Source organism: Pyrus communis, chromosome 9 (genome assembly GCF_041283825.1).
Source record: "Pyrus communis isolate YQ-2024b chromosome 9, ASM4128382v1, whole genome shotgun sequence".
Lineage (NCBI taxonomy): Eukaryota > Viridiplantae > Streptophyta > Magnoliopsida > Rosales > Rosaceae > Pyrus > Pyrus communis.
In genome coordinates, this window is record NC_142573.1 from 14,941,977 (window position 1) to 15,077,626 (window position 135,650).

The 135,650-nt window shown below is 36.6% G+C and overlaps 9 protein-coding genes, 1 non-coding gene and 2 pseudogenes across 17 annotated transcripts; 5 read left to right on the forward strand and 7 right to left on the reverse strand.

Annotated features, from left to right (window-relative positions):
* Window positions 1-10,031: 10,031 nt before the first annotated feature.
* PSAH2 (photosystem I subunit H2) lies at window positions 10,032-11,595 on the forward strand. Its single transcript, XM_068480165.2, has 3 exons — window positions 10,032-10,257; window positions 10,368-10,494; window positions 11,236-11,595. Exons 1-3 carry the CDS (start codon window positions 10,130-10,132, stop codon window positions 11,413-11,415), a joined length of 435 nt encoding a protein of 144 aa, XP_068336266.2. The 5' UTR covers window positions 10,032-10,129; the 3' UTR covers window positions 11,416-11,595.
* Window positions 10,739-10,812, reverse strand: TRNAT-AGU (transfer RNA threonine (anticodon AGU)). The gene has a single exon. It is a non-coding gene; the product is annotated as a tRNA-Thr (tRNA).
* A 154-nt stretch (window positions 11,596-11,749) lies between the features above and the next one.
* Window positions 11,750-14,691, reverse strand: LOC137738648 (rop guanine nucleotide exchange factor 12). 4 transcript variants are annotated; one of them, XR_015966963.1, is made up of 8 exons: window positions 13,993-14,691; window positions 13,780-13,896; window positions 13,522-13,676; window positions 13,357-13,431; window positions 12,983-13,255; window positions 12,567-12,887; window positions 11,931-12,420; window positions 11,750-11,826 (listed from the first exon to the last, which is right to left on the reverse strand). XR_015966963.1 is itself a non-coding variant. In XM_088700568.1 (7 exons), the coding sequence occupies exons 1-7, from the start codon at window positions 14,237-14,239 to the stop codon at window positions 11,998-12,000; spliced, it is 1,614 nt and encodes a 537-aa protein (XP_088556694.1). In that variant the 5' UTR covers window positions 14,240-14,512; the 3' UTR covers window positions 11,750-11,997. The 4 variants fall into 4 exon arrangements, 2 of the variants coding, with proteins under 2 accessions (XP_088556694.1, XP_068334225.2); XR_015966962.1 differs by having other exon boundaries at window positions 12,983-13,258; window positions 13,993-14,681; XM_088700568.1 differs by having other exon boundaries at window positions 11,750-12,420; window positions 12,983-13,258; window positions 13,993-14,512.
* Window positions 14,692-19,368: 4,677 nt separating this feature from the next.
* On the reverse strand, window positions 19,369-21,643 carry LOC137739655 (putative E3 ubiquitin-protein ligase RHC1A). 2 transcript variants are annotated; one of them, XM_068479306.2, is made up of 2 exons: window positions 21,510-21,643; window positions 19,369-20,664 (listed from the first exon to the last, which is right to left on the reverse strand). In XM_068479306.2, exon 2 carries the CDS (start codon window positions 20,547-20,549, stop codon window positions 19,596-19,598), a length of 954 nt encoding a protein of 317 aa, XP_068335407.2. In that variant the 5' UTR covers window positions 20,550-20,664; window positions 21,510-21,643; the 3' UTR covers window positions 19,369-19,595. The 2 variants fall into 2 exon arrangements, with proteins under 2 accessions (XP_068335407.2, XP_068335406.2); XM_068479305.2 differs by having other exon boundaries at window positions 19,369-20,620; window positions 21,510-21,640.
* Window positions 21,644-22,648: 1,005 nt separating this feature from the next.
* LOC137740348 (glyoxylate/hydroxypyruvate reductase A HPR2) lies at window positions 22,649-25,699 on the forward strand. The gene is made up of 2 exons (XM_068480213.2): window positions 22,649-23,253; window positions 24,518-25,699. Exons 1-2 carry the CDS (start codon window positions 22,831-22,833, stop codon window positions 25,034-25,036), a joined length of 942 nt encoding a protein of 313 aa, XP_068336314.2. The 5' UTR covers window positions 22,649-22,830; the 3' UTR covers window positions 25,037-25,699.
* A 5,350-nt stretch (window positions 25,700-31,049) lies between these two features.
* On the forward strand, window positions 31,050-33,565 carry LOC137740121 (glyoxylate/hydroxypyruvate reductase A HPR2-like). Its single transcript, XM_068479929.2, has 2 exons — window positions 31,050-31,671; window positions 32,853-33,565. The coding sequence occupies exons 1-2, from the start codon at window positions 31,249-31,251 to the stop codon at window positions 33,372-33,374; spliced, it is 945 nt and encodes a 314-aa protein (XP_068336030.2). The 5' UTR covers window positions 31,050-31,248; the 3' UTR covers window positions 33,375-33,565.
* Window positions 31,673-42,613, reverse strand: LOC137740617 (protein disulfide isomerase-like 1-6). The gene is given in 15 exon segments (XM_088699900.1): window positions 31,673-34,113; window positions 34,210-34,263; window positions 34,673-34,807; window positions 38,954-39,034; window positions 39,573-39,585; window positions 39,587-39,633; window positions 39,714-39,785; window positions 39,890-39,979; window positions 40,065-40,145; window positions 40,645-40,763; window positions 41,041-41,088; window positions 41,091-41,205; window positions 41,372-41,501; window positions 41,900-42,331; window positions 42,333-42,613. Coding segments are annotated over 15 exon segments (1,608 nt in total). The 5' UTR covers window positions 42,428-42,613; the 3' UTR covers window positions 31,673-34,017.
* On the forward strand, window positions 36,968-38,944 carry LOC148694309 (beta-glucosidase 12 pseudogene; annotated as a pseudogene).
* A 12,741-nt stretch (window positions 42,614-55,354) lies between the features above and the next one.
* On the reverse strand, window positions 55,355-57,719 carry LOC137740216 (uncharacterized). Its single transcript, XM_068480053.2, has 3 exons — window positions 56,824-57,719; window positions 56,383-56,568; window positions 55,355-56,086 (listed from the first exon to the last, which is right to left on the reverse strand). The coding sequence occupies exons 1-3, from the start codon at window positions 57,292-57,294 to the stop codon at window positions 55,802-55,804; spliced, it is 942 nt and encodes a 313-aa protein (XP_068336154.2). The 5' UTR covers window positions 57,295-57,719; the 3' UTR covers window positions 55,355-55,801.
* Window positions 57,720-88,660: 30,941 nt separating this feature from the next.
* On the forward strand, window positions 88,661-89,437 carry LOC148694310 (uncharacterized). The gene is made up of 2 exons (XM_088700527.1): window positions 88,661-89,009; window positions 89,075-89,437. Exons 1-2 carry the CDS (start codon window positions 88,872-88,874, stop codon window positions 89,243-89,245), a joined length of 309 nt encoding a protein of 102 aa, XP_088556653.1. The 5' UTR covers window positions 88,661-88,871; the 3' UTR covers window positions 89,246-89,437.
* A 7,019-nt stretch (window positions 89,438-96,456) lies between these two features.
* LOC137739689 (sulfite exporter TauE/SafE family protein 3) lies at window positions 96,457-100,801 on the reverse strand. 3 transcript variants are annotated; one of them, XM_068479353.2, is made up of 13 exons: window positions 100,648-100,801; window positions 99,406-99,726; window positions 98,952-99,111; window positions 98,589-98,789; window positions 98,429-98,493; window positions 98,298-98,334; window positions 98,136-98,224; window positions 97,970-98,056; window positions 97,821-97,871; window positions 97,496-97,717; window positions 97,217-97,310; window positions 96,947-97,087; window positions 96,457-96,836 (listed from the first exon to the last, which is right to left on the reverse strand). In XM_068479353.2, the coding sequence occupies exons 2-13, from the start codon at window positions 99,613-99,615 to the stop codon at window positions 96,751-96,753; spliced, it is 1,443 nt and encodes a 480-aa protein (XP_068335454.2). In that variant the 5' UTR covers window positions 99,616-99,726; window positions 100,648-100,801; the 3' UTR covers window positions 96,457-96,750. The 3 variants fall into 3 exon arrangements, with proteins under 3 accessions (XP_068335454.2, XP_088556447.1, XP_068335455.2); XM_088700321.1 differs by lacking the exon at window positions 100,648-100,801 and adding an exon at window positions 100,083-100,644; XM_068479354.2 differs by lacking the exon at window positions 100,648-100,801 and adding an exon at window positions 100,232-100,617.
* Window positions 100,802-120,004: 19,203 nt separating this feature from the next.
* Window positions 120,005-127,883, reverse strand: LOC148694311 (sulfite exporter TauE/SafE family protein 3-like; annotated as a pseudogene). The gene is made up of 9 exons (XR_015966311.1): window positions 127,666-127,883; window positions 127,501-127,590; window positions 127,386-127,417; window positions 122,695-122,791; window positions 122,554-122,623; window positions 122,390-122,457; window positions 121,220-121,441; window positions 120,896-120,987; window positions 120,005-120,787 (listed from the first exon to the last, which is right to left on the reverse strand). The product of XR_015966311.1 is annotated as a sulfite exporter TauE/SafE family protein 3-like (transcript).
* Window positions 127,884-135,650: the final 7,767 nt, after the last annotated feature.

Here is a 135,650-nt window from a genome sequence, read left to right on the forward strand (position 1 = left end):
TGTTTTTTTTTTTTTTTTGTAGGTAAATTATTTTGCATGAATTTTACATATATTAGGCATATATATATATGTGTGTGTGTGTGTGTGAGAAATAATTTACCTACACTAATATGTAAAATATAATTTTATTGAATTAATTAAGCATGTATAATAACATATATTAGACATGTTGTATGTTATTATTATTAGGCAATGAATTTATAACATTATTGTTTTTTTTTTTTTTTGTAAAATCATTAATTCTCCCTTACCATCCATCTGCATGACATTAATTATGTACATCAAACATTCAAATAGGGTTTATAAAAATAAAAAAAATTCAAATAGGGGTATTTTAGGCATTCAAAATTTTTTTAATGTGTGAAGTCAAACATAATTAATGAATTTGCTGATGTGGAATCTAGTTAATGGGTTTTATTCAAGAAAAAAACTTATGTCAGGTTTTATGTAGAGAAGATTAAGTTTTAGGGGCTAAAGTCATATTTTCATTAATAATAATTACCAATTCTAGTGAAATTATAAGTATGTTTGAAAACCATATAGTTTTCAGTTTTTAGTTTTCATTTTTGTGTTAGAGTTACGTGAGAAACACATGAGAAACAACTTATATAGAAGAGTTGAGGAACTATGGTAGCAGATATGTAGAAGAAATGCATATGGAAAGGTCCACAAAATAAAAGGTAAAAGCCAAAAACCAAAAACTATTATAAGGTGTTTTAACTTTCAGGATTAAATTTATTTTTTTATTTATTTATTTATTTTATTTATTTTTTTTTTTTTTTTGTGTTTCTACTCCTCCCTCTCAATGTAACCTCATTCATTCGCCTATATTTTCTCATATTTCAAGCACAAAAAACTAAAATCTGTAAATTAAAAACAACATAATATGAAACGTCCTCAGATTGTCATTTGAGGAATACTAGAGAGACTAAATTTGTAGACAAAGTTTTGAAAATTAAAGTACATGAAAGTTGATGATTGGTTTATTACTTAACACATTGATAAACGTGCTTATTCTTATTGGTGACACGTCATTTAATTTGTAAATTTAATTTCTAAATTTAGTCTTCCTAGCATTACCCTTGTCATTTTCCTTGAGACCTTAGCAACTTCTCTATTGATTTAGTTTTTATTAGGAAATTAATCTTGGGCTTTTAATGTCACATCCTGGCACAGGGCGAATCACTTTCCGGGCCCGCTCCACCACCGTAGCATGATATTGTCCGCTTTGATCCCCGACCACGCCCTCATGGTTTTGTTTCTAGGAACTCACACAAGAACTTCCCGATGGGTCACCTATCCTGGGAGTGCTCTTGCGTGCTACTCGCTTAACTTCGGAGTTCCTACGGAACCCAAAGCCAGTGAGCTCCCAAAAGGCCTCGTGCTAGGTAGGGATGAGAATATACATATAAGGATCACTCCCCTAGGCAATGTGGGATGTCACAATCCACCCCCCTTAGGGGCCCGACGTCCTCGTCGGCACACCATGACCAGGGTTAGGCTCTGATACCAAATTGTCATATCCTGCCCCAGGGCGGATCACTTCCCGGGCCCGCTCCACCACCGTAGCACGATATTGTCCGCTTTGGGCCCCGACCACGCCCTCACGGTTTTGTTTCTGGGAACTCACACGAGAACTTCTCGATGGGTCACCCATTTTGGGAGTGCTCTCGCGCGCTACTCGCTTAACTTTGGAGTTCCTACGGAACCTGAAGCTAGTAAGCTCCCAAAAGGCCTCGTGCTAGGTAGGGATGGGAATATACATATAAGGATCTCTCCCCTGGGCGATGTGGAATGTCACATTTAAACTCTTCACTCTATTGATTTAAGCATCCTCAGAACCTGTGAACAGATTATATTTATATATTGTATAATGCTAGAGAATAAATATTGTAATGCTAGAAAATTAATTTTTTAAATCGAAATTGTAAATTAAATGATGTGTTATTAATATAAAATAAGCATATTAATTAACATTTAATAATTCAATCATCAGAATCCACATCATTTGGTTTACAAAATGGGTAATGCTAGGGTGACTAAATTTGTAAACAAAATTGGTAAACTAAATGATTTGTCACCAATAGGAATGCGCACGTTTATCAACACTTAAGCAATAACCTAATGATCAACTTCAATGTCATTTAGTTGACAAACTTTTGTCTATAAATTTAGTCTCTCTAACATTACCCTTAGAAATTTGATCTATCTAGCATTATCCTTAGATTATATTTCTATCCTAAATAAAGATAATTAAACCTATTTTTCTATAAATAATATTGATGTGGTAAACATTATTCTTTGTGAGATATATCGTCTGACATATTATGTTAGTCAAATTGTCAGCAAAAATTAATTTATTCATGTAGACTTTTGGTTGAAAATTGACACACCCCGAACGAGATCAGGGCATGCTGGCCGTCACGTGGAAGTGACGTAGCCATGTGCACAGTGCGGAACCTAAAAAATCAATAATGGAAATAGTAATACGAATAAATAAAAACTGGTTTTACATAAAGTCATAATGAGTGCAAGCAAGTGTGACGCTAAGTTCAGAGCACAAGGCCTAAAGCAGTCCAAAAGAAAATGTCACAACAAGGGTACACCCGAAGGTGGTCCTACGCTGGTGATCGTCTGTCAGAAATGCCGGGAAAATCCTTTGGGAAACCACCAAACCTGCTAGTCAACTAGAACCTGGAGGGGCGCAAAACAAAAGCGTGAGTGGGCAAAAACAAAACTTTTCGAAAACTATTTAATAAATAAGTTCTAACCCCTCGCTGTAAAACCTGTATACTTCCCAGAAAATAGATAGATATATATATATATATATACCAATCATGCTCAAGAATATGTTGTGCCAAAACCTCAGAATAAAATGCAAGTTCTCAGGTATAATCATATCACTATCATATAAACTGTCAGCCGAAGTCACCTAACGTGACCTGTACGGCTGAATCTAGAGCTCAAATCTCAATCTCAGTAACTAGACCTGCACACGAGTCGGAACCACCTAAAGTGGTCTGTACGACAGGCTTGAGTGTAATACATATTAAAGCTCAAGTGCTACGATCACGTGAAGGCTGGGCGAATAATCGCGGGTCATCTAGGAGTCGGAACCACCTAGAATGGTCTGTACGACAGAACTGTGCACCTAACTTGGATCCAAGCTGAGCATGTGGTGCGGGAGGTGAACATCACGTGAAGGACTGTGCCCAACTCTGGGCGGGAACACTAACACCGGGGGTGCAAGTTATGAGCTCTCTAAGCATCTCGAATCACTACTGAATGTAAACATGAATAACACTTTCCTGGCACCTACCTGTGCATCCGCAGCACCAAATATGCATATATATATATATATAAATAACTAATAATGCAACTAACGATGCATAAACAACGGGAATATAATGCATGGCATATAAACGAATAAACATTTCAATCAATTTCTGGGAAAATATAAGTATATAGGTATATACGGAAAACCAAAAGCCCACTCATTGGTATGTGGAAGGGTCGTAGCCCCCCCTGCCTCGAGTGACCATGCTCGTCCTCAGGATAGGTATCACCTATATGCGAAACAACTACAAAAACGTTAATTTTAAAGCACATAACCAACCTTTAGAAATAACTTCTCATACAATGCTCAAATGGGGTGTATGAATACACCAACGTGATCTACTCAACCTCAGGAACATCCCCATATTTTTAAAATAATTTTTCACCACCGCACGCGCCCCCACGCGCCAGCCAAGGCACGGCCACACGCGCCGGCCACGCGCAGGCACGTGCCTGGCACGCTGACGGCGTCAGTTGACGCCGTTAGGAATATTCCGTTATCCCTAACAGATTCCGTCAATGGCGTCAGGAATATTCCGTCAGATTTGACGGAATATTCCGTCGTCTTCTCTGGCGAGCTTCCAGCGCCGTCGCCGGCGCTGGAAAACCGGGAAATTTTCAAATCGTCCTATCTTCTTCGTTTTTCAACCAAATTTCACAAAATTGGTACCAAAATGAAGCTTACAACGAGGGAACACAATCATACCACTTTCAAGTGTTAAAATCCACGAAATCTCACCTGGAAAATCACCCCAACTCCGGCCAACCTTGAAACTCGTGATCCCGACGTCCAAAACCTTCAAACGAACCACCCCGAGCCTCCTAGGGACCTCACCAAGCTTCCTACAAGCTTGAAATTCCCTAAAACGTGAGAAATCACGTGTGCATGAACAGTACCAAAATTGGGCATCGTGAGTTCGACGTGAAAACGAAGGTATTCTTACCTGAAATAGGTATGGTTGGACTCCTACAAGCCTCACGAGCCTGAATATGTGCTTGTTTTCTTCGATCTGTGGAGGTTTGATGGGTGTGTGGGTGTGTCCGTACGTTGTATGGAAAATGGGAAGGGAAAGGGAACTTTGGATAGTGGGGTACAGGGCAAGGGAAAGGGTGTGGGTGCAGATTATGGTGTGTGGCCCAAAACATGCCAACAAGGAACCCAAAACAACCACAAAACGTAAAGGAAACGTACTAGGGGCAAAATCGTCTTTTCACGCGTACGTTTTTAAAATTCTCGGGACGGGCTGTCACAAAAATGTTGTTCGGCAATCTAACATATAACATGCTAGACCATTTGCGTAAGAAAATTGCTGCAAAAACATCAAATAAACTAGTTTCTAGTATATATAGAATACATGTTCTGATTCAATGACTATATATTATTAACTACCAAATTCGTGGTTAATTATATATTAGTTTGCAGTAGCTCATACTCTAGGAATAACCCATTGCCGGAACGTGATGGAAAGGTTTTGCCCAACAAGTGATCCTACATTGTCACCCTTCTACTCGTTGTTGCTACAAACTATTTGTTCCAATCATTCATTGTCATCTGGAGCATGGGAGAAGCTACAGAGGAGCGAGGAGGGGCGCCCTCACCGGAATCAAGCTCAAGAGCGATGGTTCCGCCCCTCTGGTCTCGTCGGAAATGATGGAGTCTCGGCTACTTCTCTAGTTTCTTTGTTGTTGCGCACAGCAGCAGCAGCGAAGGGTTATAATTCTTTTTGAAAATTCCTAGGCGGAACAACGTTGTTTTGCTTTATTGAGATAAAAAAAAAATGATTATAGTGGGAATGACTGGTCCCCCATTTCTTCTTCACACTTACTCACACCCTGTCCCTTTTACGAGAGCATCAAAATATGCTCCAAAACTCACAATTCACAAATATACCCTCAAGTTCTGACTTGTTAAATTATATTGGCAGTGTATTTAATTTTGTATTTAAATTATATTGGCAATGTATTTAATTTTGTATTTAAATTATATTGGCAATGTATATAAATTTTAGTCTACAATCACCTAATGTTGATTAATAGTTAGCACATAATTCAATCTCTTACATATATGTAAATATTCGATAATTGGTAGTGCGACAGCCCGTTCCGATAATTTTTAAAACGTACGCGTGAAAAGATGATTTTGCCCCTAGTGTGATTTCTACGTTGTGTGGTTGTTTTGAGCTTGGTGTGGCTGGTTGTGGACCACACACATTTCCCTACACTTTTCCTTCACCCTTTCCCTGTCTCTGTACCTTGTCCCGTGCCATTTCCCTTCCCCATTTCCTATTCCATTGTACGGACATACCCCAAAACCCTCGTAATCTTCACAGCTCGAAGAAACAAAGTACATATCCATGCTCGTGAGGTCCGTAGGAGTTCAACCATACCTATTTCAAGTAAGGATAACTTCGTTTTCACGTCGAACTCGGGATACCCGATTTTTGTCACTGTTCATGCACACGTAAATTCTTATGTTTTTGGGAATTTCAAGCATGTAGGAAGCTTGGTGAGGTCCTTAGGAGGCTCAGGGTGGTTCGTTTGAAGGTTTTGGACGTCAGGATCGTGAGTTTCGAGGTTGGCCGGAGTTGGTGGTGTTTTCCCGGCGAGATTTCGTGGATTTTAGCACTTAGAAGTGGTATGAACTTGTTCCTCTCGTTGTAAGCTTCAATTTGGTACCAATTTTGTGAAATTTGGTTGAAAAACGAAGAAGATAGGACGATTTGAAAATTTCCCGATTTTTCGGTGTCGGCGACGGCGTCGGAGCCTCGCAGGAGAAGACGACGGAATATTCCGTCAGTTTATACGGAATATTCCTAACGGCGTTAACAGAATCCGTTAAAGTTAACGGAATATTCCTGACGGCGTTAACTGACGCCGTCAGCGTGCCAGGCACGTGCCTGAACGTGGCTGGCGCGTGTGGCCGTGCCTTGGCCGGCGCGTAGGGGTGCGTGCAACGGTGAAATTTTTTTCTAAAAATATGGGGATGTTCCTGAGGTTGAGTAGATCACGTTGGTGTATTCATACACCCCATTTGAACATTGTTTGAGAAGTTATTTCATAAGATTGGTTATGTGCTTTAAAAATTAACGTTTTATAGTTGTTTCGCATATAGGCGATACCTATCCTGAGGACGAGCGTGGTCACTCGAGGCAAGGGGGTTACGACCCTTCCACATACCAGTGAATGGGTTTTTGGTTTTCCGTATATACCTATATACTTATACTTTTCCCAGAAAGTGAAATGAAACGTTTATTCGTTTTTATATGCCATGCTTATAGTTTGTCATTTATTTATGCATTATGAATCGCATATGTTTATATATATTTAGTGTTGCGGACGCACAGGTAAGTGCCAGGTGAGTATGATTTATGTTTACGTTCAGTAGTGATGTGAGATGCTTAGAGAGCTCATAACCCGCACCCCCGGTGTTAGTGCTCCCGTCCAGAGTTGGGCACAGTCCTTCACGTGATGTTCACCTCCCGCACCACACGCTCATCTTGGATCCAAGTTAGGTGCACAGTCCTGTCGTACAGACCACTTTAGGTGGTTCCGACTCGTAGGTGACTCGCGATTATTCGCCCAGCCTTCACGTGATCGTAGCACTTGAGTGTACTTATATTACACCCAGGCCTGTCGTACAGACCACTTTAGGTGGTTCCGACTCGTGTGCAGGTATAGTTAGTGAGATGGAGATTTGAGCTCTAGATTCAGCCGTACAGGTCACGTTAGGTGACTCCGGCTGACAGATTATATGGCATTGATGTGATATTACCGGAGCACTTGCATTTTTACTTTGAGGTTTTGGCATATCATATTTTCCGAGCATGATTTATATATATGTATATTATATTTCTGGGAAGTATACAGGTTTTACGGTGAGGGGTTAGAACTTGTTTATGAAATGGTTTTTGAAATGCTTGTTTTTGCCCACTCACGCTTTTGTTTTGCGCCCCTCCAGGTTCTAGTTGGCTAGCATGTTTGGTGGCTTCCCTGAGGAATTTCCCCGGCATATCTGACAGACTACTACCAGTGTAGGACCACCTTCGGGTGTACTTTTGTCGTGTCGTTTTCTCCCGGACTGCATTAGGTTTTCGTGCTCTGAACCTTATGTTCACACTTACGATTGCACGTGTTTGTTATTACTTTGCGTAAAGCCGGTTTTTATTTATTTATTCGTACTATTTTTATTATTATTTTATTAGCTTCCGCACTGTGCACATGGTTACGTCACTTCCACGTGACGGCCAGCATGCCCTGATCTCGATCGGGGTGTGTCAGGTAGTGTTCATTTTGATCGTTTTCACAGTAGTGTTCATTTTAATATTTTCAAATGAGTAAAAAAAATTAAGAGTCGTATGTATTTGGAGTTTACCTTAAAAAAAATGGAAGTTTTAACAAAACACTCCCGGTACTGTTCAATTTTAACGAAAAACCATATTTATACCTTTCTCCGGTACTATTTACTATACCTTTAAAAAGGGCTTTTCATTAAAAGGGAAGTTTTTTTGGATTTTTCGTTAGTTTTCCTTAAAAAAATAGGTCAACTACAATTTACACTGTTCACATTTGGAATGATTTTTAAAATGGATCACGAAGTTTTAAAAATCTCATAATGCATCATAAGATATATTATAAGTGTATTAATTTTTATCTTCGGCCTAATTGTATGATAATTTATTAAATTGATGACATTGTGAGCTTGAGAACCTTATATGAGCTAACTTGTAAACTATATTTGCACCGGATTGACAAAAAACCTCTTTAATTTAGGATTATTAACCTTTTTAAAATTCGACTTCGACGAGTATTTAACCGAAATCGTAGGGTGATTGGTGTCGAAAATGTGTTTTTTTGGATGACTAATCAGAAAAGAAAAAAAAAGTATTTCGAATAGAAGAATTTGCGACGATCAACGACAAATTTTTTTCTCGAAAAGTTTTACCGACGGCTCAATACCTTTTCCTACAGCATTTTACCCTTGCTAATAACATTTCATTATGCAATGAATGAGCACATTATGGAATGTTTTCATGACATGAAACCTCATCGGCCACAATTTTTACCCTTTCAAATTTCGCCCATCCCCTCAATAATTTTTGGTTTCGCCGCTGATCTGGAGATAACGCAACTGCCACAATCTTTGACAACCGCTATTTCATGGCATCGAAAAGAGAAGAGGGCTGCTCAGGATTGACTCCGCGATTCCCAAAGACCCGAGGACGCTGCCTCATGTTGGTTAAGCATGGCAGAGATATAGGCCAGTTTTTTTTGTAAGTTCTCATCTGGCTTCTTGAAGCTCTCAAGCTACAAGGTGTTAGTTGGAGAAGATGGCGACATTAGGAAGGACTGAAGGTATAGAAATGGCTATTGGTATGTGACAGGGCTTCAAAGCAACACTTCTGACCTTTTAATAAGCTCTTTGAACCCCATTAATCAAATTACTATAAATATATCTCCCTTTAAAATAAATCATGTATCGGTAGAGTTGTAAATGAGATGAGTCGAGTTTTATTGAGCCAATTTATGCTAATAAATTGCCCTCTCTCATTAAATTTTTAAATATAATAAGAAATTCACAAAAAATAAAAAATAAAAAAACCCACTCCCTTACCTAACTTTATTTTATTTTTTAAATATACTAGCATTTGCCAACATATTTTGTGTGTATGAACACATTTTTTTTAGAAAATGAGAAGGAGAGTGTGAGAGAGAGAAAGAGAGAAAACATGGGAGAGTGTGCGGTTTTTGTTTTATTTTATTTTATTTTAAATATTAGAGATATTTTAACATCATCTGTAGGTGAGATTTCAATAAAAAACAGTAAAATTTAGACCTGTGAAATTACATTATTGCCCATCATATTTTTTTTTTTTGGTGATAGAAGACAATAAGTTATATTTTTACTCTCTTTTGGTTGACAAAAAGGATTTCATTAAATAATAGAGCTTATTATTATTATTTTTTTTTTTGTTTTTTCACATAAAAAATCAAAAGAATAAATTGTCACATGCGTACGCATGTGGCAAGAGACTAGTTAGTAATTAAGAGACATTCTATAATAAGGATGTCCTTCTTTGAAAGAAAGGAAAACATAGTTTTTGGTGTCAAAACCGTTTAGCTTTTAGGTTCGAAAAATATCAATATTGAGCCATTTCTATGAAACGAAAAGGAAAGGAAAGACATGCCACCAATTGGCTAAACAAGTAATTGTTGAGCCCTTTCCCAAAAATAAAAAGAAAAAAGAGGCAATTGTTGAGCCCTTCACTTATACAAATTTTCGTTTCAAATTTATCTAAAAATGAATTTTCGTTTCACATTTTAGATACTCGATATTTTAAATTTATAAATAACATTATACATACACTATATGAATGAGGAGTTAAAATATTCACGATTTGATATATATTTTTTTTACATCCGTTGGATCATCATCAAACGGCTGTTATGAAATAGCCTTGCAAATGATGTATCAAATTCTAACCACAATTATTATCATTCGCATCTACTATATAAAAGAACAAGTCACGGCTCTCAGCTCATAAAATATGCAGTAGATTTGTGAATATGATCCAACAAGGATAGGCTTATCCAGCTTCCAGTCCAGGTGGCAGCCTGTAAGTGAAGTTCAATATCCTCTAAACACAACCCATCTCCGCACGTGTCATGCTAAGATCCATGCAAAAGATTAAAAAACCAATCACGCTCCCAACCGAGAAACAGAAGAACCAAAAAAGGAGAACTAGTAAGTCCAGATACTCAAAGAGTAGCAGTAGACCAAAATTATTGTTAGGCCATGGCATCTTTGGCAACCCTAGCAGCTGTTCAACCTGCCGCCATTAACGGCCTCGGCGGAAGCTCCCTCACCGGAACAAAGCTTGTTGTGAAGCCCACTCGCCAGAGCATCAGAACCAAACACATCAGGTACTACTACATGGATATTTGAAAATAGTAAATGCTTGTTGTTTCTTGTTCTTGTATGCATTGTGATGGTGTGTTGAGTGATATTACTGGTGTGGTCTGTGGTGGTTTAGGAGTGGTGCTGTGGTGGCCAAGTACGGAGACAAGAGCGTCTACTTTGACCTTGAGGATCTGGGCAACACCACCGGGAAGTGGGACTTGTATGGTTCGGATGCGCCTTCACCTTACAACCCTCTTCAGGTTCTGAGACTAACTTAAGAGTTTCTTTCAATGTGTTTATCAGTTAAAAACAAAAGTGGAAAAATGGAAAGAAAAACTAATGAAAAATGTTTGAAAACTTTTAACGAAAATGACAAAATAAAGGGTAAAGTGAATAGTACCAAAATTGACTTTTTAGTATAAAAATGTGGTTTTTCGTTACAGTGAACAATACCAGGAGCTTTTCGTTAAAGTTCCCCAAATGGAAAGAAATAAAAACAAAAAATGCTTTCATTGAGAGTTGAACTCAAGACCTCCCGCTTACTAAACGGGTGCTCTAACCAACTGAGCTATGAAAGCTTTTGTTGACAAATTGTTAATTTATGTTTCACTAGTTTGTAGGGAAAAATTTATTGATGTTTCTTGAACTAAAGATCTATTTTTCTGTTTTTAATCTGTTTAAGGAACCATCTTTCAAATTTTAAACGTGTCAATTTGTCTTCATCGTCAAGTTATCACATTAAATGTTCGTTTACTCTATTTGAATAGATGAAAATAGCCGTCAATTTAACAAATGTGAGAATGGCCGACAAATTGACATATTTTAAACGATTACGTATTCGGTGCCAAATTAAAATTCAAACGCTTAATCGAAGTGAGGCATTCAGTTCATGGGACATTGCTAGAATTTTCCCTGCATTCTATCATGATCAAGAGATATTTACTTCTTGACCTTTAAGCAAGCATTGTTTGAGTCAATTCAGTTGTTGAATCTGACTGCAGAGCAAGTTCTTTGAGACATTTGCTGCTCCATTCACCAAGAGAGGCTTACTCCTCAAGTTCTTGATATTGGGAGGAGCCTCCACCATTGCCTACCTTAGTGCCACTGCCTCCGATGACATTCTACCAATCAAGAAGGGCCCACAACTTCCACCCAAGTTGGGGCCACGTGGCAAGATCTGATTCTTATATGGGATTTAATCCTCATTTTCTCATGCCTTTCCTCGTGTATGTGTAATTGCTTCTCTATTTTGTAATTGTAAAGTACGTTTAATGCAGAATTAAAACCCCTAAATTTGGCAATATGTTAAGGATATTTGGGAACTGCTATTTATATTTTAATAGATTATTGTTCGATCGTTATGATATTTTTTTTTGTCTACAATTGTCGACGTACGATTTCAATTTAGTACCTATTTCAACAAAATAGATACGGCAGTATCAAGAAAATCGGTGAAAAAACATTGCAAACATTGTGAAGAATCTGGAGTGCGAACAGGGGAGGAACAAAAAGACATGTCTAAGAGAAGTCATCAAAATTATATATTTTTTGTCAGTCTACAAACCCTCATTGGCTTTCTTCCTTCTTCTTCCCTATTACACAACAAGGAAGGAATAGAATGAAAAATAAAGTCATCACACAACTCCAAGGATGCCAATGAGTGCTGTGAAATTCACATTTGAAGGCTTAGGCTTACCGTATCTGTCTCGGTCAGTTCCTCATTTTCTCGCTCTTTCTTCTCAGATTTTCCCCTGTTGGCGCTGTTAGTGGCGTGCCGTTGGACTTCTCAATCCACCCAAGGTCTCTAGATAGGAAACCTTCTTGTTGGTCACTATGTTTGCAAACTTCTGCATATGTGGATGCTTAATCTCACAAGAGTCTTTGCCTTCATCTGCAGCATCCGGGTGCTTTTTTGGCTCGGTCTCAGATTGAACCACGCCCCAACCCATGAAATCCAACAGTGTCATTGAACCGGGTGTCTCCCCACCGGCATTTTCTTCCTTTGAAGACCTATCCGGAGAAGTTTCAACTGTAGCGTCTCCTAAATAGGGCCGTTTACAAGCTACATGTGATGGATTCTGAGTAGCAAAATCAGCATATAGTACATCTTCGATCCGCGACAAAACTGTGAACGCCAAGCTTTCTAGTATTCTTGAATAGCTCTCCAGAATAGCCTGTCCAACATCCTGTAAAGCCAAAGAACAAGCATATGCATAAGTTCATAAGCATGATCAAATACTTCATAAGTGATTCACTTATTTTTGTGCAGTATTTTGTGTGTGTAAAATGTGCACTAGTACTGGAAAAATCAAGGCATAAATTATGTCCTTACCGCGTTGTATTGGATTTTACTAATGTCGAGTGACGATTGAGGGATTCCAGGGAACCTCTGCTTCAGGAGGAGTAAGATTGTCTCTGCTCTCTCTTCAAAAAGTTCTCTCTTCTCCAAGCTCACTGCAGAGCCCCAACCCGATTTCCCATCTTTTTGGTTCATCTTTCTCTTCCATATCACCATGGAAGCCTCCATTTTGTTCTTGAGGTCTAGAATTTTGTGCTCTGATGATAAGTCCATGCTGCAAAGAAATTGGTCAGGATCAAAGAAATCAACTGTAATGCTCCGGTAAATTGAGTCACCAAGACTTGCCCTCCCATTCTGCACAAAATCGACAATATCAGAACCCGGTTAGAGAACTCATCAAGTCTCATGTAATGTGACGCAGCAACGAGGATAGTTCCCTCTTTCTTTACCTTGGGGAGGGATTCAATGTAGTTTTCGGGGATCTCCATTTCTGTTAAAACTTGAGCATTGATGGCCATAGCTGCTTTAAGCACTTGGTTGACGCAATCTTTTTGATACTGTATGAACTTTCGTGCGGCATCTGATAAACCATTTGGTGGAACTTTAGGCGTAGGTAGCCACCATTTGTCATCCTTTCTCTTTGCAGTTCCTTTCTCTTTCTCATCGGCATCTTTGGATACATAATAGAACTCTTGCTTTTCTTGGAAGTTATCTAGACAATCCTGCTAATTATAAGTTTTGTTCCAGAAACATAATCCATTACCACGTAAAACATTGATCCGAGTCTCATTGAAGAGAGTAAAAAAGGGTTAACAAGACTTACAATAAGCATTGCATCGAGCTTACGCAGCGCAGGGATGTTCATGTGAAGATCTGTTCGTTGCCGAGTCACCATTATCTGTTAATTCAAAACACACATATTCTTAAGAAAATGTGAAACACGAGTGCATACGCGTATGTGACATGGAACGAAAGAGAACAGATTTACCTCCATGTTAGTTCCATCCTTGCCCTTCTGTTGTGAAGGAACAAATTCAACTATGTAATCGCTGACACATAATAACCAATCTATTTCTTTTCTCCACCTCTTTTTCCTGTCGGCGGACATGGGTTCTAGGCGAGTTTGTTCCCCAAAAACAGAAGCTGCATTGCATTAGGAAAGTAATCGTGAGCGATATGCAATCTAGAAATCAAAAAAATCTGCTTCTCATTGCAGTAATACAAACCATATTGATGGTATACATACCGGCAAGATTTGTAATAGCATTCGACAATGCCAACGCTGACGAAACGCCCTTACCTCCACCGGACATATCTTCACCCAGCAGCAATTTGGCGAACCTCTCCCTCATCTGTTCCATATCTGAATCAAAAACCCAACAAGCAAAAAATAATTAATAATTCAAGAAGAAAATGTATGCAGCAAAGTACAAGTCATATACGGCTGACAAATCATCACCTGTTTGCTGTTGCTTTTCTCTGGCTTCTCTAGCGGCGGCTTCCTCTTTGCTCAACCTTGATTTAGGGCCTTGAGCTCCATTACTACTTCTCGACGAAGCCTTCTTATCATCATCCTGAAATTCTAAGGCGGTAGCACTCTCGATGCTCAAGCTCTTTGCATGCCTTCCGGTATTCTCATACATTCCCTTGAAATGATACAATCTAGACTTGTAATCCTCTTCTTCTTCTTCGAGCGCCCGAACCATTCTCAGCTTTTTGGCGAAGACTTTTATAGAATGAACGAGGGAGAACAAGGCATGACTGCTGTTCAACCTATTGGGAGGGCGAGGAGGGAGAGATGGATCTATTTTGTCGGTTACGCGATTTCTTGCCGGAGAGGGAAGAGAGCTTCCAAATCCAAATGACTTAAGAAACAAGACTTGTTAATCTTCTTGGTTTTTGTTGTTGATGTTGCTGTTGTTCTTGTTGTTTCTTCTTCTTTTTTTTTTTTTTCCTGAGAAAATGGTAAGTTTTGACAGAAATGTGGAGGTGAATGATTGGGAAGATTTGATGGGTTAGTTAATTTCGTTTTCCTTTTTTGATATTTTTCAGTTGGGTTGGAGGAACGTGGGGTGCATGTTGTGAGAAATTAGGATGCAAAAACAAATGGTTTTTGATAATTTTTTTGTTTCTAGTTGTTTTGTTAATGTTGTTGTTTTGGGGAGGTTTGGTTTTTGGCCTTCTTGAGGAATGCATGAATTGGACGGTTGAGGTTTGGTGGCGGTCGCAGAGCAGCTAAGATCCCGGGAAAGACAGCAGTGCTTTTTCTAATTTACCACTCCTCTCTCTCTTAAGTGGACGGTTCCGGTTGGTCAATAGCAGCTCCAGCTCCTCCCATAGAATATTCAATTTCATTAGCCATCTCCGATGAAGAGGGCTAAAAGTTCAAATGCCAAAAAATAATCTGATTTGTCCAAAAACTCATTTTCAATTGATGATCGAGCTATAATTTTATGGAGCCCACTAGGCCATTATTTGGCCATAGGGACATTAGGACATCTCCAACCAAAGGAGGGCCAAATGGCTATGTTTAGCCTTATAGCCCTGCATACATTATATTTTAATGAACAATATCAGACTATATTTTATATGATCTCCAATCGAGGGGGATAAAGGGTCATAGGCCAAACATAGTCTTTTGAAAAAAAATCATCTCTAACTGAGGGGGCCAAAGGGCCATAGACCAAACAGAATTTATTATTTTACTTAAATTAAACTACCATATTAAAATAAGGTTTTCGGACATATGTTGAGTGTCACTTGTCACCACATGAATTAATATGGTTAATTAAATCAAACACTTACTCCGTCGTTGTCACATCCGGGCCCGGGGCGGATCACTTCCCGGGCCCGCTCCACCACCGTAGCACGATATTGTCCGTTTTGGGCTTACTATTCTCTCACGATTTTGTTTTTGGGAACTCACGAGCAACTTCCCAGTGGGTCACCCATCATGAGATTGCTCTAGCCCCCTTCTCGCTTAACTTCGGAGTTTCTACGGAACCCGAAGCCAGTGAGCTCCCAAAAGGCCTCGTACTAGGTAGGGATGGGAATATACATTTAAGGATCACTCCCCTCGGCGATGTGGGATGTCACAATCCACCCCCCTTAGGGGCCCGACGTCCTCGTCGGCACACTTCCGGGCAGGGATTGGCTCTGATACCAAATTGTCACATCCGGGCCCGGGGCGGATCACTTCCCGGGCCCGCTCCACCACCGTAGCACGATATTGTCCGTTTTGGGCTTACCATTCCCTCACGGTTTTATTTTTGGGAACTCACGAGCAACTTCCCAGTGGGTCACCCATCATGAGATTGCTCTAGCCCCCTTCTCGCTTAACTTCGGAGTTCCTACGGAACCCAAAGCCAGTGAGCTCCCAAAAGGCCTCGTACTAGGTAGGGATGAGAATATACATTTAAGGATCACTCCCCTGGGCGATGTGGGATGTCACAGTCGTAGTAATTGGCTCTGCTTCGGGTCTAAGCCATTTCTTTCATTGCAAATGTGGCTATTTGAAAATTATTGAAAAAATTAAAGGAAATATCATTGGAAGAGATAAGAGAATAGAATGTGAAGAATTGAAATAAAATGAGGTAAGATAGTATGGAATGGTGTAGGAATGACTTAGGTATTTATAGGAAAAAAAAATTTGTCCAAAAAAAAAAAAAATTCAAATTCCAACGGCTACCTGACGTCTGCATGATGCTAGCTGACGTCAAGTTACTGTTGGAGTGCAAGTGGGCTGGGTTGGAGGGCAGGCTAATTAGCTGGAAATGGCTAGCCCTTTGGCCTGATTTGGGGGTTTTGGCATAGTGAGGCCCACAAGCCTTTTGGGCTAGTCCTTGGTTGGAGATAGTTTTCGTATCATTTGAAGCTATTTTTAGCCATTGGCCCTTTAGCCGGGTCAGTTTTCGTATCATTTGAAGCTATTTTTAGCCATTGGCCCTTTAGCCGGGTCAGTTGGAGATGGCCTTAGGCTAGTTGATGAGTATATTTTACCCTATTCTTAGTATATTTTGGTTAATAATTTGGAAGAATTGTGTGATACTTTGAATTGTATTTATAATATAGGATTTTCGACTTCCTCTGGAGCAAAACATGGTCAAATGGACGAATTTTGGAGTACTTTTAATTGCAGGACGTTCGTGAGTCACTTGGCTTGATCATATCAAAATATCAGATTTTTCTACCAATCGGTTATTTTCTAGCGATGAAATAAAGGAGCAATGCGTAGTGCTGGAATATTGACGTTTTGGGCTTGAATTACGTTTTGGAGCCCAAGATGACCTCGGATGGGTTCATGGCCTTCTGGAAATGTGTTCAAAACGTCCTAATCCTTAAGACAAGCTATTATGGGCCGGATTTGGAGGAGATTTGAGGCTAAAACGTGATTGGACAAGTACTTGGCAGATTCTCCTAGTTTAATTAGGGTTTTATTTTCTATTTTATTTTATTATTATTTAGTTTCTTAGTGGGAATAAAATACTTGGTTGTTAGGGTTTGTGTGCTGGCTTTAGGGAGATATTAAAAAGGCTTGGCCATTCTTAATCTAGGGAATGCTTTCTTTTATGCTACCTTGGGAGACAGAGAACTTGGCTAGGGTTCTTGGAGATTTTCTACTTTAAGGTGTTTTCATTCCTTTTATTCTTAATAATATTTTTTATGATTTCAATTATAAATATGCGTAACTAATTCCTTTTGCTAGGGTGAAGTCGTAAGCCTTAGCATGAATATGTGATTTTTATTTAATTGCTTATGATTGATTGCATGCATACTTTGAATTATTGATCATCATGCTTAAAACTATCTAATTGTCTTAATGCCTAATCACCATTAGGATCTTTAGAAAAGTAATTTGATACAATTTTGGTCGGAAGGTTCCCTGAAATTGATGTTAGCTTCTTGTGATTAATAATTGTAATTTCACTTAAGATAACACCACATCTTAAGGGTTGCATGGTTTTTCAAAGGGTTTTCATAAAACATAATGAGTATCTCATGTTCAGATTTGATCCGAACGTCCGGACGGGTTGTATGTTAGATATACGTTCTATGTTGGAGGTTCCAAGTAGAATATAAATTAGAAAAACCTAACCTTCAAAGTGACATGTGTAGATCATAAGTAATTGGTAAAAATACATAGGATTGCTAGGTGATGGTGGAACCCTAGTGCTTTCTTAATTTGATTTTTCCAAAACAGTTTTCTTTTTCCTTCATCTTGAATATTGCAGATTAGTTTATTTTTATTAATTAAATTCGTTTTAATTTAAGTAGATTATAAAACCAATCATCTCAATTTTCTGCTTTACAATAATTAATTGGAATTTGGTTTGTTTCGAATTGTTTAATAATCCTTGTGGAGAACGACCTTGCAAGAACCATTTTATACTACAACAACCTTGTCATTCTTGCAAGTAATATAGGAGGTTTTAACCCGTTTGCGTGTGTGGTAAAATCTCTATCACTAGTCAAATGTAGCTCCCTCTTAACCTTTTTTTTGGAGCCCAGCTGCTTAGTTGCAATAATTGATTTAAATTCAACGACTAAATTTGAAAACATTCAAAAGTCGTTTAATTAAATTGACCAATAAATTTAAATATAAACTTAAAACTTTAATTTAGGGAGCTATGTTTTGCCCCTGAGATGGTATATAAGTATGGTCTGACACATTTATTTAAAAATAATTTTTTGAAGGGTTATAATTCTGAACAAGATTATATTTAGCCATTTCAATGGGAGATGGCCTTATAAGTAGGAGGGAAAGAGAAACATCATTCATTCGTGGTTGATTACCAGTTCTCCAATGCATTAACGGCCTACCTATCTAACAGCAAAGAGTCTTTTGGTTTTAAGAATGCAATAAAAATATATTAATTATGGTTGTCTAGTGGTATTTCTGTTTATTTAAAAGAAAAATATCATTTATTCGTGATTGATACTTGACGGTGTTGTTTTGCTTGATGTAAACATATTAACAACTGTGGACCCTTCAGCACGACAATGGACAATAGAAGTTGGATTCCAAATTTTGATCCCCATTAAGAATTTATTAATTTTATCACGTAGTGATAGTGAGTGAGTTCAAAAATATCGAATAAGAATAAAAAAGCATACTGTAATTTGTTTTTCTTTAAAACAATGAAATATAGTTTAATACTACCATCTAGTAGTATTCATCCTTACTTGTCAAAATCGAATTTAAACTACATTATTGCTAACCTATTATGAGTAAACCCTACCCCTCTTCTTAGTGTAGATAATATCATTTGCTCAAAAAAAAAAAAAAAAAAAAAAAAAAAAAAAAAAAAAAAAAAAAAAGTAGAATATTTCAAAGCCAACATGTTGAAACTTCCATTTGATCATGTTTAACAAACCATTCAAAGCCAACAGTTTTGATTTTGTTGTTTTAATCAACAGTTTTGATTTTGTTGTTTTAATCTACTCCAGGTCATCCTTAGCTGTATTTTCTGATTAGCAAAGTTCCCATCAATATCCATATGCTTATGTAAAGATTAGCAAAGCGACTAAACAAAACCCAAATTTCAAAACTTTACGCATAAGATGAATTTGCTTGGCAACTTCTTAATCATATTCATTGAGAAGCTAAGATAAATTTGCTTTTTTAGGTCTGGTTTATCCAAAAATTCATCTCCAACAGATGACTGAGCTATAATTCATCGAGAAGCGATCATAATTACGAGTCCACAATCATTCATGTATCTGATCTAATAATTTTCTAAATGTAATCTTGTCTAGATTAAAGTTTGACTTGTACGGAGGATCTTCGAAAGAAAAGTCAACGAGTATGAAACATAACATGGGAATCAAGAACAACTTAGAAGCACAAATGATTCACAAAAGATAGAAATACACAAAAGAAGGAAACAGTCATTTACATGGAAAGAGGCATAATAAACACCAAAAGCACCCTTTTAACAACATACAGTAATACAGATGACGGGTCTCAAACCTTTACTCACCGCTAGCAATTTGCTTAGTTCAATGGACAGCTATGGATTCTGATCCCAACGACAGCAAGCAATAACGTGAACACCGTTAACCCTAGAAGTCGAACGGCCATCCTGAATACCCCATCTGATTATTGTGTTCGCGCATAGTTGATGAACTACTTTCAGTTGTCGGGTCATGGCTAGAGCTGGAGCTGGAGCTGGAGCTAGAACTAGATGAGCGAAACGGCCACAAATAAGAGAGGGGATTTCGCCTTCCTTGGTTTTCTCTACCACTCTCCCTTGCACTGGTGTTACTACCAAAACTACTGCTTCTACTTCGACTACTTGTGGTATGACCACTTCCTGCTCCTGGTGAACCTTGTGGAGGGAGTTCTTGACGGCAAACAGGGCATGAGTTGTGTTGTACTAACCATGGTACAATACAATCTGTGTGGTATAGATGGTCACAAGGCATTTGCTTTGCTTCAGATCCCAACTCGAATTTGTCCTTGCAAACAGGGCAGTGCGCATCAGAACGGAGATGCCTGTTTGTGATCTTAACAGTAGGCATTGCATCAATTGAACCTCTGGAGGCTGGGGCAGGGCCTCGCCGGTCATTAGCTGAAAGCTGCTCAAATAGTTCTTCTAAGCCAGGACCTACAAAATAATCCCGCACGTTACCCCGTGTCACGCCTATTCCAGGAGACCCATTGAAAAGAGCTTCAAAATTGCCGTTCCCAGACAATCGAAAAGGAATTTGGCCACCAAAAATCAAGAGAGGAGCAAATGCCGGGTTGCGCTCAGGAACTAAATCTGATCTTGCCCTAATGCTATCATTACGCCTTCTGTCTGTCAATTGGTGCAACACTGAGAAAGCTTCCAAGAACCTCCTGTCACGATCATCATCATTGTCCAGTCCAAAGAAATCCATTGGGCTGACATGAACCATATCATCAAGTTCTTGAATAAATCCTCCATCGCAGCCTGGGCAAACCGCGTCTCGCCCTCTCAGCCGAAATGGGTGCCTGCAATTGTAACACCAGTGGGTGTTTCGGCCACCTGACATCCTCTCCTCTTTTAGAAATTTATGGGTACAAACAAGTCTCGTCCCTGAACTCCTCAATATTTAAGCATCACCTGAGCATAGTGACATAGGAGATCGCAATTCAAGGTCAAGCCGCCTATTTCAAATTCAAAATCATTAAGATACAGTATGGACCTAAACAAGTTCGAAATTGGCGGTTCATATAAAGTACTTGAAACTGCATTCCGTACTGCTTACACAGGAACATAAGAACTTAGAACTCAGATTGTATAAGATATTTATGCACAAAATAAATAAATAAATTGTTACAATTGGTTTCCAAAATCAATTAGATAAACAAATAAACAAACTCCATTTTATTTCCTATACGATTACAACAATTACCCAATTCAGATACTCCAAACCAAAATAGAATTCGAGTCGAATTGCATCCATCTATTTCAAGTTGATCATTGCTTGAGTAATTCCATATTAAACAAATAAACAAAATTTATAACCATGATCACATCAGCTCAACAACAGTATCACTCAGATATAATCTTTTTGTAAAACAAAAACAAATATATTTTTATATTTAAACTTTCAATCCAATTTATTTCCTGTACAATTACAGTTACCCAATTCAAATACTCAAAAATCGAATTCGAGGTCGAATCCAATCCATCGATTTCAGGATGATCATTGGTTGAATCTAAACAATCAGTAATTCCGTATTAAAAATACCATAATAGTCAGCTAAATTAAAGCCAAGATCAGACTTTAATCATCTAAAAAATCAGCAAATTCAAATTAAAAAAAATAAAATATGAAAGAAAAACACTAGTCTTATTTTGCAGCAGGAAATTCAGAAACTTGAAACAACAAGGATAACACTAACTTCAGATTCATAAAACCATCAAAAATATTTCATACATACATACATACATATATATATATATATATATATATATATATGTATAGTGCAAAAAGGAAAACCCTAACCTTGAGAAGGCGAATGTATGCTCAAATATCTGAGACTGTTTCCGTATCGATGGTGCGACGAAATGAACGCTGTGTTTTCTCTCTCCTCTCCTCTCTCTCTCCCTGTCTAGTATCTTCCTTCAGATTGATCTTCTGTTACATCACACCCGTTAATTTGATCCTGCGGCTGGAATTGAGCGCCTGTACTTGACAAAATAAAGACTTAGACAAGTCAAGTCAAATCTTAAACATTTTAGTCCTCAAATTTTACATTAAACAACTATAAATGTATGCGATTAATAATAATATTTTAAAAATGTAGTACGAGATTGTAATTGCACCTAAACTTGAGAGTGCAAACTGTAATTTACTCATTAAATTTTAATTAGAATAGGGCTCAAGCCAATCCATCTACCCCACCCAATTTGGTTTTGTTATTTTTCTTCATAAACAAGTAAGTAAATGTTATATTTTATACGAATACTTATATCAAAAAAGAAATAATTAATGTTCATTGAACAATAATTGAGAACTTTTACCTTTGAAAAACAAAGAAATTTAGTAAGTTATATGGCGTAAAATCAAATAAATTTTAAACAGTCAATACTATGAACTATATAGTAAATTATGATAACAAATCAACTTAGAGAGACGAAAATTCAACTTGGAGAGGAATCTCTTTTAGAATTGACGTTGGAGTATTGCGAATGTAGATGTTCTGTCACATCCTGGCCCGGGGTGGATCACTTCCCGGGCCCGCTCCATCACCGTAGCACGATATTGTCCGCTTTGGGCTTACCATTCCCTCACGGTTTTGTTTTTGGGAACTCACGAGCAACTTCCCAGTGGGTTACCCATTATGGGATTGCTCTAGCCCCCTTCTCGCTTAACTTCGGAGTTCCTACGGAATCCGAAGCCAGTGAGCTCCCAAAAGGCCTTGTGCTAAGTAGGAATGGGAATATACATATAAGAATCACTCCCCTGAACGTCGTGGGATGTTACATGTTCGCAGTTCAAAATATTGTGAAAATTCAACTTAGAGAGACGAAAGTAAAACCTCAAAAAATAGTGGGTGACGTAAGTGTAATTTGTGGTATATTATGTTCCACTTTGTAATTTGACTTTTTATCATGTCTAGTTCTGCAATTTGACTCCATCCAACAAAACGTCATCATCTTACCTGTCCTCCCGCAGAGGCGCGGTACCCACCCACCCAACGCTGCCACCCAGACCAGTCACTACCACCACTATTAGTTCACCAATTCCCAACCTCTCCAACCGTTTTGATATCTGGGGCACCCAAAAAACCCACAACCAATCAAATCCCTCTCCAAATCCATCAATGGAGTCCGTCGGCGTCCTCATGCCAGTACCAATGTCCCCGTACTTAGAGCAAGAGCTCGAGAGGCGCTTCAACCTCCTCAAGCTCTGGACCGCCCCTGAAAGAGCGGAGTTCCTCAAGGCCCACTCCGGCGCCATCCGAGCCGTCATCGGCAATGCTGGGAACGGAGCCGACGTCGGGCTCATCGAGGCGCTGCCGGAGCTGGAGATCATCGCCAGCTTCAGCGTCGGAATCGATAAGGTGGATTTGGACATGTGTAGGGAAAAGGGTATTCGGGTCACGAACACGCCGGACGTTTTGACCGACGACGTGGCGGACCTTGCGATTGGGTTGGCGTTGGCTGTGTTGCGACGGTTCTGTGAGGCTGATGGGTATGTGAGGAGTGGGGGGTGGAAGAACGGCGACTACAAGTTGACCACCAAGGTTTTGTTTTTTTACTGTTTTAGACATAATTTGAATTTGATATGTTTTTATAATTATTGCTTGTGGATTGACAACTAATTTCTTAAAATGTTTTAAGAGAATTGGAGATTGTGGTAAAGAAACCAATTGTTGAAGTAAAAAAGAGAGGAATAAGAAATGTGATATGGATATTGAAAAGTTGAAAGGGTGATTTTTTTATATGACTTTACTGTTAAGATTCAAGAACATCATGACATGAGGTTGTGGATTTGATGTTCAACTTGTTGTGCAGTGGCAAGAGCTAAGTAGTGCCTGCATCTGCAGGTGAAAATTAGTTGTCGCTCGAAAAGCATTACTCACTCGAAGATGTCTCCAGTTGTTAGTCTTTATTGAAATCGATTTTGTAATAGTGATGCATTTAGGATGACACTGAGCCAGCTAAGGTAAAATGGGTGAGATTGTAGTCACTAGTCAGTGTACTGCAGGTCATCTGTTTTTGATTCTTGTCTGGACTGGTCCTTCTACCAATGCAACAAGGCATTCTTGCTGGCGTTGTCGATTTCTTATTCTCTGAGTCTGTGTATGCACATCGTTTTCCTTTTTGGTTATGGAGTGTACCGCGTTTAGTTCATTGGTTGGAAAATTCTGACTCATTGGCTGCTTTATTCTTGGTCTTTGTGTATGTTGAAGCTTTGCTGTTTGCATAACTGAGGTTCTAAGTTTCAAATTTAACAATGATAGATTTGAAAATTGGTTTGGGAAGGCATAGTCTACTGTTGTTGTTCATTTTATGCATTCCTAGCTCCGTGTTTAACATGAGAGAATGCAGATTATTAGTCTTGATTTGATTAAATTACTGAATTTCGTAGATTGAACTAATGTAGTTCATTCTGAATTTTCAATTTAACATACTGCATTGTAAAACTGGTTTGCAAAGAAATTGTAAACTGTTGATGTGCTGCATTCAGCGTTGTTGCGCATTTAATGAAAGAAAATGCTATATATTTTCAATGGTAACTGGAGACGTTTTTCAACTAATCATGGCAGGATGCCCATTATGTGTTTATAGGGTGGTGTAAGTGCAGTAATTTTGTGACAGAAGTTAGATGCAGCTTTAATATGAAATGTTAAGTTGATAAAAAAAAAAAAAAAAAAAAATTCAGCAGTAGTTTGTGTTTTCTTCCTGAAACAGAGTTATTTGTGAAGTTAGTAACTGCAAGCAAGTTACATGTCTGTCCTGAATCTGTTCTTCGTTATAATTTTAATAGTTTTTCTTTCATTTCAGTTCACTGGAAAAACAGTGGGCATCATTGGATTGGGAAGAATTGGAAAAGCAGTTGCCAAGAGAGCCGAGGCTTTTAGCTGTCCAATCGCATACTACTCCAGAACAGAAAAACCAGATTTAAAGTACAAATACTATCCAACTGTTGTGGAGTTGGCCTCCAACTGTGATATCCTGGTTGTTGTATGCCCATTAACTCAAGAGACCCGCCACATTATTAATCGTGAAGTCATTGATGCTTTGGGTCCGATGGGTATTCTCATTAACATTGGGAGGGGTCCTCATGTTGATGAATCTGAGCTGGTATCTGCACTGCTAGAAGGCCGGTTAGGTGGTGCTGGGCTCGATGTTTATGAAAATGAACCAGATGTACCTGAGCAACTGTTTCAGCTCGAGAATGTGGTACTCTTACCTCATGTAGGAAGTGACACTGTGGAAACAGACACTGCCATGGCTGACCTTGTGATTGGGAATCTTGAGGCTCATTTTTTGAACAAGCCATTGTTGACGCCAGTGGTTTAACAGTTATGGTATCTAAAGGAAAAGTTTGTTGAAGGCAGCATCGTCTTGATCAGATACCATTAATCTTCTTCAATTAAGAACCGTTGTTCCAAGAATCGGCAAATGAATCTTAAACGCAAACAGGCTTCTGCTTGACTAGAGATGATTTCACCCGTTTATCCAATCAGTTATATTTTTCTGGATGTAGTTAGACTAAGGATGGTTCATTAACAAGTCTTTTTGCTTTGCTTCGCAGCTGCTTGGAACCTCTCATATGCATTCAGCTTGATACTCGCAGGCCAAAAGATCTCTCCTTTAACCTAAAAAGAAGAGACTGCAACTTCAAAGTTCCCTCAAAAGAGAGAAGGAAGAAGAAAGAGGCAAATGAGAGGAGAGAAATAGAAAAGGAATGTGATGAAAACAGTTGTAAGTTTGTTTTGCTTATTTGTTTGTTTGTTGGGCTTTTAAGCCTTTGGATTGAACCTTTGTTGTATAAGCCCAAACCAATAAGGTCCAACGCAAACAAACATCCACCATTCAAAGTGTATAATCGTGCGTCTCAAATCTAACACTGTACTAGCTGAATTTCAAAGAATCAACATTGTATTTTCCTTTTCGATTATATGCAAGTATTGTAATTAGAAGGATGCACATTGAATACTAATTGTTGTTTTATTTTCTTAATGTACTCCACTTCTTCTATGGAGATCGAGCTTAACTAAATTAGTTAGAGCAGTGCTCCTTCCCAGGTTGAATTTGATGAGGCCAGGGGCACATGCCCCCTCGTAATTTGTCAAAACTACTTTTAATCTCTTTTTCAATATTTTTTTTGTTTTTTTTTATGGAAACAGACGAGTTAAAAAAAACTAAACAATATCGGCGTCTCTCCAATGCAATTCTATCACTAGATCCTCATTCAAGACCACCAAAGGAAAAATGTATATTTTTTTAGCAAAATCATATTATTTTTTTAGTAAATTTTGAAGTTAGTCATTTTTTTAAAATAATAATAAAAGGCCCATTTACGCTCAATGAGAACACGTGTGTGTGTGTGTGTGTGTGTGTGTGTGTAAGTTTATGTGGTCTATAGCATCATTAAGAGCCACTACAACAAATTGTCAACCGTTCATTTTCACCGTTAGCCATCAATATTCATGTTCATTAATTTATCCTTGTAATTTCTTCTAGAACTTTCCATCCTTATTCGTATGAGTTAAGCTCCAGTATGAGCCATATGTTGTTATTTATCAGTAGGGGGTGGGTTTAGCCTCACAATGGGTTAACAATAATGTGGTTCAAATTCATCTTTGGGGGAGAATCGAACCTAAGACCACTCACTTACAAGTGAAGAAGAATACCATTAGACTGTAATACTAAGTGACATTGAGGTGGCTACTTTAGATTGGTTATAAGATAGAGGTTTTGGTAGGAGAACCCTAATATTAGGATGAGGGCAAAAGGTGCTCTTTCATTAGTTATAGTTTGCTTACTGTTGGAAGCTATACCTTAACGTGGCACATCACGGTTTATAGCTCTCTCCTTTTATATTTTATATTGAGGTTTTAAGGTGCTTGTGAGCACTTTTCGTGTAAAGGGAGATGAGAGGTGGTCTTTGATAGTGTATGACACCTTTTCCATGCATTTGTAGTAATAGATTAGGAGCAATATGCCCCATTATTTTACATCGCGCAAAAGAATAGGCTGCAAGTGGTGCATGCAATACGGTTCTCCTAGGGCAGCAGAAAGTGGGGGAAAAAGAAATAAAAAAGTAGAAGAGTTAACACGGTGATTTAGGAGTGATCAAGGAGCTTTCTGAGTTTAGTTATTACGGTAGTGACGTGGATCTTTGTTTTAGTCTTGGAATCAAAGTAGGAGGTTTTTTGTGGAACTTATCATTATTGGGGTATGTCTTGTTTAAGCTTTGTGAAATATATGTTATACTTGGTATGTTTATAACTGATATAATCATTTGTATGAAACTTTGATATACTATTGTTATTTTTGATAATGTGCATATCGTGATAATGTTGATTATATGCAGTGATAATATTCATATGGTTGTTTGGTGAGAATCGAAGAAGTTGTAGCGATTTAATTTTTTTTCAGAAACTGACGAGAATTTCCATTTTTCCGACGATTATGATGGTAGATGTCAGACGTCGCCGACGTCGGCAATCGGAGTGAGGGAGAAGACAAGAAATATTTCATTAGATTCTTGGAATATTCCTTAACAACGTCAACGTATATTCTGTGAGTTAATGAAATATTTCGTCTGATGATAGTTAACAAAATATTTCGTATTAGGATAAAATATTCCAACCGATTCTAACCATGCGTGGGGCACGTGGTGGTGCGTGCAATGGTGTACCGTAGTGCTCACGACGACCAACAACGGGGCGTGGCGGCGACTCGGGCCAAAAACCCAAAATGCCATTCTTAGCTAATTTTGATGCCCCGAATCATTTTAACATAGTTTTATGGTTGCCCCCCACTTAAATTTACGCGGAGATCCGACCGTCGAATTGTCACAAAATTTTATTATGTTGCTCTAGAAACATAATAAGGCCTTACGAAGTTACAGATCGAAAATTCGATGTGCAGATCTTTCGAATTGAATGACATGGAGTGTACATCGTACCATTCATACAACGAGGAGTGTGCCAGTGCTCTTAATCAGGTTGGATAGACCTGAAGTCGTTGTTAGAGATGTGATTTAGGTGTAAAGTTAGTGTGCGTAGTACGCATTCATCCAGACAACTAACTTCCCCACATTCCTACCTAATCACGTGTTTAATTGAATCGGTCACATGTATTAAGAAACATGATTCAATTAACTCATATTTGAGAACAACATCAATAAGATTATCCATAAGTAAAACATACACCAAACTTGAATCCAAGAACGTAGAAAAATGTTCACAAAGTAAATGGTTTACTAAGGGGATTCGACCAACAAGGCCATCCATGTCAAATTTTGTTTTTCCAACGATGGTTGGTGGAGCAAAATTAGTCTCACATATTGACTACGAGAATGGTAGTCCTCAACAACATTGGTAGATGCACGAATAGGTGCATAACCAATGATCTATTCTATCAAGACGGAAGTAGATTCTGCAGGGTTAAGGTTTGGGAATACTATCCCTTATTCTTGAAGTTTTAGGTCTTAGGTGCCAATGATCACGCTTCGGGCATGATGCCACACCTTGGCAGGCCCTGATTCTACCATATGTTTGTGGTAGTAATCAGATTCGAGAATTTGGTAAACTTCCACTTTCTACAATGCTGCTTCAAGGCGAGTTAGAAACATGGAAGGATGAGAAAAGTAATCTCTAGTCAAAATTCGATCGGATTTATAAACTTCAGAATTGTACTCATTCATGGATGTAATCATGGTGTGCTTCAGGCAATATGTCGTATGATCACACAGTCCATAGGAGCAAACCAAAGAGCCATGGAATCCTCGTTTGGGAGGTATATCCATCTGTAATGCTTTGGGCATAAGTCTTCGAATGAAGATCATGGCGAAGGCTTATTCAGCTCTTCCATGCCATTGTTGGCTTCAAGGATTTCTCAGCTTCTTGATAGTCAAGTGGAGATTCACGTCTTGTACCCACATAAAGTGGTTTCCAATAGAAACATCCAAAGCAGGAAAATCAAACTTGTGACGGTTCAACAATCCACTGAATTAGAGGGAACAATATTGTGATTGGTGCTATGGGAATGAATAATCCATAAGCATCAAAGTGAGAACATTTGAGTTCTATGACATGGTTTGAATGAAAAACGTTGGGTTTTCATGGGTGTATTGTTTTATGAAAACTATGTTTCAAAGGCACTAAATTTGAAACTACCAGTTCAATTTAGTTTATGAAAGTTTAGTTCATAAAGTAGAGGTTCCTATAAGAACATATAATGCAATATGCTGATTTAAGTGTAGTGGATTTGAGGTTCTTTAAGAACTCAAGTGTGAGCACTTCGGACTACGAAAGGATGTCAAAAGTTCAAAGAATAGAAATAAATTATTGAATCGATAATGTCCAAAAGTGATCTTCAGGTCAATAATTTTGGATTAATTATCAGATTAATGGACAACATGTTACTTTTAATTAATTTAATAGATCGAGACCATTCGGAGTCGATCGTAGAAGCAAAATAATGACATTCGGATCATATTAACTTCGATTGACTTCGTGCCAAGCAATAACGAAAATATAGCATAGTGTGGCTTTAACCAAAAATATTTAGGTATGGTTAAGAAGACGCAGATGCCAATATATGGCATCGGGTCGAAAAAATGATGCAACCTAGCATGTGTGGGCTGGCTGCAATACACGGCCGTGCAAAAAAATTGCAGGTTATTGGGCTTGGGGGCACGGCTGCCAGGCAGCCTAGTCCACTGCAGGCTTGCTGCAGCATTTGGGCCGAAAGAGTAGGTGGAGCCCAGCAGCTCATAAGCTGCTGCAGGAGAACAAAAGCCCAGCATTCGCTGCCTTTGGGCTAAGGCGTGAAAGAAGCCCAGCTTTCGCTGGCTTCTGGTGGACGTGGGAGCAGACCCAGTCAGCGCAAGGCTTTGGGACAGGATGCAGAAGCCCGGTAGGTATGGCGTCTGGTGAGGCATGCACAGATTGAGGCTGCAGGCCCAATCTTGTGGAACCCAAGCATACGGGTCCAACAACTTCAAAAATCCAGGCCGTGGCCTGCCCAAAAAATTTCCCATTCTTTGTTTTTCAATTTTTCGGATTTCTATTTTTTAGGGTTTTCAGAAGCCCCAAAAAATAATAAAAAAATTATGCTTCTATTTTATTCCGATTCTTTGACTCACAAAATCCACATAGCAAAAATTGCGTAATGCATGAAACAAATATATATATATATATATATATTGACAAATATATAAACATATACAATATATATATCGGAAGGAAAATATAAACATATGGGGGTTTATGCATCATGGGGAATGTTTTCATGCTTCACGGTTATTTCAAATATCTTACTTTATTTTAAGCGTACCTGATTGGCAGAAAACAACAAAAGCCTTGGAATTTGTACAAGATTCTTCTCGGAAAGCCGGAATTTCATCTCCAATGTGTTGTATCACGTTCAACATAGAAAAATTAAATTGAATAAATAACATGTAGATCAATTCAAAATAGTAAATTAATCACAAACAGAATGATTAAAACATAATACTCCCCTGATTGAAGATCTTGTAGGCATAATTTACTAAACAATTATGGAGACCATAGAGAGAGGGAGAAAGTGCAGAATAGAGAGAGAAGAGAGTTGTGTAATTGTGAGGTGTATGTTATTCCATTCTATTGTGCCTTTATTTATAGTAGTAGGGAAGATTAATTCCTTAACCTTAAGGATTACAACATTTAATAGGTAATCTACTCCTAATAGGATTTACACAATCACATTCCTAATCTAATAGGACTGTAACAGTTGTATAATTTTTATGTTGGTTAATATTACTTAATGTTGTTTCATATTGTTTAATGTTGTTTCATGTTACTTAATTTAATTTAATGTTGTAAATTTAATGTTGTATAATGACTTAGGAAGTTATAGGAAAAAAATAGAATTTAAAAAAAAAAAATATGAAACATTTATAGAAAAAAATAGAATTTAAAGATAGAAGTTATAGGAAAAAAATTTTGTTAAAAAAAAAAAAAAAAACAAAACAAACAAAAATAACGACTAACTGTCGTCAGCTAGTTGTTGTATTAAAAAATTTCCTAACTATTCGTGTCGGTTATAACCGACACTATTGCTCTTATTCCTGTCGGTTATATCTGACAATTTTAAGTAAAAATTTTGGCAACGGGCCTGGTTGGCTGGTTGGAAGGGGTCAGCCCTTTGACCCCTTCAGATTCCGTGGGGCCCACGAGCTCTCTAACCTAACTCTCTATTGGAGATGATTTTTGACCTATTTTCGGCTCTTTGGACCCTTCGATTGGAGATGGCTTCGAGTGGTTATGACACACCTCTCTTAACCCTTTAATTTATTATAATTTTTCTATTCAAACATTTTGTGTTATTTAACCAAACGTCGTGATTCTCTTGTCCACTTCCCCGATCACCACGGACATTACAAGCCACCCATCGCTACCAAAAGCTTCCCATAATCCCACGACCACCACCTTCTCAAATCCCATCCTCTCCAATCCTTACGGGGACGGCACAAACCTCGAAACCAAACAAGCCCCATTTCTCCAAATCCCACAACAATGGAGTCCATCGGCGTCCTCATGCCAATCCCCATGTCCTCCTACTTGGAGCAGGAGCTCGAGAAGCGCTTCAACCTCCTCAAGCTCTGGACTGTCCCCCACAAAACCCAGTTCATCAAGGACCACTCCGCCTCCATCCGCGCCATCGTCGGCAACGCCTCCGCCGGAGCCGACGGCGAGCTCATCGCCGCTCTGCCGAAGCTGGAGATTATTTCCAGTTTCAGCGTCGGAATCGATAAGGTCGATTTGAAGACGTGTAAGGAAAAGGGTATTCGGGTCACCAACACGCCCGACGTTTTGACCGATGACGTGGCGGACCTTGCTATTGGGCTGACGTTGGCGGTGCTGAGACGGCTCTGTGAGAGTGAACGGTATGTGAGGAGTGGGCAGTGGAAGAAGGGCGACTACAAGTTGACCACCAAGGTTTTTTTTTTATTTTCTCAACTATTTTTTTATTTAATTTACAATTACTTGCAATAGGGTTTATTTGCTTTTCTTATTTTTATTGGTTTGAATGGATATTGATATTTGATCGTGCTGCTCGTGATTTGAGGGTGAGTTGATGGGCTATTTTTGAAGTTATGGTAAAATTTTGTAAGTGTTAACTGTGGTTTAGGGTAAGTGTAAAATTTTGTTTATCTTATACCGCGGGTCCCAAGGCCGGATAAAGGAGGAGGGAGAGGGCATCAGGTAGTTGACAGTCGGAACTTTGTTCTTACATTGAATCCTTATAACTCTGGTGTTATTTGTAGAATACCCTGTTGGAGAGTGTGGTAAAAAAATTTACCAATTGTTGAAGTCAAGGGGAAGAGATTAAGGAACAACGGTTGAGCTGGTGCTTCCTGCTAAAGCTTGTTGTTAAGGGAAAGAGGGTGAAGTCCTGAATTTGATGTTCTTTGCTTAATTTTGTATTCGAAGACACGAACTTGTTGTGCTTGTGTAAATTTTCAGTCAGTCAAAGTTCATTTCTCAGTGAAAGATGCGTTCAATTCTCTGTTGTAGTGATGTATTTCGGATGACATCACCAAAGGGAAAGAGAAAGCGATGGTAGTCGGTGTTGGTTGTATGTTTCTCGTTCTTGTATGAAGAGGTTCTTGTTGGTGACGCACGAGACTGTGTTCTTGATTGCTTGCTTCTCATTGTTGCCTGCATATATGCTTTGTTTGCCTTTTTATTTGTGGAGTGTCGATCACTTTATATATCTTTGGTTGCAACTGCTTACTCGCTGCTTTGCCTGCTAGTCGTCGATGTACTGAAAATTATCTTAGTATCTTATTGGAGTTTCTGAGTTTCCAACAGTTGAAATTTGGTAGCCAAATTAATGTGCATTCTATATAGCTTGTGCGTACGATTTTTCTATCCGTTGTGTTCCTCTCTGTGGTTTTGTCGTTGCTAATCTCATGGTATCTTAATATTGTGTAATTTCTTTTGCTTGTCTTTCTTTCGTGTATCGTTTCGACTTTGAAGGATTTTGGCGCATTTTTGTTAGTTTATGTGCTATGTGTATATGTATAGCAGTAAAGCCTTGAGTTCTTGATTTTAATTTTTCATCCATATGATATATTTCTTTCCCCTCCTGTGTAATAGTTCCCTTTCATTTTCAGTTCACTGGGAAAACTGTTGGGATCATCGGTCTCGGAAGAATTGGCAAAGCAGTTGCGAAGAGAGCCGAGGGTTTTAGCTGCCCAATTGCTTACTTTTCCAGGACAGAAAAGCCAGATTCGAAGTTCAAATACTACCCAACTGTCGTGGAGTTGGCCGCCAACTGCGATGTTTTAGTTGTTGCATGCCCCTTAACTGAAGAGACCCGCCACATTATCAACCGCCAAGTCATTAATGCTTTGGGACCAAAGGGTGTTCTCATCAACATTGGGAGAGGCCCTCATGTTGACGAAGCTGAGTTGGTATCTGCTCTGGTAGAAGGCCGGTTAGGTGGGGCGGGGCTTGATGTCTATGAGAATGAACCAGAAGTACCCGAGCAGCTGTTCGCTCTCGAGAATGTGGTCCTCTTGCCTCATGTCGGAAGCGGCACGGTTGAAACTCGCAATGCCATGGCTGACCTTGTGGTTGGGAATCTTGAGGCTCACTTCTTGAAGAAACCATTGTTGACACCAGTGGCCAAATAGCTTTAAGCATCTGGACATGATGACCAGTGGATGCATAGTTTCATCTGCTGCCACAGATGCCTTGTTCAGTAATTATTTTTGTCAATACGAAAAAGGATCGTTGTTTCTAGAATTTCGGAAATGTTCTTGTTGAAACTGTTGATTGATGATATTTTCTGGTTAATTCTTCATAAAAATCCTTGTGTTTTGAAGACTCTTATAATTTTTTATTTTATTTTATAAATTATATATTTACGTCAAGGGGTGAGAAATTTGGGATGAATCATACAAAGGGCTAACACTAATAATTTTGCTTTCAACTTATCATCAACTGAAGTCAAACCTTTGGCATCCCACTTATAAGCAGATAAGGATACCATTATGCAATAGTGCCAAGTGACAAAAGTCTTGTAAATAAATGAAGGGTTTTCATCACAACTAGTCCCTGAGTTTGTGGATGGATCCTCTCCACATTAAAACCATTGCAGTAAAATCTTTGTTAACTTGGCTCTCAGTGATTTTGATAAGAATGTCACAGTAAATGACTAAATATTTACCAATTCCTCTCGCCTATCGATTTCCTCGGTGTTCTAGTTGTAAATCAATCAGTATTCAGCATCAGATCCTATTTCGAACACTTAAGTATAACATTCAGTATATATTTCTATAACTCACCTTTAGCGGCGTTATCTTTGGCTTTCAAATGTTTGTTGATGGTTGTGGCCACGTCCTTCAAGCTCGATTTTGTAGAAAGGTTGATCTGCACAGTGAAAACAATTTCTTGCACAAGTTGACTATAGAGCACACATATGAATCATAACAGAAAAAACTGGGATTTGTTGTAATCACTAATTACCGGGTTGGCTTTATCGATGGCTGTGTATGACAAGAGCGTTGGGTAGTCGCTTACCTGAATAACAGTAACCAAACAAATAAATAACAAACAACAACAACCAAGATAGATTTCAGAATCATCACTCTGGCATCTCATCAACTGAAACTTTCATGGCCAGAGACAGTTCTCATTGATAGATAATGTTTCTGAGTTGTAAAATTCGTTGTGATTCACACCCGACACCCTCTTCTTTTATTTATAATGTATCGTGCAATTTTCAGAGGATTGACAGAAAGCATTAGAATGTATTATTCGTCAAGCTATTTGAAACAAAAAAAGACGACCACCGGGCTTCCAAGTGTTCATTGAGAGCTTACATAAATGCTCTAGCTAATCTAATGTCCAAGGTTATGGATTACCGAAAAAGCAAGGTTTTCATCCCAATATCACAAAATCAAATTACGATGTAAAAGAGAACACTTACTTGCAGTCTCGGATGTTCACTCGCAGACGCATCTATTCTTGCGAAGAGTAGATTATCCAAACTTTTAAAGTGCTTAGCCAACTTTTGTACATGCTTAGCAGTGGTCTCACAGGTGATGCACCATGGTGTGTATACCTGTTCCATAACACCGATAATATTTTTCACGGGCATACTGCATGGTCAAAATTCTCTCTCCCTAAAAAAATTCTAAAACCACAATAAGATTTATCATCAATTCTAATGATATTTTAAGGGCAATTTACCATACAATTCGAAACTAGTACGAACTTAATTAGCAGTTCTAGTTTTGATTATCGGACCTCGAAAAATAACTTATTAGGTTGATTCCAGTACAGAAAAAATTGTTTAAAACAACAACAAAGCCTTTTCCCACTAAGTGGGGTCGGTTATATGAATCCTAAAACGCCATTGCGCTCGGTTTTGTGTTATGTCCTCCGTTAGATCCAAGTACTCTAAGTCTTTTCTTAGAGTCCTCCAAAATTTTCCTAGGTCTTCCTCTACCCCTTCGGCCCTAGACCTCTGTCCCGTAGTCGCATCTTCTAACCGGAGCGTCAGTAGGCCTTCTTTGCACATGTCCAAACCACCGTAACCGACTTTCTCTCATCTTTCCTTCAATTTCGACTACTCCTACTTTACCTCGGATATCCTCATTCCTAATCTTAGCCTTTCTCCTGTGCCCACACATCCAACGAAGCATCCTCATCTCCGCTACACCCATTTTTTGTACGTGTTGATGCTTCACCGCCAACATTCCGTGCCATACAGCATCGCCGGCCTTATTGCCATCCTATAAAATTTTCCCTTGAGCTTCAGTGGCATACAGCGGTCACACAACACGCCGGATGCACTCTTCCACTTCATCCATCCAGCTTGTATTCTATGGTTGAGGTCTCCATCTAATTCTCCGTTCTTTTGCAAGATAGATCATAGGTAGCGAAAGCGGTCGCTCTTTGGTACGTCCTGATCTTCGATCCTCACCCCTAATTCATTTTGGCCTCCATTTGCACTGTACTTGCACTCCATATATTCTGTCCTTGATTGGCTTAGGCGAAGACCTTTAGATTCTAACACTTCTCTCCAAAGGTTAAGCTTCGCATTTATCCCTTCTTGAGTTTCATTTATCAACACAATATCGCCTGCGAAAAACATACACCAAGGAATATTATCTTGAATATGTCCCGTTAACTCATCCATTACTAATGCAAAAAGGTAAGGACTTAAGGATGACCCTTGATGTAACCCTACAGTTATGGGGAAGCTTTCGGTTTGTCCTTCATGAGTTCTTATAGCAGTCTTTGCTCCAACATACATATCCTTTATAGCTTGGATATATGCTACTCGTACTCCTTTCTTCTCTAAAATCCTCCAAAGAATGTCTCTTGGGACCCTATCATATGCTTTTTCCAAATCTATAAAGACCATGTGTAAATCTTTTTTCCTATCTCTATATCTTTCCATCAATCTTCGTAAGAGATAGATTGCCTCCATGGTTGAGAGCCCTAGCATGAACCCAAATTGGTTGTCCGAAACCCGTGTCTCTTGCCTCAATCTATGCTCAATGACTCTCTCCCAGGGCTTCATTGTATGACTCATTAGCTTAATACCCCTATAGTTCATGCAATTTTGTACGTCGCCCTTATTCTTGTAGATAGGCACCAAAGTGCTCTTTCACCACTCATTTGGCATCTTCTTCATTTTCAAAATCTCATTGAAAAGGTCTGTGAGCTATGCTATACCTGTCTCTCCCAAAACTTTCCACACTTCGATCGGTATATCATCTGGGCCCACAGAAAAAATTGTTTAATTAATATATTTACATATAGATGCATGCAATTTCTTCATTTAGTGATTTCCTATTTTTGGAACATTGATGAACCAAATAATACGAATTTTTATTTTTGGTTGGAAAAAACATGCCGGTGGTGTTACCATTGAATTAGTAGTGTTATTTTCATATGAGCCTCTATTCTGAGTGTGGCTATGTAAGTTTGCAATTAATTTTAATTAGTTCATTATTTAGTTTGAGTTATCTTGTGTAGAGAGAAGTAAAGAGTCTGTTATGGGTTCAGTTGGAACTACATGTGCTGAGTTGTGGTTGATAGAAAGTCACCCTTTGTTAGTTTGTTCTTTCTTGTTAATTAATTTTTTTCGAAGGCATGTCTATATAAACGACGTCCTATTCCTCTGTAAGACATGCGCTTGAACCTGAGAGTTTCTTCAGAAAACTCACTTATTTAAAATTTACTCTTATAGTAGCAATATCGGAAGAGAGGAATGGGAAACAAGGCTTTAGGAGCAGGGGTGATGGCGATTGCTTGGTTAATATTTACGTTACAAGTTGTTGTGAATGCTGGTGACTTGGAGAAATTGCATGACAATGCATCAAATCCAAACCCAGAAGAATTGGCAGTCAAGAGGGTTGAGTTCCCTACTGATTTTGTGTTTGGCGTCTCTACTGCTGCCACGCAAATAGAAGGATCAGCAACAAATTCAGGAAAAGGACCAAGTGTTTGGGACAACTTTGTTGAGAAATTCCCAGAGAGAATTTCAGACCACTCAAACATGTTCATTGCCATCCACTCGTACAGTCGATACAAGGAAGATGTGAGTCGATTCTTACAGATTTTCCATCCCCTGGACGAGGATTCTTCCGAATGGAACCTTGAGTGGTGGAATAAACCAAGAAGCCATTGACCATTACAACCTAATTGACGAGTTAATGAAGAATGGCATCACACCCTATGTGACCATTTTTCATTTTGACTCACCCCAAACCTTGCAAGACAAGTATGGCGGCCCTTTGCATCATTCCTTTGTGGACGATTTTAAGGATTATAGCGAAATGTGTTTCAAAACAATTGGAGGTATTTTCAAAAACTGGATTACAATCAATGAACCATTTATCATTTCCACATTCAGGTATGTACTTGGATTTGCTGCACCAGGCAGATGTTCTTTGTATACAAAATTCGTATGAACATCTGGTAATTCGTCTACTGAGCCTTACATTGTGAGCCACAACCTTCTCCTTGCCCGTACTACTGTTGTTAAGCTATACAAAGAGAAGTTCCAAGCAAACCAAGGAGGACAAATTGGAATCAGGCTTGTAGGATAATACGTTGAGCCTTTTCAGACTCAGAAGAAGACAGCTGCAGCGAGAGTTCTGGACTTCAGTCCGAGATGGTAGGTGGAGCCATTAGTCTATGGAGATTATCCAAAGAGTATGAAAGATTTGTTTAAGGACAGTCTACCTAGTTTTACCAATGAAGAGAAGAACTTGGTCAAAGGGTCCTTTGACTTTATTGGCATCAATTATTATACCTCAATATATGCTAAAAACTCCCTACCGAGTCCACAGAAGCCAATTAGCTATACAACTAATGCTTTAGCTGAATCACCCGAAAAAATAAAAATGGAGATCCTATTGGCCCTAAGGCTGAAGGAAGTAGTTTCGTGTCCATTTGTCAGCAAGGTCTGCAGAAACATCGACTTCATGAAGAAAAACTACCAAAGTCCTAAAATCTACATTACTGAAAATGGAATCAACGACGCAAAGAAGGATGCTCGCAGACTTGATGAGGCACTGAAGGATCCGCATAGAGTTAAAAATACTCTTTGGCATTTGTACTGGCTCAGCAAGGCAATCAAGATTGGTGTGAATGTGAAAGGATATTTCTATTGGGCACTGCTTGACGACTTTGAATGGGGTGATGGCTATACCACAAGATTTGGGCTTTATTACATTGATTCCAAAGACAATCTCAAGCGCATTCCTAAAGATTCTGCTAAGTGGCTCTCTAAATTCCTCAAGGGTGAAGTTTAAAGACACAATGCTCAAGCTAAGGCATAAGCTGTACACGGCTGATCAACCCCAAGTTCTTAAGGGCAAGTTTCCTACAGATGTGATGTGTATAAAGAAAAAGTGATACTCACACATACACATTTAGTTACATATTTATATATATGTATATGTATATACTTATATACAACGTACAAATTTTTAAGGTTTGGTTTATGGAGCATCTTTTAGAACTTTAATAGTACTTATCTGATGAATACTACAGTTCTTTGAAAAGTAGTAGTTTCTTATTAGTTTCCTACGATCCCCTTTTTTTGTGTGTGGAAATTGATAAAGCTCATTCCCTGTTTCGTTCTGATTTATAAGAAACATTATTTTGTTTTCAAACTTCAGGAACTTTGACTTGGATGTGATCGTGTGAGCAGCAATAAAATAGATGTAGGAGAGGAAGACACACATACCTCTAGTACAACATTCTTGTGACTATTTAAAACCAAGTCATCCAATGTCTTTCCTACAACGCTCAGGACGGTTTCATTCTTCTGCATTTTTCACATAGTACAGAAGTGAGATCAAAACTTTGTGATACAATATATATTCTTGTGAGTCTCTGACTATGTAAAACCAAGTCATCAAATGTCTTTCCTACAACGCTCAGGACGGTTTCATTCTTCTGCATTTTTCAGAATAGTACCGAAGTGAGATCAAAGCTTTGTGATACAATAATAATATACATGTATATAATTATATATATAGAATATTAACTTAAATATAACTAACAATTCCCAGCTTTGTGAGCTGATTTAGCACTGCATTTAATGTGATAGAACTACAACGTTGCAGGAAGTGCTTTAATATTTACCATTTCAAGGCTATGTAAAACCAGCACCCTGCAGTACGGTTTTGGTTGGTTGATCAGCTTCAGAATAACATAAGATTTTGGCTTAAGGATAATGTAACAATGGGAACCAAAACAAACAACTATTGTCCAAAGTTATAGAAAAGAAACTAAGGTAGAATTCCAAAATTAAATTGCCATCATTGATCAAAAAATATTTTTTAAGGAGAAACAGAACTCACGTTATCAGGTAAATTTGAAGTGTGGAGATACAGTGCCCTGTAGAAGCCCTGAGCAGAACTCCTACAAAATCCAATTCATAATATCAGTAGTCTAGGTAGATAATCTTCAGGAGAAAAATTCAAAACGTGAGAGATTATTACTTCAAGATTGCTTTGTGTTGGATCTGATTCCAATAGATATTTAGAGCTCCCTCTGATATCAAAAGCAATGACCTGTGCAGAACACAGACAAAACCTGATTAGAAATAGCCTTAGCAGCAAATTCCTTAATAGAAAGAATTCACGGTCAAGGTGTAGGTCACGACTGGGAAACTGACCGCAGTGCTGTTTGATTCTTCAAGCCCAAATACCGTTAGGTAAGGCTTAGCAAGGTTTCCGTCCGTAATGTCTATATATATAAACAGTATCTGGATCAAGAGAATAAAAGAGGAAAAACATTAAAAGATTTAACTGATTCACACAATTGCTTCAACATATAATCCATTTGCGTACCTTTGACTTGAACTGTCTAGCAACATCTTGAAGAGGCTCAAGAAGTTTCTTGAAGTCATCTGCGTCTGCAAAAACATGAACCTGTCAACAATAAAAGCGAGTTATTAAATGACAGTCATTAGCATGCCATTTCTAATTCTTTAAATATGACTCAAGCTAAAGAAAGATATAATGCTTAGAGGGCCATGTAAGTACGCAAATATGATTTAATGTTTGATTTGCATTAAATGACGGAGAACAAATTCCAATTTTAAGCATCAAATTCCAGAAGGAAGAGAAATGCAACACCTGAAGAACAGTTTTTGCCAGTTTTTTAGAAAAACCTAAATATATCTTCTGGTTATTGTATCCAATATGTGTACTACTTTTTGTTTATAATTTTGAGTCATCTAGGCCATCTCTATGCATGATCTTGTTTTATATGCATTATTTATTGATAAAATACATGATCGTGTACTTTTACTATTGTCCAGACTTAAAAATCTCATTTGTAACAAGACTAAAAAAAATGTATATAAATGTGGATGTGTATGCAGCTCAACTGTAAAAGAAGATATGATGTACTGGAGGAATCAACGACCTGAATTTGAATAGGGCTGGAGTACACTTTTGCAGAATTCGCTTCAGTAAGTCTGTTAACTAACGGAAACTTGTTATGGTCCAGAAACTGCAGTATTTCATCCGCTCTAAAGGTCCCTTCTGCAAAGCCAAACATTCATGAATAAGAATAACTATGTTAGTAATTCTTCCTGTTCTTCCTGACTTACAAAAAATTCATCGAATGTAAACCAAGTACAGTCAAATATGCAAGTTGACAGAGTCATACATAAGTCTCATTAATGGTTTACAGAATCTAAACTTTGATTTATTTCAGACAGATTAACAAAAAATATAATATACATTGGCCAAGTTGCACATGCAAGTAAGAAAACAACAAAAATTTCATCACTTTCAGTAAGAAAATTAAGCAACTCACCATATGCAGTGTATCTTTCTGGCTCACTTTTCACAATTCCAAGGAAAGGCTAGTTGGTTTCATATTTGGAAAGAGAACGTTAGCAACCTCAATGTTGCTTGCTTCTACAAACTGGATTGCATTGTCAGCTGTCGCTGCTTTTACAAACTCTTTGTGCTCAGGCCCCTGATTAATTTTGATAACAAACAAGCCCAAAATATCCATAATGTACAAACAAAATATACAATCAAGGCAGAGGCCTCATACTAACACCAGACTTAATCCTAGGTTTTCAGTATTTCCTAGGTCTAGCATTCTAAGAGAAATTTGAAAACAATAACAATGTACATACCTCAAACTTTTCAAACAAACCAACAACAAATATGTCAGACTTCTTGAGAAATTCTTGAGCCTCTGTCACCGAGCTTATCCTAATAACAGGTTCACCGGTTTTCTTCCTCGCCCATATCACTATTTCTTCCCTGAATCACAATTTGCACCCACAAACACATTAATGGAAATGCACAACTCAATTGGTACATATATTCATAGCCATACACACGAAATACTGATACTGCATACAAATGAATTCAAAGATATATGGGTAATGTACAGGAAAAACCGATATTAAACCTTAAAGGAAAAGTTACTCGAATAAATTAGAACAACTCAACTAATAAATTATGTAATTTTCGGCAATGACAAAACACAAGGACAATATATAAGCATACAGATAACAGAAATGACAAAACACAATCTGAATTATAACTTATAATATAAGTAACTAGCCAAAAAAAAATGATTCACATACCATATTCAAATCAAGTTAACATAAAATATTCCCAATTAAACATCTTGATAAAGTTTTAGAGCCACTCACGCAGAAAATCCACCAGTGTACGCTTGGGAGGTGCCATTGACAAACAGAAGCAGAGTAGGGAACCCTTTGATCTCCAAAGACGAGGCAGCTTTCGTGTGCCGCTCGGCATCAATCTTCGCCATCAAAAGGGGGCTCCCCAATTCCTTCAGCGCAGTGGCAGCCTCAGCAAACTGAGGCATCAGCTCAGCACTCCTGGAACACCAAGGAGCATACCCAAGAACCAGAACAAACTCATTGTTCTCAATAACCCTCTTGGTATTGTCATGATTAAGCTCCAGAACAATCCTCTGTGCATTGGATAAAAGCTCGGCCTCCAAGGACCTTGTGGTGGGCGCACTGTCTTGGTCTTCTTCCTGCTCGACTTGTTGGTCCAATGCCAGGAGTTCTTCAAGTTCGCCATCTTCGGTTTCGTCTGCGGTGAGGTTTTGGGTTCAGAGGATTTGATGGGGGTCGGGAAATGGAGTGGGAGGGTGAGGAGAGAGTGAGGACGAAAATGATGAACCTGGAGGTGGGTTTTGATCTGGACATGGTTTTGAGGTAGTTGTGGCTGTGGGTTTTGCAGATTTTTGCAGAGGGAAGTGGGGTTCTTGTGAATATTGTGAGATCTATGGAGTGAAAAGACTCAGAACTGAGAAGGAGAGAGGGATGAATGAAGGGAGTGAGATTCGGGCTTCATAGATTCTATTTACCCTTCACTCCCTTTATTGGCGGCAATTACTCATAAAAAACTGTAATTGTTGTAAAACTGACGGTCTGTGCAATGGAATAAATAAATAAGACAAAATTTACAAGATTCCTCTACAGTCAGTGTGATTGGAGTACGTCCTCGGGGCAATAGTGGTGCTTTCATTACAATCTGGAATAATAAAATTACAAAGATAACTCTTTCTATTATCTCCTCTCTTCTTCCTCTCTTCTTTCTTCCTCTACCAGCCATATGTTTATTTGTGTATATTTGCTCCCCTTCTTCTCATCCATTTTATAAACAAGGCTTTAGACAAAGTTGTGGTGGGATGAACAGTGGATTGGTAGTGGGATAAGTAGCCATCCACAATGAATGGCCTATGAATTACAACACTCCCCCTTTGATGGCCACAAGTCTTCAATTGACTTGTTAAAATCTTGATCTGTTTTGGATGCTCCCCCTGATGAGTATCTCCCCCTGATTTCAAATTCTTTAGGTTGATCATTGATCCTTCTGTTTTAGTCTCTTAGCGGGGAGAGTTGCCGAATGAGGTGCTTTACCTGTTAACTTTCCATAGGCTTTTTCTTGAACTGAGCTGTAGGACTTTCTGCTATACTTGCACCAAAGGTCTGAATTTACTTCTTTTATCTGAAATGGAATTTGATTCAAGGGTGGTGGACACTTGATTTTGAATCAGACTTGTGATTTCTTCAAGATCCTTGGGATTTGTCCTTGAATGAAATGGAAGCACGAGCAGCTACACATGACAAGTGATCTTCAGCTCCGTCAGGGATGAATCAGTTCGTGTTTTGTTGTGCTTATCTCCACATGCTTCAATGTATCATTTTCACTTGCCTTATTTGTTCTCCTTGCAGAAGTGGTATTTTCCCTATGCAGGTTTGACATATTCTCTTGCAGTATTTGTCCTCTGATGCAAGAGTGGAATGCAAACCTTGCATTTGAAATCACATCTCAGCGACTCATCATGCTTGGCAGCTCCAATCATCATATCAGCAGTTTGAAAATAAGTACTCGAGAGCAATGCCAGGTAAGCAATCAGGAAAGTTTCCAGGCAGTCGGTTCCTGACTGGAAATTTGATTTCAAGTTTCGACTGATTGCTTTCCTTCTCCTTAATCCTTCAGGTGAGAATAAAGACAAAGAAAAGGACAAGGAGATTGCATGATATGAGATACTTTTGCTCTCGTCCCTGATGATATGAGATATTCTTGCTCTGGTGTGACTTATTTGAAGACGTATTCTCGAAGAGGAGGAAAACTGAGTATTTCGAGATGCTTTGTTGAAGATGCATTCTCGGAGAGGAAGAAGAGTTAGATATTTTTGTAGGTCTGCCTTGTTATGGAAGATAAAGGTCGACATATATAAGGATTTCCCAATAATAGGTAGTGGTGCTATGCCTTTACTTTTGACAGCAACTGTGGTGTAATTAGAATAGTAAGATTCACGCGTTTTCAACTTTATCAGAGATCTTTGACAAAGTTGCACATGATATCCAAAAGTTAAGATTGCTTCTGAGAAATGTTGATGAACTCTATCTTGAAAATTTGGCTTTTGAAATTCGAAGAGCGGTGTCTCTTCGATTTTTAAACAAGTGGCCCTATTGCTTCTTCTTTTATAAAGGCATTAATTGTGCTCAAAATGTATGCTCGAAAAACTACTGCACGTAGAATTTTTCCTTTCTTGCACTTTTGAGATTTTATCTTACCTCATTTTTCCTTCATTATTTCTAAAAAATGGCTTGCCCATCTAACATTTGCTTAGATTTGAGTCTTAAGAGTAGTACAGACGAGCCGCGTTAGGATAATATATAGCGCCCGTCCTTCTTATCTTCTAATGGTCCTCTTATGGTTGGGGACTCTGTGATGAATAATGACCTAACCGCTACAATGGTAATTAGGAATTTTTTCACTCCCAAGGATAACATAATCCTTTCAAACCGGTCTCATGAGTCAGCCGTTCAAGACTCCTTGGCTCTCAGTATTCAGTGTGCAGGCTCTGTTTCTAATATGGGCGAACGCCTACTTGCTCGAACTCACCAAGTTGAATCATTGATGGCTAAGGTTGCAAGTCTTAAACAAGAGATTAGAGGGCTAAAGCATGAGAATAGAGTGTTACACATGCTTGCAAATAATTACTCGATGAGCATGAAAGAAAGCTCGACCAGCTACTGGAATCCGAAGGTCGGACTCAAAATGACAATCAGGTGTTCGAGTCTTTATTCCAAAGACAGCCATTGTCTCAGCAATCTGGAGTTTCACCAAGTACTGAGGTTCAAAATAATCAACTTCTGGGGTACTTTCGAGCACTAAGGCTTCACATGAGCAACCTTTGTGAAGGTTCCCTTCTATTTGTGCCAAATACATAAAACATATACTTCACTAAGATATGGTACTTCTGGACCAAATATCAATTTATCTTTACCTTCACAAAGATAAATAATCATTCTTAGTGTCTAAATAATTTGAGTATTCAACTCATAATCTTCAATCCATATGATTCTTTATAAACATCATGGATAAGATTCATGTTGGCATATTGTTCGATTATGCAGTTTGAGACAATATCTCTCTCAACACTTTATAAACTTTCTAGACTCTTCAGGAGTCTAAATCTAATATTATCGACTCTTGCAAGAGATTTTAGTTTATTACAACAATATCATAATGATAGTACTCACTAAGGCAATTTATACTATCCATTGGTATTTAAGTACATATTTTATATTTTACCTTTCCAAGGTTTTCTTCAAGCAATTTGAATCTTTCAGGGATTTTCTACACTTCATGATACATTTTCCTTTGGAATTTATACAGAGCAACTTGCTTCTATGTATATTTGAGGGATTTACTTATGGAGATATGATGTGGGCGACTCATAACCCTTCGTATATAATTCTCCATTTATATGAACTTGTTTACAAGAGTATAATTTTAGGTTTCAATTAGTAACCTTGTGTTATATCATGTGAGTATAATTCACTGTATTACAAATGCCCATATGTAACCTTATTCGGTTCAACATCTTTTGGCTATTTGTATTATACAAATATATATATATATATATATATATATATATATATATCTATCTATCTATATATTTTTCCATGTTCTTAGAAGATTGTAATGGAACTGTCTTTCTCCATTTTTGGCAAATAATATTTCCTTTCGTGGACAAACAAAAGAACGTGACTCAATATCAATAAAACTCATTGATGAATTTAGTAGCTACTTGTAGAAACCAAAATTACCATTGGTTGTCAACAATCATTGATCCCATATTCTCATGTGCATGCACATGCATAAAAGCTTTTCATTTCTTTGGATATCCATTGCCTCTTCAAGGGCATTACACTATTTCTTCCAGGATGGTCATAATTTAGAGAATGTGGATCATAACCTCCTCTAGAGCGTTATAAAGCTGGGATTTTAATCTCCACTTCCGGGAGTTGAGTCATTGGAACCTATATGTCTATCATGCTTCATGCATGAGACATCAACATTTCCATGTTCGCGAATTGTCCTTTTTGGGACATGTATCCATACGACGACTGTAATGTTTCCGGCATGCAACATTTATGCTTTGGGAATGCAATAGTTCAGTAGTGTCATATTCTTCTTCTTTCGAAGTACTGAACCTTTTGAATCTAAAGGTTTGCCACATTTCAAGCGTGTAACAGATTTGTTATCACATTATTTTGTCTAACAGGAACATCAATTCATGTAGGCACATTTGCAACAAGTATATGTGATTTTATTACTTTCGTTGCATCATTAAATGCATCTGACATTTGATTTGCATATCGTTGCATCATTCAATTATTCTCACTTCGTTTTTATATTGATTGCTTCATGAATCAAAATAAGACAAATTTTCTTCGTTCTTCTAGAACGGTCTTTTCTCATCATTCTTCAGGAATGATATTTTCTCATCATTCTTCTGGAATGATGTTATTTTCTCCCCCTAATGACAGGAAAACTGTCTTATCAAAATCCTAGTCTGCAAGCCACGTGGTAAACATATCCCAGTCAAGGGTTGCAAATGTTGAATGATAGATGGTGAATCAAATTCAACATAAATTTCCAGTTTGCCTTCAGGCCTCATTTTTAGTACATTGTGGCAGTGCAATAGGCACATAGATAACATAATAAAAAAACTCATACATGTGTAATGTTTGGCTGGTGCCCAAACACGAGTTGTACTGAGAAATATTGATGGTTGGTAACTGGTCTCAACCAAACTTAATAGTGAATTATGTATAATGGTATGTCCACATGTAGAAAAATTTGCAATCTCGTTTTCATGAGCAGAGCGTGGGCAATCAATTTCATCCACTTAATAAATTCTTCTGCTAAATCATTTTTGAGTATGAACGTGAGGAACATGGTGTTCAACATCAATGCCCAATAACATGCGATAATCATCAAAACTTCGAGATGTAAACTTTCTAGCAAAATGTATCATACATCAAGGAACTTCTAGTCCTTATTTAATAGCCTATGAATTGGGACTCTCATGGACTTTATTACAATTAAGTTGTGGCACTTCGACTCTTCAAACTTAAGGTACTTATTAAGAAACTTCATGTCCAATCTTGAGGATCTAGGGACTTCATTCCTGATCTTTTTGCATGATGGAACTTCAGGTCTAATCATTTTATGTGATAAGAATCAAGAAACTTTAGGTTCTTATCTGATCAAGGAACTTCAGGTCCAATATGTATTCATCGTAACAAAAGAAAAGAAGTACAATAAATAAATTAAAGCAATAAACGGTAATTCTAACCATGGTAAATAAATTGCTTTAAATAAATAGAACTTGTGATATGGCTTTAAACCAATACCATGCACATAAATATGCCAAAACAGAAAATGCAATGATTAAGTCCTTATCTTTTGCTTTTTTCTTTTTCTTGGTCTGCCATTTTCTTTTATTTCATTCGTTTTACTTTTATTATTATTTCACAGTTCGAATTCATTTTAGTTGTTCAGGAAATAATAGTAACACTAATTTCCAATTGATGTTCCTCCTCCGGTCAGTTTCGAAAAAATCGAAACGGTTCCCATAAGTTTTGGAGTCAAGAGTGTCTGTAACTTATGAGAAGATCAAATTGTTATATTTAGTTCAAATTTTAGTAAGATATGGATAAGAGGATACTGAACAACTTTCATGAAGAAACAATTTTGATCTGAGCTACCGAAATGGAGTTTTGGTACTCATAAGGTGTTTGTCCAATTTTCTGCGAAAATTAGAAACTGGTTTGGTATTTCAGGCATTTGCGATGATAGCACCGTTGGAATTTTCTAAAAATTTGATATGTTGTAGATACTGGGCAGACGAACAACTTTGAAGAAGAAAATATTTCAATCTGAGGTCTGCAAGTTGGAGTTCTGAGGCTGTTTACATAACCGTCAAATTCTTTATGAATTTTGAGTCTGTACTCTTTTGCTTTTGCAAAGGATGATATACAGTCATATAACAACATATATTTGCTTTAGGAAAATTAGTAGTACAAAGATTTTATGATGAAATGAAAAGATTTTCTTATCTATGAGATTCTAGGCAACATAGGTGAACATGATTTGTGGCTTTGTGCTTTCCACTGACATAAGAGCTTCTCATGCTGGTAATGTGTTATAAAACTGATGGTGTGTGTAGTGGAATAAATAAACAAGACACAAAATTTACGAGGTTCCTCTACAGTCAGTGTGATTGGAGTACGTCGTCGGTGCAGCAGTGGTGTTTTCATTATAATCTAGAATAATAAGATTACAAAGATAACTCTGTCTATTATCTCCTATCTTTTTCCTCTCTTTTTCCTCTCTTCTTTCTTCCTCTACTAGCCGTATGTCTATCTGTGTATATTTACTATCCTTCTTCTCATCCATTTTATAGACAAGGCTTTAGACAAAGTTGTGGTGGGATGAACAGTGGATTGGTAGTGGGATAGGTGGCCATCCACAATGAATGGCCTGTGAATTACAACAGTAATCATTTTATTAACTGTGTTAGTGTGTATATAAATTGTAGCAATGCTACTCATTCCACCTATTTGTACTATCATTTGTACCATCTTTCTAATAGGGTTAGGACCCGTCAATGCATATGGGTCTCATTTATATTGAAAAGATGATACAAATAGGTAGCTTGAATAATATTTTTGAATAAAATGACTCTTACTTCCGAGATGTGTAACATGTCGAGTCTAAAATTCTTATTTATTAACATTAATATGCAATTTTTTAAAATCATGCACATATATAATCATTGTTGGTCGTGCATACATTGAGTTATGTTCATATAAATTCGAGAATTTTTTTCTCATCACTCTCAAGTAGTGATGATGTGATGTTCACCATCTTATTTATTGTCTTTAGATGAATTTGAATTTTGATATATATATATATATATATATATATATATAGTGGATATAAATTTTAAAATTTAAACTCATCTAATGATAATAAGTAAGGTAGAGAGCACAACCAAAATTAGATTTGCATTTTTAGGAACATGCACAGATACATTCATTGTCGTGGTAACAACTAAGAACCAAGAAATATAATATTGGAAATTGTAGTTGTTGCACTTCTACAGAAACAACTTGTTCAGGTACCTTGAGAGTGCCAATCTGATCGCACAAGGTTCTAACATGGGTCCTTGAAAGAGGAGACAGACTCTTCTCCAAAAGATTCTAGGCTTCATAAGCAGATGTGCAGGGAATTAGAAGAGTCTTGATCGACGGGGATACAGTAGCTTTGACCCAACTTAAAGACAAGTTTGTCTTTTGAGTAAGCCTGATTGATGGTGCCATCAGGTAATTTCTTTGGAGGTCTTGCTAGTTGCAGTGGTGACAACTTGGTCAAGGTTATGTAACTCAACAACATCTTGGAATTGTGACTTCCAAGTTCCAACACAAAAAATTTGTGGTCCATTATAGTGGTGAATAGGTGAGAAGTATTGAAAGAAGTAAGGAGAGAAGAAACAGCCGCCATAAGCGAGGATGATGAGTTTTGTGACGTTTGAGTTACGGTGAAGGAAGAAAGAACAGAAGAGGTTTCGGTATAATACATCATGATCGAGTTGGCGTTGGCCTTTGGGCTCTATAATGTAAAGATGCATTAGAAGCTTCAAATGTTGACAAGTGTACATAGATTAGGTTGCTAAGTAGTTAAGTTCGTTATTAGTAGTTAGCTTACATAGTGACTAAGATAACCTTGTCTATATGTATATGCAGCTGTTATAACTCATTTCATTCATTCAATTCAATACATACAAGATATAATTCCTTTCTCACTCTCTAAATTGCTATTTTCTTAGATTTCTCTCTCTATATCAAGAACACATATGATGAAGATTTCTTTGTATTCTGACATAGTATCCTCGCCGGCGATGAAGATTTCTCAATCTTGAGCTGCATTTTTGCTTCCGCATTCCTGATCAATTTCTTCTGGTGTGAATTTCTGATATTTTCTCTATCTCCATTGCTCTCTGTGTTTGTGTATCTGTGAAGTGGTTCTGAGAAGTATATGTGAAGTTGTTATGTGAAGTATATGCATGATTATGCACACCAAGTGTTCGATTAATTGCTCCTTACAAGATCTATTTGCATTGATGTCAGTTTACAAGATTTCTACAAGTTGAATTCCTTGTGATTTTGCACGATTCCTCTTTCTGAAACCCTAATTCTGTGATTCTGTGATTCTGTTCACGAACTCTCGAATTCTTGCATAGTTATCTTTGCAAATATGGTGACTGCTGCACAATTACAGATTGTACAGTCTCCGATTACGAATCTCATTACGAATGTCTCTAATTCTGTTACTGTGAAGCTTGATGATACAAATTATCTTGTATGGAACTATCAAATTCGGTTACTTCTTGAAAGTCATGGAATCTTTGACTTTGTTGCTGGCACTCATCCATGTCCTCCTCGGTTTAACGATGATTCGGATGTTGAAGGTGTTAAAACTAAGGAGTTTCAGATTTGGAAAATGCATGATCGTGCTCTCATGCAGTTGATCATTGCTACTCTATCTCCCACAGCTATGTCTTGTATCATTGGTTATCTCACTTCTCATGATATGTGGACAAATTTGAAGGATAGGTTCTCCACAGTAACAAAAGCCATTATTTTTTAGTTGAAAACTGAATTGCAGAATATAAAGAAAGGTTCTGATTCAGTCTCTCAATATCATCAATGGATCAAGGAAGTTAGGGACCATCACTCTGTTGCAGGAGTTCTGTTTAAAGATGATGATATTGTCATTTTGGCACTTAAAGGCTTGCCTGCTGAGTATAATACTTTTCAAACAGTTATAAGGCGGAGAGATAATGTCATTTCACTCAAGGATTTCAGGTCCCAGCTATTAGTAGAAGAAGCTGTTGTTGAAAATAATTCTGTGAGTGAAACCTTTTGTGTCTGCGATGATGGCAAATGAGCACAAAGGTAAAGGAAATGCTCTGATGTTGGGAGAAGGGTCTAATCAATCTCAATCATAGAACTATACTCTTAATGGATCAACCAACATTGGTACTTATAATAGTGGTTCTTCTAATCATAATGAAGGGTATAGTTCCAATTACAAAGGGAGAGGAAGAGGCAGAAACACCTACAATTCTAATAACAGAATCAATTCTGGTTTTTCAAACTCCAGTGCAGGAATGCTTGGTCCAGGAAAACCACATGTTTCTACATGTCCTGATCATGGTTATGATATTCCAACTTGCCAAATTTGCAACAAAAAAATGTCACATTGCTGTTGATTGCCTCCAGAGACATTCATCTTCTAAGCCATAATGTCAAATCTGTTGGAAATTTGGACATACTGTCTTGCAATGTTAGCACATAACTTATTTCTCATACCAAAGAAGGGCTCTTTCTTTCAACCATCAGCACCTCATGACCAGTTTTGGGTGGCTGATATAGGAGCAACATCTCACATGACTTCTGACTTGGCAAACATTCATCTTGCAACTCCATTTTCTGGCATAGATACAGTAACCACAGCTAGTGGTTCAGGTTTGCACATCTCCCATATTGGCTCCAGTACATTAAGGACACCTAAATATGCATTTGAACTGAAGAAAGTTCTGCATGTTCCTCATATATCTCAACAATTATTATCCATTTATAGACTTTGTAAGGTTAACAAATGTCGATTTATATGTGATGAGTTCTCTTATTGGATTCAGGACAAGGTCACAAGGAGAATCCTTCTCTAGGGACTGTGTAGAGCTGGCTTATATCCCATTGCCTTCTACATTCCACCACATCTCATCAATCAAGCACAACAATCATCTGCATTCACTTCAACACACTCATGTTTTCTTCGACAACAAGTCAAAATAACGTTGTGGCACCACAGGCTAGGACATCCTTCCAACATTATGACATCCGCAATGTTCAAACAATCTAATATACCTATGCCTGTTTCTCATGTGTCTTCAGTTTGTAAATCATGTATAGAGGGTAAATTTACAAAGCTTCATTTTGATTTTCCTACGAATAAAAATGTAAAACCCTTGGAGGTGATACATAATGATGTTTGGGGACCTTCATCTACTGTTTCAGTTGAAGGTTACAGATACTATGTTACCTTTGTGGATGAATGTACCAGGTTTACCTAGATCTTTCCATTGATAAATAAAAGTGAAGTGTTTAATATCTTTGTTCATTTCTATCAGTTTTTAAATACTCAATTTTCTACCCATATCAAAGTTTTTCAAAGTGATGGAGGAGGTGAATACTCCAGTCATAAGTTCAAACATTTCTTGCTTAGCAAGGGTATAGTTCACCAAAAATCATGTCCTCACACTCCTGAGCAAAATAGTCTTGTAGAAAGAAAGCATAGACACATTTTAGGAACTGTTATTACCCTTTTACAAAATGCTTCTATGCCCTTTAAATATTGGTTTCATGCCTGTGCTGCTTCTGTGTACCTTATTAATCGAATGCCCTGTCAAACATTGCATATGTTTTCACCATATAAATGTCTCTTTGGTCAACCTCCTCAGATTTCTCATTTAAAAATTTTTGGTTGCGTATGCTAGCCTCTTTTAAAACCCTATAATACCACCAAGTTACAACCCAAAACAACTCAGTGTGTGTTTATAGGATATGCAGGCCAATACAAAGGTTATTTGTGTCTTAATCCACGTACTGGAAAAATCATGGTTTCCAGACATGTGTTATTTGATGAATTTGATTTTCCATTTTCAAATTCTTTGCACTCATCCACTCAATCTCATAACATTTCATCTCTGCCACAAACATCTGTTCATATACCACAATCAATACCACCATTAGTCACTTCCCAAAACATATTCATTCCTTCTCACCCATCTCATTCACTTGCTTTATCCCCTACAGTCAGAGTCTTTGAATTCTATAACCACTAGAGCCCCAAAGTCTTTGCAACACCTTCCTTTTACTGCCTTAGAATCTTTGGACTCCTTTAACCATAATCCATCTTATGAGCCAGCATCTCAGAGTTCTACACAATCACAAATCCCTGTTGATCTAGATTTTCAAACAGAATATCTATCTGTTGTTCTTCCCATTCCTTCAGTTAGTTTGCATCTCATGCAAACTTGGTCCAAAAGTGGAATCTCAAAAAGGAAAGTGTTCACAGGAACTGTTCAATCATCTGCAAATGATATTGAACCTACTTCATACAAATCTGCTAGTAAACATCATAAGTGGCAAGCAGCTATGCAAGAAGAGATAGATGCCCTTCATGCACAGAACACTTGGAATCTAGTTCCTCTACCCTCTGGGAAGAATTTGGTTGGCTGTAAATGGGTATATAGGATTAAAACACACTCTGATGGTTCTATAGCTCGATACAAAGCCTGCTTAGTTGCAAAAGGATATAATCAAGATGAAGGTATTGATTATAGTGAGACTTTCAATCTTGTAGTTAAACCCACCACTATGAGGTTGATTCTTGCTTTGGCAGCACAATTCAATTGGTCCTTGAGACAATTAGATGTCAAGAATGCATTTCTGCATGGTGAGTTAACTGAAGAAGTGTATATGGCCTAACCTCCATGATTTCAGAGTGCTATTTATTCTTCTCAGTATGTGTGTAAGCTAAATAAGTCATTGTATGGATTGAAACAAGCTCCCAAAGCTTGGAATGAAAAATTTACAAGCTACTTGCCTAGTTTGGGTTTCAAGTCCTTTTTTGCAGATCCATCATTATTTGTTAAACATACTGCTACTGGTACAGTTGTGTTGTTACTCTATGTCGACGATATTATTCTTACAGGCAGCTCCTCTACAATGATTGATGATGTTATTGTGGAATTAACCAAAAAGTTTGAAATGAAGGATTTGGGCAAGTTGAGTTACTTTCTGGGGTTGCAAATTACTTATCACTCTGGTGGCTTGTTTGTCTCTCAATCTTAATACATCAAGGATCTGTTAAACAAAGTTGATTTGCAAGATTCCAAGCCATGTCCTATTCCTTGTTTACATATCACCGAATTCTTAAAGATGATGACACTCCATGTCACAGTCCAGAGCAATACAGAAGCATTGCTGGGGCTTTGTAGTATGTGACTTTTACAAGGCTAGACATAGCCTTTTTAGTGAATCAATGCTGCCAATTTATGCATAATCCCATGAATTCTCATGTTGTTGCAGTTAAGAAAATTCTTAGATACCTCAGTGGAACAATAGACTATGGTCTGAGTTTCAAACCTGGAAAACCACATTTGCAAGCATACAGTGATGCAAATTGGGCGGGTGATCCTAATGATTGCATATCAACTTCTGGTCATATTGTATATTTTGGTTCAAGTCCAATATCTTGGGCTTACAAGAAGCAACACACTGTGTCAAGATCTTCGACTGAGACAGAATATAGAGCATTAGCTATTGCAGCTGCAGAATTGGCCTGGATTAGACAATTATTGTGTGATCTTCATGTTTATGTGTTCACTGCACCAGTGATTTACTGTGATAATATTTCAGCAATTGCTTCGAATCCAGTGTTTCATTCTCTAGTGAAGCACATTAAAATAGATTATCATTTTGTCAGAGAAAGGGTGGTTCGCGGAGATTTGAATGTTTGTCATGTGTCCTCCAAAGAATAGACCAAGGGTCTTGCTGCACCTTTGTTTCAGTCTCATTGTTCTAATCTAATGCTTGGTTGCATTAGGTTCATCCAAGCATGAGAGTGCGGGGGGATGTAAAGATGCATTAGAAGCTTCAGATGTTGAAAAGTGTACGTAGATTAGGTTGCTAAGTAGTTAAGTTTGTTATTAGTAGTTAGCTTACTTAGTGACTAAGGTAGCCTTGTCTATATATATATATATATATATATATATGCAGTTGTTGTAACTCATTTCATTCATTCAATTCAGTACATACAAGATATAATTCCTTTCTCTCTCTAAACTGCTATTCTCTCAGATTTCTCTCTCTCTATATCAAGAACATATATGATGAAGATTTCTTTGTATTCTGACATGTAGTACCATAAAACAGAAATTGATAGAGAGTGAGAGAAATACTTGTTGAATTTTTCAGGTCGACGGGCCGAGGGTCCCACTTCAACAAAACTGACTCGATAATTAACATCTGCCCAGTCTGTCAAGTGTGCAATGTTATCACAAAAGGTTTCGATATTAATTGGAGTGAAGTTAGGATATTAAAACTCTTCTTTTCACAAAGATACGACTGATGTGAGATATTTCAACAAATACTGCAGTGAGAGAATTAGTGAAGAAAAAAAAGAGAATGGTATTTTAGGAGAACGACTTGATGGGTTGTCTATTCACATAGCCTTCAATAGATACATATTTCAAGTTGACTACGTACAACCACTCAAAAAATTGTTCTGCTCGTCCAAAACTCCCGTCTTTAAAAACATACATTCAACATGCATGACACAATTTCAAACAAACCTATTTACATTTATTTTACAGAAAATCATAACTAAATCAGTGACATGAATTTGGAGCAAAAAAGAAAAAAAAAAAAAAAGAAAAGAAAAGAAAAAAAAAACACCAGTTACAGGAATTATTACAGTAAAGAGTTCACGCTGGCCAAAAAAATGCTTATTTTTTATTTCTTGAAAAAGGATGTAATATGTGGAATGAACAACTCAACTCGGTTAGCAGTCCCTGGCCAAAAAGTAAATTGCAGTAAATTCTGAACTCGATTTTCACAAGAACTCACAGAAGGGGATCATCAGTCATAAGCGCATGAAGTCTTATTGAACTTGATGGGTTTGGTGACAGTGGGATCCAAAACCAAAGGACAAGAGATTCGCCTTCGACGCTTCGTTTTCACTAGCTTCCCTACCACGTACGCTCGAGACCGGATTTCAAATTTTAAGGTCAACGGAATTGGAACCAATGCACCAGTCTTTGAGTACGTCAAACTTGATCCAGCCCCGTATAGAGGAACCTTGGTTCCTTGCAAGTTTACTGATATAGTTCGGAGGCTGTTTCTTGGCTGATAATATTTCTTCAACTGCGATAACAAAATCCAGAAAATTTTGTAAGTTGCTCGACTATATGAATCAAGAGTCAAGACCGAACGTTTATAGTTCGGTAACATTATGTCCTTGTACAGTAAATTACTTCGTCCGAAAATTGTCAATGGAACTCGAATGGTAAGCGGCCAAAAAACTCAGGCGCACATATGAAAATTTGAAACTCGAAGCACCAACATGTGAGAACACAGAAACCGAAATAGCAGAGTTTACCCTATACATTCATAAATTTTCTTAGAGATTAAAATTGTAGTCATGGAATAGCGAATCCAACCTGACCAATTGCTACCGCAATCTCTGAATAGAGGAGACCGATAGGTGAGGAGGTAACATGAATGCCGAAAATTGAAGCGGAGTTGCGTACACTGAGTCTTAATGAGCCATTCACCGTCACCAGCTTTGTTGGAACTCCACTGAAGTCTGAACCCTCACCAATGTAGAAGTTACTGATATCCAAGCTCTGCAAGAATCACAAGTCCTCCGTTAGATCGAAACAATTTCATCCTATTGAAACTGCATAGTTCCCATTTTTCCTGCTACATTCCTTGAATTGAAGAACCCCAGACACCCTTTTCGGGTTTTCCAAATTACAAACTAACTATGGAAAAACGACTTAGACAAAATTCAGACAAAATTCAGCATCAATTTTTTTTTGTGTAATAAATATTATGGGCATCTTGAACAAAATATTACACTAGTTCAAAAATTGGCTTACCTTAACTACAACTTCTGGTTTGTAAGGCCTGCTTGCACCCCATATGATCAAGCAGAAGACAGTGAACAACACCACAAAGCTAAGAAGAGCAATCAAGACCTGCACACGCCGCGAAAGCGACTTGTCGTTGAAGTCATCATAACCCCCTTCCTCCATAATCACCTTACATTCCGGCCACCCCTTGTCATTCCTCGGCTTCCTACCGCCTTTTCTACCGGAGGATGACCTGAAAATCCCAGAGAATCGGCTCGCGGAGGAGTTCCTCGAGTGGCGGCCGAAAGAGGGGTGTGAGGGTGACTCCATGGGGCTGTTGTTGTACATTGGAGTGGCATGCATTGACGAGGACTTGTCCCCATCGTGTGAGTCCCTTGAAGGGCTCTGCACATAATACACAGGTGCCTTTGGGGACCTTGATGGTGATGATGCAGCTAAGCTTGTGACATCAGACTCAGATTTTGTTGAATGCATCATTGCCTGATTAGTAATAACTACGCAGGATTTGAATTACAAACTTACAAGTCAAAGTTTTGTGCCAAAAAATTCCACCACAAATTTGGAAACTACACAAGTGAAAAGAAACACAGAAATTGAGTGGAATTTCACGAAAGATTAAAACTTTCATCAAATTCTTGGGTACCCAGAAAAGGGTTTTGAAAAATATGAGCTGGTTTCCATGGTCGGGTGAGAAACTGAACAAATTGATCACTTGGAATTCAGTACTGGAGAGAGAAAAATAAATGAATAAATTGGAAAACGCTTTCAGAAAATTTCACCAGAAAACTACTTGAACGGATGAGACGGTGATAAAAAAATCAACAGCCGCCACAAATCAATGTGTTTCTCTGTGTGTCGGTAAGAAAAGGAGAGAGAGTGAAGTGACGCTTTTGTTAAGAACCAATAAGAAGCTGTGCCCTCACATGTTATAAATTGATCAAAGGATAGTGTCGGCAGCACATATAATATTAGAGAAATACTAAAATGGCTCTGACGTGATTTTTTATAAACTATATTAAATTTTAATGATAAGGATAAAATAAAGAGTAATGTGAATAGTATCAATATTGAATTTTTAGTATTAAAATATGATTTTTCGTTAAAATGAACAGTACCACGGACTTTTCGTTAAAACTTTATATTTTATAATATTAAAATAAAAATTCTCTTACAATTGAAATATTTGTAAATTTTTTGTCACCTCATATTTTGGAAACAATACTTTATAATGTTGAGAAATTATGTCAAAAATATAATGTGACAAAAAAATTATTAAGAATCTCAATTTGAGAGAATTTTCTTAATATTTCTCATATTATTATCATTACTATATTATTTTATATATACTGGTGTAATTATTTAATCATGATTGTAAATATTATAATAGTATTTGGTGGTATGTGATAAGGATGCTGCTTAGCTGACCAAAAAGACAAAAACAAATGGCATTATTTATTTGATGGGATTTTTTTTTTTAACAACCTACCTAATTTTGATTTGGAGCCTAGTGTTTGTGTTTGTTTATTTATTCATTTCTTTCTTTTCTGTTTAATATTTTATTTTGCTCGCTGAGGTACTTTTTAATATTTCCGAGTGGTTGTACTTTTTTCTTCTACAACATGGTTTATTAAATGGAAGAAAACAGCTCACTTGTATATTTAACGTTAATGCATTTTTCTGGTGTACCTGGAAAATGGTTATTTGTCAATGGGTGATTAAATTTCTAATACAATCGAGACATAAGAGGTAGGAGACTTTACGAGCCACGCTGACGGAAAAAAAGAAATAATGTTTAGTTAATTCAGCAAAAGTCGTTTAGTCAATCAACAATAGCAAATGATAACTGCACAACTCGTAATACTTTATAACCACAAGTTTTTATAAAGTTCAATCGCGAAACGATCTCATATGTTATTTGATTCTTTTCTCATAAATAATTTTTATATAGTAATTTATAATATGAATTATTTCAGCCATAAGTATAAAGTTTAGTCAATCGATTATGAAATGTTTTCAGAAAGATTTCCTCTCATTGTTTGATTAGCTAGGTATTATTTAGAAAGAAAAAAAAAAAAAAGAGAAAAAACCGGGCACTAACCCAAATGAAGATGGATTGTTTGCCTTTCTATTTTTATACTCTTCTTATATCCTCCTGTTTGTGTGGTTACGGTTAAGCTGCGTCAATATTTTATATACCTATTACTTTTTGTTTTATTATTTCTATAAAAAATTAATATAAAATATTGACGTGCTTTAATCGTGACCATACATTACAGAAGAACATGTGAAGAGTATAGAAATAGAAGGGCCACCTTCGACCCAAATACACGTGGGCTACGTGCTAAGGGTTGGGTGGGACTGAGAATGACGAAAGTCAATAGGTAATTCATTACTAGTTGCCCAAAGCAACGAGAAAAGAAAAAGGAAGTGATTCCAAATTTAAAAATGCTTTTAAATAGCATTATTGTTAGTAGTGTTATAAATGTAATAAAATATCATCTCGATCTCCTATTTATATAGTCGATATTGTCTCATGTTACCAATAGAAATTAGTTTTAAAACTAAGGAAATTTTCATCTTTTTGTTTTTCTGTGTTTGGTTTTTGGCCTTTTATTGAAAGGTGGATCAATAAAAGTATCGATATATTGCTGATTACTACAATTTTGTTAATATTGTCAATTTACAACAATAATAGTGCTGTTTGAGAACTTTATTATAATAATTTGAAAGACCTTAAGAATATGGAATTTTTTTTGGTAGTTTACGGCAGTAAATTTGTTTTTTTTTTTTTTTTTTTTTTTTCTATATATAAACAGAGTAGCCTAAAAGGGTCAAGAATTTAAAATACCACAAATTGTTCCTCTAGAACTCTAAAAATTACAATTAAATTAAAATGAGTTAAAATAGTAATTTTTGTTGCAGTCATATTTAGAATAGGAATGTAATTATGTAAATCTTATGAAATCTGGGAAAGTATTATATATTCCTATTAGGATTAGATTACCTATTAAATGTTGTAATCCTAAAGGGAAATGTTTTACCCTTTCTACTACTATAAATAAAAGTACAATGGGTGAATCAAACACACCCATAATTACACATCTCTCTCTTTCTCTTTACTATTGCCGCACCTTTCTCTCTCTCTATGGCCTCCATAATTGTTCAGTAAATTATGCCTACAACACGTTATCAGCACGCTCTTGACGCTGCACTAAAGAGAGTTTATTCTTCAATCAGGGGAGTATTATGTTCTAATCATTCTTATTATGATTAATTTATTATTTTATTGAATTAATCTACATGCTATTTATTCAATTTCATTTTTCTATGTTGAAAGTGATACAACGCATTGGAGATGCAATTTTGGCTTTCCGAGAATGATCTTCTACAAATTCAAAGGCTTTTGTTGTTTTCTGCCAATCAGGTATGCTTAAAATAAAGTAAGATATTTGAAACGACCGTGAAGCATGAAAACACTTCCCATGATGCATGAACCCCTCACATTTATATTTACCTTCCGATATATATATTGTATATGTTCATATATTTTGTCAATATATATATATTTTATGCTATGTGAAATTTGTGAGTCAAAGAAACAAAATAAAATAGGCAATTTTGGGTATTTTTTCCAAACCCTAACCGGAAAAAAAAGGGAAACCAAGCATGATTTTTTTTTTTTTTTTGGTTCTAAAAACCCTAGAAATCTGAAGAGAAAAAAAAGGGAAGTCAATAAGTTGCGCTTAGCTGGCTTGAAGCCAAGCCAAGAGGCACACCTAACCTGGTCCAGACATTAGGCTTCTGCCTTCAGCCAACACTTGGCCTGCCTCCCTTTTATCTCTGTAGCCTGCAGCTGCATCCTTAGATCAATGACTTGGCCCACTCGTTGCTCTCTCGATGCAGCCTGCACTAATTCGTGCCATCTCATCTGTGCACACTGGGCTTTTGCTCCCTGGCCCATGTTGCAGCAGTATGACTGCTGCTTGTGATTTCTTTCTCTCGGCCCCTGAGTGCAGCAAGCTTCCAACCTTGGTTTTTATAGGCTGCCTATAGCAGAATCACACGGCCCATAATATCACAGCAAGCATGCAGCTTGCTTTTCAAGTTATTAGGCTACCCAATGCAGCCAACCCGAGCCCAAAATATTTTTGGGGTTATATTTTTCAAATCCAATGCTAATTTTTAGCATTCTAAATAATTTTAACCGAATGTTATTATTATTTTTGCTTCTACAATTGACCCTGTATGGCTTGATTTATTGAATTAATTAAAAGTGACCTGCAGTCCATTAATTTGATAATGAATCCAAAATTATTGACCTGAAGTTCACTTTTGGACATTAATGATTCAATATTTTATTACTGTTCTTTGAACCGTTGACATCTTTTCGTAGTCCCGAAGCGCTCACACTTGAGTTCCCGAATAACCTCAAATCCACTACACTTAAATCAGCATATTGCATTCTGTGTTTCTTACAGGAACCTCTCATTATGAACTAATTGTTCATAAAACTAAATTGAACCTGAAGTTTAAAATTTAGTGCCTTTGAAACCCGAAGTTTTCATAAAACAATACACCCATGAAAACCCGACGTTTTTCATGAAAACCATGTCTTACCACTCGAATGTTCTAACTTTGATGCTTTTGGTTGATTCATTCCCATAGCACTAATCACAATTTTGTTCCCTCCAATTCAGTGGATTGTCGAACTGTAACAAGTTCGATTTTCCTGATTTGGACGTTTCTAATAGAAACCACTTTATGTGGGGTACAAGATGTGAATCTCCACTTGACTATCAAGAAGCTGAGAAACCATTGAAGCCAATAATGGCAAGGAAGAGCTGATTAAGCTTCCGCCATGATCTTCATTCGAATACTTATGCCCGAAGCATTATCAAGGGAAATACCTCCTGAACGAGGATTCCATGGCTCTTTGGCTCGCTCCTATGGACCGTATGATCATGCGACATATTGCCCGAAGCGCGTCATGATTACGTCCATGAATAAGTACAATTCTAAAGTTTATAAATCTGATCGAATTTTGACTGGAGAATATTTTTCTCGTCCTTCCATGTTTCTAACTCGCCCCTGAAACAGCAATGTAGAAAGATGAAGTTTACCAAATTCTCAGATTTGATTACTACCACAAACGCGAGAGAAAGGTATAGACCCAGTCCGGCTGGAGTTTACCGAATGGCTTGACCCAGTTCGGTCAAAGCCTAATCGAATGGTGATGCACTGCTTTGGCAGGGATACACCGAATGGCATACTCTCGCACAATCTAATTTGGAGTTTGTTTTTACAACATATGGTATAATCAGGGTTTGCCAAGGTGTGGCATTATGCCCGAAGCATGATCCTTCGCACCTAAGACCTAAAGCTTCAAGAATAAGGGATAGTATTCCCAAACCTCAACCTTGCAGAATCTATTTCCATCTTGATGGAATAGATCATTGGTTATGCACCTGTTCGTGCCCCTACCAATGTTGTTGAGGAGTACCATTCTACTAATCAATATGTGAGAATAATTTTGCTCCACCAAACATCGTTGGAAAATCAAAATTTTGACATGGATAGCTTTGTTGGCCAAATCCCCTTTTTAAATCATTTACTTTGTGAACACTTTCCCATCTTCTTGGATTCAAGCTTGGTGTATGTTTTACTTATGGATAATCTTATTGACATTGTCCTCGACTATAAGTTAATTGAATCATGTTTCTTAATACATGTGACTGATTCAATTAAACACGTGATTAGGTTGGAATATGGGAAAGTTAGTTGTCTAGATGAATGCGTACTATACACACTAACTTTACACCTAAATCACATCTCTAACAATGGCTTCAGGTCTATCCAACCTGATTAAGAGCATTAGCATGCTCCTTGTTGTATGAATGGTACTGCATCACCATTTAAGGGACCTTAAATTCTCCATGACGTTGAGTTTTTAAGGATATTCGAGATGACAATGATCATGAATGAAACCATTAAAGAAAATAAAGTGAAATATCTTTGCACCACCTCCAAAAATAAGCCTGAAACTTTGATTTGGGGCCAATGGATTGTCTCCCAACTCGGAATACACCACATGTGGCCGGCTTGGAGCCTGGTGATTGAGCAGTTTACTTGTTTTGGCATGGCCATTTGGGACACTTAGGTCGATCAATGATGCTATAACGCATCTCCTTACCCGAAGTAAGGATTTTGTGCCTATAAGCACACTTTGCCAAAACCTGCTTGTTTTGGGAAACTTGATTTCTAAATCATCCCTCGCAAAGATATGAAATGACTCTCTTTTCACAATGGATTCAAGGGAATATATGTGGACTAATCCAACCAAAATGTGAACCATATAAATACTTATGGTTTTGGTTGATGAATCGACAAACTGGTCACATGTTTGTCCACACACATTGCTTCTAAACCTCATGGCCGATTATGGGTTCACCACTTTATTTATCCCTTAAAGTCCGGGAGATTGGATAATGCCGGAGAGTTTATATTGACGGTTTTCGATAAAGTATTGCATGTCGTTTTGGGTTTCTAATTGAACGTCGAATCCTCATGTTCACTCCAAATAGCCTCGCCTAGTGATCATAAAGTGCAATTTAAATGATTGCCCGAATTTCGGTGAACATACCAAGTTTTCAGTTTGTACCTAGGGCTATGCAATCCTTGTACGCAGTTATGTTGGTCTGCCTTAAGGCCCATTGCCACCCAACCTATATGACGTTATAGTTGGTTACTAGGTACGAACTTGACGATTTTTGTATTTATGCATTTGGGTTGCATTCCATGCGCCAAGTTGCGCCGCCACAACGTACCACCATGGGTCCTCAAAGAAGGATGTGTATCTTTTGTCGATCATGATTCTCCTTCACATTAGCTCTCTTAGAGCCCTTGCATGTGATCTCTTTACCGCTCATTTACGGGTTGTCACTTTAATGAGACAGTCTTCCCGCCATGGGGGAGATAAGAACGTCGATGTTCCTATAGAACGACGCCAATTTGCGTGGACGTTACCCACTATGTCTCATCTCGATCCCTGTACCACACAAGCGTGATAAGTAAGTGCAATGAATTCTAGATTTTAGAATGTTGCTCCAAATGCATTCCTCTGATCTAGCTAAAGTGACGAGATCATATGCCAGCTGCAAACATGCCTGCAAGGATAGACGTACTTAAAGGACGTCGAGTCAACATCCTTGGAGGGTATGCCACCCCTGTTGGACGGTCCGGTACACCAGCGGATAACCAATCAATCTATCTTGGCCTAGAGCACGATAGATCACTCAGTTCGTAGGATTCACTTCCCTGGAAGAGGAAGACATGTCACAACAATGAATCTAAACTCGATCGCTGTCTTAAATCATTTCCATCTCATGATATTAATCCGGATTTCTCCCAAGACTTAAAGTTCTTGGTCCAGTATACTAGTTTGGAAGGGCTAAATGGAATTGAAATGAGATTATCATCGACGATGCTTTCACTTATATGGTAGTTACCGACATAAATGAAAAACAACGATATCGAACTGTGTTTCGTTGATTAAGTGACAACGTAGAACTGATTGGACAACTAAAGTTACAATCCAGGTTAAATTCCTTACCAAAGTATGTATTGGACCTGTCGTTCCTACACTGCCCAAGGTAACCCTATTGTGTTACAAGTGGGAAAGGAAACGTTATGAGATGAATGAAATAGTGCGATATGATGCACGCCTTATGGCGTAAGGTTTCTCTCAAATGTCCTGTGATTAATAGCAGCATTATGAAATGTGGTTAGTGTTTTCTCCATGGGGATATAGATGCAGAGATTTACATGTAAGTTCCCGAAGAATTACATGGACTGGTTTAAATAGTTCCAAAACCATGGAACACCCTCGTAACTCGTTTTGAAGCATTCACTTATGGATTGAAAAATCTGACGGATGTGGTATACCCATCTACGTGATTATTTGATCAGTCAAGGATGAATTATGCCCTTGCGTGTTAAAATATGAAGTCTTATTACGAATTGCTAGAGTTACAATTTATGTCGTTAACACGAATCTCACTAAGACTCTGGAAGCGCTTGAGAAAACTGGCTCGCACCTGAAGATGGAATTTAAGATGAAGGATCTTGGAAAAAGTTGTTTATGCCTTGACCTGAAGTTGAAGCATTGTTCTGACGGTATTTTGGTCTACCAGTCGAACTCCACCCTAAAGGTGTCACTTTTGAGTATACCTTTGATCGTCCATATGTTATATATAAATGAGACCCTTGAAGAGGTTATGGAATCCGAAATTCCATATCTAAAGTTCAACTTTGCACTTCGTTGTACTTAGCTCATTGTATTTAGATAGGACATCTCATTCGCTGTTGATCTTGGTAAAGATGCAACACCGCGCCTACATGCAACCACTGATTTGGTATTAAAGACGCACCCTGAAGGTACTACATGGGAAAATCCCAAAACATCCCAGCGGATCCAACCCCTTGATCCTCGGAATGATGTTTGCCTTGTTTGTTATGCTGATGCTGGTTACTTATCAAACCCGCACAAGGCAAAATCCCCAAATGGTTATGTCTTTACCGTTAGGGATATCGCAATATCTTGGAGGTCCACTATATGACCTTAGTTGTGAAATCTTCGAATCGTTCCAAGACTCAGCTCACTTCACTACGCCACAAGTGAGACATGGTTAGGAGTTCTATTTGAGCATATTTGAAGTACTTGTTGTGTTTTCATCCACCATTGAGTCCCAACAATGATCTTTGAAGATTATGCCGCATGTATCAACCCGACCAAGCCATGATACATCAACAATGTCAACGCCAAGACATATTGCGTCTACATATACATCAGCAAAGCATCAGGAGATTGAAGTCATGCAATCCGTTCCCAAGACAACTTGGCCGATCTCTTCACCAAGTCATTGCCCAAGTCTACATTTCAGAAGCTCATCCAAGGAATCAGTATGCGTAAATTATCTGAAGTTGAATCGCTTGTAGTTCTCTTATTTAGAAGGTATGTCTAACTTAAGGAGAGTATCTTGAAGCATACTCACATGATCTTAATGTACTGTTTTTCCCTACGATTAGGAGCATTTTTCCCACTGGATTTTTGCTACCTAACTAGGTTTTAATGAGGCACCCATCCCGGGATGATCATACTCCGTTGAGTTCACTACCTTCATCTAGTTTGACGAGCGTTTTAGACATTATGCATATTTTTCTTACTTTTCTTCTTAGTCTATGAGTTTTCCCCATTCCTTGGGTTTTACCATAGCAAGGTTTTTGTGAGTTTTTACAAATGCGTACTTCAAAGTAAATTTGAGACTCGTGATCACTCGTTGTCCCGATGACTTCATCAACTATTCTACCTTATATGCTGAAGAATCTGATGCGATGGTTTGTTAAGTATTTACACACTCAAGAGGGAGTGTTGCAATCATATTTAGAATAGGAATGTGATTGTGTAAATCCTAGGGAATTTGGGAAAGTATTATATATTCCTATTAGGATTAGATTACCTATTAAATGCTGTAATCCTAAAGGGAAAGGTTTTACCCTTTCTACTACTATAAATAAAGACACAATGGGGTGAATCAAACACACCCACAATTACACATCTCTCTCTTTCTCTCTACTATTGCCACACCTTTCTCTCTCTCTCTATGGCCTCCATAATTGTTCAGTAAATTATGCCTACAACAATTTTGTTGTAAATATATATATATATATATATATATATATTTATGTGGCTGTCCGTATTTGTAACGTATTGTGTAGTATTGTTAGTTAATTCCTTATTATCATTAATGAAATTAGAGTTGCTTGGGCTTCTCGTTCAAGTTATTACCCTATGTAAAAGGGTCTAATCATAGTAAGAATAGAAGCTCACACTTCTCCCAATCTCTTTGTTATCTATCTATTCTTTCTTTTCTCTATATTGATTTTCAATGTGTTATCAACATGCTCTCTTAATATAATTATTCTCTTTAGATGTTATATTTTATTTGACCTAGAGTCACCACTTGGTAGAGTTTATATGTACTGGCCAAATACTTCACCATGCTCGTGGGTTAACAAATTTGAAAATTAAATAATTTAAAATTTAAAATTTTAGAAAAAAATAACAAAAACAAAAACCCACATTAGTGGGTGGTTTATGGTTGACGTCTATTTTGTTTTTGAATAATTGAGTGATAAAAAATAGTTAAATAAATAAATTTAATTTACGCAAATGGCCCTTTATCACAGTGATGGAAAGGTATTAAGTCATTGCATGACGACGTGAGTCCAAACCCCGTCTTGATAAAAATATTTAAATAAACAAACTTAATTTACGCAAGTGCTCCTTTACCACAATCGTGGAAAGGTGTTGAGTCATGGCATGACAACATAGGTTCCAACCCCGTCGGTGGCTAATCTAACATTTAATCTAACAAAATCTACCGCTTGATAAAAAAAATTAAAAAAATTAAAACACAAAACAAACAAACTTAATTTACTAAATCAGTTTTTTTTTTTTTAATTAAAAAAATTATTATAAAAACTTAATTTAACAATACAAAGGCCAATTATGTATTTGGCAAGGGACTAGTTCACAATTAAATGATGAACGCACATTGAGTGGTCAATTAGTCTTCATTTCTAAATAAAAGATAGGGAATCTTAATGAAACACTCCGAATAATATTTAAATTTAATCTTAAGGACATTTTCAGTGTGAAATGTCCTTAATGAGTTAAACTCTCTTCTTTATTTACTCTTATGCCATTATATTATTGTTATAACGGGGTCCATAATGATATTGACATTTTTGTCTGGTTTCTCTTATGCTACTTTTTATTTCGTGTTGTCAATGTTGTGCAGCTTCTCTTTTGTTAAATTGTTACAGTACTGTTCATCTCCTTCTACTAGCATTGCCTCTTTTTCTCTATCTTCTTTTACTTTGTAATATATGTTTGATGTTTCTCCTTTGAAATTCTGATGCTTCTAGTAGGCCTGATGATGGACTTTTGTCTTGCTGTAAATATATATTTCTTCTTCTTCTGTTACTAATATTATGTCATACCTAAAATCTTCAAACTCATATAAAGCTAACATTTGGATCCCTCGAAATCTCAAAATATTTTTGTATAAATGAGTCAATCTGTGTGTGGAGATAGAGGATAGTCTAAATGACTCTTCATTAATCATGATTATATGTCTAACTTTCTCCTTATACATATATACATACCAATCTGAAGGACTACTGATAAAACTTATACAAATTTCTTTCTACTATTTTAGATAATTTTCTGCTACTTTTATAAGCTTTTCAGGAAATGATTTTAATTGAGCAATATAGTTAATGAATGTTTTATCAAGATAGCCAAACTCTAATAGTAAGGCTGGGGTAACTTCTACTACATTATGCTTCTTTTGATGCTCGTAACTAAAATTCCATGGGTTAAATTCTCTCATGTTAATTTTGGCCACAACTATGATAACTTGTGGTTTACAAATATAACTCTCTATACTACCACAAAGACATGGTGGATGTATCTTTTTAATAATATCCATCCCTAATTTTGGATCAAAGATGGACTGATACAAAGTACATTGTAACTGTAACTCTTTCATGGATTGTGATGCTTTGCTTAAGATTTCATTTCGCATGTCTAATGACATTATTCTTAATTTTGTTTTTGAAATTTCTTCTCATAAGATATGATCTTTTATTAAGTCTAGTGATATATTCCTAAGAAATCTTTCATATCTTTTTTATTTTTCTTTGTCTGTCATGTGTAGATGCTGCTCATTTATTTGATGCTGCTCCATTTCAATATCTTTTTTTAAGAGCTTAATCTTAATCTCTCTATTTTCTATGGTTTAATTAGCCTCTTGTTCTATGGGTACAATAACCTATTTTTTCTTATTCTTATGCTGATCCGTTTCTATGCATATTTTCAATTCTCTTTTCAGGGTGTTACTTGCCTTCTGTTGCATTATGAGATATTGGAGTTCTTAGTTCATTTTGATGAATTGGTTAAGCAATGCCTCAGGTCTCTAGAAAGGGCTTGGAGGTTGCGTTCAAGAGATGAATATGATGCTGGCTTTGATGAAAATTAAAATTAAAGCTATCAAATTCTTGTTCTAAAGCTCTAATTAATTTTTCATGACCTAACCTCATACTTGGCTGCTGGATTTGAACATTCCAAAAATCATCTAAAGGAATCTGCCGCCTATTAGTGAGTTCTGGTACCTTAGTCTATACCTCAAAGTTGGATTTTTTTTTTTTTTTATTCCTTCAACTATAGTGCCATTAAAGTTAAGGGTGGGTACTAATGGTGATGTTGGTATGCTTATGTTATTTTGGAATCCACTTAAATGTAGAGGTCTACAGTGCATCATTATGCTTTTGAAAGGTGTTATTTTGCCTTGTAGTCTTGTGCTATTTGAGGATGATGATCCACAATATTCTATTCCTGCTCAATGAATAAGCCTTAATAAGATATCAACTAAATGTTCAAAAGAATTGTTAAGATATCATTATGCTATTGAAATGTGTTATTCTACCTTGTAGTCCTGTGCTATTTGAGGATGATGGTCCATTATATTCCATTCATGCTCAATTTTAAAAAATTGGATTAAAACCATTTCCTATAATTGAATCAACAGAATTGACCCATTTTCGAGCTGCCTGTTTATTAGTATGTATCTCATTGTAATAAGAAACTATATTTTGACAATATGTTCTAATTGTAAACACGTCATTATATAAAAATAAAGAAAATGTTTCAAATGAATTAATTATTCCTAAAATTTCTAAATATGTTGTTAGAAATCTTGACTGTGCATCATTAAATTTTCTTGATGAATATCTACAAACTTGTTCATCAGACTTTCGTGACTCGTTATGTATTTTCTGATATAGTATTTCTACCCATCCTAGTGATGATAATCTGTTTCAACTATCTTGTAACTATCATCTAATAGCAATGTCAATGATTTAAGCTTTCTAATTTCTTCTTTTATATTTTGAAATAATTTAATATCTTCACTATTAAAATACTTTTGTCCTGTTTTACTTGTTTTACTATGTAATACTACTATTTTTCTTTCTAAATCAGGAATAAAATTTCTTGCATAATTTAACAATTCTAAAAATGCTTGTAACTGTTTTTATCTTCTAATTTATCTAGAAGTTCTAAAACTTTCTTGGCTATATGATCTTGTAGTTGTATTATAACTGATTTAATATATATTCTTAAAAATTATATATCTTGCCTTTCTAATGCTATTTTATTTTTGCTAATTACAATTCCATTTTTAATAAATTCTTGTAAAACTATCTCTAAGTGCTTTCTATGTTCATTTTTATTTTTATTATGTACTAAAATATCATCTACACAAATACAACAAAAAGTTTCTATGTCTTAAAAATTTGTTCATCTTTCTTTGAAAGATTGAAGGCACATTTTTAATTCCAAATGGCATTACTAACCACTCAAAATGTCATTTCGGACAAGTAAAAGATGTCCACTCAATTGATTCTTCTACTAATCTTATTTGCCTAAAACTTAATTTACAATCAAATTTACTAAAATATTTATTCTCTTCAATTTTGTTTATAATTTCCTCTTTATTTGGTAATTTATAGTTGTCTTCATATGCATTATCATATACTCTTTTATGATTGTACACTATGCTAATTGTCACATCCCGGCCCGGGCCCTCACCACATCCCGGGCTCGACTCCACCTTACCACGATATTGTCCACTTTGGGCCCCTACCACAACCTTACGATTTTGTTTCTGGACACGAGAACTTCCTAGTGGGTCACCCATCCTGGGATTGCTCTCGCGTGATCTCGCTTAACTTCGGAGTTCCTACGGAACCCGAAGCCAGTGAGCTCCCAAAAAGCCTCGTGCTAGGTAGAGCTGGGAATATACATATAAGGCTTACAGGATCCACTCCCCTGGGCGATGTGGGATGTTAACTGACACACCCTGACCTCAATCAAGGCATGCTGGCCGTCACGAGAGGGTGACGTAACCATGTGCGCTGTGCGGAAGTGGTAATGATATCAAAATGTGATTAAAGTAAAGACACACACAACCAGAGCATATGTATTGAAGTACAGTCCAGAAGACTAAGTAATAATTACACATATCATAAAAGAAACCCTACACTGGTGGATGTTTGTCAGAATCACTGTGAAGTCCTCGTGAGCCACCAACACGAACTTTTATCTAGAACCTAGAAGGGCGCAAAACAGAAAGTGTGAGTGGGAAAAAACACAACTTTCAATACCATTTATCTTTTCAAATGCAATAACCCCTAGCTATAAAACCCATATAAGTCTCCCAGAAAATAATACTGTAAACATATATGAAAACTATACAAAGAATAATCAAACCATATGTATGCCATGACAATCTCAACCATGAATAAGTACGCTAGGTGAATTGCACTAATATAAAGTGACATCTCAACTGGAGTCACCTAACGTGACCTGTATGGCTGAATCAATAACTCAACAATTAGATCAAATCCTGCACACGAGTCGGAACCACCTATGTGGTCTGTATGACAAGCTAGGTGTAAATAAGTATGCTCAAGTGCTACGATCACGTGTAGGCTGTGCGAAGTATCACAAGTCACCTACGAGTTGGAACCACCTAATGTGGTCTATACGACAGGCTGGCACCTGTCTTAGATCCAAGGTGAGCGTGTGGTGCGGGAGTTGAACAATCACGTGAAGGCTAAGCCCTATTCTTGGGCGGAGCACTAACACCGGGGTGCAGCAATAATATGCACAACTATATTATAACATATACTAATATATAATGCATATGACATGGTATTTAAAACGTAAAACCATTTAAACAGTTTATGGGAAACATAAGGCATATATATGTGTGTGTGTGTGTGTATATATATATATATATATAACCAAAAAGCCTATTCATTAGTATGTAGCTGGGTCGTAACCCCCAAGTCTCGCCTGGCTACGCTCACCCTCTGGAAATGTCTCGCCTTTCAAAGGTTCTAAAATCAACAAAATATGGTCGGAAAATCTTTCGACCGTCCGTTTAAACCTTCTTAGGTGTCAAAACTAACTAAAACCTTCGTGATCATGTCGAAGAATTTCACACTCCTCATCGAAGCTCGGGTATCTCGAGTTCCGCAAATCCTCTCCTCCAACCCAGGATACGGCTCGACTTGTGAAGTCGAGGGAAGCACGATAATGTTATCCTTACACTTGATCTGTGAGTGTGTGACGATGTTTGAAGGTTAAAAGGTTTAGTCGTACGGACGTGAAGAGAGTTTGAGAAAGGAAGAGAGAAACGGGAAGAAGGGCACGTGTGTGTGTGGCTCATGGAATTGGACAATTTTAAATTGCCTCAAATCCTATTGGGCTGCAAATTTAGGCTAACCATTTGGTCCAAAAACAACCCTACAATTTTAATTGGACCCAAGAAAGTAGGAGGTGAAGTAATTGGTCCATTTCCTTAGCCTGCTTATACATCCACCACACATTGTTACAAGGGCAAAATCATCTTTTCTACGCTTTCGAAGGTAAAAGATATTATAATTCAGGATAGGTTGTCGCAACCTACCCCCTTAAGAAAATTTCATCTCAAAATTTCATACATTAACATAATAACTACTAATATCCATAAAACAAGCGTGGATACATATCTCGCATACGATCCTCTGTCTCCCAGGTTACTTCTTCTACTGAGTGGTTCCTCCATAAAACCTTCACCATGCACATAGTTTTGTTCCTCAGAACTTTATCCTTCCAATCCAAAATCGTCATTGGCTCCTCATCATAAGTCAAATCTGGATTAATTTCTAATGGCTGAGGAGGTATCACGTGTGATGGATCAGAAACATAATGGCAAAACATAGAGACATGAACAACATCGTGCACCTTTGACAACTCTGGAGGCAACTTAAGTATGTAAGCAACTTCACCGACCTGTTCGATGATCTGGTACGGTCCGATATATCGAGGACTTAACTTACCTTTCTTACCAAACCATACAACACCTTTCCACGGGGATAACTTCAAAAATACCCAATCTCCCACATTATACACTATATCTGTGGCATGTCTGTCAGCTAGGCTCTTTTGTCAATCCTGGGCCGCTTTCAGGTTAGATTTAATTACCTGAATATTCTTAGTAGTCTCATCCACAGTCTCTGGGCTCACTAATACCCTCTCACCAACTTTTGACCAACAAAAAGGGGTACGACAAGATTTACCATAGAGTGCCTCGAAATGTGACATCCCAATGCTAGAATGGTAGCTATTGTTATAAGCAAACTCCATCAAATCCAAACGCTTATGCCAAACGTCACCAAACTATGGTATCGAAGATCTCAGCATATCCTCCAATGTCTGGATAGTACTCTCGGATAGTCCGTCAGTTTAAGGGTGATTTGCTGTACTATAAAGTAATCTCGAACCAAGTGCCTCCTGAAATGCCATCCAAAACTTAGAAGTAAACCTAGGATCCCGATCAGAAATGATACTAATCGAAATCTTGTTGTAGTTAACAATTCCTGAGATAAACAACTCAGCTAATCAGCTTAAGGAATGGTTCTCCCGAACTGGTATGAAGTGTGCTGACTTAGTAAGCCGATCTACTATCACCCAAATGTTGTCATAACCATTCCGTGCACAAGGAAGCTTGTACATGAAATCCATAGTAATATTTTCCCGTTTCCATTGGGGAACGGGAAGTGGCTGCATCAACCTAAAAGGTTTCTTCCTTTCAGCTTTAACCTGCTGGCAAATTGCACATCTACTCACTTACTCGACAATCTCTCTTTTCATGCCAGGCCAATAGTAGAAATGCCGAATGGTATGATACATTTTAGTACTTCCACGATGCATTACATAAGCTAAACATGTGCCTCATCAAGAATATCTTTCTTTAGCTCAGCAATATTCGGTACATACATCCATTTCTCCTACATAAGCATGTCATCAGATTCCCGCATTTTGAGGTCTTTCTTTTTCCCTTGTGACACTGCCTGAATTAACTCATGAATTTCTTCATCATTCACCTGAGCCTTAAGTACATGATCAATCAAAATCGGCCTGACCTGAAAGGAGGAAAAAGGAAAGGAGGGGAGGAGCATGAGATCAATCCTGACCTAGTTTCAATCCCATCGACCCGATTCGAGTTCGTGACATCCGGTGTTCTTCCGGCGATCTGGGCGTCGCCACTACCCAAACCCAAGTCCATGACCTTCCTTCTTCCAGTTCCACCTCAAATTTAAGTGATTTTGGCCTTGAAACGGAGAAAGACTCTCGATGGTGAATTCGTCGGCGTCACAGTGGTGATCCATCATTCGTGCAGCCATCAACATCCACCAAACCCACCAAAATACTTCCCTTGAACCCAAGAATCATGACCAATCATTTGTTGGGACGTTGGGGTTTGATTTGGCAGCGATTTGAAGAACACCCATATTAGGGTTCTGGCGAATTCGAGACGAATTGGAGCACTTCCTAGCCAAATTGGACTTGGCCACAAGTATGAAACTTATTCTACTCATTAACATCTTCATTCCTGTACAGTTTGGTAATTTTTAGAAATAGTTGAATTTTCCGGCAAGTTGGGGTGACGGCACGTGGCCAGTGGGCCGCCAATGCCATTTTACGTTAAATCGATATTATGATCTTAGTTTTGATATCCATATGATGTGATTTGAGTATTGTGAATCTAGTTTGATTAAGGTGCGTTACTTGATTATTATAGCAATCGACGATCCGACAGTTGGATTGTCACCAAACTTTGATACGTTATAATACTTAATATTTGAGGATATTAGAAGCTTACGGATCGGGAATTTGACATACGAATCTTCCGAATTAGGACATGTAAGTTATATGTTACACATGATTTGATAATTGTTCTAGGCGCCGATCGTTCGTGACGCCTTGATGTTGTGATAAAGAGTTGTAGCGCGGACTCCAGGTGAGTGGACTTTTGGTTTTCTATATATATATGTATGTATAGTTTACGTTTTTCCCAAATTTTTTTTATAAATGAAATGTGATTGAAATGCCATGTCATACTTGCATTATATTTTAGCATATGCATTGGTGTAGTCATGTATAATGTTGCATAATGCTGCGGAGCCTAGGTAAGTTACAGGTGAATACTTATGATGTTAGTGGTTGTAATGTATATGGTTATGCATGGATGCATTTGGTACTTATTATCCTGCACCCCGATGTTAGTGCTCCGCCCTAGGTCAGGGTCAGCCTTCACATGATCGTTCACCTCCCGCACTGTATGCTCACCTTGGATCCAAGGCAGGTGCCAATTTGTTGTACATACCACATTATGTGGTTTTGACTCGTAGGTGACTTGCGATACTTCGCAAAATCTTCACATGATCGTAGCATTTGAGCGTATTTATTTACACCCAGCTTGTCATACAAACCACATTAGGTGGTTCCGACTTGTGTGCAGGTTTAGAAACATACAAGTCATGTTAGGTGACTCTGGCTAGCATATCATGTTACATTGATTTATTTCACCTGACTTACTTATTTCATTGCTGAGATACTTGACATGACATATACTTGGTTTTCACTACTCTCAAGCATGATTTATATATACGTATGTATTATTATTTTCTAGGAAATTATACGGGTTTTACAGTGAGGGGTTATAATGTTTTCAAAAAAGGTTTTTATTAAAAACTTTATTTCAGGCCCACTTACCCTTGTTTTTGCGCCTCTCCAGGTTTTAGCTGTTGAAAGTCCGTATCGACGAGGATTTGTGGCGAATCTCAGTATAGGTGGCTACCTCGGAGGGTATGATCCTTACCCACACTACTGTACTTTACTTATGCTCTGAGTTGCGTGTGAAATGGGTTTGTTCCCGCTCGCAGTGCACTCTGGTCCTTAGGCACTTTTAGAGTTAAATTTATTCACATTGTCCGCATCATTATACTTTATGGCTTCGTCACCTTCCAAGTGTCGGCCACCACAGCTCGACTTCTCCGTAGCACGATATTGTTCGCTTTGGGCCCCGACCACGCCCTCACGATTTTGTTTTTGGGAACTCACATGAGAACTTCCCAGTGGGTTACCCATCTTGGGATTGCTCTTGCGCGAACTTGCTTAACTTCGGAGTTCCTACAGAACTCGTAGCCAGTGAGCTCCCCTGGGCGATGTGGGATGTTACAATCCACCCCCCTAGGAGGGCCCGACGTCCTCGTCGGCACACTTTCACCCAAGGATTGTCTCTGATACCAAATTGTCACATCCCGGCCCGGGCCCCCATCACATCCCAGGCTTGACTCCACCATAGCACAATATTGTCCACTTTGGGCCCCAACCACGCCCTCACGATTTTTTTTTTCTTGGAACTCACATGAGAACTTCCCAGTGGGTCACCTATCCTGGGATTGCTCTTGCGCTAAATCGCTTAACTTTGGAGTTCCTACGGAACCCGAAGCCAATGAGCTCCCAAAAGGCCTCGTGCTAGGTAGAGATGGGAATATACATATAAGGCTTACAAGATCCACTCCCCCTAGGCGATGTGGGATGTTACATTAATCTTACCTCTCTTCAATTCTAAATGTTTTCTCACTATAAAGGTTGCTGATCTATGTCTAGATTTAGATGGTCTAATTACTTTTAAATTTAACAATTGTTTTATTTATTCCTCAAACTCTTGCTTATCTAACAAACTACAAGGCGTATTAGTTATCTTAATGGCTTAAATTTGGATTAATAATATCTAATTTTGCTAATTTTTTATTTTTGCTCCAAATTAATTGTATGTCTTCTCTTATAATTTTAATTTGTTCTGCTAATTGTAATAATTATTCCAAACTTTTTGGTCTACCTAATTGTAATATCTCTATACAATTTCCTTGTTCTAAAATTGGATACTCTTGCTCAAATATTTCTTCACTAAATTCTTCTATTTTATTATGCTCATCATTTTCTTTTGAATTTTCTAAATAATTATCTTGACTACTGGATTCTTCTATACTTATGCTTTTGTATGCTTCTAAGGTATTGCTTTGATCTGTTGTTATAGTACCTTTCTAAAAAAATGTTATGTTAGGATTCATAAATAAAAAAATCTTATTAACTTTTCAAAAAGTTTAAACCTAAAATAAATGGATATGATCCTATTGGTGAAACAAATGTTAATGGTGAATTAAATTATTGTTTTTCTACTCTAAGGGACTCATTATTTATGCAATGTGAGAAGTAAACTGATTTCTTATCAGATTGTGTTATTCTAATTAGTTTTGCTATTTTTTGTCTATATTTTTCTGGTACTAATTCTTCTTTTATGAATTTTGTATTTCCTTTATTTATCATTGCAGTTGTTTGTGTCTTGTAATCTTTTGCTATTTCTATTTCACAATTTATGGTAATTAAATAACTGTCTTTTTGTTTCTCTATACTATGAACATTATTTCCTAATATTTCATTACTCTCTTGTGATTTTGCCGAATTAATTTCTAATAACATATTATTATAATATTTTTCACACAATATTGAATGTTTTATATTATTAATGTATTTATACTCTTCTTCATGTTGTTCTTCTATGAATGCACACATATACTCTTTAAAATCACTGTTTGAACTACTTGAATATTACGAGTCTGAATGTGTCATATTAATACTTTCTGTACTATAAATACTTTCACTATCACTTAAATCATCTAAACTATACATTGATTGAATATCTTCATGTTCTTCTAATTTAAACAACCCCAATTAATGTACTTTATTTCTCGACTGTTTATCTAATATGAATGCACACATATACTCTTTAAAATCACTGTTTGAACTACTTGAATATTACGAGTCTGAATGTGTCATATTAATACTTTCTGTACTATAAATACTTTCATTATCACTTAAATCATCTAAACTATATATTGATTGAATATCTTCATCTTCTTCTAATTTGAACAACTCCAATTAATGTACTTTATTTCTCGACTGTTTATCTAATTTTGGACAGTTAGGTCTAATATGTCCAATCTATCCACATAAATAACATTTACAACTACTTTTATCTTTAGGTGCTTTATATTTTCTAATCCATGGTCTACTACTTCTATTTTTTAAATTGTTTTGGAAAATAATTTTGCTTTCTACATGTTCTTGAATATCTTATACTAAAATTCTTATACTGTTTGTATGGATTGTATGACTTATATTTCTTTTTGTACATTTTATTATGCTTATTCTTCTTCTTCTTATGACAACCATATTGTTGTAGTAAATTTATACTTTTACAACTCATATAAAATTGTTTCCTAATTTGTCTTTTAACTTTTATTCGGCTACACTCTTATCTAAGTATATCATATACATGTTGAATTCTAGGTCCTATTGCAATATCATTTTGTTTATGCTTTTGCCATTGATTTTTCTCCTATTGGCCCTTTTATTTTTGTCATATAAATATCTAATAAATTAATCTCACTAATTCTATATGTTCTTCCTAAATATTTAAAGATTCTGAGGTATACTCAGCTATGTACTGTAAATCGCAAATTTGTAACTGTTCTAAATTTCTAATTGTTCTTATTTGTTCTTGTTCACTTTTGTAATCTAGTATATTATGTTCTAAAATTTTTTGTTTGATTAAAGTAACAAAACCATCTATCTTAAAATGTGTTTAAGCTACTTGATGTTGTTTTGGATTTTGAACTTTCCATGATTGAAAATAATAAAAAACTAAACCATCTAAAGTATGCCTAAAATAATCCAACATATTTTGTAAGTTACTAAAATCTAATATTAATACTACATGTTCACAACATTTTTCTCATCTTTCAATTGTTTTCTCCCAATCTTGTAGATTTACATTATTTAAGTTTAATATATTACCTAATATCTTAATTTGTTCTAATCCTCTCAAATATGGAATCTTATTTTTTTTCTAGGTGGTTTCATCATTTTTCATCGATATAATCTACTTCTGCTTGTTTATTATATTGTTCATTTGTTTATCTTAAAAATTGTTGATTAGTTCTAGCTATGTATCTTGAATTATTTTCAACTCCTGATGTACTATTTTCTTCTACTGGTATCATAAACTACTTTCTAGCTGATATCATAAACTACAGTCTTCCTTTTCCTAAGGTTATAGCTAATTAATTTCTTAGAAACTCTCTTTCTTCTCTCAAGGTCTCTAATGTATGATCAGTTGCTCTTTTTTGCTTCTAATACGTTATGTTGCACTTCTGTGTTTTCATATTTACTAATAAATGAAGAGTGTTCAAGATAACTAAGATAAAACTTCTGCTTCTTCATAGTCTTGCTAATTCTATTGGAAATATATGCTAATCTTGTCTTTGTGCTAGTTATAATTGGGTGTCTAGAACAATAATACATGGTGGTTGTGGTTGATAGGGTCTACAAGGAGAATACAATCTAGTGTTCATACAAAATTAAACAAGTGTGTGATATCATTTGTGTTAATGACTTCCGTCCTCAAGGTACTTTACTATTATAATTATAATATTAAAATGCTAAACTTGGCTCTGATACCAAATTCGGAGCAAGACCTGATTAAATAGTTGGATGACCATTATAACAACTAGACATAAAACCTTGCATATGGAACTCAACATGTTTCAGCATGACGGCCACTCACAATGCAAGTATAAGGCCATAAAGGCTGAACTCAGAGGTACCCTAGTTAATGTCGAGTTATTTGTATGACAAGCATTCAACTGTAATAGAATGCTCGAACAAAGTATGATCGTTAATTTAGCAGGTTAATAATATAACTACAATAGTATTTCCTTGTTTTGGATTGGAAGTCTAATTAAAAAAACACATTAAAAGAAAGAAAAAAAACTTACTCAAAGCCTGGAGATTGCTTGAATATTTACACTTGAACTTTTATTGATATAAAATGTTTACAAAGAGAAGTGCTTACAAAGAAGTAAACAAAGGGAGCAGGAAGGCTAGGAGAGCTAAAGGCTTTGTTTGTAGTTATGGTAGTAGTGTGTGTATTTACAATGAGGAAAAACCTCTCTTATATAAATGAATGAGTATATTATTGTCAAAAAAAAAAAAATCAAAATGAATGGTGTAGATGTCTCTTTGGGTGCTTGTTAACTTTCTATTGATTTGTCACTTTGCTTCTAGTGTTTCTGAATCTGCTGAAATTGTTGGCACTATTTATGAAGAACGAATTATTTGTCTTCTTTTTGCTTTGTCTCCTTTTGTGTTTGTTTTGATAATGGTAATGTGAACTTGCTGCATGCCTTGTCTCCCTAGAGCCCATTCTTGTCATCTTTTATTTATGGCCATTTTGGGTATCATAACAATTTTTTGTCATGATGATTAAACACAAAATTTTTAGGGGCCTTTCATTAGTTTTCCATAAAAGATATAGTCTTCATTTCACTGCTGGCCCACCAAGGCCCAAATTGTAAGTAAAAGGTCCAGTATCAAGTCAAATTATGCCAAAAAAAAAAAAAACAATGAAAATGAGCAAAGAAAGCCTTCTCCACAGATTAGAGCCAGGTTTGATCTTAGGACTAGTGGGTTATGGGCCCACCACATTTCCGATGCGCCATTCTAATTTGTTAGTAATAGTTATACTTTTCCTTTACTTAACTACTAAACAAAGCCCTTGAGTTTTATAATTAAGTAACTGTCCAATTTTCAATTTATTTTTTTCTCCAATAACTTCTACACTATTCAAATTGGTCTTGTAATTTCCTTTTGTCAATCCATATAAACCCCATACCATTCACCCTCTGAGAACATGCTCCATAAATAAAAACAAAAAACAAAAAATTCATAACAAATCATCTCAAAATTCACGATACAAATTTCATGTCAAAATTAAGTTTAGTAAGAAATAACAATAGTATGGGTTGTTCCCATGATAATTTTTTGAAGGTCGTGATTCTCTAGAGCATTTTGAGAAATCAGAAATTGTTCAAGGCCAAAATGAATACAACTAAACAATCACGGAGTCTCTAGAAAGTTATCGTGTGATTCCTATGTAAGCAATTAATCTGACATTTTAAAACCCCAAAAAGATGAAGTCATAGCCCACTTCAATGGTAATCTTCTCTTTTGTAGAAATAATATGCTCGACTTATAATGGGATTAAGTCCAATAGTGAATGCTTTTTTTTTTTTTTTCTTTTCTATGAAAGCATGACTACTATTTGTATGGACAAACAATCCATATGATCTCCTATTAGAATCCATATAACACAACAAATAGTCTTCTTATTAAATTTTAAGTGTTAAAAATCAGTTCATAAACTAAGTCCAATTCCATGTAAATTAGGACAAAATAATCATCTTTTCATAAGACTTTTCTGTACCAATTTGAATCAATCAACTACAACAATCCCTTTCATACTCATTACAAGCTTCTAGTTGTGTATGAACTATATTTTTAGCACAACTTTCAAATTATGATCACTAAGTCTTTATTAAAAGATTTTATCATAATAAACAATTTGCCAATGCATTTCAAAATATAGATAAAAAAAAAAAAAAAAAAAAAAAAAAAAAACCACTGCTACAAACATAATGCAAAACGGATTCTATGATCGCTGATATCCAATCTGTATCATCAACATTGTTATCAAACTGACAAAGCAAACTCAAAATAATTTGTTCCCACTTATCTAACCAAACTTAACAACAATGATGTTAAGCTTCAATTAACAACAAATTTTGCTAATTTTCACATTACTTGAACACAATGAGTTATAAAGTAATAATTCAACCAATTACTTAATCGAATCACATTTTGATGCATAAGCATTCAAATGAATTATAACTTCACAAAAGACATGAACCAGATGCAAAACAAAACCAATTGTTTGCTCCTACTCATCTATGCCAAACTCAGTACTAACACATAATACTTGGTTCTAATCATCTCATTACTGAAACATAAAAAATAACATGATCATCATTCAACCAATTGCTTAGCCAAAACTTTAGAAACATCCATAAACAAGCACCATGAATGATTATATTACAATTCCACTAATTGCCTTGTCAAATTAGAAACGAGTTTGAAGCATCGTAAAAATTATAATTCAAAGCTAGTAGACCTAAATACATATAGACTTATGCTCACATTTGAACATGTATTCTCTAACTTGAGCATAAGTTGAGGGTAACACACAACCTAATGGTAATGCATGATCTCAATTTGAAACAAACAAATCACACAACATTACACACACAACTTATGTATCGAAAGTCTTAGTCCATTTGGAAAACTTATCTCACGTAAATCCAAAATCATCAGTTTCAACAATGATCAAATTAGAATAGCAAACACAATATTTCTGCAAGATCAACCAAATTTTTGACAATGTCTGTGAATATCGCATTAATATGTATTGATTATAACACACAACAAAGACAACTAATCTTCTGCATAATTCAAAATTCATTTTTCTTCAGAGGTTGGTTTTTCAAATAGATCGAACACTTATAATCAAATATGTATTTTGATCAAAACTATATAAATTCTAATTCAGCTATCCTGGATTCAAGCAAGGCAGAAATCACTGAAATTTAACTTCAAAAAAAATAAGCAAACCCAATTTTCAAATATCTTGAACAAATCTCATAAGATAACCAAATTGACACAACATTCTTCTCAATTTGTGATTCCTTTTGAAATAGCATAAGCATGCATCATAACTTAGATCACAAATATACCAAAAGAGGAACAAAAGCAAAAATCTTTGAAGAAAAGAAAGTTAGAACTATCTTTGACCCGCATAATTTACTTGTGGCAATTGGTAACATATACCATGATTTTAATGATCATTATGTCAGTTATCCTTGTATCATGAATAATATTGTGTCTAGGTATCCACTAAAGACATGATATTATGTCAATGTACGTACTCTCATAATCAACTTATCATCAAAATATGATATGAAATATTAGTTACTTCACTGTGTACATATTTGTTCAGTAAAAGAAATTGATAGTTTCCAATTCAGAAAGTATTATAAGTGCTTCTATCAAAATGGAATAAGCCTGATTCTTATATTGACATTCACGCACATCCATACAATCTTAAATCAGGAGCACATATGCTTATAGATACAAATCAAATACTACAGGAAAATCTTGAAAGTTCTCAAATTAGGCTTCAATACCACATGTAAGAACTAACTTGACCTTTTAAAATTCAAAGAAGGTAAAGCTATAGCCAACTTCAATAGTAAGCTTCTCATCTTTTGCAAAAATTTTATGCTTGACTTACAATAAGTCTAAGTTCAATAATGAGCGCTTTTTTTTTAGTGAAAGCATGACCACTATTTATGTAGACAAACAATTCATATGATTCTCCTATTAGAATCCAAATAAAACACCAAGGTAGTATTCTTACCAAATTATAAGTGGTAAAACCTAGTTTATAAACCAAGTCCAATTTCATGTAAATTAGGACAAAATAATCCTCTTTTCATAAGACTTTTTGCACCAATTTGAATCAACCCGCTATAATAATCACTTTCATACTCATATAATTACATACTATTGTCTGAGTTTACATAAATAACTGAGCAATTCATGACAGCGCGCTCATTAATTAGGCAAGTAAATCCAATAGTAATTCATTACGAAGACTTAAAGTCCAAAAGCTACCTATCCCAATGTCGTATCTTTCTGTAATGTATGTCTCTCAAGTTTCTACATTGTTATTTGTATTTAGGTTGAGTCAAGTTTCTACATTATCTTTCTGTAAAAACATAATGTCAAACAATTGTTTTGACCAGTTTTAGGTGTTTCCAGCTCAATTCTTATGTGCATCAGTATTGTTTATCATTATAAGTATGCATTAAAATTGATATTAATTGCATAGAATTATTCTTGATTTCTATATGATTAAATATAACAATCAAACCCTAATTTTCCCAACATTGTCTACTTTCAAAACTAATGTTCTATCCTTCTCATTTGTCAGTGAAAATAAATAATGTTGCATCCAGACAAACCTTTGTAAGGGAGACGGGTTTTGGAAAAGACGTAATAGGATGACTTGAATTTTTATGAACTTCGCAAGTTTTTCTTTAATTCATATGATATAATTTACACTGATGTGGGTTAAGTCTCAAATAGGTTAGCAATAGTAATTTGGTTTGAATTTGTCTTTAGCGACAATCGAATCTAAGACCTCTCATATGAGTAATTTACTTTCTAGATATAGATATTTGAATGGATCCATGTCCAATTATGTCTAACAAGTAACGACTGACCTTATTCATTTGAGACCATCTCCAAATGAGATGTAAAAATTTAAACATAAAATTTAAATTTGAAGGCTTATGTGGCACCTTAATCATTTTTTAAATTCTGTTCTCCACCCGATATGTCAAATTTAAACTATTATTTAGTGCATTATTTATTTTTTATAACTGTAATAAGTATTTTTAGTATAAAAAATAATAATAAAAATAGTAAAAAGCATTTATTAATCACTAAAAATAGATTTGAAGTTGCTGTCAAATTTGACAACAACCACCTTTGATGTCAATGTACATCATGCCACGTAAGAATTGACATTTCAGTTGAAAAATACTGAAGTTGTCTTTTTTTTACACTATTGCTAATGTGGATTTTTTTATTCCTCTTTTGAAAATGCTCTAAGAGCATCTCTAATAGAGGTGTTAAAAAAAATCTCTAATGGAGGTGTTAAAAATAACATGTCAAATGGAAAGGCTTATGTGGCAATATCAAATTTTCTTTTGCTCCAACCCATGTATTTTTTCTTATTCAATTAATAGGACCCACTCTTTGAACAAATAAATGAAATTTAATTTTTATGATTTATAGTTGGTGCATTACTAGGACCCACATAACAACACATTTTTTGGCAAAATGATTTGGCATCATATTTTTTTCATATGTAAAAAATAACAACATACAATCGATATGCCATTCCTATTGACATATCAATCATAGCTTCTATCTGCAGTCCACTTCGAATTTAGTAACTCCTTTAGAGATGGTTTAATGAGACAATAATCTCTTCATACAACACTAAAAATAGGATGCCTTTTAGTACTACAGTTTAATGGTATTCATCTACACTTATAAGTAATGGGTCTTATGTTCGATTCTTGCCAAATGTCAATTTGGACCACATTATTGCTAGCCCATTGTGAGACTTATCCAACCTCCTTCCCTTAGTGTAGATAATATCGTTTGTTCAAAAAAAAAAAAAAACACTAAAAATAGGTTTGAAATAATGTGAGAAGAATTAAAATTTGGGACCTCATTTAACATTAGAAAAATGTGTGTATTATAATATTAAATGAAAAACTAGTTGGTGTAAAAATGTAAATTAGTACTCAAAATTATATAAGATATAAGTCAAATAAGAGGATAACATTGTAACAATGATACGAAATATGTAATATAGTTATGCGTCTATTTTTCAATTTCTTCAATTGAAACTTTTTTTTTCTCAATTTTTTTTCAAGGTTCTTTGGCTTTTATATCCACATCATTATTTCAATAATTAGACATTACATATTTCAATTAAATAATTTATAATAAATTATTTAACCATTTTAAAATCATCTATTTAGTGTTAGAAACGTTACATTTGTATATTTGTATTTTTACCTAAATTTGGTATCACATATTTTTATTTTTGACTTGTACCCATTTTTAATTTGCAAATATTTTTTAAATTTATACCAATTTTCTTTTGGGTTAAGTACCTAAAGCCTCCTAACCTTTCAATGTCGTTCCAAATTGGTCTCAATCTTTTTGAACATTCCAAACAAGTACCCAACCCATTTGAAATGTCAAATTTGTTAAGTCCCATTTAATTTTTCCATTAAATGTACATGTGGTAACAATGGTTCCTACATATTTGATTACTTAGCCACTGAAATAACAATAAAAATAACTTCAAAAAGACATGAACATGAAAAAATAAAAACAAATAAACATATTCACGAATAAAATGGAAAACAATAATGAAGATCGGGAAATCTCTTAACAAAGAAGTGGGTTAAGAATTTAGATAGGGTTTCAAGGAGCTTATTTCTACTCATGTGATTTCCTCATTTGTCAATTTTCAGCTAGTAAAGTGTCTAGTTCTTCTTTGTGGGTGGTGAAGATAGTTGTGGCCCCATCGTGGTAGTCCGTACCATTTCAGTACCTCCATGAACTACTTCTCGATGTTGGCGGCTTAAGTTATAGGGTAGAGTTTGTGGTTGTGTGTTGGGTTTGTAAGTGATGACCTGAAAGGGGTGATGGTGGCCGTTACTTGGTAGAAGTCATGCTTCTATGACTTTTCTATTGATGTTGGAGACAAACAAACCCCAGTTCATTTAACATAAATTTAATTGGAGCTTAATAGATGTGACATTTTCAATATGTTGGGTACTTGTTTGTAATGTTTAAAAAGGTTGAGACCAATTTAAAATGACACTAAAAGGTTAGGGAGTTTTATGTACTTAATTCCTTTCTTTTTAGTTTTAATTTGTACTCTTATATATTTTTTTTTGTGCACATATTTTTAATTTATTATTTGTACCCATAATTTTTTTCATCTTTATTTGTACCCATTCATATATTTATAATGTACCAATTTTTCATAAAAAAAAAAATGTACCACTTTGTTAAATGTATATGAATCACTATTTAAAGCATATCCATATTTAAAAATAAAAATAAAAAAATTTCTGAGATTTCACACAATTCAAGTTTGAGGAAAAAAAAATTGAAAATCCCTATTTAGTATTAATCTTCCCATCATTTTAGAAGGATTTATTTTCTTTATTAAATTCTTAATTAATACTGAAATTCAATATTTTGTGCTTCAATCAAAGTATTCGAATAAATAAATTTAAGCCTAAGATTTTGGTGAACCAGAAACTGGAACCAAAGTTTTCCTAGATTATAACATATAAATTATTATTTTTTATTAATATAATCTAAAGATGAGATATATCAACCTTGTCGTACTTAAGTTTTTTAATACACGTAAGAAGTTCTTGAAAATGAAGTGGATTCACAAGCAAAACTAGGCTTCAATTAGGGGTGGGTATAAAAACCGCCAAACCGCAAAACCGCATCGAACCGTAAGAAAAAAAATCGAAAAAAACCGTGTTGACCGGAAAAGTCAACTTTGAGTGAAAAACCGAACCGAACCGTTCAAACCGGTTCCGGTTCCGGTTTTGAATGACCAAGAACTGGCCGAACCGAATCGAATCGTACCGAACCGTTTTATTAATAATAAATAAATAAATTATATATACACACACATGTCATGGTATAATAGGTTGAAAAATAGGTTGAAAAATTGTGTACAGGAGCTGCTGCTTCTTGCTTGCTCTTTGAAGTCTGAAAACTTGCAATTTGTTTCATCATTTTTTTGTTTGTTGACTGATTGACCAGTGCATATGTATTTTAGTTGTCTCTTTTTGTTGACTTGGTGCCACTACCAAAGACATTTGTATTAAAAAAGATGTGTTGTATGCAATTTTATGTAATCAGTTTTAGAAGATGTATTTGAATGCATAATGATTTGGTGTTCAAATAATTTATTATTAGGAACCGTAAACCGGCAAGAACCGAATCGGAACCGGTGTAGACCGAACCGTAATGTTCTAGTCATAAATTTAAGTGGAACCGCACCGAATCGAACCGTTAATATATTTCGGTTCCGGTTCTAATTTAGGGATGAAACCGCACCGAACCGCACCGTGCCCACCCCTAACTTCAATCCAAAATTTCCCCTTTTATTACAAAAGATATTATCATTTTCTTATTTATATCAAATGTAGAGAAAGAGTTGGAACCCGCACACAATAGGTTAAAAAAATGCTGACCACCGAGCCAATCGACCAACGCCTCCATGCTAAAATATAAGTATTGAGCACCTTTAAATTTTGGGTAGAATGACCTGTTTTGGTTAAAAAGCGGGGCTAAAAGCTAGTATCCCAATCAAAACTATTTAATACAAAACTAAATGAATAAAAAGGAGATTTATCAAAGTAAAAAATTATCTAAATCTAAATCAAGATTTTAAATCGTTAAACTGTTTGCTACAAAATTATTTTATCTGTATAATGACACTGTCATTTGAAATGGAATGACAAAGCATGTTGGAAACAATAAAAAATTCTTATCCAAAACAAACAACTCAAACGTTACATAACATGGCAAATCGTCAATTACTCCACCCAAAACACACTAGAATGAGGGTGGCAACATATCTACTCGCACTATATAACTAACAATACAGAGAATACTGGAGTAAAAAAAAACAGTAAAAACAAATATAAATGTCTATTGAGGAGAAAAGACTAATAAAAACATTTAGTTGGAGAATGTGCCCAGTCAGATTTTTTTTGGGAGCAGTTTTTGCTTACATCCAATCCCTACAGAACACGTGTTAGGTTGAAATTGGATATAAGCAAGACCAGTTCTGAATTTTCAATAACCAAGTCCAGCTTTTTTTTTTTTTGATGGTTTTATTCACACATTTATCATTGATCTTATTTATGTTATTAAACGAAAGTTGAAACATGTGTGAAAGTAAAAAAAAAAAAGTAATGCTAGAGATACTAAATTTAAAAACTAAAATTGCAAACTAAATGATGCATTACCAATAAAAACAAGAACATATATCAACATTTAAGTAATAAATCAATCACCAACTTAGATATTTTTTAGCTTTCATAATTTAGTTTCTAAATTTAATCTCCCTAATATTACTTCAAAAATAATTGCGTGGATCTTCCTCCTCCTCTTTTATCGGCTCCCATCCTATCCAGCACTCCTGTCTCTGGGTTTATCTTTCTGTCTCATCCAGCTGCAAAACATACGTGCCATTTCTCTTCTTCTACTTCTTTTAAGTGATAAGCACACTCTTTCAAATTCATTAATATATATATTATTTTATTTGTTTAGTTCTAACTTTTAGGAGATAAGGACTACCAAGTCGTGCAAGTCCCGACTTGGTTTTCTTTTCTTCTTATCACACTCTGAGACGAAGAGAGGGGGAGAAGAGAGAGAGAGAGAGAGAGAGAGGATGTTGGAAGGCAAAGCTCTTATAGAGGACACAGACATGCCAGTGAAGATGCAGCTGCAAGCCATGGCAGCTGCTTCTGAAGCTCTGGATCTTCACGATGTCTTTGATTGCAGATCTATAGCTTCCCACATCAAAAAGGTACATTCTTTCTCAATTCCCACACACATATTTTTGTGGGTTTTTGATATGAAAATCAAATGCAGGAGTTTGACATGAGATATGGATGTGGTTGGCAATGTGTGGTGGGATCAAATTTTGGGTGTTTCTTCACTCACTGTAAAGGAACTTTCATATACTTCACACTTGAGAATCTCAGCTTCTTAATCTTCAAAGGGGATTCTTCTTCCTCCTCCCCCTCCTCATCCAAAAGCTAACACACTGTTTAGCAGCAAAGAAAAGAAAAGAAAAGAAAGTTGGAGAGATCCAGGAAGGCAGAGAGATGTAGAAAAATATACAGAATGTGCCCACGTAGCTATTAGCTTGCTAGCTCGGCTAGGTAGGAGTTTTGTGATCAACAACTTCGTAATGCTTTTCTATGCAATAGCTTTTTAGCTTTTATTCATTGATACCCAATCCCATAATTGAATCTTTGATTTAGGGTCTGTTTGTCGGGAATTTGGCAGCGATTCATGCGTTTTTCTGTGAAATTTTCAGAATAAAATTTGAGTTGAGTGCCTATTTATTTACTTATAAAAGAAAACATAAGAATCCTATAAATAAACTTAAAATTTCCAAAATTGGCAAAAACACACTTGTACTATGGAAGGGAACTTTGGGCCCCAAAGTGCTGGCGCATGAAGGGAAGGGAACGTCCTAGGTTGATTGAATATTCAGCAAAAGTCTCACAGTTATCGGATCATGATTAATGAACCTCCTCGCATGTCAAAAGTGGGCGGAGCTTTATCTAGAGAAAATTTTGAATATATCGGAAACAAGATTTGATTTATCAAGTATAATAATACAATTTATTAAAAAAAAAAAAAAAATTAGCTAATTAAATTATTATACTTGATTTATTCAGCACATTTAAAAAAAAAAATTATCTACATGAAAATTTTCAGAGTACTGAGAGAACCTTACCTCAACATTGACAGCAGGAGTACTGAACCAGTAACAGTTAGCCACATAGCTTTTCTGTTTTTCAATTAAAATGATTTTTTAAAATTCTGAAACGGTGGGCACGAAATGATATTTGATCTTATTAGTTGATCAATGTGGTTAAATGTTAATTGTGCACCTGAAATGTTATTTGTTGCTGATTGTGAAAGTGTTGTTGAAATATGTGAATGATGAAATGATATATTAGCGCATCACTTGTATTGGGAGTGATGTTAACCAATGAGAATAGATCCAGTGAGATAGATTAATTAAACGTGTAAAACAAAAAAATTGTTGGGTGGTTAAATCTTGAGAATTTTAACGAAAAATTTTCGGTATTGTTCACTCTAACGAAAAATCATATTTTTATACTAAAAAGTCAATCCTAGTACTATTCACTTTATCATTTATTTTGTCCTTATCGTTAAAACTCAAAGTTTTCAAATCATTTTTGTTAGTTTTTTTTTAAATCTTATTAATTGTAATCTTACCTGTATACCGAATTATGTAATGTCTTGCTTTAAGTGGCCCAACAAAGTTACAACTAAAATTGATAAAAGAATGTAGAGACTTCTTTTGTTGGGAAGGGGCGGAGGTAGAGATACAAAATTGAAACCGATGTCCTGGAAGAAGGTATGTCCCCTAAATAACCAGGGTGGCATTGGAATCAAATGTATTGACCATTTTAGTAAGGCTTGCTTGGCTAAACTGGGATGGAAAGTTTTAACCAATGAGGATAATTGGTGTGTTAAAATAGTTAAAAATAAATATTTGCGTAAGGTTGATCTCTTTAATTCTAAGGTTAAACAAAATTATTCCCTTGCTTGGAAATATATTCTTATTAATAGACTTATTATTCATAAGGGAATGAGGTGGATTGTTGATAATGGTGAAGACATCTTCTTCTGGACCCATCAATTAATTTTTCCTTACCCCTTATTTTATTTAATTCCTCAATGATAGGAATAATATTGATTGAGGGCTTAAAGTTAGCGATTTTATTGTTAATAATAGTTGAGACAACAATAAACTAAGTAAGGTAGTGGATTGCGACATCAGTAGAAAGATTTGCCTAATTCTCCTTCCTTTACAAACTTTGAAGGATAAGATAGTTTGGGGTTTATCCAATAATGGAACTTTTCCATCAAGTCTACTACTACTTGGCTTCAAAATCGGAATAACCATTTTGCTAATCGTATTAACTTGTTATAGAAAATGTGGAAGCCAACTATTCCTCCTAAAGTTAAAATGTTTCCGGCGCATGATACATGAAAGATTACAAACCAGAAAATGTTTAAGTAGGTTTGTTAAAAATATTGACACGATATGTTTGTTGGGTAATGAAGTTGAAGAAGACCAATGCCATCTTTTTTACAAATGTTGTTTTGCTAATAAAGTTTGGAACTTAACTTTTGGCAATCTCAATTCTGATTACATTAGTACGAAAGATAACTTTCTTGATTGGATAGATTCTTTAAATTCTAATGACAAAGATAGTCTCTCTAATCTTAGTAAAGTTATTCTTAACTGTTGGCAAATTGGATGGGAAGAACTAACTTGGTGTTCATAAGTGTGCCACCAGTCCCGATGCATTGTGTTGCTAATGCTGCTAGTGTTGGTTTAGTCTCCTTCAAAGCTAATGGAAAGCTTGAGTTCAAGGAGTTAATGCTCTCCTCTACTTCTGTTAAATGGCATCCCCTTGATTAGAACGAGATTAAGCTCAATTTTGATGGTTCAGTTTCTAATAACCGTGCTGCTATTGCCTTTTTACTCTTTAATAGTAATTCCCAGGCAGTTGGGAGGGGCCCTTCAATTTGGATAGTGCTACTATTTCGGTGGCTGAAGTGATGGGTTTACCAGAAGGTCTCTGGTTTGCTAAGCGTAATGGTTTTCAAAAAGTGTATGTGGAGGATGACTCTAAACTCATTATTTAAACTATGCAAGGTCATTGGGATGTTCCCTAGAGAGTCAGTTCTATCATCATTGATGTTCATTAACTGGCGCGGTCTTTCATTCATATTGATTGGAAGCACATTTCCAGGGAGGCGAATTTTGTGGCGGATACCTTAGCTCATCTTGGTCTTTCCAATTCGAATCCTCAGTTTGGGATTTTTGTTTACCTGATGTTGTTCTTCTTGCTTTTCATTTTGATTGCATTGGAAACTGTTGTACTAGAGGTTTTGTGATTTAATGAATTTTCTTTGCATAAAAAATAATATTGGCATTGGTTGTTGTCTGGAACTCTATGTTTCTGCCAATTAATGCCATGATAAATTTTGGAGTTTAAGACAATGATGAACTACGAATGGCTTTATCCTGTCTTAAAGTATGTAGACAGTTTAACAAAAAGCTTAGATACAGCCATAAAACAAACAAAAGAATGTTACGTTGTTGAATTATTTGGTTGTTTTTGGTACTTCACTTTGTGGGACTACTGGCCTTGTTGATTAAGTGCTTTGTGTAAGTATTTATTCAAGTTTTCAATCTAGCTTGACTTTATGTGGTTGTTTCGATATGGCCTGATGTTTTTTGTCGATCCTAGACGTATCTTGTGATCTGGAAGTCACACGGAGTGTTCTATGAGTGGGCTCGGGGTGGAATACAGGTTAGGGTGTAGGGTGGAAATTTTAGGATTTTTAAAATTTCTAGGAATTTTAGAATTTCTTTGCAATTTTTTAGACTTTTTATATTTTTTATTATATATACGTATATATAATTTTTATGAATTTTAAGAAATAATGTCATTTAATAGTTATTTATTTATTATTTTTTTTAAAGAAATTACTGTGATGTATTAGAATTATTTCTTTATTATGATTTTTTTTACATATGTCATCGTAGTTGATCAACTGTGGCCATCGTTCTTCATTTGGTTGGGGTTAGGATGACCCGACAGAAATGGTGAATATTTCACTGGCAAGAATTAGTGTTACCAAGACGGCCATCGTAGAGTAAGTGGTTGGGCCTATTGCATCAGCTTCATTGGTTTAGAAGCCCTGATCTGCCCTACATACATAGCCAGAAACTACATGGTGTTGTGCTAGCCCAACCCCCATTGTTGACGCCTGGCAGGATGATGCCGATTTGGCTGCCATGCCCTTATGAGAGACGAAGAACTCCCAGCCAGTATGTGAAGAAGGTGAAAGTGTAGGGATTTGTGGAGGCTTGTCTTTGATCGAACTATTCACATAACACAAAGCAAGATCATGATCGTTTATAACCCAAGATATCGGTGGTGAATGCTAAAGTCGACAACCTGTTGACTCATGACATGGGAGCTATCATTTGCACCAAGTGCCCCATGAAAGCCCCTTTATAGAATGAGCTTGCCCCTAAGGTGAAAAAGGAAATGAAGAAGGAGATCTTAGTATGTGAGCTTTTTAAAAGTTATTGATTTATTAATTTTACTTATTTAGTGTATTTTTTAAAGTAACACTTATTTTTTTTTTGTCTATTTCTAGCCAACTTCGAGATTGACATGGAGCAACTGGGTATGTTCAAGTACATAAACCGAGTGTGGACCAATCAGTTCAAGGAGTGGAAATACGAGCTGCACAAATACTTCGAGACTTATGTTCTAAAACTCTTAGCGATCCACCCCTGAGTCTATGGAAATGATGAACAAGTGGCACTAGCTCTAAGGTCATTCTCAAAGCCAGGAATTTTTAGAACTTTTTTTAACTTTCATTTCATTCCAATTCTCTTTTTTATTTTATTTTTATTTTTATTTTTTTAAATTTAATCAAATTTTTATTCATAGTGGAAATTTGAAATAAGGCTAATTGGGAAGTGAAGAAGCACATCCATCACTCTGGTACTTGGCCTCTCACTTACCAAGCCGAGGAAGGAAATTGATGCCTGGGGGATACGCGTGCTAATTATGGAAGAATGATGAGTACCTCGCTAACCTCTCCCAGCTGTAACATGACATGCCAAAAGAGTAGCTAACACTTAATCCAGGACGGGGTTGGGCAACGGGAAAGTTAAGAGTTTTGCAGCCTAGGAGTAGGTCAGATTCGGAACCTCATGGAATCTTCTTCATCTAGCTCTCAGTCTCAGCCTGCAAAGGGGACATTTTCCAAACTATAGTTGAAGATGGAGTTAGAGACCATGCGACAATGAGAAGAAGAGGCATGCCAACAGGATGATAACTTCCGACTGTACATGTGAAAGATGGTGTAGGCAAGGGTAGCCTATGGCATTCGCTTCCCCGATCCTCCAAGCGACTTTCTGCCGCCATCCCACCAGCCACCCAATGAGTAGTTAGTTAATTTAAAATATTTTACATACATTTGTACAAATATTTCAGTTTTAATATAATTAAGTAATTTATTTTTATATTGATATTTCTTTTGAGATTAATATAATTAAAATTTATTATTTATTTAAATAAAATGTATAAAAATGAATTTTTTTAATTAAAATGTTTGTTGGACGAATTATTTCGTCGAGCATGTATTTTGTACTTTTTTTAAATTTATTTTCTTTAAATTCCTTGCTTGACTACTGTATCATCAGGTAAATTTTTTTTTTTTTTTGTTTTTGAAAGATATATTGTTGCCGAACGAAATAGTGGAATATTCATCAGGCAAAATTATAAGTTTGTCATCGTTTAGGATACTATTCCAGCTCAACAATGGGTTTGGGCAACAAAATATTGTTGTTGGGAAAGTTAGGTTTGTTAGATCAAGTTGGTCAATGCACTTGGCTTGACAAAATTTTCATCGGTTATTTCATCGGAAATTTTATTATTCATCAGGCAAACGTTTGAGCGATGAATTTTGCCTCACTAAATTTGCCCGATAAATGTCCATTCAGTCAAAACATTAGGCGACAATACCTTATTTGACTTGACAAAATTCTTTGTCTAGAAAAGGGTTTTTCTTGTAGTGCCAGATTATAGAACAAAAATTGTTAGGTAAAAGTCAAGGGGTCAAAGTCATGAACCCAATTGCACGTGTAGTACTTAAATTTCATACCACAACCAAGCCATAAATGGCTTAAAACTGGTCTAATTGGTTTACCAATGTTGTGGTTTAGTTTGGTTATGTTTTCAGTTTAACGTGTATCTACTACCAAATGAAACCTTTTTTTTTTTAATGGAGAAGTAAATATTTAAAAATATTGTATAATTGGTCATAAACCTGTTGGGGCCGAAAAATTGCATATGCAAGCCCAGTTACGTCTGAAGGTCCGATTGCGTAAAATACCCCAATCAAAGCTTAAACACATGCAAAGATGAGTAATGGAGAATATTTACAATCACACCACACTAATAAAATAATAAATTATGGAGTAAGTGTTTGTATATACACATCAAGCCCACGAAAGTCCATATATATATTTACCACACCAAACTTTAACATGACATCATTGTCGTGTACAAATCACGCTAACCACGATACATGCTCACGTAAATCCAAGCCACATATTGGGGCTTGCCAAGTGGATTGTGGTGTGGATGGTTACAAAAGTTTATTGGGCCTATGTGGAGTCAAGATTATGAAAGCCTTTGGGCTGCTTGGGAGCACCAAAGATCCATACCCAAAATATTTGAATCCTACATAAGCAATTCTAGGAGAAAACAAACCAAGTTTCCCTTTCCCTTAACAAACCAACTAACCCAGATAGGAAGAAACTAGAATCCAAATCCTCAAGTTCACGTGAGAGCCTAGTGCAAGGCGTCTATTAATGAATAGAAGAGATATTTCTCTTCCTAGCTCACGTAGAAGAATGATGAAAGAAAACAAAAAGGCACATTGCCAGAAGAGGCGCCTATGGAAGGTTGACTAGGGAAGAAGGGTATTTGAACGGAGGGCACGATGCAACCATCACGGGGGCAACGACATTCATCAATGATACACTAAAAGAAAAGTTGTAGTTGTGCTGAGGAAAATAGAGAGGAAGACTTAGCCAAAGCAAGAGGAAACGGGAAAATCAATTGATTCCCTAGTGAAACCTAGGAAAGCTACCCTCCACCTGTAAAAGGGAAGAATTAACTCAATACAAGGCATTGAACACATAAGCACATCAGAATGTAGGATAAAGAGAGAGACAAGGGAGAATTCTATATGTATCGCACCAAGCAGGGAAATCCTTCTGTAAGTGTAGGCAGTCTTGCATCCTTAGAGAAATCACTTTTTTGGGTTTTTAGGGTCCTTTAGATTTCCTTTGAGTTTCCTTAGCCAACATAGGTATCCTCAAACCCTTATGAAAACCAGATTATCCATCCCTCAAAACCATGCAACCACACAAGTTCTCTCTCATGCTAAATTGATAAATTTCTAGCTTTCCTACTATACATCGCTTAGGCAAGTCACTATTTGCTTAATCATGCTCTGCTTTCTAAGACATGCTAATTCTTTTGAGGTATCTCGGAACTTAGTATGCAAAAGAACTAGGGGAAGCAAAAAGTCCTCCAACAAAAACTAATGAAAAATAGTAAAGAGAAATGAGAAGTAGAGTAGAGAAAGACAATAGAAAGACGTTCTCCAAACTTGTATCATTTATCTTTGATAAGCATCTTTTTGTAGACTTACAATAATAGAGTATTGGTTATAAAACAATAAGATGAGAGGTTATGGACATTATGGTGGTCATCCACAATATTATAAGCGGTTTGGTTTGGTTAACCCACAATTTATAAAATCAAAGCAGGAAATCGAAATTTGAATTTGGTATATGCACTTTGGAGAACAGTAATATTATTATCTTGTATATGATTAGAAGTGTGAAGAATTTTTTATGCTCTCGAAGTTAAGGTAATGAAGAGTTTTAGGGGTTAGGATTTATGAGTACACATCCTCTGAAAACCCAAGTACTCCTTATGCTCAATCTTTTTGACCAAATTTGCCATGCCAACCCCACCTGTTTAGAATAAAAAAATTAGCCATATGATGATTAACAAAAAATCCATGAAAAAAGTGGCTGCATATGTGAAAGTGGAGAGCACATGAAACTGGGGCACATTAACATACCTAATGTCAGTGCGCTCACAAAAATTGTGAAAGCAAGAATGAAGATGATCAAGGATGCTCTTCCTATTGCCTTAATCACCTTCCCTACCACATGTTGCCCTATGATCGCAGAACCGATAGCCACAGCAGTGAAATAGAGTGCTGAAAGTTGAAGAATTGTAACGAAAGAACCCGACATTTATGATTTATTTGAAGATAGAAACTGCCTTCTAACTAAACACCTGCAGTCATCATTTTACGAACATAAACTGCAATGGCTGAGAAATTTACCGTAGGGAATTGGAAATCGCTTTAGGAGGTCGTATTCTACGACAGACATGGATGACGAGAATAACATGATGAAGGTGCTTGTTGCACTTGCTACCTGCATTTACATGAAATAAGGATTGTAAGGTATCTAATAACAAGTGGTTCCGTTATATCGATAACAAACAGTACTAAATAGTATTGATATATGACATAAATAAAGTATCAATATTTTGTCGATGCTGTCGATTTTTCGACTTGCTATGTTCATAGTGCTAAAAATAAATGAAGTATGAAATGTACCTGAGGAGGAACTCCCATCTCCAAAAAGAGAGGACCCATAATAAAACCTCCACCGAGACCAAGCAATCCACCAATCAATCCAGCTATTATGCCAAAGAAACAAAAAGAAACAAGATTATGCACTCTCCATTTTGCACCTGCTTCTCCCCTGGATGAAATTACCCTCTGCCCTTTGTACACTTTAACTGCCTCATACGAAGTCACTCCAACCGTCACAGGAATCTGAACAAAAGAAAGGAAGAAAAAAGTTCCCGCTGTGAGGTTCTTAGTTCACAATCAGATCGGAAGAATACTGTTTGTTCACTGCAGGGAGCATGGAAGGTACCTGTAAGAAATCTAATATCCAATATGCCACTGAACATTTTGCCACAAAATTCTGTGACAACAAATTATTTTCCCATCAATTGTATTTCTTAATTAATGCATATAATTAAGTGAAGGGAAAGTGCAAATCAAAAGCTACTAGATAAAAACCTTGCCAATCTGCAATCCAAGTATTATGATCCAGACAGCAAAAATAACTCCAAGTTGCTTCCAGTAAACGTTACGAAGAACAGAAACCTGGAAAACGTCACAGAAGTTAGTTCCTAATATTAACCATGCAAAAAAGTTTAGGCTGTATTAGCATTAAAATTCTAACCACTTTTCTTTTAGTCTCCTTAACTTCTGGTATGCCGTTGTCAGTGCCTCCATGATTATTTCTGCCTTCAATGTCTTCACTGGCAATGTCTAATTAACGAGCATGTTAGGCAGCAGAAAAGGAACATATAACAGGAAGTGAAGAAATGGTTGATCAACTTACCTTTCAATTGCAAGCGTTTGGAAGCCTCCAGTGAATTCTAAAGAAATGAAATAAGGTGCAGTGTTAGATATGGATTAATACAATGCAGAATGCACAACCAACATAGAAAACACGAAAAGCTTAAACGCCACCTTTTTCGTTGCAGTTTCTTTCTTCCACGTCTCGACACCTTTGAAGAATGATTTAGTTGATGTGCCTGCAAAAAGAATTGAAAAGGAGAGCATTGGTGTTGATGGAACTAATTACATTTCACGAATTGGGAAGATATGTTGCAGTTAAGAGAAGTTTTACCTAAGAGAACAATAATTAGTAAGATGGTGATCATCCATTCGGAAAGTACAACATTCAAAGAAACTCCAATGCTGATCCCTAACACCAACATTGGTTGGAACAGAAGCGCGAGATCATAGTCCATGAGGGGCAACTCAAGTGTGGGATGCCTTAGCCTTAAATTGTACAAGACAGTTGCTGCTGCTCCCCCCGTGATCATACCTGACCAACCAAATAGAAAGACGTGAAAGTGCATTCGGGTGAAAGGTAAATAACAAGGCAAAATTTCCATGTATTTATCTTATGAAACTAGTGTACAAGTTTATGAGAATTTGAGGCTTTGGTACGAAGTAAACATAAAAAAACTGTGATGAAAGTACTTACATTTTGATATCGCTGTTGATGATTTCTGATCAAAGCCGATAATCAGGGTGAGCATCGGAACAAAAAAACCACCCCCTCCAACACCTCCCACGCTCCCAAATGCTGCCCCAAGGAATCCAATAAACGTACCAACCACAATTTTCCATCCAAATCGCATGTCCTATCACCAGATTTCAATTACTACTAGCAGTACAAAATTGCTTCATAAGAACTATATATCTAGAGTGCCATACTTTCTAAAATCTATTATTAATAATAAAAAGAAAGGTGACTGTTTATTGAAGAAACAGAGGAAGGTAAAAAGTATACATATATGTAAAGGTCATAGTTTCACATTGCAATCATTCTTCAGAAAAAGTTTCTCACCAGCCAAACAGTTCACTTCCATACGATTGATCTAGATTCACAACATTAAGACAAAATATCCAACATGCTGAGTGAAAATAGGACTTACAGGCCAGTCATGCTTGTAAACCGCTCCATCGAGATGTGAAAGCAATTTGGACACTCTGATTAAGTAATTAGGTTCAACCTTTTCTGCATGATTCTGACTTGAAGATTGTTGCTGAGAACTTTCTTGTGCCGAGACAAATACTACAGCCACAAGAAGGAAAACCACTTCAATCAACCTCAGCCTCCACCAGTTTGATTTTCTCCAATCCATCTGATGCTTCTGAACTCCAACAATTCCTCCTCAAACCCAAGAATTAAACAGAACAAACATTCTAACAAAAACTCATGGTTCAAACCGAAAACCTGGTTCGAGTACAAAGTTCTGCAGAAAGCAAAAATTACTGTTAGACTTGGGAGAAAGTTAGAAGTCTGGGCTCATGAATGTGTGTGTGTGTGTATTATTTATGTATTCACTTTGTGATAGCATGGCAACAATTATGATACTGTTGGCGACTTATCATTTTTTAAAGTGGTTTTATTTCACCTAAATAGGTTGCCTAAGATATTCCGATATTGGCGTAACATCGATATCGACACTTATATACAACAACAGATTTATGCATCTATGATGTGCATGTACATATGCTATTAATTTCTACAAATGCAAAATTAATAATAGCAGTAAATATTTTGCATTCATAATATTTGACTGAATCAAAGTTCATTGTTTCTCTTCACTTCTCTGATTGTGTGATCTCCTCTTTTAATCTCAGATTTCGTTAGGTGCGTGACTCCTCCTTCTAAAACAAATATTTGAGATCAAATATTTTGCCTGGCTGAGTGAGTGAGTGAATCCACGATTAACAACATTAAGTGAGCTCCGTTACCCTTAGTAAAGAAAATCCTGAAATCCCCCAATCCCCTTGCTTTCAATATCCCTCTGGCCCGAACTCTCAAAACTCTCAGTCAAGAGCCCTAACCTTCATGTGATTGCATGCAATTCTATACAGATATTATGTAAATAAAATGAAACTCTGTGCATGCATAAATGGGTCCTTGACTGCACGACCCAGATATGAAAAAACAAGCAAAGCTTGAACTGATATGTGTCAGCTCAGCTGGGATCAATCTGCTGAATTCTCTGAGCTCTGCTAATTAACGCTGTTTCGCGGGACATAAGGGATATATCTGCGCAGTTACACATCAGAATCTCTTCCATTTTCCACTAGCCATTCTACTTCGCATGACATGACAACATTTCCTACTACAAAATGAAAGAAAAGAAGAAGGAAATTACTCTAACCTTATCAAATCTCTCTCGTCACAAAGTACTCAACGCATAATCTTGAATTTCTTTGTGTTGGAACTCCACTTTAGCATGTGTGTGTGGTGTATATTTAATTGTTTTTTGCGTATGATCTTTTGATGAGTGGTGTCTTTGTTTTAGTTTTGGCATCTTTAAGAAGGAAAGTAGTGGAGCCTTTTATATTATTTTGGGATTTTGGGTGGTGTCGCAATATTGGTTTCAAGGGTAGCTTGATCGGACGGCTCTAATTTGTTTTATCAAATGTGTTTCTCGTGGATCTTAAGATATTTATTCTCTTGCCATCTTAAGCCTTAATTAAGGTATATTTTATTTAAGATTAAGTAACTAAAACCCTATAATCTTTTACTGTCATTTTAAATTGGTCTCAACTTTTTTAAACATTTCAAACAAGTACCCAACCTAACAAAAATGAAGATCGGAAAATCTCCTAACAAAGAAGAGAGTTAAAAATTCAAATAGGGCTTCAAGGAACTTGTTTCTGCTCATGTGATTCCTCATTCGCCGATTTTCAACTAGTAAAGCGTCTAGTTCTTCTTTGAGGGCGGTGAAGATAGTGGTGGCCGCATCATGGTATTTTATATCATTTCAGCAACCTACATGACCTTCTTCTCGATATTGGTGACTCGAGTTATAAGGTTGAGTTTGTGGTTATGCGTGGTCTGGAGATGATGACCTAAGAGGGTGATGGTGACGGTTACTTGGTGGAAGTCATGGTTCCATGACCTTTTATTGATGCTTTTTTTTTTTTCCCTTTTTCGAAAAGGATTTTTTATTGATATTGGAGACAAAGTAAGTCGTATTTAATTGAACAAAAATTTAATTGGGGCTTAACGGATATGACAATTTCAATAGGTTGGGTACTTATTTAGAATATTTAAAAAGAATGAGACTAACTTAAAATGATACAAAAATGTTGGAGAACTTTAGATACTTAATCCTTTTAATTATTGAATGAGACTTCTTAGAAGTGTAAATATGAACCTTCTAATCTAACGGTATTTCTGTCTTCACATGTATTTTTGTTATTATATGATATATTCTGATTAGGATCTTCTTTAGGGCAGTCATGAGCTGTAGCCTAACCTAAGTGAGATTTTGTGAGATCTTGAAAGGGAAACAAATAGTAGATGTTGTCATGACTTAATTGAATTTTAGCCTATCTGCATAAACGTGTAGAAGCTTAGGTGCATTATGTGTTTCACTTAATTTCGAGATTCTAAATAAATGTATGTGATTTAGAATTTTACTAGGTCTTTTGTGTTTGTTGAGTTATATTTGTCGATTGTTTGTATCTTTGAGGTATTCTTGTATAAAAATATTAAGATTTTAGACTTTTAGTCATTTATGTTGTATTTGCATTGCATGTTTGTTTTTTATTTTTGGTTTTTTCTTGTATTTTTTGTATTCGTTTTGAGGTACAAAGCTCAGCATGTCCTACTAAATAAATTTACTTGTATCGTGGATTCCACTTCTCCCCATTTATGTTTTTGTATGTATATATGATAAATTTTAGAGGTACAATATGGTCCATAAAAAATATCATCAATATTGTGCCTACTTAACCACCTACCGCTAGATGTGGGTTATATAAGGTATCGGTGATATTAAAGGTGAAAATTCTCATATATAAATAGTATTATATTTTTGGCCCAATGTGCAACTATATTCTCCAACATATTTTAATCGAAGATATGAGAAACAATATTGAAAGGCTTTTTAATAGGTTGTATTTAAATTTATAAAGGCATCAGTGATATTAGGGGCGTAAATTTCCACAATACCAATATTGTCATCCAACAATAATACAGGGCACAAAAATTCACTAATTTTTTGGATTTGAACTCCATCTTACTACTTGCTGAAAAGTAGAACTAGTTTTTGATGAAGAATCATAGAGTTAGACCTACTGGCTCGAATGATGCGCTTAAAGCACTTGTTACCACTTCTCGAGGCCACAAATGAGCAAGAGGCGTCATGGCAGCGGCAAAGGGTCGAACCCTTAACCACGAGCCCAAGGTCGACAAAGCGGAGGCCCATCCAAGGGAGGAAATCCGACCTCGAAATGCGATTCCCTGGCTTCCAAGGCTTCTAATTTCAAGAATAAGGGCAAAGCTCAAACCAATCTAGATTCAACTGATCTTGATATGTGTTACCGTTGTGGTTCAAAAGGACATTGGTCCTATTTTGCCAAGCTTCACCTAATGTTATTACAAAGTATCATTCACATCGTCAAAACTTTGAGACAAACTTTGCACAAGTGGAAGATACCACCATAGAGATTTCTGATTTTTAGGAGGCATCTGCTTCGATGGAAGATTAGATTATGTTTTCAGACATGTTGGTCATGTTCCCTTAATGGCTAAACCCCAAAGGTTAATTATTTGTGTGGTGCTTTTAAACTATTTAGATAATTACATATGGATATTATTTCTCTAATAATTAACTGAATAAATGGAATTCAAATTGCACCTTATGTATATGATCAATTCAATTAATTTATTTCTAGGATTGTTTTGTGGAAAAGTTAGTTGTCTGTTAGATAGTGCAATAACGTACACTATCTTCTATGAACATCACTATTTTACTAACTTTGTACCTAAAAATTCACCTCTAACAACTCTTTCAGGCCCATCCAATCTGATTGAGGGGTACGGCATGCCCATATCATGTTGTCCAATGGTACTAAATTAACCATTAAAGAGGCCTTTTACTCACCCATTTCGGAAGAATGTTGTTGAGCTTTAAGAATATTTGAGAGAATAATTACATGCCGAAATCATTGAAAAGAATGATTTGCAATATCTTTGTATCACTTCATACAAATATGGCTAGAAGCATATTCATGCGACAAAGGAAAGCTTCACAACTGGATTGTATACTACAACAATATAAGTTGTAGAGGCCCACCATATGGTCGGCCAGAAGTTCAGGTTTCAAAGCATTTCCCTACTTTGGCACGATCGTATAGGACATCCAGGAATAGATATGATGTGCTGTATCCTCAAAGTATCTTACGGGCTTCCTCATACTAGAAATTTGCAACTCATTCTTGGAATACGTCATGTCAAGCTTGCTTTATGGGGAAATTGATCACTTAACCATCAAATATAAAGATTATTCATGACCTCCTTTCCTTTCCCCCTTCCCCACTCCCAGCCAAAAAAAAAAAAAAAAAACCCAAGTTTCTTTAGAATATTTAAGGGTATATTTGTGAACCTATCCAACCAACATGCGGACCATTTAAATATTTTATGGTGTTGGTTGATGCATTGACAGGTTGGTCACACGTTTTCCTACTTTCCACACACAATGCAGTATTTGCGAAACTCCTAACACAAATTTTTGAGCTTAGGGTTCACCACCCTGATTATTTGATTAAGTTAATTTGATTGGATAATCTAGAGAGTTTACGTCGCAAACTTTCAACGATTATTGCATGTAAGTTGGGATTGAAGTTGAACATCTAACATCCCATGTTCACACCCAAAAAGGGCTAGTAGAACCGTTCATAAAGCGTTTTCTATTGATCACTCGGACCTTGGCCATGTGCACCAAGCTTGTGGTCTTTGCAATTCTTCACGCAGCTATGTTGGTTCACTTAAGGCCCACCGCTACCTAATATTTTTCACCTTTACGGTTAGTTACTGGGTATGAGCCTGACTTTTCACACTTATGTGTGTTTGGGTGCACACTTTATGTGCCTTAACTACATACCAAAATGGGTCTTCAGATAAGAATATAAATCTATGTCGATTATGATTCCCTATCAATTATTTTCTATTTACAGTCCTTGATAAACGATCGTTTTACCGCACATTTTACGGACTAGTCACTTCGATGAGACAGTCTTCCCGTCATTAAGGGTAATAAGAATATTAACGTTCCTGAATAACATTGCGAACTATCTTAGATTATCCCCACTATGTCTTATTTAGATCCTCGCATTGCACAGTCTAAAATTGAAGTGTGTTGTATTTTAGATCTATAGAGCATTGCTCAAAGCATGCCCAATGCTTTTACTAATCTAGTGAAGGTGACGAGATCACATATACACGCTGCAAACACGCCTGCAAAGATATGAATTGCTTGTTTCCAATAAACAAATATATAAACCCTTCAATGAAATAGCACACATATACCCGCTAGAAACACGCCTGCAAAGACATAGGTGATGAGATCACGTATACCTCATATACGTCAAAACATCGCTTCTGAAGGACAAACAGCCTTTGAAAGATGGTTGACCGCACAACTTGGTCCATTTGCGGTTAGCCAATCATTTGTTCCTACCCGGAAGCGTGACAGACTTGTTGGCTCAAAGGATTCACAACCTCATAATAGGAAACTCACGACATCAACTAGTGAAACTAGTTTAAATCTGACCATCGCCTACTCAACCATTCCGATGCATGAGGTTATTCTAAATTATGGAAGTGTCTTAGATGAGAAAAATCTGCCTTTTGAAAACTAGGATATTTCGGTCTATTATGCTAGTTGGGATGAGGTTGAAATCAAAATGAGATGATAGTTGACAATACATTTGTATACACAGTAGCTACTGATATCATGTTAAGCGATGACATTGAATTGAGTTTGTTGATGAATGTTCACGTAGAACAAATTGGTCAATCTGGAAACAAGCAATCCATATTGAAATAGATTCACTTGCGAAATGCAAGGTGTTTAGAGATGTAATTCTTACACCTCCAAATTTAAAGTTCGTTGGATACAAATGTTTTTTTCATAAGGAAGCGTTATGAGAAAAATGAGATAGTGCAATGTAAGGCACACCTAGTGGCACAAAGTTTCTCTCAACGCCTTGTGATTGATTACAAGGAGAGGTATTCTCCTATAGCGAACATTATAATGTTTTGCTACCTTATCAATTTGCTAGTTTTTGAAAAACTAAATATACAACTTATGAATGTGGTAACCGCTATCTTTATGAGGATCTTGATACGTAAATCTACATGAGAGTTTCTAAAGGACTTGCATTGGCTAGATTAAATAGTTCTAGACTACGGAACACCCTTTCGATTAGATAAGGCGAACACTCTATGGATTGAAACAATATGGGAGGATGTGGTATAACCGTCTCAGTGAGTATTTGATTGTTTAGAGTTACGTGAAAAATGAACTATTCCCATGCGTGTTTATTATACTTAGCTGCCTACATGCAAACACTGGACTAATATTAAAGACATTTTTCGTTACCTCAAAGGTACTATAGGTTTGTGCTTGTTCTACCTTAAGCGTCTTCGAGTGTCGTCGCCCCTACTCGGTCCTCAAGTTGATTCTCGCCTTATTGGTTATGTTAACACAGGTTACTTATCTGATCACATAAAGCACTTTCCCAAATGGGTTATGTCTTTACCATCGAAGCAATATCTTGGAGGTCAAGGAAGCATACCTTAGTTATGACTTCTTCGAACCATGCTGAAATTCTCACCATGCATGAAGCTACGCATGAAATGTAAGTCAAAGACCTGTTACAGAGCATATTCGAAGCATTAGAAGACTTTCTTTCATCATTGACGTCCTTACAACGATATATGAAGGTAATGTTACATGTATCGACCAAATTAAGAAGGCATGCATTAAAGGAGACAACACCCAGCATATTGCCCGAATTTCTTTTTTTTCTTTTCACATCAGTAACAAGAACATCAGAAAATTGAAGTCAAGCAAATCAACAACCAAGCCAACCTTTTTACAAAGTCATTGTCGAAGTCTACTTTTTAGAAGTTTGTTCAAGGAATTGGTATGCATAAATTGTCTTATTTGAATTGCTTGTAGTTCTCATTTGAAAATTTTGTCAAACTCAGGCGGAGTTTCTAGAAGTATTCTCACTTGATCTTAATGTGCTTGTTTTCCATACAATTAGGAGTATTTTTCTCTTTGAGTTTTTGCTACCTTATGAGGTTTTAATTGTGGATACAAATTTCCGCTGTCTTCTCCTTTGATGAAAATGTACCTGCAAAATAATAACACCTAAGATCAAGGCCAAAAACCTCACGTGCCCACGATGAATGAGATGAGGGCTTTGGCTGAAGAATCTCTGATGCCAAAATTAGAATTCTGAAAAGAATGTGTTTAGGAGTTTGTGGGTAGCAAATGACTTGGCTTTTTAGTGGGATAATAGGGCTATTTATAGGGGAGTGGCCAGTCCTATTTGGAGAATAGTGGCCAGCCATAGATGGTGTAATTGAATGAATAATTGCAAGATATCATGTGAAATAATATCTTGGAATTAACATGGCAATTAATCCTAAAATTAAATAGGAAATTTGGGAGTTACCATTTTTATCATCTTTGACTCTTCCTTGATTGAGCCGTTATTATCTGTTGTATGTGCGTTGGAATCCCGATGTGCCTTGAGGGTAATTTTGTCTTTTTAATCCAAAAGTCCACGTGTCACCTCCATAATTTTCTTGATATTTTTTGCTTTACAAATGCCCCCACACCTATTGGGCTGCTCACAAGAAAGGGCAATAGATGTAGAGATCTTCTCTTGCTTTAGGAAACATAAGATTGTTTCCTATTTTGATGTAGATTCCCACTTTAATTGGAAATTAGATCCTTCTAGGAAGGGAAGTAAATCACTTCCAAAGTCTATTTAAGTCTACCTTAAGTAGATGATTAAATCAACTTCAAAGAGCAATTTATTCTACGCTACAATAAAGAAAAAACTAGAGGATATTTGGTCCCCCTCCCCTAGGAATCTTCTTCATTTACCCATGCAAAAGACTATCTTTCATTGTTTTCCTTGACTTTATGTTGCACCAAGGGAAGAAAAAATAATTTTCCTTGTTTTCTTAATTTTTTTGGAGCCTCGGGGCTTGAAATTTAGCTTGACGAGGGTCAAGGATGTGTCAAAAAGGGATTTAGTGAGGCCACAACATTGTTGTCGTGGATGGCTTGTTGTTGTCGGCTCGGTGAGGCGGTAGCTGGCTGGGCCAGGTGTGGCTCGGCTTGGGCTGAGCTGATTGAAGCGCTGGGGTGTTGGGTTGGGCCTGTCACGGGCCAGGCGTGCGAACAGGCTAGGCTTTAAGCCTAGCCTGTTAAGGTGGTGTCAATGAGGTGTGGCCTTTCTGGTTTGCTAAGCCCGGGCCCTTGTGTAGAGAGAGTGGGAGGCGCGGGGGCGCTTGTCCACTTTCTAGTTTAATTGGGCTGATAAAGAAAGGGACCAGGGCAAGGGGCCTGGCTTAGTTGCTGAGCTTCTACTATCTTGGCCCCGTGGCTGGTTGGTTTTTGGGTCGTGGAGCCTAGTGAGCTATTGTTTTTTTTTTTTTTTTTTTTTTTTTTTTTTTTTTTTTTTTTTTTTTTTTTTTTTTTTTTTTGTAGCCGACTAACAATTCTTCCTTGCATCTTTGTAGAGTTTCTTCGAGCATGTCTTTTTCAAGCCATAAGAGTGACGACCGTGTGCCGTCATTGTATCGTCAAGGCGGACCTTTGAGTAAAGTGGGCTACTTCAAGGCTGCTCACTTCAAAATTAATTATGATGATTCATTCAGAGATTTCCTTGAAGCATATAGGCATGCCATTCCGTCTGGGGTGCATGTGAAGCGTGTCAATGAGGGGAGTAGTCATGAGTCATGTAGTGAGGTTCAAAGAGCTATCAAGTTTCACCCCTACTACTTCGTGTTGGGATTTTCTTTTCCCATGCCACATTTCTTCTAAGAAGTGCTTTACTTTATGAAGTGTGCCCCCGCTCACTGTTCTCCAAACGTGGTCTATATGATGGTGGGATTCCTCAATTTGAGCCAATTCTTTGACTTGGATCTAACTATCAACTAATTCTGGTACTTCTTTCATATATGTCGCATTGATGAAGTTGGGTAGCTGCGATCTCGCCATAGGCTCTTCGATCATTTGAGCAAGGGAGATCATGATTGGGCCAATGAAACTTTGGAGATAAGTAGCGAGTGAGAGTCTGATTCTTCCCCTGAGCTGCGTGTTTTGATGATTTTCATGACCACTAAGTAGACTACTTAGACTTTAGGCTGTTTTGTGCTTTTCCTAAATCGCTTTCTGATTTGTTGATTGTCTTCCTCTATTTATGCAGATTCAGAATTTGGCTCAACTCTCAAGACTTTTCCAGATATGAAGAAGGTGCACGTTGCTTTAGGTATCCCTAATGTATACTGTGAATGGCGTTGGTTGCTTAATCCTCTTCGATGGGAGAAATGTGGGTTGCCCTCAAGAGATGAGATAAAGCAGATCAAGGTAGATGCATTGGCTCGTCCGATCCCTATCGTGGAGCATGTTGTGAATGAAGGTGGAATGAAAAGATTTTCCCCACCTGCATAAAAGATGTCGGTTGAGAAAAAACCAAAGACTTCCACCGCTGCTCGTAAGGGTCATTCTGTTGCCGAGATGCTTTTGATTGACTTGACTTCTTCCAAAAGGAAGAAAGATGATGTTGCTAGATCTGAGCCTATGATGCATGCCATGCCAAAAAGGCTAGTTTGATTGCTAATATGAATGCTTAGCATAGAGGTTCCGTCGTGCCCCTATTGTCGAAGTCTGTACCAAGACGTTTGTTGGGAGCTAAGTTCGATTCACCTTTAGAGAGGTTTACTACTATGAAGAGCGATAAGGTGTACTTTACTGCTAAAGTGGTGCCAAGGCCTACTCATTTTAACGGTAGGACTGGTTTGCCTGTTGAGAAATAGGAGACTGCTCACGTGGCCAGTTGTGAGAAATCCACCAAGCCTGTTTCTGGAAAGTTTGTTGAGATCTATGCACTTTTAAAGCCCGATCTGCTTGAAGACATGGACACATGCGCCAAGCTTGTTAATGGCGTCAGAAAGGTTGTTTGCCCAAGTTCCTTTGCAAAGCATACAACTCAATATATGAGGACTACTCTGCTTGCCATGATGCAGAAAATGGTGATTCTGGCTGCCAAATCTATGCTCATTGACCAAGGATCCACTTACAGAAGATCGTCAATAGGTTTGAACCCTAAGTATTGGAACTCCAAGGTGCATTGAAGACCAATAAAAATATGAAGAAGGAAGTGGATGAGCTACAGCGCGTCCATGTTGGCTTACTCAAGGAGAACGAGTAGCTGAAAGGTGAGAAAGTTGGGCTCGAGGCTTCTCTTATCTAGTGTCAGGCTAATTTTTACAAGTTGGGCTATGTAGATCACTTATTCGGTAGGCCGTTTGACTTTGAGTTTGTCGGAAAAGACTTCAAGACCTTCTCTATTTCTTTGGAAGACTTGTTTCCCTTTACTTTTGAGGCTTCCATTGGTGAAGTAGTCAGAGAAGTTAGTGCCCAGGCTAGGGCAACCGGGGGTGAAGTATTTAATGATGCCGTTGTTGAAGGTGTGGCGGTTGAGTAGTTGTGGGATGTCTAAGCTGCTGAAGAGTAGTATTCTAGGTAGCCTTTAGGATTTTCTTTGTTTTCCTTATTGCTTTTTTGCTTTGCTTGAGCTCTATCGACCTTTGCTATTTGTTTATCAATTTTGCTAGAAAATTTAATAAACTTGCTTCATTCGCTTTTCTTCATCTTTACTTCTTTTGTTTATGCCTAACCTTTGACTTTTAGACCAGCGGCAGACATGCTACTTTTTTATAAGCAGACAAGTCCACGTAGCCTATGCACCTGTAGATTTTGGTGTTGAACTTTTTGCAAAGTTGTTAGCCATAAGGTCTGCAGCTGGACACTTTACTTACAGAAGCAAATGAGTCTGCGCTACCACTTAACTATTAACTTTGACTTTCTTCAATCCTTTTAGCTGTGTGGCCTGCATCACAACACACTAAAGATTTCTGGGGCATGAAATTCACTAACATTGCGTATCAAAAGTACGTGGTTATATGGAATTTCATAGGCAAAGATCTGAGAGAACTTCTTGTTCTTTATGTAACCAATTACGTGGGTTGCATAGCAAGTATCACAATACTTTAGGAATTAATGTAGATCTGAATGATCATTTCGCGCTTGGCAGAGATGAAGCTTATCGACTGCGTAGCATGTCAGCAATGGATAGAACTTCGTATATGCACACTAACTGTTTAACCTTTCACAAAAACATATGGCTGCATAAGTTTAGCATGACTTACTGCTCAAAAGGCAAATCGTAGGAAAACTTTTGGAAACCGTATACTACCTTAGTGCACTCTGTAGCAGCTTCTAGGGCAGCCGTCTATGGGGCGTATTGCATAATATGCTTCCTCCGTCTCTGATGCCCAATTCCCCACAAATTAAGCTAAAGACCAAAAATCCTTTAGTTAGCTAAGCCTTGAAATAAACCATTGTGGCTACTTTAGGAATCCCGTCGTAAGCCATTGTGCACCTAGTTACACCAGACAGCCCGACTTATCCACGTCTGGATATTCAAAGTGTATAGTATATCCTCTCGCATCAGAGAGTAGACCCATGTGGGTGTTGGGGAATTGGTTTACCCTCTCGTACTGGAGAGCATGGTTGGTCTCTAAGAGCAACTCCACCCCTAAAGACTTTGCACCAGCACCCAGCCCATTTATCCACTTCAGTGAACAGTAATAGACCTTAATGAACAGTAATAGGCCAAAACATCTCCACCCAAAAAAAATGTGCTGGCACCCAGTCTAAAAATGCGCTGGCACAAACGATCTCCACCCCTACAAAATGCGCTGGCACCCAATCCATTTAAAATATTAAATAATTTTTTTATAAAATAATAAATAAAAAAATAGTTTTAATTTTGGATAGGATTTTTAACCAATCTCGTCACGCCACGTGTCATTATCCGAACGTACTATTTTGTGAACAGATTTCCGCTAAGATTTTCAACCAATCCCGACAACCCACGTGTCACTTCCTGTTTACAATAATTTAGGCAAGATTTCGATAAGATTTTTAACCAATCTTGTCACGCCACGTGCCATTATCCGAATGTACTATTTTGTAGATAGATTTCTGGTAAGATTTTCAACCAATCCCGACATGCCACGTGTCACTTCCTGTTTACAATAATTTAGCCAAGATTTCGATAAGATTTTCAACCAATCACGTAGTGCCATGTGGCATTGTCCAGAACCTCATCTTCTCTTTTTTTGTCCATATAAACCCTACATTCATCCTCACACTAAACTCAATCCTTTTTTTTTTAGCTCAGAATTCTTCTTTATCGTTTTCAAATCTTGAGTTCTTACAATGTCTTCTTCAAGGAGAGCGTATAAACAGTTGCAAGAGCAGCAGAAAAGGTTGTTGGCACAACAGGAAGAATTGGTCAATCTTGACCAAGCTGGAGGTGGAGATGAGGCCTTCGCAATAGAGGAGGATGAGGATGATCACCATAGAAGGCGGAGGGCCTCACATTCCCGCCGTATCATAGAAGCTATGAGTCAGATAGCCAAACCCAAACGTGCGGCAAACATCGATAGAAGAAGGGAAAGACGAGGTAAAGATCTCTTGGAAGATTATTTTATTCCTAACAGCGTTTTCCCTGATCATGTTTTTAGACGTCGTTTTAGAATGCAACGAAGTTTGTTCGATAAAATCATGAGTGATGTTTGCAACCATGATCCATATTTTGTGCAAAAAGATGATGCTTTTTATGTTCTAGGTCTTCTTCCTGAGCAAAAAATTACGGCTGCCTTGCGAATGCTTGCATATGGAGCATCTGCAGATCAAGTGGATGAGATCGCAAGGATGGGAAAAACAACAGTTCTGGAGTCCCTGATGCGGTTTTGCTCTGCAATTGAAGTCCTCTACACCAATGAGTACCTTCGGCAACCTACACCAAGGGACATGTGAAGGCTTCTGAGGAAGGGTGAAATGCGAGGCTTCCCTGGCATGATTGGAAGCATCGACTGCATGCACTGGACATGGAAAAACTGTTCAAGTGCGTGGCAAGGAGCTTATGGCGACAGAAAATGAGCCAAAAGCATCATTTTGGAAGCGGTGACTTCTTTTGATACATGGATTTGGCATGCTTTTTTTGGTGTTCCAGGAGCTCAGAATGACCTAAATGTCCTTGCCCAATCTCCAGTGTTTGACGAACTGCTACAAGGAAATGGGCCGAGATGCACATATTGGGTTAATGGTAATAAATACGAGGGACCGTACTACCTTGCATATGGTATTTACCCAAGGTGGTCAACATTTGTCAAAACAGTGCCACATCCGCAGAGTGAAAAAGAGAAACACTTCGCAAAGTGTCAAGAAGGGTGTAGGAAGGATGTCGAGCGTTGTTTTGGTATCCTGCAAGCTCGTTGGGCCATTGTCAGGGCTGCAACTAGAATGTTTGATGTTGAGGCTCTTCGATCCATCATGATGACGTGTATTATTCTCCACAACATGATTGTTGAAGACGAGTATGATTATGATGTCGTCGATGAATACGAGCCGGATCCGATGAACAACTTAAGAACACAAATCTACTATGCTCATGACCGGACCAAAGATCCCATGCAACACGAGCCGTTGGAACGGGATGGACGTTACAATAAATTGATCGTTCAGCGGTACACTTCATTGCAAGAGCCATACTGGCACATAACCTGCCAGAATGACTTGATTGACCATCAGTGGGGATTGCACGAAGGCGAAGATAATTAAAATAAGGCTTGTGGTTGAAGAATAAAGTGTATTGTTTTTCAAGTAATCTTATTTAGTGTTTTTTTTTTTTTTTTTTTTTTTTTTTTAAGTTTAAATGGTGAGGTTATGTAATCTTATTCAAATATTTAAATAAAGTACAAAAATTACATAAGAAATTAAATAAAGTTCTAAAAATAAATAAGAAATTAAATAAAGTTCTAAAAATGTTAAGAAATTACATAACAAATTAAATAAAGTAGTACAAATAAATGCGAAATTATACAAAGTCTGTGGAGTTAGGATATGTGGTGCTAGGATCTTGGCTGCTAGGATTTCTGTAGCTGGAACCCTCTTGACTTGTTTCGGCATCTCTTGCACGCCTCCTTCGCACGACATCTCTTTTTTCTGATGTCCAAAAATATTTTGAATTCGGAGACAGTTCTACTAGAGACTTGTTCATAGTGTCACGATCTGTTTGGGCCATCCTTTCTTCTCTAAGCATCTCATTCTCTCGATAAAGTGCTTCTCTAATCATCTCGTTCTCTCGATTAACTATTTCTCTTTGTCTCTCAGCTGCCGCATCACGAGCCTCAGTAGCTGCTATTATTGCTGCCATAACAATAGCTTTTTCCTCATCTCTAGCCTTTTCCCATGCCATGTTCAGTTCACCTTGACGAGCAAGTTCCTCCATATATTTAGTGTAGTCATTTTTGGAAGAACTACCTTTTTTCTTTGATGCCTTTTTACCTTAAGGCCTGAGGGACTGACGAGTTGGTTGGGTCTCTGGCACTTCTTCAGGCATCCCTTCCGTGTCTTCAAATGTGTTGGCTTCTTGTTCGGCTGTGTCTGCTTCTGGCGAACTGTGTAGACCCATACCGTGCATGACAACTTCTGGACCGGTTGCCACAATTTTGTATCTAGGGCAATCTTTGACAATTTGCCAACATTCCCATTTGTTGAATGATTTGTTACGGTTCTTTGCATTGTAGAATGCTTGTGCTTGTAGTGTCTATAAAAATGTGGGATAAGATAGTATTAAAAAATACGGGTGTAACACAAATAAATAAATTAAAATATTGATGGGCGTGGAATGCATATAAATTACATAAGAAATTACATAAGAAATTAAATAAATTAAAATATTGATGTGGGTGTAACACAAATAAATAAATTAAAATATTGATGGGCGTGGAATGCATATTACATAGAAATTACATAAGAAATTAAATAACTTAAAATATTGATGTGGGTGGAATGCATATAAATAAATAAAAATATTGTTACCTCATCCGCTAAACTTGTCCCATTACGCAGATTACCAGAAGCATGAGAGATGGCGTTTTTCCAACAAGTAAAGGATGCGTTGAGTTTTTTCCAACGACCTTGAAGACCTTGACTAGATCTGGCATCTTTTCCATGTACATCGCAAAACGATTTCATAATTTTACTCCACATTTCTCGCTTATCCATCTCATTACCCGTAATCGGGTCATGAGTAGTGCGAACCCAACATTCACACAACGTAACATCTTCAATAAGCTTCCACGAAGTCATTTTTTTCTCTCAAAGTGTACAAAATATTCAAATGTAGAAAGTGTAGAAAGTGTAGAAAATATTGAAATGTGGTGTAAGGTGGAAGATGAGGGTTAAGTATTTATAGAAAGTGTAGAAAATATTGAAATGTGGTGTAAGGTGGAAGATGAGGGTTAGGTATTTATAGAAAAAAAAATTAATTTTTTAAAATTTTTCTGTATTTTTTAAAAAAATTTCACAATTTTTAATTAATTTTTAATAAATTTTAATGTTGTAATTAATCTGGATCGTTGGATTTGAAAAATAATCAAATCCAACAGCCAATCAGCTGCCACGTGGCCAACGGTCAAAATTCTGACCGTTGGGCCTTTTTTTTTGTTTAATTTTATTTTTGGTGAAAAAATGTGGACCGTTGATCTATGATCAGACGGTCCATTTAAAAAGTCAAATTTAATTTTTTTTTTACCGTTGGAAATCCAACGACTCTGAGGAGGGCCACGTAGCCCTCAGCTGTTCGAAGCCAAGTTGGCCTGAGACGCGGGGCCCGCCGCCTGCAACGCGGTCTCCTACTCGCGCCCAGTCGCGAGTGTTGTGCACGCGCCAGCGTTTTGGACCGGCTTCTGGGTCTGTCCGAAATGGGCTGGCCTGCTGCCTGGCATGGGCTGGGTGCCAGGCTGTTTCACGGGCTGGAGCTTTTGGACAGGGTGCCAGGCTGTTAATTGGACTAAGTGCTGGGCAAAAAAACCTCCGGTGGAACTGCTCTAAGGGGGTGCAATTCCTGCGATAAGTCCCAAAAAGGGTGCGATCTTCATTTTAGGTGCAGGAGTGATCAGTTGTCGTAAGCATGCAGCCGAGCCAAGTTGTGAATAACTTATGAATTCCTTATTGAAAAATAAGTGAAACAAACAAAAACTCTGTTCCGATAAAAGATCACTACGATGTGGTGGTGCTTTAGGTGCCACTCCGGGTCTCCATTTCCTTTGAAAGATGTGAAATGTGGTATGTTGAACTTGAGTGGAGGCTCTGCCTACTCGATCTCATCTGTGAAAGGTGACTTGCTTATATTGGTCATGTCCCGTCATAACGCCTTGTCAGTGACATCGTTGCGCTGAAAAATCACACAATCACTCGGTCATGAACTTCTCTACTTCTTCTTGAATTTTCCTTTGCTGGGGTAACAGAGCTTTTGGTTGTTCCTGGTCGTGACCTGCTAGTATAGGTAGTTCTTCCATGTGCTTAGCTCGTCTATGTCGCAAAGCGAGAGACTTACTCGTAGGCTGCCGGTTAAACTTGAGCCAGATTGAGTGACTACTTCTCTCGGTTTGCCGTGCCACCTACTCTGATATAAGGTGGATGATGCTCATTGCAAGTTTAGCCGCGAATGAACACTTCGTATGGAAGGTTTCTCATGTTAATTATTAGAGTATGGCCCCAATCGTGAATGCTCGTCCTTAGGCCTAACCGAGAGTGCACGCTCATCCGATCACTAAAACAAGAGTACGATATCTCGGGGGCCTAGTCGGGAGTGTACATTACCAGAACGCTCGGTTCGTGGCTAGTCGAGAGGCTGCTTTTTGGGGACATTGCTGAAGATGTTAGTCGTTTACCCTGGTCCTACTTCGAGACACCTCGTCTCGGGCACATTGCAAAAGATGATTCACCAAGGTTGTCTGTTGCGTGAAGGCAATTGTCAACTCTACGACTTGTCATGACAAGTGTTGTTTACCATTTAGGTTGGAAGAGCTTGGACGGTATGTGTCTCCTTCTGTAATGGAAGTACAATGAACTCCAGGCGTGAGATTTGAGTTGGGAAATGTCAAATCTACATGCTTCTATGTGTACTAAGATGAGAGTATACAGTACCTCGGGGGCCTAGTCAAGAGTGTACACTGTCAGAACGCTTTGTTCGTGACTGTTCAAGAGGCTGCTTTCTGGGTCATTACTAGAGAGGTTTGTCGTCTGCCCTTGTTCTACTTCGGGACACCTTGTCTGGGGCATACTGCAAAAGCTGATTCACCAAGGTCGTCTGCTGCGCGAGGACGTTTGTCAACTCTACGACTTGTCGAGACAAGTGTTGTTCGCCATTTAAGTTGGAAGAGCTTGAATAATATACGTCTCTTTATGTAGTAGAAGTGTAATGGACTTCGGGCGCGAGATTTGAGTTGGGAAATGTCAAATTTGCAGAAAAAGGTGAAAATACCCCTGGTTCAATCGTCGGTCTAGAAATTTGAAGCCAGACTGTTGAATTAGTCTTAGACCAATTTGGGCAGCTAGGTAGGCCACAGGAATAAGCTGGACCATGTGTGTGAGCTGTTTCGTGTGCGATGTGCATGGGCATTGGGCTAGGGCTCTGCTTTAGAGCGCGCTGGCCTTGGGCTGCTCTATCTGTCGCAGCTACTTGGGCTTGGACCGTGCTCTGAGAAGAGGCGTGCAGGGCTTAGGCCTGCACTGCTAGGGTAGTGGCTTGGGCAGGCTCATGATGGGCCTGGCTAGGTTGCCTTATGGCATGGGCTGCTGGCGCAGTTGCTCTCTGCTCTCCATGGGCTTGCTACCATGGAGTTGGCCAACTCCCTACTGCCATGGTGGTCCCCATGGCTACCATGGTGATGGTGTTCCGTGGTGGCAAAATTGCTCTTATTGCCGCCGTGTTGAGTCTTGTGGATCATCATGGTAGGGCTACACCTCGATCTCCATCACTTGGTCCAAATCCTTGAACATAAGGAGTTCCGTTCATTGTGGTTTCCTAATTTCCTGTCATTATATTTTTTTCCTTACCTCTATTCAAAGAATTAAAAAAATTTAGGAATAGGAAGGTATGAAAAATTTACGAACGAACGAGAAATGAGAAACTTTGAACGCGAGAGTCTTCTTCGAGCGTGTGAATCAAGCTCTCAATGAAAGCACCAATTTGTGGATGCAAATTTCCGCCGTCTTTTCCTTTGACAAAAATGCACTTGCAAAATAATAACACCTAAGATTAAGGACAAAAGCCTCACGCGCCCACGAGGAATGGGGGGCTTTGGTCGAAGAATCTTTGATGCCAAAGTTAGAATTCTAAAAATAATGTGTTTAGGAGTTTATGGGTAGCATGTGGCTTGGCTTTTTAGTAGGATAATAGGACTATTTATAAGGGAGTGGCTGGCCCTATTTGGAGAATAGTGGCTGGCCATATATGGTGTAATTGGGTGAATAATTGCAAGATATTATATAAAATAATATCATGCAATTAACATGGCAATTAATCTTAAATTAAATAGGAAATTTGAGAGTTACCTTTTGAATAAGGCTTTGATGAGGAGTGATTACGTTATTGTCTGTTGCATGTGTGTGGGAATCCCGGTGTGCCTCAAGTGTAATTTTGTAATTTTAACGCAAAAGTCCATGTGTCACCTCCATAATTTTCTTGATTATTTTTTGCTCCACAAGCGAGGCACCCATCCTAGGTTAGTCATACCTTAGTGTGCGTTCTACTTGCATCCTAAAGGAATTTAGTATAGACTTAATGCAAGTTCTCCTTTTTCTCTTTAGGCTATGGGTTTTTATCCTATCCAGAATTTTACCGTTGTAAGGTTTTATGAGTTCTACTACTTATTCATTCTTCCGTTTGTTTTGAGACTCGTGTTTGCTCATTGTACCGACAACTTCATCAACTGTTCTTACTTCATAACTAAAGACTCGATGCAACATTTTGTTTGAATATTTACATTCTCAAGAATGAGTGTTGTAGTCCTAATTTAGTTAGCAATGTGATTGTGTAAATCCTTATGGGATTTTATAATATCTTTTTTTCTAATGTCTTAATTAAGATGTATTACTTGAAAGGCAAGTATTCTCTCTTCTTTGTTACTATAAATAAAAGCACAATAGGATGAAATAGCACACACCTCAGAATTCATCAACTTTCTCTCTCTCCCTCCCTTCATAATTCTTCAATTAAATAGGCCTACAATACAAATTAAATTATCCAATAAACGAATATATAAACCCTTCAATGATGTATGACCCCAAATCAGTCGTTGATTAGGTTACTTAGCCTGAGTAATGTCAAACGCTTTGGACGATTCTCCAGATTCAAAGGACATTGAAGTAAGAAACAAAGGTAACTTCCAAATATTATGTAAGTTGAAGCAATTAGACATGGATTTATATATACTTATATACTATATTCAAGAGAACTCTTGTTGTCAACTAAAAATAGAGAAATAACATAATTTTGCATTCTTTGGCAACCACGTAGGGGAAAAAGTATTAAAAAGAGAACATAAACAAAAAGAGAAGTGTATGAGATGAAAATAGGAGTGCTGAAATCAATTCCTTTTTAAAATTTAATAAATTGAATAATAGCTTAAATAACAAAGAATGATACATGTGACTTTTACCATCTCTTTCCCACCTCCTATTTTATTTCTATTATAAATACTCTTGCATAACTTCCACCATCACATGCATAACGAGTGTAGAAAGCTAGTGGTCATGAAGACAACTTACCTCTTCCAATACTATCATTTTATGAGAACATAAAACAATAAGTTTCCTTCATGACGAAATCTTTTACCTCCGACTTTTTACAAAGTTCAGACACATTACCTTCATTTCTTTGTTTCAAACTGGCTAGAGTTTTCTTCCACCGCTTGAAATTAAGGGAATTGGATCCCATCTGGATTCAAATTGTAAGGATCCAAAGAATCCTCACATCCTAACCGTTTATCGTAGATCATGTGTTGTTATCAACATCATTATCATTATTACCATTTTTTGTCATATTCCGATAAAAAATGTGGTCCAACAGACAGCATAGTCCTTCGGTGTCTCATTCAGAAAAAGACACCCCACATACACTGTCTCGTAATATCACGATCTGTAACATTACTATGATCAAGAGACAGGTCAAATCAATTGGAAAGTACCAAGAAAAATTGAACATGTTCATATTTGCTTTATGTGATAGAGAAAAAGAAAGCAAAATAATGAAGGGAAGCTGTTTTGTCCATGTGTGGATGTAACAAACTTGATACAAGGAAAACTTGTTGTCCATAGGAACTGCTTTTACCACAGGAAGCTAACGTCGGGCCGATATTTGTATAGAATTGGGTCTACTTTACGAATATGTGGGAAACATCCACGTAACCGGTTATTTTTCACAGGAACCTAACAACTTGCCGTGGTGGTTCAGATTCTATCCTCTCCAGTTTTTAGTCCACATTCTTCATAAATATAAAAGGATACAAGATACTTTCTCTAGTTTCAGGAAACCGCATCCATCAAGACATTTGCAAGAGATCATTTAGGAAATTCAGCACTTCTATTTCTACATAACAAATGAATTATTTAAAACAAATGCCATACATCATTTGGAAGAAATTAATCATACAAACCACATTAAAAAATTTGCCTTCTAAATGAGCAAGTTGCTGCTGAACGGGAAATTCACCAACTTATCATGGCAGGGAAGAGGATGCACTTGAAACTTGAAGGAGTAGCCGGACGGTTCATTTCTCTTCCCTCTCATGCTACCTACGTACCACACAAATTCATTAGTCCGGAAAATAAAATATCAACATTTGAGGGAGGCACATATGAATGTGAGGATAAAGTCCCATATCAGTGAGGGACTAAACCATGTAAATGCTTATAAGAGGTTGGGATACTTCTCATATTTTTGATTGGTTTTATAGTGAAACCTTAACTTTATTCATGGTATCAGAGTAGGTTGACTCGCGTGTGAAACCCAACGGCTACATGTGCTCTACATCACCCTATTTATGTTGTCCATGTGCAAGGCTTGAAAATCCCCTACATGTGAGGTGGCGTGTGAGAATGTGAAGACAAAATTCCACATTAACGAAGGACCAAATCATGCAAAAACTTATTCGCCAGGAACAGTGTGTTGGACTGGAGCCCTTGGCCCGTGAACCTGAAAAATTCAACACAAAGATTGTGAAGGCAAGAATGAAGATAATTATAGCTGCTCTCCCCAAAATACCGACTACCTTTCTCACCCCATATTGCCCTACTAGGGCTGAAAATGTGGCCACAGCAGTAAAGTGGAGAGCTGCAAGAGAAATTTTTGAGCAAACATCAAATTATTGAAAAATAAATTTCCTCTCCCTGCTATTCAATTTTTTTTTTTTTAAATGGCAGCAACATGGATGGCTAAGACGATTTCCGTAAGGAATCAGAAGACGTTTTAGGAGGTGGTACTTTACAGGAGGCAGAAAATGTCATAGCAAATGTGGCTGCGGCACTTCAGACCTGCATCAAAGTTCTCAAATAGTGAGTCGGTTTTGACTAGGGAAAGTGAAAAATGTGTTTCTGTGTATAAAATATTTTGAGCTGTTTTAAGTGAAAGTTTTCGCACATCCTGTAGTGTTTTTATCGTAAAAACTGATTCCACCCTCTATAATAATTTCAAGTTTTTGGATCGAATCATAATCAGTAAATTCAGTAAATATGAAATCAACTACTTCACAAGTATAAAACTCACCTGAGGTGGGATTCCTAGCTCCAGAATAACTGGACCTAAAATGAAGCCTCCACCAAGACCAAGCAATCCACCAAATATACCAGCTATGGTAAGTATGATGCCACAAGCACTACAAAAAACAAGATGGTGCACTATCCAATTTGTGTTTGATTCTGCCCGAGACGCAATCACACTGTGTCCTTTGTATAGTTTAACTGCCTCTAAGAATTCATATGAAATCAACTACTTCACAAGTATAAAACTCACCTGAGGTGGGATTCCTAGCTCCAGAATAACTGGACCTAAAATGAAGCCTCCACCAAGACCAAGCAATCCACCAAATATACCAGCTATGGTAAGTATGATGCCACAAGCACTACAAAAAACAAGATGGTGCACTATCCAATTTGTGTTTGATTCTGCCCGAGACGCAATCACACTGTGTCCTTTGTATAGTTTAACTGCCTCTAAGAATTCATTTGAGGAGACCAGTGTATTAAACGTGTGAGGTGTGGACGAGATGTCCGAGAGATAGTCCAGCCTAGGCGTGAGGCGAAGCCTCATGAGACCTAAATTTTTTAATATATACACTAAGCGTATATATATATATTATGTTAAAAAAAAGATTATTAACCAATAATCATCCTGAGCACACACATATATAGACATATATTATATTATATTTATATATATATATAGGGAAGTGTTATTGGCACTCCAAAAATCTCATTCTACACTCCTCACGAGTGTATTTTTACAATGCACGCAAATAGCACACACATCCATTATATTATTAAAAATAAAAATCAGAAAAAAAATAAAAAAAAAAAAACAAAACAAAAGGCAGAGAGACGATAGTGCGAGGAAGAGGTATGAGGCAGTTAAAACCCTACCCAAAATTTGGGTTTGGGAGTAAGCCCTGAGGCGCGCCTTCCGCCGCCTAGGCGGCTTTGGCGAAGCCTTACGCCCACTACCTCCAAACAAAGACGGCAACCCTTAAGCCCAGCCTCAGAGGACACCTAGGCGTGCCCTGAGGCAAGCCTTTTAAAACATTGGAGGAGACTGAAGGCCAAACATATATATATGGTGCCATGACGGTTTCAAACAAACAATCAAGCTCAAATGAGGGTTGTATTTGAAGCGCGAAAAATGGACGATGAAGGCTTATGTTTTCTTCTAATTCTAAGGGACATGAAAGGCAGATACCTGCAAGAGATTATATGCCCAATATGCAGCTGAACAAGTTGTGGTATAATGTTGTGCCAACAGAAAAGTTTCTGAAAATTTGAATCAACGCATAAATAAAAGCAAAGTATTAATCGTAACAAAAATCATCCACATTGTAGGTATTACCTTAGCGATCTGTAATGCAAGTATTATAATCCAGACAGCAAAAAGAATCAGTAGTTCCTTCTAGCAAAGATTCTCAAAGATAGAAACCCGAGAAGGTTAAAGAATGTCAGTCTCTAAAACCATGCATCAAGGAAAGCTCTGGCTTCAAAAAACCCTACCTATGTTCTTTTGGATTCCCTAGTTTCTGTTGGAGTGCCGTTGTTCGGGCCACCAGGTTGAGGCTTGTATTCAGCTTCTGCACTAGAATTGTTGGAAGGTTAACCGAAATTTCAGTTACAAGAAAAAGTCATAAATCAGGGATAAGAAAGGGTAGAAGTTCTAGAGTTGTGATGTTTGGAATTTCTAGAGTTAATCATGATTTCTCTAGATGTTTCAATGTTCAAGAACCTTATAATTACCTTAATAAATGATGATGTATTGTAGTGGCTATAAAAGCCATGTAGTGTAATGAGTTTTGTGTGAGAAAAAGAAATCATAAATTAGAATAGTCTTTTCAAGTTTTAAAAACATCTCCGCTCTCCTACGTTTCTCTATCCCTCTTCCTCCTACAAATTGGTATCAGAGCTTTGTTGAAGTTTTGTCAATATGGCGAATGCAAATGCAAATGGTCACAACCTGGCTTCACTAAGTCCTCGATTTGGTGGTGATAATTACGACTACTAGAGCAACAATATGAAGGTGTTGTTGAAGGCTTTGGAGCTATGGAATATTGTTGAAGCAGGCTACGAAGATACGGATAACGAAGCTGCGTTAACTCAAGCGCAAATGAATACTTTGAGGGAAAACCGAAAGAAGGACAGCAAGGCACTCTTCCACATCTATCAAACCATTGAGATGCAAGTATATGAAAGAGTTGCGAAAGCCGAGAATGCAAAGCAAGCATGGGATATGATCGAGAATGCCTACAAAGGTAAGGAGAAGGTAAAGAAGGTTCGTCTGCAATCTTTAAGGAAAGAATTTGAAAAGTTGGAGATGAAAGAAGATGAGACAATCAAAGACTACTTTATTAGAGTTACCTCGGTCGTAAATCAAATGGCTTCAAATGGGGAGATTCTCGAAGATGCAAAAATTGTTGTGAAAATTCTCTGTACCTTACCGGCGAAATTCGATTATGTTGTGGCTGTTATTGAAGAGTCAAATGATATTTCAACTTTTTCTATGGAAGAAGTACAAGGAAAATTAGAGGCACATGAGATCAAAATTAATTTGAGGAATCCTCCTGCTACTTAACCTGATCAAGCACTCAAGTCTCAAGTTGCAACTACGGGAGGCAATGGCAATAAAGCTTCTAGCCCTAATCAAAGCTTCGGACGTGGAAGAGGTGGAAGAGGCGGAAGAGGCAGATGAGGTAGAGGAAGAAATTTAAATGGTAGAGGCACTAATTCTTATGGTAATGAACGAGGCTCATCAAGCAACTCCAATAATGAAGGTGAAAGAAATTTCAATTCGTACCGAGGAAGAGGATGTGGCACTCCAAAATGCTACTACTACAACAAACCTGGGCACAAGATCAGAGAATGTCGGTTCAAAAAGGCTAATGATGAAAAACAATATAGAGCAGGCGATATGCATCAAACCAACTCTGGAGATGGTGATTATAAAGAAACTTTATTGCTTGCATTTCATGGAGATCAAATGAATGATGTGTGGTATTTGGATAGCGGAGCTAGCAAGTATATGACTGGTAACAAAAACCTTTTTTCTGCCCTCTATAAGTTTGATCATGGTCAAGTGAGAATTGGTGATGATAGCCTATAAAATTGAGGGAATTGGTGAGGTGTCTTTCAAATCAAAATCTGGAAAAATTGAGAAGGTTTCTGAAGTATATTATGTTCGTGGTTTGAAGAGTAATTTATTGAGTATGGGCCATTTGTTGAGGAAGGGTTATGATATTCGCCTCCGTGGTGATTTTTGTGTTCTCAAAAAGGAGGATAAATTTGTTGCCAAGGTTGGACTTGCTGCAAATAACTTGTTTCCTTTGAAGCTCCAGATAACAAAATTATCTTGCTTTGTGAGTGTTGAAAAAGAAATCTCTAAGTTATGGCATGACAGATATGGCCATTTAAATTATGGAAGTTTGATTGCTATCAAACAAAAGTATGGTACATGGGCTGCCTCAAATTGATCCGGTGGATGGTGTTTGTGAAGATTGTCAATTTGGTAAGCAACATAGAAGTTCATTTCCTCCAGAGTCCTTCTGGCAAGCTTATTCATTCTGACTTGTGTGGTTCAATGCCAGTAGCATCTTTTGGAGGTAATTTATATTTCATTACATTTATTGATGATTTCTCAAGAAAAGTTTGGGTCTACTTCCTCAAAGAAAAATCTGAAGCATTTCAAGCCCTTAAAGATTTCAAGGCCGAAGTTGAAAAGTTTGTAGGCTTTCAAATCAAAAGTTGTTTCATGTGTTGCATATTTAGTCAACAGATCACCAACAAAGAGTTTGAAGGATTGCACACCTCATGAAGCATGGTATGGAGTGAAGCCGAGAGTGCAACATTTGAACATTTTCGGTTGTGTTGCCTATTCCCATGTTCCAAAAGAGTTGAGAAACAAGCTCCACAATAAGGTAGAAAAGTGCATTTTCATTGGATATAGTGAAAGGAGCAAGGCCTTACGAACTGTACAATCTGAAGACCAAAAAGTTCTTGATCAGCCGTAATGTCCATTTTGATGAAAATGCTTTCTTTGAAGAAGAAAATGGTCCAGCAAAACTGCCTATTATGCAAGAAGAAGATGATACTTACCAATCAAAAATTGCTCCTCAATCTCCAAGAACTACATCAAGTGATGACGACTCACCTCCAAGAAAGTTCAGAAGTATACGAGATCTTTATGACTCCTCAAAGCAAGTAGATTTGGAGGATAATACTATATTATTTGCCTTCTTTGCTAGAGAGGATCCAATTTCATTTAATGAAGCGTGTGAGGAGGAAAAATGGAAGCAAGCCATGGATGAAGAAATAAAGGCTATTGAGAAGAATGGGACTTGGGAGCTCACAAATCTGCCAACACACAAGAATCCTATTGGTGTTAAATGGGTATATAAGACTAAGAAAAATGCAGATGGGTCCAATAACAAGTACAAGGTGAGACTCGTTGCAAAGGGTTATAAGAAAAAGGAAGGTGAAGACTATACTAAAATTTTTGCTCCTGTTTCAATACTATTCGATTGATCATCTCCTTTGCTGCAAAAAACAATTGGAAAATTTTTCAAATGGATGTAAAGTCTGCGTTCTTGAATGGTGTCCTTCAAGAAGAAGTTTATTTAGAGCAGCCACCTGGATATGTGAAGAAAGGAGAGGAAAATAAGGTTTACAAGCTTAAGAAGGCGTTATATAGGCTCAAGCAATCACCACGTGCATGGTACAGCCGTATTAATTCATACTTCGAGAAGCATGGTTTTCAGAAGTGTCCGTATGAACATACCCTTTATGTTAAAAGCACCTCACAAGGAAGTTTCATGGTTATAAGTCTTTATGTGGATGACCTTATCTTTACCAGAAATGATTTAGAGTTATTGAATGGTTTTAAGCTCTCTATGATGGAAGACTTTGAGATGACAAATTTGGGCAAGCTACATCACTTTCTTGGTATTGAAGTTTCTCAATCTAAGAAAGGCATTTTCATTTCTCAAGAGAGTTATGCAAAAGAAGTTTTGAAGAAATTTGGGATGGAGAATGCAAACCCAATAGTGACATCATGCATTACAGGCCTAAAGCTAAGCAAAGATGGTGAAGTAAGACTTATTGATTCCACCAAGTTTCGCAGTTTGGTAGGTAATTTGATGTACTTAACAGCCACAAGACCAGACATCATGTATGCAATAAGTCTGGTGAGTAGGTTTATGGAAAAGCCACATTCAAATCATTGGGAAACTACAAAAAGAATTTGGCGATACATCAAAGGAACCGTTGATTATGGCATTTTTTATGAAGCAAATGTTCCAGTGAAACTTATTGGCTATACTGACAGTGATTTAGCTGGAAGTATTGATGATTGCAAAAGCATTTCAGGTTATGTCTTTAGTCTGGGAAGTGGCATGATTTCATGGAGTTCAAGGAAACAACTGATTGTTGCCCTCTCTACAACGGAAGCGGAGTACATAGCTGCCTCTTTTGCAGGATGTCATACAGTTTGGCTACTTGGCATTTTGGAGAGTCTGATGCATAAACAAAAGGGTCCAACCACTTTGTTCTGTGATAATAGCTCAACAATTTCAGTCTCAAAAGATCCTGTTCTACATGGGAGAACAAAGCACATCCGCATCCGCTTTCATTTCCTAAGGGAGCTTGTTAGTGAGGAAATTATACCGCTAAAGTATTGCAAAACAAATGAACAGATGGCAGACGTGTTCACAAAACCGCTTGGTGGACAAGTGTTCAAGCGAGATGTTGCAAGACTAGGAATCAAAAGCAAATTTGGTTGAAGGGAGGCAATGTTGGAAGGTTAACCCAAATTTTAGTTACAAGAAAGAGTCATAAATCAGGGATAAGAAAGGATAGAAGTTCTGGAGTTATGATGTTTGGAATTTCTAGAGTTAATCATGATTTCTCTAGATGTTTCAATGTTCAAGAACCTTATAATTACCTAAATAAATGATGATGTATTGTAGTGGCTATAAAAGTCATGTAGTGTAATGAGTTTTGTGCGAGAAAAAGAAATCAGAAATTAGAAGAGTCTTTTCAAGTTTTAAAAACCTCTCCGCTCTCCTACGTTTCTCTATCCGTCTTCCTCCTACGAGAATCATCACCTGCATAAAAAAAAATTAGGCATCTAAATTTGAGTAGGTAAAAGGTCATTGCTACCAAAGAATTAATAATGATAGATCAACTCACCATTTGACTGCATTCGTCTAGCAGCCTCCTGAAAAAATGGAAAACTAGTTAAGCCAATATGGATTAAGTTACGCCATATGTACAAATTAAACTAACAAAATTTAAGATGACCTTTTTTATTGTAGTTTCTTCTTTTCCATGTCTCAGTGCCCTTGAAGAATGCCCTACTCGATGTACCAGCATGTCATCAAAATGCGATCACTATACGAATCAAAGAAGTTGTCCAAATGATGAAAATAATGAATTCTTAATTTCATAATTTTCTATAATTCTTACCTAAGAAAGTAATGATTAATAACACTGTGATCATCCAGTTAGCAAATATGATACTGATCCCAAGCACAAGCATTGAAAGCAACTCTGATACTGATCCCGAGCACAAGCATTGGTTGGGAAAGAATCGCCAAGTCGTAGTCGACGAAGGGGAGGTCAAGTGTTGGATGCCTTAGCCTTAGATTGTAAAACACAGATGAAATTGCAGTATCTGTGATCATACTTGACCAACCAACAAGCACTCAAAATTTCATTCAGTTACATTCAAAAGGTGAAAGAGGTAGAAAACTATCATATCCACCAAGTCTAGGGGTTAGAAGTGCACAAGGATATTCCACACACATCTTTTGGTAAAATGATACAATGAATCTAATTGAAATCTTAGATTGGTGTTGACATCTGAAGCTTTTGGTGTTTAATAGTTGTTGCTACCATCATATTAGAGAACCAACATGTTTCCATTTGTCATCGACTCTCACATGCAGGATGGGGTGCACATCAGAGAGTGTTTTCATTTCATATACATTGTTGATCGACTGATTTCCTAGCAACTTAACTTGAGAGATAATAGATTTGGTTTCAATACTGCATGAACATTGTATTAGTATAAAACTAAATTTCTAAGATACTGGTATGATCGTGTGTGCCTAATTTAATTAATTATAAATGGTGCAAAAGTTTGAGGATTATGCTGCAGGTGAAAGCTGGAAAGTACAGGAAAATTATTGTAACCATCACAATTTTCCACCCAACCCTTTCATTTGGGAAAATTAGAATGTCTTACATCTTTTCTATAGTTGTTAGATTAAACATTCATCCCTTTTAAAGATTTGATTAAGGTGCTTTGATCAATTGTCACCTCAATATTTTTCTATTTATTTAATTTCCATGTCATTAATTTAAATGCATTCATATAGAGGCATAAGGTAGCTTAGCTTAATTTCGTCAATCCCCTTCTACACATTAAATGACATTTTTTTAATAAAATAAAATAAAAAATTAATTAACTAGTTCATCATTACCTTATTATCAGTATTTAAAAAAAATCTCTTTCTATTAAAAATGTCTCAATAAAAAGTCTTCAATACATATTTTTTCACGTATAGATATATAAAAAATATACTTAAAACTTATGATACATTTGAGAACAAAAGTATCGACTTTTGGTACATTTAGATTTCAAATGTACCGAGAAACCAAATGTACCAAAAATTCAAATGTACCATAAAACCAAATGTACCCATAGTTATGTAATCCTTTTGGTACGTTTAGATTTCAAATGTACAGAGAAACCAAAAGTACCAAAATTTCAAATGTACCATAAAACCAAATGTGCCCATTGTCAGGTAACCCTTTTGATATGTTTAGATTCCAAATGAACAAAAAATCACAAATGTACTACAAACCAAATGTCATAACCCTTTTGGTACATTTACATTCCAAATGTACCAAGAAATACAAAAAATCAAATCCACTATAAAACTAAATGTGTCCATATTATAGGTAACTAGACGTGGCTATATAATCAAACAAATCTTTATTATGTGTTGGGTCTTCTAAATAATAAAATCTGACAATTTTTTTTTATAAATATTCTACTATATTCACAAAAAAAAAAGAAGTAAAATTATAACAAACAATAAAAAAAATGCATAGAGATAGATAATAAATGCATAAATATAGGGACAAGAGGAAAAGGAAAAAAAAAATGAAATGTCCAAGAAAAGTAGTGAAAAACTAAAACTCTAAACAAAATTGAACTTATGTGAAAAACTGAAATTAATAACTAAAATTTTAGGAAAATGTTTGATCAAATTTTCAAAAGGAGTGTATGTTTAGTCTAAAAAATTAAAAAACGAAGCGCTTATATCAAAATGCCCCTTTTCATTTCCTGTATATCCAATTTCACCCCACAATTAAGTCAAATTTTGAACAATTACTGCCCCTCAAAGAGTGAAAAACAAAACAAAAACCCCAAAAAAAAAAAAAAAGGCTTTCACATATAAGTTTTGACACACTTCAAAATTGATCAAACTGTTGTAAAAGCAGTGTGAATGCCCTTTATAAAAGCAATACCCATTTGAAAACTCTGGACATTAAGTCGTGGTTGGTAGGTTCATCACTTAACTTTTGTATTCAATATTATTGACTAATGGAAATGTGAGGTGGAATGAAGAAAAGATGGTTGGCCATCTGCCTATAAAACCAAAAGAAGAAGAAGTAGCAGAGGATGTAGAAGAAAAATATATTAGTAAGTTGTAAGGCTAGAGAGAAGAAAGAAAAATAATGAGAGATATCTTTGTACTCCTATTATTTCAAATGAAAAAAAAAAAAAAGTATTACTAATGCCCCGATGACGTAGGCACACTTGCCGAACCTTGTAAATATTGTGTCTTATTTACTTTATATTCCACTATCTATATATCCTCAATTTCACAACATGTTATCAGCATGAGAAGCTCTCGTTTCAATGGAAAACACAACGCCATAAATATGGTGAAGCACTACCTACCTCCCACCTCTGTCGATTAGAATCTCATAGAAAATGTACAAACTTGAGCTTCACAAAAAAACCAATAGTTGTGATACGAGCTCTGAAACTCCGACTTCATGTGCTAAAACAGAAGCTTTTCATTCATAGAAGTTGTTTCTTATCTTCTCTTCCATAATATATCAAAATTCTAGAAAGATCAATGGTTAATTCATTCCAGATCTTAGAAATACTACAATAGACCTGAAATGCGCTGAAAAATTGGTTGTCATGTTAATGGCTTTTAGAATTCAACTTTCTGACCTCGGATGCAAATGCTTTCTTCATTGAAGTTGTTCATTATTCTCTTATCCATGCCATACTAAAATTTGGGTTAGATCCAAACAATTTGGTTGTCCTATAATTCTCATACACTACTATTGATACATGACCATGATTAGAAAGGAAAAGGGAAGCATAGTAAGTTAAGATTTACTTTTTCCTTATTATTATTAACTTTGTTATTAATGTGATTGGTGTGGCACTGTTGCCCTTCTTATAATAACAATTATTATTTTTATGTTTTGATATTTATGTGAATTGTGCTGAATTAAAGCCCTTGTCACAATCTTTATATATTTAAAGCAATTTATTTATAATGGCTGGAATTACCGCCTTCTACTTTAATTTACTTATTGTATTACATTTTGTTATGATGAGTATACACAGGACCCAAAGTTCCTTGATCAAATTAGAACATGAAGTTTTTTTATTCTCATCATATAAAAAGATTGGATCTGAAGTTTCATCATATAAAAAGATCGAACCTGAAGTTCCGTGATCCTCTTCATATAAAAAGATTGGAACAAAAATTCCATCATATAAAAAGATAGGACCAGAAGTTCCTTGATTCATGTAAATGAGGACCATTAGTTCCTTAATCCATGTACAGATTAAGTATAGACATGAATTCTAAAAAAATATGAACCCAAAGGTTCTAATAATGTCGATATCAAGAATAAGTTTCGAGTACATATGTATAATACTTTGACTTGAAGTTCAAAATATAAATAATGTTAAGAACTTGAGTTCTAACATTTTTGTGTAGACATGTGTTTATATGGTATGAATTAATTATCACAAGTTCCATCATACCTGATTTCTTCCTTTCTAGAACAAGAAAATGGTGAACTTAGCAAAACTCAATTTTGTTACCATTGACATTTCAGTAAAGAAATACTTTCATGAATCCATGATGCTCGAGAACTCATATGGAAGTATATAATATTAAGAAATATCTTTGCTTAAAAACTCATGCTTCTTATTCATGAAACCAGAAGTTTCCATAGATTCCTATATCTAACAAACTGAACTAGAAGTTTCAGGCATGTATAAAACCAAAATAGATGGAATTTTTTTTTCTATATATATAAAGAAAGAAAAAAAACAGAGCTTTCACAAAGATTGATCATGTGAAGCTTCAGTATTTGGCAAAACCCCAGAAGGACGAGGCACCAAAAGTTGATCATTTGAACCCTCAGTAATTGGTAAAACACCAGAAGGACGAACCTCTTGTGGTCATATTGAATCCAACTTTCGGAGTCCTACAACTGATTGAGCTAATCTGTTCATGCTCGTTGAGTAATTATTTCAAGTTTGTGCAACTCTCTATTCTCGTGCTTGAGTCCTCTAATTTCTTGTCTAAGACTTGCCACCTCAGCCATTAATGATTCAACTTGGTGAGTTCAAGTAAGTAAGCATTGGCCCATATTGGATACATAAAAGGAGAGGCAACACGACCACTTGTTCAAAAATCTAAGAAACACCGCTCTCCCAATTTCTAAAGTTCAGATTTTTCTAAATAAAGTTCATAGGCATTTCTTAGACGCAATCTCAACTTTCTGGATATCAATGACAACTCTATCAAATATATCTGACAAAGTTGAAACGCGTAAATTTTACTATTCTAACTACACAATTGTTGCTAACAAACGTGAATGAGATGGTCCCAACAGCATCACTACCTGCTATTGAAAAATCCCTATATATGTCGACCTTCATCCTCTATGGCAAGGTAGATCTCCAAAAAATGCCTAACTCTTCTTCCTTGCCAAGAATGCATCTTCAACCAAGCATCTCAAATAGTCGGTTTTCCTCCTCCCTGAGAATACCTTTTCAACCAAGTCCCTCAAAATGCCTAACTCATTTCTTCAGTAAGAAAATATTTTTGATCGAGAAGTTCAATATCAGCATCAAATTCTTCTACTGTTTTTCTTCAAGAGCAAAAGTATCTCATGTAATCAGGATCGAGAGTAAAAGTATCACATATCATGCTTTTTTTTCCTGTCTTTACTTGCAAGACAAGGAGAAAGAAAGCACTCAGTTAGAACTTGAAATCAAACTTCTGGTCCAGAATCGATTGCCTGGAACCTTTGCTTAATTGCTTACCTTGAATGGCTCTTAAGTAGTCATCTTCACTGTTGTTAGAGCTAGGTCTCAAATCACCAACATCACATAACAATTGATACGATGTTGGCTCAAGTTGCGCAATTGTGCAGGAGGCTGAAGCTGAAGGATCAACGACGAATTCATAGAAGTTCAAAGGGACAAAATAAGTGGCTGACTAAGTAATGGAAGACTAAAATTCAATGACGAGAATCCTATTCACAATCTCAACGAACTCTACATTAGTCTACGATGACCAAAGGATAAGAACGACTTTAACTATTATTCTGTCTGTTGATCATTCAAATGTTGTATGAAAGGTAACACAATCATCACAATTACTAATAAACTACCAAATGCATTTACAAGTTACAAAGATGCCACATGATTTGAAGTCTTAATAAGACTATCCATGGACATGGTTCCTAATTGAAACCGAAAATTGTGATATTCTATTATAAACGTTATTTCTCATTGTTAAGTTTGTTCATTTTAGTGGAGAATTATATTATACGAAGGCTTATGAAATGCTTGAAGCATATCTCCATAAGTAAATCACCCAAATATACATAAAATAAATTAAAAAAATTGCTCCATATAAATTCCAAAGGAGAATGTGTCATAAAGTGTAGAAAACCTTTGGCCTTGGAAGGGTAAAGCACAAATTATGTACTTGATACCATACTTGATACCATACTTGATACCAATGGATGGTATCAATTGCCTTAGTGAGAACTTTCATTATGATATTGTTGTAACATACTAACTTTGTTGCAAGATTTGATAGTAGATTGGGACTCTTGAAGAGTCTAGAAAAAATATTAAGTGTTCAAAGAAATATTGTCTCGAGCTGGAGATCGAACAATATAACAACACGATTTTTATCCATCAAAATGTTTATGGTATTATAGAACCATATGAATTGAAGATTATGAGTTGAACACTCAAATGATTAACCAATATCTAAACACTAAGAAAGATCATTCATCCTTGTGAGGGAAATGATGAATTGATATTAGGTTTAGAAGTACCATATCTTTGTGAAGTATGTGCTTTATTTTTAGCACAATACATTGAATCAGATGAAACATTTCATGTGAGGCACAATACCAACATATGGGTATTGGAATAAAGTGAAACTTATCTATTGATATTTTCGAGAAATTATATACATGTGCTTATTCTATTCCAAAAAGCTCACTAATTGTCATGGTCTTATTGGGTAAGCAAAATCCAAATATCTCTCTAACCTGCATACAGATCGCTTACAGAAAGGATTTGCCTTTTCATATGAAAATAGATTAATCCTATAATGCTCAATGAAGCAAACATTTGTTGCTACATCTTTATATCTCTCATAAATATATATCTTCAAAGTTTTTAGTACACATGAGCATCAGAAGACTAAAGTTATTGAAGTCAGACAAATCTGTTCTAACGATAATCTGGCAGACCTCTTCCCCAAATCTCTACCAAAGTGTACATTCCAGAAGTTGGTACATAATATCAGATTACGTCGATTTAGTAATCAGTTAGATGGAAGAATGTGAAATTGGGAGCATCCAAGACACATGTGTGGCAACCGATATTGACATATGGGCCTCCAACTAGGATTTTTTCCACTAAGTTTTTCCTAACAAAGTTTTAATGTGGCAACTGATATTGATGTATGGGCATCCAAGGGGAATGTTGTAAAAGCAGTGTAATGCCCTCCATAACATCAATAACCGCTTGAAGACTTTGGACCGTCAAGTCGTGATTGGTAGGTTCATCACCCAACTTTTGTATTCAATATGATGACTAATGGAAATGTAGGTAGAATGAAGAAAAGATGGTTGACCATTTGTCTATAAAACCAAGAGAAGAAGAAGTAGCAGAAGACGTAGAAGAGAAATATATCAGTAAGCTATAACAACACTTCCACTCCTCTCAAATTCCTAAGGGGATAGTGGAGTAAATCCCCTCCCTCTCCACAAAACTCTTCCACACCATTCCAATCCACTGGGCTCTGCGGGAGCCTAGTTGCTCACTTAGGCTAAAATCGACTAGTCTAGGCCCTAAGCTATGTGACGCAAGGCTAATGTCAGCTACAATTGAAAAATTAATAGAAAATTAACTAAAATAAAATAAAAAACTATAAAAAGATATAAAAATTAATTAAAAATATGAAAAATAATAATTTTCTTTTTCTATAAATACCTAACCATGTTCTTCCACCTTGCACCACATTTCAACATTTTCAAATATTTTCACTTAATCTTTTATTACCATCCGAAATTAAAAATAAAATTATCTTGTATTATTTTATATTACAAAAATTAATAGTATTTTAATACGAATTGCCTGGGCTATTTAGTTTAGGGGTTGAGATGCACTTGGACAGTGACTGTTCACTAAAGGCAGTTACCATTCACTTGGGGAATTGAATTGCCTATTGCCTCAGGGACTTTTTAGGGGTGGAAGGCTAGAGAGAAGAAAGAACAATAGTGAGAGATATCTTTGTACTCATATTATTTCAAATAAAAAAAGAAAGTACTACCGCTGCTCTGAGGACGTAAGCACACTTGCTGAACCTCGTAAATATTGTGTCTTATTTAATTTATATTCCACTACACACATATCCTCACTTACTTTGTAACACCAAAGAATTTCATAACTAAGAATCAATTAGAGTATGACAAGTGGATAGATAAAATTTAGAACCCACAATTACCACACCATCACTTAACGGTCAATTTAACAGATTATGTAAGTAATGTATGACATTGCAATATTTTAAGAGGGTCATTAGCTACCTTTCCTTCTTACCTTTCCCTACTTGCCTTTTCCCATTCATTTCTTGTCATGTGGAGTCCATTATCACTTTAAACTCTATAATTAATGTCTTGAAATTCTAAATATTTAATTTCCAAGTATACCCCTAATTAATCTACTAGCTCTCTTCCCAACCCTAGTTAATTTAGTAGTTCCGCTTCCTCTTTTCTTTTTTCTTCTTCTCATGTCCATGTCCTTCCACTGATGGATTGTTAAAAAAAGTTGCAGAAAATGAAACCAACCTTGAAACTCATATTTT

Coding starts and splice junctions, on each gene's coding strand:
- PSAH2 (XM_068480165.2), top strand. CDS start 10,130: ATGGCATCTTTGGCAACCCTAGCAGCTGTTCAACCTGCCGCCATTAAC. Junction 10,258..10,367: donor ATCAGAACCAAACACATCAG/GTACTACTACAT, acceptor GTGGTGGTTTAG/GAGTGGTGCTGTGGTGGCCA. Junction 10,495..11,235: donor CACCTTACAACCCTCTTCAG/GTTCTGAGACTA, acceptor ATCTGACTGCAG/AGCAAGTTCTTTGAGACATT.
- LOC137738648 (XM_088700568.1), bottom strand. CDS start 14,239: ATGGTTCGGGCGCTCGAAGAAGAAGAAGAGGATTACAAGTCTAGATTG. Junction 13,432..13,521: donor AGGATGGAACTAACATGGAG/GTAAATCTGTTC, acceptor TTGAATTAACAG/ATAATGGTGACTCGGCAACG. Junction 13,259..13,356: donor AGCTCGATGCAATGCTTATT/GTAAGTCTTGTT, acceptor ACTTATAATTAG/CAGGATTGTCTAGATAACTT.
- LOC137739655 (XM_068479306.2), bottom strand. CDS start 20,549: ATGTCAGGTGGCCGAAACACCCACTGGTGTTACAATTGCAGGCACCCA.
- LOC137740348 (XM_068480213.2), top strand. CDS start 22,831: ATGGAGTCCGTCGGCGTCCTCATGCCAGTACCAATGTCCCCGTACTTA. Junction 23,254..24,517: donor ACTACAAGTTGACCACCAAG/GTTTTGTTTTTT, acceptor CTTTCATTTCAG/TTCACTGGAAAAACAGTGGG.
- LOC137740121 (XM_068479929.2), top strand. CDS start 31,249: ATGGAGTCCATCGGCGTCCTCATGCCAATCCCCATGTCCTCCTACTTG. Junction 31,672..32,852: donor ACTACAAGTTGACCACCAAG/GTTTTTTTTTTA, acceptor TTTCATTTTCAG/TTCACTGGGAAAACTGTTGG.
- LOC137740216 (XM_068480053.2), bottom strand. CDS start 57,294: ATGATGCATTCAACAAAATCTGAGTCTGATGTCACAAGCTTAGCTGCA. Junction 56,569..56,823: donor AACCAGAAGTTGTAGTTAAG/GTAAGCCAATTT, acceptor TGATTCTTGCAG/AGCTTGGATATCAGTAACTT. Junction 56,087..56,382: donor TTGCGGTAGCAATTGGTCAG/GTTGGATTCGCT, acceptor TTGTTATCGCAG/TTGAAGAAATATTATCAGCC.
- LOC148694310 (XM_088700527.1), top strand. CDS start 88,872: ATGTTGGAAGGCAAAGCTCTTATAGAGGACACAGACATGCCAGTGAAG. Junction 89,010..89,074: donor TAGCTTCCCACATCAAAAAG/GTACATTCTTTC, acceptor AATCAAATGCAG/GAGTTTGACATGAGATATGG.
- LOC137739689 (XM_068479353.2), bottom strand. CDS start 99,615: ATGGATTGGAGAAAATCAAACTGGTGGAGGCTGAGGTTGATTGAAGTG. Junction 98,335..98,428: donor AAGAAACTGCAACGAAAAAG/GTGGCGTTTAAG, acceptor TCATTTCTTTAG/AATTCACTGGAGGCTTCCAA. Junction 98,057..98,135: donor AGGAGACTAAAAGAAAAGTG/GTTAGAATTTTA, acceptor GACGTTTTCCAG/GTTTCTGTTCTTCGTAACGT.